The 144,179-nt window shown below is 42.9% G+C and overlaps 2 protein-coding genes across 5 annotated transcripts in view; both read right to left on the reverse strand.

Moving 5' to 3' along the window:
- Positions 1–34,882: 34,882 nt before the first annotated feature.
- LOC139385140 (AN1-type zinc finger protein 3-like) lies at positions 34,883–82,791 on the reverse strand. Of its 2 annotated transcripts, none has more exons than XM_071130217.1 (6): positions 82,421–82,791; positions 54,195–54,235; positions 51,858–52,055; positions 47,484–47,552; positions 41,930–42,100; positions 34,883–36,974 (listed from the first exon to the last, which is right to left on the reverse strand). In XM_071130217.1, exons 1-6 carry the CDS (start codon positions 82,477–82,479, stop codon positions 36,820–36,822), a joined length of 693 nt encoding a protein of 230 aa, XP_070986318.1. In that variant the 5' UTR covers positions 82,480–82,791; the 3' UTR covers positions 34,883–36,819. The 2 variants fall into 2 exon arrangements, with proteins under 2 accessions (XP_070986318.1, XP_070986319.1); XM_071130218.1 differs by lacking the exon at positions 34,883–36,974 and adding an exon at positions 38,583–39,999 and having other exon boundaries at positions 82,421–82,772.
- A 57,668-nt stretch (positions 82,792–140,459) lies between these two features.
- LOC139385122 (BTB/POZ domain-containing protein 9-like) overlaps positions 140,460–144,179 on the reverse strand; it is a 13,878-nt gene continuing 10,158 nt past the window's right edge. The window contains exons 8-11 of one of the 3 annotated variants that reach the window (XM_071130192.1): positions 143,366–143,555; positions 143,099–143,206; positions 141,905–141,983; positions 140,460–141,059 (exon numbers count right to left, since the gene is read on the reverse strand). In XM_071130192.1, the coding sequence (XP_070986293.1) occupies positions 140,880–141,059; positions 141,905–141,983; positions 143,099–143,206; positions 143,366–143,555 (557 nt within the window). In that variant the 3' untranslated portion in view covers positions 140,460–140,879. Of the gene's footprint in view, positions 141,060–141,841; positions 141,984–143,098; positions 143,207–143,365; positions 143,556–144,179 lie in introns of all 3 variants that reach the window. The other 2 variants (XM_071130191.1, XM_071130193.1) reach the window with 2 other exon arrangements.

Below are 144,179 nucleotides of genomic sequence, written 5' to 3' on the forward strand. Positions count from 1 at the left end.
ATAGAAGCAGTTACCCAAGTGCCATCTCCTCATTGGTTATACCCACGTGGGTGATTGAAAGATTAAATGTTTTGCCGGTTGCCGTGGTAAATGTGTAGATGCCAATCACCATATAAGTTCAAAGATGAAAAAGCCTGGAAGGAGGAGAGATGACTAGAAACGATTCGGTTGGCCGTTTTATGTGTGGATTAATTGTCTGAGTAGAAGACCTTGTGCATTTCAGGTAAAATAACAACTCAATGTTTATATCCCAGGACAAATTAGCTAGCAACAGCAAGCTAGCTAATTAGGACAAATTAGCTAGCAAGTGCAAGCTAACTAGCTAAATTGTCATACATGTTTAATTGTTTTCGACCTGTCCCCAAATTAATGTCATTGGTTCAGAGTTTCTTTTGATATCTCAAACTGCGTGTCGTGATCGCGTTTGGTGTAGGGAGGGCCAAATAAATGTATGCACGATGGCGCACGCACGCAGCCGGTTTGGGTTCCATATTTGAATCATGCTCATATTTTATATGACCATAAAAAATCTTTTAAAAACATCCTGCTATAACTGACAACATCAACTATAACTGACAAGTCCAGATGACACAACTCCCAATAACAACTCCAGGTGACACAGCTCCAGATGACAAAACTTTAAACATATCACAATCAACTTTTACCAGCTACCTTTTGGTATAACACATTAGTTTATTTTTTTAAAATATGCAAATCCTCATTAAATATGCACATATTTGCATATCGCACAAATACATTTTTATGGACATTGGAAGAAGTAATTCTAAATATTTGGTAATCCATTTTAGAATAAGGCTGTAGCTTAACAAAATGTGGAAAAAGTCAAGGGGTCTGAATACTTTCCGAAGGCACTGTATGTCTGCATGTGTATCTCTGTGTGTGTTTACGGTCTAATCATTGCGTGTATGGGCCTGTATATTACCTCACTGGATATTGCAGTTACATCCCAGCTGCTCATGTTGTCAAAGGAGGTGAGCAACGATAATTATATTATATGTCATGTTCCACTTAGGAGGGAGGGAGAGAGCGAGGGAGTGAGGGAGGGAGGGATGCAAACCTCTATTCTATTCTTAGACGCCAACAAAATTCCTCTCCAACTCTCATTAGTGCGGTGTGTCTAATGTGGGGGTTATACTGTATTTCGCAATGAAAACAAAACGAGTAACTCAAGTGGGCTTTTCTGATAGCAGTTTAGGGGGTGGAGGTGGTGGATTCCTGAGGGAAGGCAACGAAACCATCGAGATTTTCTATAGCTAAATACATGCACTTGCTGTCACTTGTTTTCGCATTGGGGCCAAAGAGCAATTGACTGAAATTGCCTGGGAAGAAAGACGAGTGAAGGCTGGAATTAGGAATTTCAGGTACCCGTTGTCAACTTGCCCATGGAAACCTAAAAAGCGATTGCTTTTCCCCCATTTCGTATAATTTTATTAATCCTCTAAGGACAATGTTCACGACCCTGTGGAAATCGAATTAGCATAATACAAATTCCCTATAAAAATCAGTCAGTTTAAGCTAGAGATAGGGTATATGTCTTTTTGCATTGGATGCATCTCAATCCTCCACATTTGCAGTGAAGGGTGACAGCTAGAGCGGTGTTTTGTCAGATCATGAAATACCTCGAAAATCAGTCTTCTCACAAAATCATCTGTAGCGTCCAAATGGTTTGGCCTACAAACTATGATACGTCTATGGAAATATTGGACTCACGAACACATTGGTATTCTCTGTTTTGCTCTACGATCCCCACAAGCATCTTGGGACCCGTCTGAAGTTAGTCGGTCAGCCGGTCTGACAACTTTTGTCTGTAGCGTCCAAACAGTTTGGGCTACACACTAGTATGACCCGTTTCCTGATCATTCTTAAATACAGTTGAAGTTGGAAGTTTACATACACTTAGGTTGGAGTCAATTAAACTCGTTTTTCAACCACTCCACAAATTTCTTGTTAATAACAAACTATAGTTTTAGCAAGTCGGTTAGGACATCTACTTTGTGCATGATACAATTCATTTTTCCAACAATTGTTTACAGAGATTATTTCACTAATAATTGTCTGTATCACGAATTCCAATGGGTCAGAAGTTTGACTGTGACTGTGCCTTTAAACAGCCTGGAAAAGTCCAGAAAATGATGTCATGGCTTTAGAGGCTTCTAATTGACATCATTTGAGTCCATTGGAGGTGTACCTGTGGATGTATTTCAAGGCCTACCTTCAAACGTAGTGCTTCTTTGCATGACATCATGAGAAAATCAGCCAAGACCTCATAAAAAAAATTGTAGACCTCCACAAGTCTGGATCATCCTTGGGAGCAATTTCCAAACGCCTGAAGGTACCACGTTCATCTCTACAAACAATAGTACACAAGTATGAACACCATGGGACCACGCAGCCGTCATACCGCTCAGGAAGGAGACGCGTTCTGTCTCCTAGAGATTAACGTACTTTGGTGTGAAAAGTGCAAATCATTCCCAGAACAAAAGCAAAGGACCTTGTGAAGATGCTGATGGAAACAGGTACACAAGTATCTATATCCACAGTAAAAACGAGTCCTATATCGATTACCTGAAAGGCCGCTCAGCAAGGAAGAAGGCACTGCTCCAAAACCGCCATAAAAAAGTCAGACTACAGTTTGCAACTGCACATGGGCATAAAGATCGTACTTTTTGGAGAAATGTCCTCTGGTTCTGATGAAACAAAAATAGAACTGTTTGGCCATAATGACCATCGTTATGTTTGGAGGAAAAAGGGGGAGGCTTGCAAGCAGAAGAATACCATCCCAACTGTGGAGCAGGGAGGTGGCAGCATCATGTTGTGGGGGTGCTTTGCTGCAGGAGGGACTGGTGCATGTCACAAAATAGAAGGCATCACAAGGAAAGAAAATTACGTGGATATATTGAAGCAACATCTCAGGACATCAGTCAGGAAGTTGAACCTTAGTCACAAATGTGTCTTTCAATTGGACAATGACCCCAAGCATACTTCCAAAGTTGTGACAAAATGGCTTAAGGACAACAAAGTCAAGGTATTGGAGTGGCCATCGCAAAGCCCTGACCTCAATCCTGTAGAAAATGTGTGGGCAGAACTGAAAAAGCGTGTGCGAGCAGCGATGCCTACAAACCTGACTCAGTTACACCAGCTCTGTCAGGAGGAATGGGCCAAAATTCACCCAACTTATTGTGGGAAGCTGTGGAAGGCTACCCAAAACGTTTGACCCAAGTTAAACAATTTAAAGGCAATGTTACCAAATACTAATTGAGTGCATGTAAACTTCTGACCCACTGGGAATGTGATGAAAGACATAAAAGCTTAAATAAATCAATCTCTTTACTTTTATTCTGACATTTTACATTCTTAAAATAAAGTGGTGATCCTAACTGACCTAAGACAGGGATTTTTACACGGATTTAATGTCAGGAATTGTGAAAAACTGAGTTTAATTGTATTTGGCTCTAAGGTGTATGTAAACTTCCGACTTCAACTGTATCTCTCAGATATAGAACAGATACTTCAGAACAAACTTCCTTTAGATTTTTTTGGGGGGGACTATCTGTTGTTCCATGTTGTGAATCTGTTATTCAATGCGTTTCTGTGGGCCAATAGCAGTAAGGCTCAAGAAGTGTTTCATCAAATATTTTTGGGGGGATACTTCAAGGGGTCTTAAAACCAAATAGCAAAATTATCCTTGTTTATAACTTTCTTAAAACAATTTGCACGAGTGTCTTGCTTGGTGCCAGCTCAAATCTCTCCTCTCACCTATTGTCTGTCCCAATCCCAGTATTTCATTTATGTTTAATTTGCTTCTTGAATGTGGAGAGCATCGGTCCACAGGTAGAATATTGCCTGAGCAAACTGACCTTTTCCTTTCCACAGGCGGTTTCCCCTTTAGAAAAGCAGTTTTTCACTTCAGCCTTTGTTATCATAAGTGTTTGTCTGCTTCCCTGCCCTCTGATTTAGCTTTGTGTGTTGGAGGAGTCCTTCGTCCCAATTGGAGGTAATAGGGTGCCATTTGGGACACTGCCATAGAGTTGAGCAGGCAGGATAAAGGAGGGCGGTCAATGTACTGTATAGCACAGAGGCAAGAAAAGGCTTTCCGAGAACAAAGTTTGGCTGGCAGGTCTCTCTCTCTCAACAGATTTGTCCCTACTCTTGCTTACTGCATTACCTGAGCAAAGGGGAGAAGAGAGAAAGGGAGAGGGGGGAACTTATCCATGTCTGCCACTCTCTTCTTTCCCAGGTGCTCCACCTCTTTATCGATCTTTCTTCCCCTCTCTCTGTGTCTCTAAACTCTCTCCATCTCCTCCTTCTTTCGGACTCTCAGCCCTTTCGATCTCTCTCTACTTTCTCCCTTTGATACCCATCTACTCCTCTCTCTTTCTAAGCCTCTCCATCTCTCGCATCCTGCTCTCCTCTGTCCCCACCTTTCCATACCTCTCCCTTTCTCAATCTCAAACCCCCTTTCTCACCCATGTCTCTCATCTCAATCTCCCTCCATCTGACATTCATGTTCTTCACTGTCTTTCTCAACGCTCTCCATCTCTCTCCCTTTCACTCTCTCCACTCTCAGTATTGGAGTCAATTCCCTATTTCTGAGTTTAATTAAATTCATACAATGAATTTGAATTGAAGGAAGGAGAATTGTATTCAAACCAATATAACTAAGACATAAAACACAAGTTTCATTCATTTGACAAAGGGTTTATCAAAAGGATGCGCATACCATTTCAAATATTAGTTTATAACTCAAACAGTACTTTGTCATTAGATGTAAGATTGTTTCCTTCCATACTGCAGTTTGAACAACGTATTCCGATAATATTTCATTTCTGCACTAATCATGGCTCAATAATAACACATTGTGGCTGTCGTTGTACACATGCTTCTCAGTCAAGGTTGCTTTCGATCCAGTCATAATTCTGGAGCATGGGGCAGTCATGGGTGGTTTAAAGGTACAATTAGGCGCTTCTACCTAGCTAGTTGTGCTTGTGTCAAGGTTGGTTGGATAGCTAGAGAGCTAACTAGCTTTGGTAGCCAGCAATGTAGTGCCCCAGAGTCATGGCCACGACACATGGTTTTGTTTTCTTCGCTTTGTCCATCACAACCATGTTGTTGACTTGTGGCTTGTGTGAATTTCAAAGCATCTCGACTTGGCATTCAGGCCAAAGAGTTGAATTTTGGTTTCATCCTCTAATGTAAAGCACTACAGGTCACACAGACATGTCAATAATGGCTCTTTTTCATGTGGTTACCGTGATTGTGGTAGAAGGATTTATTCTTACAATTCTTTCAATGTTCACGTTCAGACACCACCATGAAAAATAGGCACGTCCAGGTTTCAATCGCAATGTACGTATCTGTGCAGTGTTCTTGGGAATAATGTATTAAATAATTTGAAAGTTCTCACTTGAATTGCCATTTGCAAGAGGGCCTGGACATAATGTGTTCTTTTCATGGATGTGCCAAGACTTTTAATGTCAAGTCATCCTTTTCCTCTCATTTGTCCTGATACCACAAGTGAACTGGGATGCAACACAAATTGCAGCCGTTTATGTCAGAGATGCAGTTGAACAGGCACCCACTAATCTTGTTCATGGCTCAGACAGGGACTGTTTATATCAAACAATGCAGGGGGAGGAATATGTTGATGATGTTGACTCTGGTATAGTGCTGAAAACATCTCTTTTTTCTGTCTGTAAGCAAAGTATATTGTCCCTGCCTCCACAATTTCAGAGATTGCAAGTGAAAAGAGAACACTACAGAACATATAACATGAGTGTACTATGAGTATGATGTGTCTGATTATGCACAAGACTTGAGATTCATGACAATATTCCTCTTAAATCTTACCACAGAGGTGCCAGGTTGCTTTTCCCATTCAAGCTTATGCCACTATGGAGCCCACATTAGAACTAACAAAGAAGGCTCTGCCATCCCTTCCGAAGGGTCAGCTTGCCACTGTTATGGATAATTACATATTGGAGTTGCCACCATTGATGATCTCACCATAGATGAGGGGGATGTGGAGGCTGGAGCTTTCGTGGTAGTTTTAAGCCTCAAGAGCTGGAGGGACATTGTTCAGAATTTCTAGATTTCCAATCCATTCATTATCCAGCAATATGACAGATTACCATGTCACAATGGCAAGCTAATTTAGTTCTGAGTAGTAAATGCTGCGTTCTGTGCATACTTCTCTACATGGCTGTGCTTTGTTTACTAATCAGTATTCACATATACAATGCGTTCGGAAAGTATTCAGACTCGTTGACTTTTTCCACATTTAGTTACGTTACAGCCTTATTCTAAAATAGATTCAATTGTATTTTTTCCTCATCAATCTACACACAATACCCCATAATGACAAAGCAAAAACAGGTTTTTAGAATACATTTGAAATGTTGAAGATATTGACAGAATATACTTTTCTTCAGCCAACGAGATGAGTAGGCCTAATGAACAGCAAAAGCACTAGCCTATGTCAATCTACTATCCCCCATAGTAAAAAGGTTGACCTATTCTATCCTGTGCGAGAAATAAATATTCCAAACGTAGTCTGGGACAGTTGTGGGATGCGTTAGATCCCAAATTAATACAACCACTAGCATTAAAAAAACATTTTTACGCCATGTGGCTGATGCAACAGATCAGAATGTGGAGCTTAAAATAAACTAAGGCTATTTCTTCACATTGTAAGCGCAGCAATGCGCACATGGTAGTAAGCTACAGTACAAGCAAAAATGTTCCATTAGCAAAAAACAGCATTATCAAACGTGATCGCAAATGCAATTATATATGTAACGCTTTTATTAGAAAGGTGCATTTTTACTGTGAAAATGATGTTCCCCAACTTGAAACTCACACGCTGCTTATGTATACCAGTTAGGTTCTATGCCCCTTGTAAAGTGGACTCATGTGCTTAATTTTAAGAAGTTATTTGGCCACTTAATTGTAAAACAAACCTTATTAAAACATATAGGCCTATAGGCCAGGCTACAATACGTGAGGTGTGCAAATATGATTAGAAAAAGTCCCGAAAAAGGCATTGTTTCTCGCCCCTTCGAGTGGTCCTTGGGATATCAGCCTCCGCGCTTCCTCGAGCAAGAGGAGGAAGTCAACAATCCCTCTGCCCAGATGTTCATCCCCCACTGTCACCGTACCTGGAAGAGAGCCCGGGCCGCTCTGTTGAAGACCACTTGCAGGTACAGGAAAACAAGCAAATCGCCACCGGGCCCCTGCTCCACGCTATCGGCTTGGGCAGAGGATATGGCTCTCCACCCGGGACCCGCGTATCCCGCAAACTTTCCCCCCGTTGGCCCATTCCCAATCCCTAGAGTCATTAGCCCCACTGCTGTTTGTCTTTTGTTACCCCGTAGCCTCCGTATTCACCCTACTTTCCAGTGTGTCTAGGATTAAGCCCGTGTCTCACAGCCCTTTGTCTTCTGTTTCCACCATGGAAAAGGGGTTTCCAGTACCTAGTTGACTGGGAGGGTTATGGTCCGGAGGAGTGGTGCTGGGTTCCCGCTAGAGACATCCTGGACCCAGCCCTCATCGCCAACTTCCACCGCCGGCACCCTGGTCAACCAGGTATTTGCCCAGGTAGGGCGCCACCTAGATGGGAGGGTACTGTCACACCCTGATCTGTTTCACCTGTCTTTGTGATTGTCTCCACCCCCTCCAGGTGTCGCCCATCTTCCCCTGTGTATTTATACCTGTGTTCTCTGTTCGTCTGTTGCCCGTTCGTCTTGTTTGTCAAGTCAACCAGCGTTTTTGCCTCAGCTCCTGCTTGCCGCAGTCTCTCTTTTTCTCACCCTCCTGGTTTTGACCCTTGCCTGTCCTGACTCTGAGCCCGCCTGCCTGACCACTTTGCCTACCCTGACCCTGAGCCTGCCTGCCGTCCGATACCGTTGCCCAACCTCTGGTTGACTTACCCCTGCCTGCCTTGACCTGTCTATTGCATTCCCCTGTTGGATTGTTAAACCATTGTTATTTCAAAGTTGTCTGCATCTGGGTCTTACCTGATATTTTCTAATGATCAATTAACCGTTTAAAATTATAAACTTGGATTAGTTAACACAACATGCCATTGGAACACAGGAGTGATGTTTGCTTATAATGGGCCTCTGTACGCCTGTGTAGATATTCCATATAAATATCTGACGTTTCCAGCTACAATAGTCATTTACAACATTAACAAAGTCTACAGTGTATTTCTGATCAATTTGATGTTATTTTAATGGACCAAAAAAAATGCTTTTCTTTAAAAAACAAGGACATTTCTAAGTGAACCCAAACTATTGAACGGTAGTGTAAATATTTGGTACCATCAGGACCTAAATGTATTTCATCTCTCTCATGACTGCCTGCTAATACGTTTCTCATATCATCAGTCAGTCGGCCAGACCATGCTCTTGACTTATTGGGCAGTTAAAACCTCTCATGAACTGAACTGAAATGCTGTGATTATTGGTCTTCTGTTTATCTATGAAACCTTTTGCTCACTCAAATGGAAAGCTCCAGAAACCATATACCATATATCCAGAAACAGCAGAGGGAACACCCCCCTATCCACATCGATGGAACAGTAGTGGAGAGGGTAGCAAGTTTTAAGTTCCTCGGCATACACATCACAGACAAACTGAATTGGTCCACTCACACAGGAGGCTGAAGAAATTCGGCTTGTCACCAAAAGCACTCACAAACTTCTACAGATGCACAATCGAGAGCATCCTGGCGGGCTGTATCACCGCCTGGTATGGCAACTGCACCGCCCTCAACCGCAAGGCTCTCCAGAGGGTAGTGAGGTCTGCACAACGCATCACCGGGGGCAAACTACCTGCCCTCCAGGACACCTACACCACCCGATGTCACAGGAAGGCCATAAAGATCATCAAGGACATCAACCACCCGAGCCACTGCCTGTTCACCCCGCTATCATCCAGAAGGCGAGGTCAGTACAGGTGCATCAAAGCTGGGACCGAGAGACTGAAAAACAGCTTCTATCTCAAGGCCATCAGACTGTTAAACAGCCACCACTAACACTGAGTGGCTGCTGCCAACACACTGACACTGACTCAACTCCAGCCACTTTAATAATGGGAATTGATGGGAAATGATGTAAATATATCACTAGCCACTTTAAACAATGCTACCTTATATAAATGTTACTTACCCTACATTATTCATCTCATACGCATACGTATATACTGTACTCTATATCATCGACGGTATCCTTATGTAATACATGTATCACTAGCCACTTTATACTATACTATGCCACTTTGTTTACATACTCATCTCATTTGTACATACTGTACCCGATACCATCTACTGTATCTTGCCTATGCTGCTCTGTACCATCACTCATTCATATATCCTTATGTACATATTCTTTATCCCCTTACACTGTGTACAAGACAGTAGTTTTGGAATTGTTAGTTAGATTACTTGTTATTACTGCATTGTCGGAACTAGAAGCACAAGCATTTCGCTACACTCGCATTAACATCTGCTAACCATGTGTATGTGACAAATAAAATTTGATTTGATTTGATTTGATTTGATTTACTGGACCGTAGTCCAAAAAGCATTTCTTCAAGTGGCTATGGATGTGCATATTTGGTGTGCAATACTGTTTTCCATACATCCTTGGAATGCTCTCACAGAACTGTTGCAGGAGGAAATTAGCCTCTCCAACTCGCTCCACTGTGAGACATCTTGTACATAAGATGATACAGAACAAAATGGGTCCAGCAATCATAATTGGCATCCTGCGCAAGTCCCTTAAGAGCAAATAAGGAATAAACACATTAATCAATTTAAAAAATTGTGCATTGAAATGAGAAAATCCTGATGAGTTTTTAGCTCTGTAGGTGGATTCCATGCATCAATATTCTTCCAGATGGTAAAAAACAGTTATGCTGTCCCCAGTAAAATATTATGCATAAGGTCCAGTGGCTATTTATATAACTCAGAGAATCTGGACCCAGTTTCAGTCTCTATTGTTTTCCTCTCTGCCTTGATCTTTACCCGTGTCCACATACTCCCTTGCATTTTGTGAACTTCACCCTTACAAAGGGAAGCACAGCCAAGAGCTGACATGAGCCTACCAGACGAGCTAAACTATTTCTATGCTCGCTTCGAGGCAAATAACACTGAAACATGCATGAGAGCACCAGCTGTTCCAGAAGATTGTGTGATCACGCTCTCCGCAGCTGCTGTGAGTAAGACATTTAAACAGGTCAACATTCACAAGGTGGATTACCAGGACTTGTACTGCGAGCATGCGCTGACCAATTGGCTACATTTTCAACCTCTCCCTGTCCGAGTCTTTAACCTGTTGCGTCTACCAAACCCGGATCCGGGATTCTATTTACAGACCTAAGCTCATTACCATAACGCAACGTTAACTATTCATGAAAATCGCAAATGAAATGAAATAAATATGCCATCTCTCAAGCTTAGCCTTTTGTAAACAACACTGTCATCTCAGATTTTCAAAATATGCTTCTCAACCATAGGAAAACAATAATTTGTGTAAAAGTGGCTAGCTAGCGTAGCATTTAGCGTTAGCATTAGCGTTAGCATCCAGCACGCAAGATTTCAACAAAAACATAAAAGCCTTCAAATAAAATCATTTACCTTTGAAGAACTTCGGATGTTTTCAATGAGGAGACTCTCAGTTAGATAGCAGATGCTCAGTTTTTCCAAAAAAGATTCTTTGTGAATTCGAAATAGCTTCGTTTTCTACATCACATTTGGCTACCAAAAAAAAAACGAAAATTCAGTCCTCAAAACGCGAACTTTTTTCCAAATTAACTCCATAATATCGACTGAAAACATGGCAAACGTGGTTTAGAATCAATCCTCAAGGTGTTTTTCACATATCTCTTCAATGATATATCGTTCGTGGAAGCATGGTTTCTCCCCTCAATCAAATGGAAAAGTACAAGCAGCTGGCGTTTGCGCACCGAATTCCACGCAGGACACCAGGCGGACACTTGGAAAATGTAGTCTGTTATGGTCAATCTTCCAATGATATGCCTACAAATACGTCACAATGCTGCTAACACCTTGGGGGAACGACAGAAAGTGTAGGCTCATTCCTTGCGCAATCACAGCCATATAAGGAGACAATGGAAAACAGAGCTTCAGAGATTCTGCTCATTTCCTGGTTGACGCATCATCTTGGTTTCGCCTGTAGAATGAGTTCTGGGGCACTTACAGACAATATCTTTGCAGATTCTGAAACTTCAGAGTGTTTTCTTTCAAAAACTGTCAAGAATATGCATAGTCAAGCATCTTTTCGTGACAAAATATCGCGCTTAAAACGGGAACGTTTTTTATCCAAAAATGAAATAGCGCCCCTAGAGATCAAAGAGGTTAATAACAACACGTTTTAAGCAGACCACCATAGTCCCTGTGCCCAAGAACACTAAGGTAACCTGCCTAAATGACTACTGACCTGTAGTGCTCACGTCTTTAGCCATGAAGTGCTTTGAAAGGCTGGTCATGGCTCACATCAACACCATTATCTCAGAAACTCTAGACCCACCCCAATTTGCAAACTGCCCTAACAGATCGACAGATGATGCAATCTCTATTGCACTCCACAATGATGCAATCTCTATTGCACTCCATGCTGCCCTTTCCCACCTGGATAAAAGGAACACCTGTGTGAGAATGCTATTCACCTACTACAGGTCAGCGTTCAGCACCATAGTGCCCTCCAAGCTCATAGATAAGCTAAGGACCCTGGGACTAAACACCTCCCTCTGCAACTGGATCCTGGACTTCCTGATGGGCCGCCCCCAGGTGGTAAGGGTAGGCAACAACACATCTGCCACGCTGATCCTCAACACAGGGGACCCTCAAGGGTGCGTGCTCAGTCCCCTCCTGTACTCCCTGTTCACTCATGACTGCAAGGCCACGCACGACTCCAATACCGTCAATAAGTTTGTTGATGACAACAGTGGTAGGCCTGATCACCAACAACGACGAGACAGCCTATAGGGAGGAGGCCAGAGACCTCAACGTGATCAAGACAAAGGAGATGATTGTAGACTGCAGGAAAAGAGGACCGAGCATGCCCCCATTCTCGTCGATGGGGCTGTAATGGAGCAGGTTGAGAGCTTCAAGTTCCTTGGTGTCCACATCACCAACACACTGACATGGTCCAAGCAAGCCAAGACAGTCGTGAAGAGGGCACGACAAAACCTATTCCTCCTCAGGAGACTGAAAAGGTTTGGCATGGGTCCTCAGATCCTTAAAAGGTTTTACAGCTGCACCATCGAGAGCATCACTGCCTGGTATGACAACTGCTGGGCCTGTGACAGCAAGGCACTACAGAGGGTAGTGCGTACGGCCCAGTACATCACTGGGGCAAAGATTCCTGCCATCTAGGACCTCTATATCAGGCAGTGTCAGAGGAAGGCCCTAAAAATTGTCAAAGAATCCAGCCACCCTAGTCACAGACTGTTCTCTCTGCTACTGCATGGCAAGTGATACTGGAGTGCCAAGTCTAGGTCCAAGAGGCTTCTAAATAGCTTCTACCCCCAAGCCATAAAACTCCTGAACATCTAATCAAATGGCTACCCAGACTATTTGCATTGTTCCCCCTTTTACGCCGCTGCTACTCTCTGTTGTTATCATCTATGATTAGTCACTTTAATAACTCTACCTACATGTACATATCTTTTTTAACTGTTTTTGCTTTGTCATTATGGGGGGGAATTATGTGTAGATTGAGGGGAAAAAACGATTTTATACATTTTAGAATAAGGCTGTAACCTAACAAAATGTGTGTGTGGGGGGGTTGCATACCCTGATCACACCCTTGTAAAGCATATAGGTGCAGAAGGTTCCCCCCTTGATTTGCTCCACAAAAAAATACTGATGAAAGCCTTCATCTAGTGTTAACCAAAATGCCCCCATAGATGGGTTAAATGAGTTGGTCTCTCAGCTAGCCCAGGAAATAGGGAGCTCCATTAGGGAAGAAATACAGAGTGGGAGGTCCAGCACTCACGAGCCACCAGTAAGTGCAAAGCAGCAGGATATGTAGTAAAATGAAGTTTAGGATATGAAGTCAGCAGGATATGTAGTAAAATGAAGTTTATCATGCAATCATATGTGAAGGAAACTCCTACATGTAGAGGAGATCGTACAGACAAATGCTCCATTCATGAATGAGAGGAGTTGAAGAGAATGTATTTGAGGAGGAAGGGATGTCCTGTTGGGGAACAATCAGATGAGATGATTAGTCGGTTATCTGGCAAAGCAAGAGATATGGTAAAGATGCATGTAGACAATGAGACATCTGTTGATCCTGAAGAGAAACCAGAGATCGTATTTCACATTCTGAAACAGGATTTCAGCAACTTGACCTACTCATGCGTCCCTTCAGCTGATTTCTACAATACTAAACCTGTACCCGGAGAGGCTGTTATGGAATATTGGGTTCGATTGAACAAGGCTGCAGATATCTCTGACGAGGGCTTTCAGAGACATGGTAAGAAGATTGACAGCTGGGGGCCTCCCGAGTCGCACAGCGGTCTAAGGCACTGCATTGAGGCGTCACTACTGACCCGGATTGGATCCCGGGCTATGTCACAGTCGGCCGCGACCGGGAGACCCATGAGGCCGCGCACAATTGGCCCAGCGTCGTCCGGGTTAGGGGAGGGTTTGGCCGGCCAGGATGTCCTTGTCCCATCGTGCTCTAGCGACTTCTTGTGGCGGGCTGGTCGCATGCACGCTGACACAGTCGCCAGTTGTACAGTGTTTCCTCCGGCACATTGGTGCAGCTGGCTTCCGGGTTAAGCAAACAGTATGTCAAAAAGCAGTACGGCTTGGCAGGGTCGCGATTTGGAGGACGCATGGCTCTTGACCTTCGCCTCTCCCGAGTCCATACGGGACTACCAATTGGATATCATGAAATTGGGGAGAAAAGGGGGGTAAAAAGTACAAGAAAAATGATTGACAGCTCCAACTCAGATGTCCTCATGATTCTTGTAACATACTGCCCTGATCCGAAACTGGCAGCAGTATTCCAATACAATTCTACTGAGAAATGGACTGTGAGTTAAGTACAGGGGAGAATGTATGAACATGAATGCCGCAGAAAGGCCACCATGTGTCAATCTACCACTGTATCGTCAAAGCAAGTAACAGTACATCCCCAGACAACTCCGTTTGAAGGCGGGTCAACACGGATGCGTGCAATGACACTTCTCTCACATCAAACCCAAGACGGGCAGAGTGCAAGTATCGAGAGACTCACTCACCTGCTTAAGTATGCCTTAGAGAACAGCATACCACCTGTAATGTTTTCACAGACACAGGCTAAGGCGCCATCTTTCCCCACCCAGCCCTTCAGCCTTTTACCCAGATCATTGGAAGTGAAATTGTCCAAAACAGGGGGAACGCTATGCCAATTACCGGCATTGAGAGACGCCCAACACAAGAGCAGAGAAACCCACCACAGCAGCAACTGTTAAACTGACACGCCCACAGGTGAGGGGGCGGAAATGTGAGTGTTTCACTGTCTGCACCCAAAAAATCTAATGATCTTGAGAAAATACGTGAGAGTTTGTGCTCTGACCCAAAAGGAGAGAAAATTGTTATGTTAGGTTCACAAGAGGTTGAGGCTTTTTCTTATTTGTTTTACACGTCTGTGTCTGTACACGGGAAAGTGCAGCTTAAGGGCATGCTTGACACTGGGTCTATGGCCTGTACAGAGTGAACATGCTGAGCAGAGACTTTTGGTAGCAGGTTCCCTTCCTCAGCATTATCAGCCTCCAAAAGAGTGGGTTGGGGGGGGGGCTCACCAAAGTGTTTCTATGACTTGGGGATGCAAATCTATAGGACTGATGTTTTATTGCATACCCTAGTTGTTCCTGGACAGCGCAATGATCTTATCCTGGGATCGAATGCCATTAAGCATATATTGCATGAGATTAAGGGCACTGATGAATACTGGAAGGTAGTCAACAACATGGATGGCCAGACTCACTCACCAGAGGGTGAGCAGTTTCTTCAGATGATGTGTCACAAAGTTGGAAGGGACAGGAAGTTGATGGCATGATTGGGACCGTGAAGCTCACTCAAACTGTGACTCTTTTTCTCCAAGACTGAACACTTATTTTTGGGTAAACTTCCTAAAAATGTGGTGTTGTCTCCAGGCAGCACTGTAATAGTCGAGCCTACCAGGGTAACGGTTATTCCCAGAAACATACTTGTGGGTAGAGTTATTATGCCCATGTGGGGAGGTGGCTGGGTCCCCTTAAATGTAGTAAACTGTTCAGATAAACATCTCACTCTAAAACGTAACATGAAGCTGGCCGATGTGTCTACATGCCTGAGGTGGGGAAAAATTCAATGGAACAGAAGCAGGATGACAATGGCTGCCAGAACCTGAAACAAAGACTGTTCTAGGATTACAAGACATCAACATTGATGAATGCCAAGTGATTTACCAATGGAAGGAGAAGCTTGTGAATGCCATCACAAAGTATGAAGACTTCTCAAGACATAATCTGGACTGCGGAGAAGCCAGGGGTTATGTTCACCGTATCCACCTGGTAGATGACAGACCCTTCCGGCTACCATACAGAAGATTTCCAGCTGCTCATTACCTGAAACTGAGGAAGGTATTGACAGATATGGAAGAAGAAGGTCTTATACGCAAGTCGGTTAGTGAGTATGCCTCCCCTTTAGTCATGGTATGGAAGAAAGACGGGAGTCTGAGGTTATGCACTGACTTCAGGTGGCTGAATGCACGAACGGTGAAGGACGCCCAATCCCTTCCTCATTAAGCGGATTGTTTCTTTCGTTCATGAAGACGACAAGAAGTACACAGCCTTTACCACACCAATGGGACTTTAGGAGTAGAGTCTGGCCACTTTAATTAGAATGATGTTAATTATATTTAGACACCTACATTTCTCAAATCTCCTTTGTTACCTTGATGAGACTTGTTGGTCTTTGCACACACCAAGGAACTGGCTATGCAGCGACTTGAAGTTGTGTTAAGCAGTCTGCGTGCCACCAACCTCAAACTAAATTAAATCACATTATATTGGTCACATACACATGGTTAGCAGATGTTAATCTGAGTGAGTGTAGCGAAATGCTTGTTTTTCTAGTTCCGACAATGCAGTAATATCTAACAAGAAATCTAACAAATTCACAACTCCCTTATACACACAAATGTAAAGGGATGAATAAGAATATGTACATGTAAATATATGGATGAGCGATGGCTGTGCGGGATAGGCAAGATGCAGTAGATGGCATAGAATAGAATACAGTATATACAGTTGAAGTCAGAAGTTTACATACACCTCAGCAATATACATTTAAACATTTTTTCACAATTCCTGACATTTAATCCTGGTAAAATTCCCTGTCTTAGGTCTGTTAGGATCACCACTTTATTTTAAGAATGTGAAATGTCAGAATAATAGTAATTATTTATTTCAGTTTTTATTTATTTCATCACATTCCCAGTGGGTCAGAAGTTTACATAGACTCAATTAGTATTTGATAGCATTGCCTTTAAATTGTTTAACTTGGGTCAAACGTTTCGGGTAGCCTTCCACAAGCTTCCCACAATAAGATGGGTGAATTTTGTCCCATTCCTCCTGACAGAGCTGGGGTAACTGAGTCAGGTTTGTAGGCCTCCTTGCTTGCACGCGCTTTTTCACTTCTGCACACAAATTTTCTATAGAGGTCAGGGCTTTGTCAGGGCCTATAGAGGTTAAAGGTCAGGGCTTTGTGATGGCCACTCCAACACCTTGACTTTGTTGTCCTTAAGCCATTTTGCCACAACTTTGGAAGTATGCTTGGGGTCATTCGTCATTTGGAAGACCCATTTGCGACCAAGCTTTAACTTCCTGACTGATGCCTTGGGATGTTGCTTAAATATATCCACATAAATGTTCCTTCCTCATGATGCCATTTCTTTTGTGAAATGCACCAGTCACTCCTGCAGCAAAGCACCCCCACAACATGATGCTGCCACCCCCCTGCTTCACGGTTGGGATGGTGTTCTTCGGCTTGCAAGCCTCCCCCTTTATCCTCCAAACATAACAATGGTCCTTATGTCCAAAAAGTTATATTTTTGTTTCATCAGACCAGAGAACATTTCTCCAAAAAGTACAATCTTTGTCCCCATGTGCAGTTGCAAACCGTAGTATTGCTATTTTACGGCGGTTTCGGGGCAGTGGCTTCTTCCTTGCTGAGCGGCCTTTCAGGTTGTAGTGTCAAGACCCCAGGAGTCTTGAGGCTCTAATCTTTGCCAAAGATGCTTCAACAAAGAACTGAGTACAGGGTCTGAATACTTATGTAAATGTAATGTTTCTGTTTTTTGTTGATAATCAATTTTCTAAAATGTTGAAAAAAGCTGGGGTATTGTGGGTAGATTTTTTTTTTAAATTAATTTTAGAATGAGGCTGTAACGTAAAAAAATTGGTAAAGTCAAGGAGTCTGAATACTTTCCGAATGTATTGTATAGTGTACATCCTCTGCAGTTGTTAATCAATTTACTAAACATTTTTTTTTTTTTTAACTGTTTTTGCTTTGTCATTATGGGGTATTGTGTGTCGATTGATGATTTTTTTTATTTAATCCCTTTTAGAATAAGGCTGTAACGTAAAACATGTGGTAAAAGTCAAGGGGTCTGAATACTTTCCGAATGTATTGTATAGTCTACATCCTCTGCAGGTGCACTGCTACTGCCACTTTGTTGTGCTAGATGCTTGGGTTTTTGTGAAATTGATTCACAGAACTGGTAATACTGCCATGTGACATTTTTTGAACTTATGGGTTGTGTTGTTTAACTGCTTGTCCATCTCGTCCCTGTGTTTGGTTGTGCTGCCAACACACTGACTCAACTCCAGCCACTTTAATAATGGGAATTATCACTAGCCACTTTAAACAATGCTACTTAATATAATGTTTACATACCCTACATTATTCAAATGATGTATATAAAATATATCACTTTATGTAATAATATATCACTTTAAACAATGCTACCTAATATAATGTTTACATACCCTACATTGTTCATCTCATATGTATATGTACATACTGTACTCTATATCATCTACTGCATCTTTATGTAATACATGTATCACTAGCCACTTTAACTATGCCACTTTGTTTACATACTCATCTCATATGTATATACTGCACTCAATACCATCTACTGTATCTTGCCTTTGCCGCTCTGTACCATCACTCATTCATATATCTTTATGTACATATTCTTTATCCCCTTACACTTGTGTCTATAAGGTAGTAGTTTTGGAATTGTTAGCCAGATTCCTTGTTGGTTATTACTGCATTGTCGGAACTAGAAGCACAAGCATTTCGCTACACTCGCATTAACATCTGCTAACCATGTGTATGTGACAAATAAAATGTAATTTGATTTGATTTGATTTTGATTTGTTGTTCAACTGCTTGTCCATCTGTCCCTGACTGTTGCCACTGCAGTCCATGGAGTCTGTGGCTTTCCGGATTGGAAAGGGGCGTGTTTTGAGGTACGATTGAGGAGACTAGGCCTGAAGTGAGGTATACTTTGGAGGCGTCACATTTATATGTAGAGCATTCTCTACTCATCTTGATGGCGAAATCAGCTAGTTTTGCATAGCTAACTATCTAAGCTAGTTGTTGTGAGGCATGGTGCAAGTGGGTACTGGCCAGACCTGCATGGGCACCAGCAAGTCGCTCTTGCCCAGGTTTGCCCTAGGCTTTTATCACCACTTCTGTGAGAGGGGACCCATTGTAAGAGTGCAGGTATTGGCAGGTACTGGGTATTTGTGAAGTGGAATTCTTCCTATGTGAAAAATTGTCCTTTTACTGGTATGTTGATTTAAAAAGGGTGTACACTCAGCACCATAGAGGGACAGAGCTGCTGCCGTCTTCAATTCCTCTTACCAGCGTGTCTTTTTGAACCAAACACTCCACTTGTTTGTCTAGGACTCGTCCAAACAGAACGAGGAGTGCCAGTTTAGGGGCATTGACACCTTTGATGAATCTCCGGACGCTCCGCTTTTATACATATTTATTATTTGTTGAGGCAAATACACGTCATTCTAAAGACAAACGTATCAATCCAAAGAGGAAAGGTAAGAGCATATGTTTCTGGTGGCTATAAGCTTACAGCTGTTTCATGTGCAGCTGCTCCACTGACAAGGTTGAGTCCTACCACATTTACAGTAAAAGACAGAACTGCCAAAGCAAACCCAGATTGTCAAATAATTCTCAGGACAATATCAGATATGAATGACAGACAAAATAAGCAAAGTCAGACAACAGAACTTCAGGTGACAGATCATCACACAACCTTCTTGGACTGACGAACTTGAGGGATCGTTTTAAGAGATGGTATGTTCCCGGGTTTCAGTGATACTGTATTTAACCAATACAGTAGCCCCTGAAAGCTGGATGTGGGAACTCCACTTAGGCGTTTCTTTTACGTCTGTTACGTTAGGTTACCCCCCAACCAATAGTCCAGGTTAGAACTCTGGAAGGGATCTTAGATCTGTGCCAAAGGCATCTTCTACCAAAAGCTATCATACGTCAGCCAAACATTCACTACCATGCCATGCCTTGAATGGTGAAGGTCACATGGCTATTTTGTGCTTTCAATCCGGATCAAGGTGTCCGATACAGTGGATCATTCCAGATAGGGTTTGCCCCCTCCCACCCTGACCATGCTATTTATTAGCATCCGCTGCATGTAATGTGAGATTACAGCAATTAGGCGCTAACGCTCCGGCAAACAGGAATGTATGTTTTCTATCTGCACCTTTTGGTAGATGCCATAGAGCTGGGATGTCATTACAGGAATTTTATCACTGTGCCGGGTAATGGAATCCGGGGTGGGCTGAGAGATTGTGTTGTCACCACTTTCTGACAGACGAGCACTGGTTTCCTCACAGACACCATCCCCCACCCCTCCTTCTTGGGGGACTTGTGAGACCAATTCTGTGGATCATAAAGGGAGAGAGGTGTGTTAGAAGGCTGGGGTGTGTTGGCCAGAGGGGGTTACAAGAAATTGAGTGGAGAGGCAGGGGTGTGTGTGTGTGAATGCATTTGTGCATGTGTGATTGGGGCCTAGTTTGGGTGGGCTTATCCATTCACCCAGGAGCAGCTCCCACAGGAGAGAGGCGAGATCGTGACTACACACACACACACACACACACACACACACAGGAGGGGAAATCAGGTGCTGGCGGGTCATTAATTCACCGGTTTTCACCGGTTTTCACAGCAGGATAATGGATAATGGGCTGGTGCGTATGGATGCATTTGTAGGCTGGGATCCCAGGGTTTCCATTAACTAGCCCCATCCGTGGCAATATTTACAAGTGTAAAATCACACGGGGAGGGAGAGGCAAACAAGACAAACGTATGTATATCTGCCCTGTCTCCCGCCTGACTGAAGCACCTTTGACCCCCAGTAGTCACTTTTGGGGTCTGTTTAGAAGGCTGGAAACATTACAAAATGTAAACAGATACATATCTTTTAGAAGAGATGTGATTTTCGGTACAATAGCAGACATGCATTAAGACGGTAGCTTGATTCTGGTCACAGGTTCCGGAATTAAGAAAAATCACAACATGCACTTAAAATGAACCCTAGCAGTGTTGTGCGATTTAGAAAGCCATAGTCAGTCAATAAATAATGTAATAATACTCGTAGGAAAGGTTTTCATCTTTTAGCTCACAATCCGTGGATACTATATGATTAGAAAGGTTTAAAAAAAAAAAAAAAATATGCTGATCGGTGTGACGGGCTGAAGGTTGCAATTAAAAGAGCTTATGTTTGGTAATGTATTATTTGACTGCGTTATATAAAAGTACCATGTATGTCAAGTGTGTATGTAAAATGTGAATGCAAAATGTATGTATACATAGCAGAAAAGCTGTAAAAAAAATATATATATATTTATATATATTTTTTTATTATTAAATGGTTGCCCCATTTACTTACCAAAAATGCCTTGTTTTCTAAGTTTGCCGTATTTTACGTTCTCTTTAACTCTTTTTTTGTATCGGCATTAGCACAGTACAGTATACTTTATTAGAGGCTGGTGGGCGGAGCTATAACTGGACAGGCTCCTTGTAATGGCTGGAACGGAATATATTGAACGGTATTAAACATATGGAAATCACATGTTCGACTCCGTTCCATTAACTCCATTCATTACAATGTGTCCCAAAGCAGTCTCTTCTGTCCCATAGACACATTTTTTTCAAAGAGTCATTTGGATTAACTATCTTCTCAAGCTCGCTGGGACTGGCTACTCAGCCTGCATGACATTCTCTTGCTGTCCTGCTCTCGCTCCAAACTGTTCTATTCAACCAGACCCTCAGAGCTCTGGACACCCATCCAGATGACCTAACATCCGCCATCAAGAGAAAAAGAAGGAGAGAGGCGAGAACCGCTGCAAAGCAAACAAACTGCTTTGGCTCGTACTAAGAGACTGAGAGACAGGAAAATCAATAATGGCAGCCACCCAGACAGCAAAATAAAGGAGGCCTTACAGCAGTGCGTCGCCTGCAAGAACTACAAATTAATAAGTAAATGTTGTTTAGAGAAATATTACCCCTGCAGTGGTTGTGGTGCAGTCGACAAACGTGGAGCTGAAAGACATGGGAAAAAGAAGCAGGGCGGGCGGGTGTATTGGGGATGACATACACAGAGTTTCTTTCATTTTTGTTCCTATCAGAATTTGTATTTGTATACCCATAGGGAATTGTGAATCCACATGTACTGTAGCTTACCGATATATAGGAGACACAAGTTTCCCTTTCAAAGAGAGAATAGATACGTATCATTAAGGCTTTCTCCTAGACTTGTCAATGGATGGGAGCTGTATTTCATGTATACAGGCTTATCTTGTCGTGTCTAACAAAAGAGGTAAGATAATACGACACTAAAGCATCACATTTGTCTTTACATTTTCTAGGATAGGGTCGATGGAGACCTGAACTGGGTACCAAAGTGGAATGCACGCAACACAGATATATCATACACAGAATCAGTCATAAATGTGGACACACCTACTAATTCAAGGGTTTGTCTTTATTTTTATTATTTTCTACAATGTAGAATAAATAGTGAATACATCAAAATTATGAAATAACACATATGGAATCATGTAGTAACCAAAAAAGTTCTAAACAAATCAAAATACATTTGATATTTGAGATTCTTCAAAGTAGCCACCCTTTGCCTTAATGACAGCGTTGCACACTCTTGGCAGTCTCTCAACCAGCTTCACCTGGAATGCTTTTCCAGCAGTCTTTAAGGAGTTCCCACATATGCTGAGCACTTGTTGGCTGTTTTTACTTCACACTGCAGTTCAACTCATCCCAAACCATCTCAATCGGGTTGAGGTCAGGTAATTGTTGAGGCCAGGTCATCTGATGCAGCACTCCATCCCTCTCCATCTTGGCCAAATAGCCCTTACACAGCCTGGAGGTGTTGGGTCAAATCAAATCAAATTTTCTTTGTAAAATACATATGGTTAACAGAATTTAAGGCTAGAATAGCGAAATACTTGTGCTTCTAGTTCCGACAGTGCAGTATTATCTAACAAGTGATGTAACAATTCCACAACAACTACCTTATACACACAAATCTAAAGGGATTAAGAATAAGAATATATGGATGAGCGATGACCGAGCAACATAGGCAAGATGCAATAGATGGTATAAAATACAGTATATACAGTTGAAGTCGGAAGTTTATATACAGTACACCTTAGCCAAGTACATTTAATCTCAGATTTTCACAATTCCTGACATTTAAACCAAGTAACAATTCCCTGTTTTAGTTCAGGTAGGGTCACCACTTTATTTTAAGAATGTGAAATGTCAGAATAATAGTCGAGAGAATTGTTTATTTCTGCTTTTATTTATTTCATCACATTCCCAGTGGGTCAGAAGTTTACATACACTCAATTAGTATTTGGTAGCATTGCCTTTAAATTGCTTAACTTGGGTCAACTGTTTCGGGTAGCCATCCACAAGCTTCCAACAATAAATTGGGTGAATTTTGGCCCAATCCTCCTGATAGAGCTGGTGTAACTAAGTCAGGTTTGCAGGCCTACTTGCTAGCACACGCCTTTTCAGTTCTGCCCACAAATTTTCTATAGGATTGAGGTCAGGGCTTTGTGATAGCCACTCCAACACCTTAACTTTGTTGTCCTGAAGCCATTTTGCCACAACTTTGGAAGTATGCTTGGGGTCATTGTTCATTTGGAAGACCCATTTGCGACCAAGCTTTAACGTCCTGACTGATGTCTTGAGATGTTGCTTCAATATATTAACATAATTTTCCTACCTCATGATGCCATCTATTTTGTGATGTGCACCAGTCCCTCCTGCAGCAAAGCACCCCCACAACATGATGCTGCCACCTACGTGCTTCACAGTTGGGATGGGGTTCTTCGGCTTGCAAGCCTCCCCTTTTTCCTGGCCAAACAGTTCTATTATTGTTTCATCAGACCAGAGAACATTTCTCCAAAAAGTACAATCTTTGTCCCCGTGTGCAGTTGCAAGCTACATTTGTCTGTGTGGGTGGACCATTTTAGTTTGTCCGTAATGTGTACGCCGAGGACTTTCCAACTTCTCCACTACTGTCCGGTCGATGTGGATAGGTGGGGCGCTCCCTCTGCTGTTTCCCGAAGTTCACGATAATCTCCTTTGTTTTGTTGCTAGTGAGTGAAAGGTTGTTTTCCTGACACCACACCCCGAGTGCCCTCACCTCCTCCTTGTAGGCTGTCTCGTCGTTGTTGGTAATCAAGCCCACTACTGTTGTGTCGTCTGCAAACTTGATGATTGAGTTGGAGGCGTGCATTGCCACACAGTCATTGGTGAACAGGGAGTACAGGAGGGGGCTGAGCACGTACCCTTGTGGGGCCCCAGTGTTGAGGATCAGCGAAGTGGCGATATGGCGTCCTGTCAGAAAGTCCAGGTACCAATTGACGATGTCGAGACCCAGGGCCTCAAGCTTAATGATGAGCTTGGAGGGTACTATGGTGTTGAATGCTGAGCTGTAGTTAGATGGAATGTCGTATCGCTGCAGAACGCAGTGGTAGCCATGCTACCAAGTGTGTCTTGAATTCTAAATAAAATCACACACATTGCCACCAGCAAAGCACCCCCACACCATCACACCTCCTCCTACATGCTTCATGGTGGTAACCACACATGTGGAGATCATCCGTTCACCTACTCTGCGTCTCACAAAAACACAGCGGTTGGAAGCAAATATGTCAAATTTGGACTCATAAGACAAAAGGACAGATTTTCAACGGTCTAATGTCCATTGCTCGTGTTCTTTGGCCAAATCAAGTCTCTTATTATTGGTGTCCTTTAGTATTGGATTCTTTGCAGCAATTCGACCATGAAGGCCTGATTCTGATGTTGAGATGTGTCTGTTACTTGAACTCTGTGAAGCATTTATTTGGGCTGCAATTTCTAAGGCTGGTAACTCTAATGAAGGTATCCCTCTGCAGCAGAGGTAACTCTGGGTCTTCCTTTCTTGTGGCGGTCCTCATGAGAGCCAGTTTCATCATAGTGCTTGATTGTTTTTGCGACTGCACTTGAAGAAACTGTCAAAGTTCTTGAAATTTCCCACATGGACTGTAATTTCTCTTTGCTTACTTGAACTGTTCTTGCCATATGGACTTGGTCTTTTACCAAATAGGGCTATCTTCTGTATACCCTTACCTTGTCACAACACAACAGATTGGCTCAAACACATTAAGAAGGAAATAAATTCCACAAATTAACTTTTAACAAGGCACACCTGTTAATCTTGCGACGAGCAATCCCGTATCCGGGAGCGTAATCATAGCCTCAAATAATTAGCATAACGCAGCGGACATAAATACCCCTAGAAACTTTTCCTATTCATGAAAATCGCAAATTAAATGAAATAAATATATTCAAAAACAAGCTTAGCCTTTTGTTAACAACACTGTCATCTCAGATTTTCAAAATATGCGTTACAGCCAACGCTAGACAAGCATTTGTGTAAGTTTATCATGGCATAATACTATGCTAGCTCTGCTGGCAGCAGGCAACAACGAAAATAAGAAAAACAACCAAATTAAATAATTTACCTTTGAAGAACTTCGGATGCTTTCACTCAGGAGACTCCCAGTTAGATAACAAATGTTCCTTTTTTACAAAAATATTATTTTTGTAGGCGAAATAGCTACCGTTTCTTCATCATGCTTGGCTGAGAAATCGACCGGAAAATGCTGCAACTATAACGACAAACTTTTTTAAAAATGTGCTCCATAATATCGACAGAAACACGGCAAACGTTGTTTAGGATCCATCCTCAAGGTGTTTTTAACATGTATATTCGATAATATATCCTTCGAGGCAATTGGTTTCTCATAAGAAGCGATTGGAAAAATGGCTACCTCAGTATTTTATCTGGGATTCGCCTGTAACATCAGTTCTGTGGCACTCACAGACAATATCTTTGCAGTTTTGGAAACGTCAGAGTGTTTTCTTTCCAAAGCTGTCAATTATATGCATAGTCGAGCATATTTTCGTGACAAAATATCTTATTTAAAACGGGAACGTTTTTCATCCCAAAATTTTAATAGCGCCCCCTAATGCATAACTTGTTAATTGAAATGCATTCCAGGTGACTACCTCATGAAGCTGGTTGAGAGAATGCCAAGAGTGTTCAAAGCTGTCATCAAGGCAAAGGGTGACTACTTTGAAGAATCACAAATATATTTTGATTTGTTTAATACTTTTTTGGTTACTACATGATTCCATGTTAGTTATTTCATAGTTTATGTCTTTACTAGTATTCTACAATGTAGAAAATAGTACAAATAAAGAAAAACCCTCGTATGGGTAGGTGTGTTCAAACTTTTGACTGTTACTGTATATATATTTCAGAGAATTAAGATTAAAATAGCACAACAGGGTTGTAGTGGTGGGCTTTTAAAGCTTTTTAAAGCACATTGAGTCTCAGGTCCTCTATACAAAAATGTGTTCACATGCAATTTTCAGTTCTCAAATAATCAATGTATCACAAAAGGTACAGCAAATCTTAAGTAGGCACGGAAAACTTCACACACAATTCTACAAGTAGAGATGAATATCAAGTCTCATAGACTAAAGTGCTCATGCAATAAATAAGGCCTTTGTACTAGGTCCAGGACTACTAGTATCACATGGCAAAAATGTAAACACAAAGCAGACCAAACTCTTTGGTCTTTTAAAAACCGGCTGTATGTAAAAAGTGTGCTATAACTTGGAAAGTAAATAAATGTGACTCTGGATGCCAACATAATGTTGTTTGTTTCTAACATTACTGCTGTTTCCTGAAGAAGTTCCATCCTCTGTGTGTTTTGTTTCCTGTATCGCAATTCTGGCATCATCCCGGCCCTACTTTATACATATATACAGTAAAACACAAGAAATACTTTTTGTGACTGTCTTCAAGTCCCCCACACAACCACAAAACAAGCTGTACTCAGAATACTCACAATGAACGCTTTCAAATGCACAGACTGAAATAGGATTGTCAAATGCAAACTGGAAATTCTTTGACTATGGTTGATGCAGGGACTTTGAGACAGCAGCAGTTCTGTCCCTGTCCTTTCCCGGCTCCAGGAAATGCAGCCATTTTAAAGGTCAACTGCACTTCCTGATTTGGCCTGGTTTTTAATCAATGCTCATTTAGAAATGCTAGCGGCCATGACAGAAGGCCAACAAGAGTTGTCTTGGGGTGGATGTGGGTGTTTCTTGGATGTGTCTTTGCCATTCACAACAAACAAGGGCAGTAGCTAGCCAGTTCAAGTTTATTGATAGCTACAGTAGCTTATAACAAGCAACAAACATGTCATCAGGTTTGCTTGATTATGTTAGCTAGCAAGGATCAAATCTGTCTTCAGGTGCAATGACAGCGATGTTAATCTCACTTTACACGTTAGGTAGAGGCTATGCATCTAGCTAGTTATCATAGCGGCATAGCCTATCAAATAATGAAATGTAACTAGCTAGCTATAAACAAAATGTAGCTACTTACCAACAACACACCAGTCGCAGGTTTAACGGTTGACAGCCCAAGTAGAAGCTATTCGGATGTAATCCATATTCTGAGGGGTTTACTACAAAGCGGGATCAATGAGTTAGGCAGCAAACGTTGATAAAAAACTGAACAAACTATTGATTTTCCGGTTCACTTCTACCCCCTCCTTTTTCGAAAATTCTGTTAAAAATCACGCAACTTTTCAGCGTCCTGCTACTCATGCCAGGAATATAGTATATGCATATGATTAGTATGTGTGGATAGAAAACACTCTGAAGTTTCTAAAACTGGTTAAATCACGGCTGTGACTATAACAGATCGTGTGTTTCATTGAAAAACGCAAGAAAAACTGCTCTCTGAAAGCTAAAAATAATTTCCATAAGTCACTTCCATGAGTTGTTAAAAGAGGACAGAATTTAATATCGACCTGCATGCAATTCATACAAATTCCACACGATGTCGCCATTGTCGTCATTTTCAATTGAATTAATTGTTGGAAAATCCATCTATCTGGCATCCGTTTCTTCCAGTCTTCACCCGGATGTTGTTAATGTGGACATGGGCAGCCATTGATTTGCAAACGAGGAGCTATTGAATATACATCGCCCTGTAATCATTTTGATAGATTATAAACGTTTACTAATACCTAAAGTTGGATTACAAAAGGATTTCGAAGTGTTTTGTGAAAGTTTATCGTCGACTTTTCTAATTTAAAAAAATTACGCAGCGTTTAAAAACAATGTTTTTTTCTGAATGACACAGCTTCCATACAAAGCTATTTTGGGTATATATGGACCGTTGGAAAAGGAAAAAAGACCCAATAGTGATGTTTATGGGGCATATAGGAGTGCCAAGAAAGAAGCTCGTCAAAGGTAATGAATGTTTTATATTTTATTTCTGCGTTTTGTGCTGCGTCGGATAAGCAGAGTCTTTGTTTACGTCGCATTCATGCATTTTCAGGTGGTGCATGCTATCAGATAATAGCTTCTCATGCTTTCGCCGAAAAGCATTTTAAAAATCTGACTTGTCGGCTAGGTTCACAACGAGTGTAGCTTTAATTCAATACCCTGCTTGTGAATTTTGATCAAGGTTTGAGTTTAAACGAGTACATTTAGCATTTAGCGTAGCGCATTTGCATTTCCAGGTGCCTACTTGAGACATATGCGTCTCAAGTAGAATCAAGAAGTTAAGAAAGCTAAACTTGTGTTTTTTGTTTTTGAGTAAATTAGACCATGCCCATTTCAAGCCAACTCATTGATCCTCATTTTTTTATACCCCTCTGGCATCTGCCCAGGATTGTTGAATAACTTTATGGAAGTCCATTTTCACTAGAGTATCTATTTCATGAGCAAGTACTAACCACTGTCTGGGAAGAAATTCCAGTGGGTGAGTTTGTTTTGCGTGAACCTGTGCCCCGGGTGGCTGGGTTTACTAGTTTTTGACCTAAAGAGAGGTCTCTGCCTGCCCGGGGCAACGGGAAATGCAAAGCGAACTCACCCAGTCTTTTGCCAGAAAACATGGTGCCACTAGGTGTTAATAGGTATAAGGGGACAGGAATTTTTTAATCCAAACCCAACCTTAATTTACTCGTTGTGACGCACTCAGGTTCCAAATGCCGTTCAAGATGAGACTGACTTTATGACCAAAATTATCTTATTTACACTTTGTTTTCAATTTTGACACTAGAATTAATGTTCTTGACTAATATTGATGCGAAATAAGCTGTTTAGGATTTTTTTCTTTTTAGGGGCAGTCATTCTTTAAGATACCAGTTGGATGTGCTCATCACAATCACACCTGCAATCAATTAACACAAACAGACCAATAGCAAGCTCACAGTTCACAATCTCATGATTACCATAATGAATCTAATAGAGGCGCCTCCCTATACATGGTCCATGTCCAAGGCTAACGGCATTTCCATTTTTGTCACTTTTATAAAAAGCAGTGGAGACTCAAGTTTGTGCTAGGACACAAGATATTGTTAACTAACCAGAATTCAATGTGAAATAAACAAAACGTTCAGACATGTCACAGCCAGATGGGGCCGACAGAGATGGTTGCCTTGCGTTGAGTCCTTACGAAACTATGCAGTATTTAGTTTTATGCATTATTTCTTACATTGTTAGCCCAGAAAACTGGATATAAGAGCGATGTCAACTTACCAACATTATGACCAGGAATACGACTTTCCCGAAGCGGATCCTTTGTTCGGACCACCACCCAGGACATTGGATCTAATCCCAGAAACCGAACCAAAACAACGTCGCCGCAGAAGAGGTAGACCGAGCAGCCTCCTGGTCAGACTTTGAAGGCATACACACTTCTGAGTATATTATTCGCCAATGTCCAGTCTAGACAACAAGGTGGACAAAATTAGGGTAAGGCTTGCCTTCCAGAGAGACATCAGAGATTGTAACATTCTCTGTTTTACGGAAACATAGCTCTCTCTGAATATGTTGTTGGAGTAGTTACAGGCACCGGGTTTCTTCATTCTTGGCGCCGACAGAAAAATAAACATCTCTCTGGGAAGAAGGGCGAGGGTGTATGCTTCATGACTAATGACTCATGGTGTAATCATAACAACATGCATGAACTCAAGTCCTTTTGTTCACCTTACCTAGAATTCCTTCAAATCAAATGCCGACCACATTTTCTCCCAAGAGAATTCTCTTAAATTATAGTAACAACCATGTATATCCCCCCCAAGCAGATACCACAACAGCCCTCAAGGAACATCACTGAACTCTATGTAAACTGGAAACCATATATCCTGAGGCTGCATGTATTGTAGCTGGGAGTTTAACAGAGCTAATTTGAGACAAGGCTACCTACATTTTATCAGCACATTGACTGTAGCACTCGCGCGGGCAATACTAAGGACCACTGCTACTCTAACTTCCGCAATGCATACAAGGCCCTCCCCCGCCCTCTCTTCGGCAAATCCGACCACGACTCCATTTTGCTCCTACGTCCTATAGACAGAAACTCAAACAGGATGTACCCTTAACTAGAACCATTCAACACTGGTCTGACCAATCGGAATCCACGCTACAAGATTGTTTTGATCGCGCAGACTGGGAAATGTATACGCTGATTCGGTGAGTGAGTTTATAAGGAAGTGCATCAGAGATGTTGTACCCACTGTGACAATTAAAACCTACCCTAACCAGAAACACTTTATTTACCCGCTTTGAGGACAATACAGTGCCACCGACACGGCCCGCTATCAAGGACTTCTCCGTGGCCGATGTAAGACATTTAAAAATGTTAACCCTCGCAAGGCTGCTGGCCCAGATGGCCTCCTTAGCCGCGTCCCTTAGAACATGTGCAGACCAGCTAGCTGGCTGGTGTCTTTACGGACATATTCAATCCCAGTCTGCTGTACCCACATGTTTCAAGATGGCCACCATTATTCCTGTACCCAAGAAAGCAAAGATAACTGAACTAAATGACTACCACCCCATAGCACTCACATCTGTCATCATGAAGTGCTTTGAGACTAGTCAAGGATCATATCACCTCCAACTTACCTGCCACCCTTGACCCACTTCAGTTTGCATATCACCCCAACAGGTCCACAGACGATGCAATCTCCATCACACTGCACAATCCCATCTTGACAAGAGGAATATCTATGTAAGAACGCTATTCATTGACTACAACTCAGCATTCAACACCATAGTAACCTCCAAGCTCAGCATTAAGCTTGAGGCCCTGGATCTCAACACCACCCTGTGCAATTGGGTCCTGGACTTTCTGACTGGCCACTCTCAGCTGGTGAAGGTAGGAAACAACATCTCCACTTCGCTGATCCTCAACACTGGGGCCCCACAAGGGTGCGTTCTCAGCCCCCTCCTGTACTCCCTGTTCACTCATGACTGCGTGGCAATGCACACCTCCAACTCAATCATCAAGTTTACAGACGACATAACAGTAGTGGGCTTGATTACCAACAACGACGAGAGCCGACAGGGATCGTGGACTTCAGGAAACAGCAGAAGGAGCACCCCCCTGTCCACATCAACGGGACAGTAGTGGAGAAGGTGGAAAGTCCTCGGCGTACACATCACAGACAAACTGAAATGGTCCACCCACACAGACAGTTTGGTGAAGAACTTCAGGAGGCTGAAGAAATTTGATCAGATGCACAATTGAGATCATCCTGTCGGCTCCATCACCGCCTGGTAAGACAACTGCACCAGCCTCAACCACAAGGCTCTCCAGGAGGGTAGTGCGGTCTGCACAACGCATCACCTGGGGCAAACTACCTGCCCTCCAGGACACCTACAGCACCCGATGTCACAGGAAGGCCAAAAAGATCAAGGACAACAACCACCCGAGCCACTGTCTGTTCATCCCACTACCATCCAGCAGGCGAGGACAGTACACGTGCATCAAAGCTGGGACCGAGAGACTGAGAAACAGCTTATATCTCAAAGACTGTTGAACAGCCATCACTAACACAGAGAAGATGCTGCCTACATAGACTCAAATCATTAGCCACTTTAATGGATCACTGGTCATGTAATAATGTTTACATATCTTACAGTATGTACATATGAGATGAGTTATGTATTTTATACCATCTATTGCATCTTGCCTATGTCGCTCGGCCATCGTTCATCCACATTTTTATATGTATATATTCTTATTCCATCCTTTTACATTTCTGTGTATTAGGTAGTTGTTGTGAAATTGTTAGATTACTTGTTTGATATTACTGCACAGTCGGAACTAGAAGCACAAGCATTTCGCTACACTCGCATTAACATCTGCTAACCATGTGTATGTGACCAATACAATTTGATTTGATTAACAATTGGGTTGAAACAAGTCAAAATTTTTGAACTTCAATTACTTTTTCGAAAATCGAATTAGTCTTTTGTCGAAACAATGAAATCACACTGAAAATGTTGGTTGAAATAACATGGAAATCATGTAGATTCCACCCGTCTTTGCCCAGTGACAGGCATACACTTTCCAGTCACGGCGGGCTGAAACCTTACCACCTCTGTCGCCCATGCCTGCCTGTTTCCCAGACTCTGCAGGAACCCAATCCTGTATTCATCACTAATGCTTCATTAAAGATTCATACATTTTAGTGGTTTATTGAGGGCAGTCCAGAAACTGTACTGTCAGCGGCATGGAAAGGTCACAGGAAAAACTGATATTAATAGGTGCACTGGGATTCTTCTGCCGTCGCCATCGATTTTCTCTTAAATGTGACTAAATATCAACGGGTCTACAGGTGGGAGAGCGGCTTCTATGGAACCTGTGTGGGAGGAAAATAGTTCAAGTAAATTTGGAGGTTTTGGGCTTTGACTGGAATAGCAGACATTTCCCATCGGTGAAACTGTATGGTCGTCATTTTGGTGTATAGACGTTTGTGTGTTTGAAAATATCTGTTTATATGCTACTGTGCCAAAAATGGGATATTGGTATCCATACTAGAACCAGTATCCTGGATTAATATGACCAATTCTGGACCAAGAACTGATTTGAAAAAATCTGTGTCCGGAAAAACTGGCCTACAAGATGCATTACATACAATGTCACAAAATGCTCCATCCATGAAACACTTGCTGTCTGTGTCCCAAAGGCACCCTATTCCCTACATTGTGCACTTATTTTGACCAGTGCCTTATGGTCAAAAGTAGTGTACTATGTAGGCAATAGGGTGCCATTTGGGACACACACACTTTCAATACTTAGCGCACTGCTAAGGGGCCTTTTAATGCCGTCTCAGATATCAATGCTCGTCTGGTATCGTCGCCATCCTCACAGAATGAAATAGAAGCCAAAAGCATCTAATGAAACTAAAACAGGTTGGCTATAGTTTACACAGATTTTAATAATAGTCCTGAGAGCGTTGCGCTAGCAATGCCAAGATTGTGGTTTCAATTCCTGCATGGATCAGACAAACTGTATTCACCCACTGTACTTAAAGGGGAAGTTTCCTGGCACAGATTAAGCCTAGTAGTGGAAGAAAATGTAAAATCAATGGAGAATCTCCATTGAAAATGCATTTTAGTCCAGGATTAGGTTGAATCTGTGTCCAGGAAACCACCCTGAAATTGCCATAAAGGATTAATATAACAATAGCTGACTAATCATACACTTTGCTGATTGACTGGTTATCACAGACATTATTCGTTCTGAAATGGGCTCAGTTGGTAATAATGTGTTTAAGATGTAACTGAACCCATGCTTTTGCGATAATTGTTCTGTAATCTAATATAAGTCTAGCGTTTCACTCGCTGCCCGGACATCAGCCTTTCTATTGCATTAGTAAATTAATCAGACTCCAACTACTGTGTCCACCTCGAGTCTTAAGAGAACACTTTCGTGTACACCTGGGCAGACCTAGTGATATGGGGCCTGGTTTTAAAATGCATTGAAGGGCCCCCCTAGCCGAAATTATCCCTGGTAAATTAACTGCTATGATTATTATCTGACAATTAAAAATACCTTGTAAGTGTTTAATTTCTTTGAAGCTATGAAGCTGTCACACAATGTAAAATGTATGAATAACATACATTTTACATTAAACAGTCAGTGTGGGCCCCAGTTTAATTTAAAACCTATGAAACATAGCTAAGGCAGCCTGTGTGTACATACACACACACTCGCTCTCAAACTCTACAATTTTGTAGATTCACTGCCTTAAATTGCACATTCCAAAAACATTTGTGTTCAATTACCTTCTATTAAACAAAATTGGGGGTTAAATTGTGTGTATGGATTACATTTGCATGGCCGGCCAAGAACCAGCTAAATGACAGGACTCCTTGTTTGTTGTGCTGCAAATGGATGTCTTTACCCTTAACAGCATTTCATCTTCAAATCCCCTTTACCACTATTGAGCCACTGGCAGCTACAGATCCCATTTCCTAATAACCAACACACAAACTCACAGGCTACTCTCTCTCACACACCCACACAGTGGTAATAACAGTGCTAAGATGTAAGAATGAACAGAAAATCAGCTCTGACGATAATGGATAAGATCAAATGAATTATCTGGATTTTAGATTTCTTGAATTGCTCGATTTAAAATAGAACGGATACCAAGCTTAAAACGAGATAGGGAATAGGGCAGAAAGGTAACTGGGCTGTGTGCAGACAACTGAGCATATCGGTGGGCTAAGCATCTCTTATCCAAATTGGGGATAGTGGAGTACTACAAATTCTGCCCATGTGATGTTGGCTGCTGGCCAATGTTAGCGTTCGTTTGAAGCCACCTTTTGATCATACATAGGTTTATCTTTTATCGAAAACACTAATTAGTGGATATGAGGATGGCATCAAATACCCACCTTGCCTGTTTGTAAAAATCTCCATACACAAAAGCACATGGGCACCACACACGCAAGCACACGTAAATGCGCACACACACACACACACACACACTTAACAAATTATTTTTGTAATTCAGAGCAGCTGCAAGTGGGTATACTGTCGCCAATAAACAGCTATTTACATCACCATAAAACTCTGCTACAGCCATCATGGCACAGAGCCAACAGCATGCACAGTGCCAGCAAACACTAAGTAGCAAACTACCTGTTAAATGTGTGAATGTGTGTAGACTGCACACAGACACCATACACACGTGCCGTTGAAATAGGATGTACGCACATTCATAGCTGACGACATAGGTATGTTTGTTCTGAGTTGCATATTTCTACCGAAACATTGTGCCCTGCTGAACACGGCCCAGTGTTTGTTCATGCTCCTCCCTCCATCCATCTCTCCATGAGACATTGACCACACTACACCTCCTCTCATCCAGTTTATTACTTTATTTTTTAGCAACAAAAGGGAACAAAAGAAAACGAAGGCTCCAGAATTCCCTTATCCATTTTTTCTAAAAATGTCAAACAAAAAATGCAGCACTATGCTAATGTGTAAGTAAAATAACATTTCAAAAACAAAGAGGGTTAAATAAGGGTTTTTCTTTCAGATACACAATATTATTTTACGACAATTCAATTTCTATTACATTTTTCCTCCCCGCTCTGCTTGTAGCCCCACAGCCCCACCTATGGCCAGGCCCCAACCTCTCACTCAGTGTTTGCTCTTTGGCAAGAAGAGGAGTGTGTGTGCGTGTGTGTGTGTGCGCGCGCGAGAGAGAGCAAGCGAGAAAATCAATACTGTGGAGAAATGAGAATGAAAGAGGGAAGGATTAATGGAGAGTAAGGTGGGTGAGAGCAAGACATGCTGTCTGGAAACGGAATGGAGAGAGTGAAAGGAGAAAGACAGCGGTGTGCGACGGGCAAGGGCAGGAAGAAGAGAATCTGTGAAAGAAAGAGGGAGTTAGAATCCCACCGAGGGGTCGGGGATGGCATCGAGAGACAGAGGTGTCGCAGAAACATTTCAAACAGTGGGGGCTGATGGGAAATTAAGTCCATGGCTAAGATATTATGGGTTATATCGAGCGAAACCTGAACAACCATGAGCGTCCCACTGAAGAACTTTGTCAAAAGGTTCTCCACAAATTCAGCACAGTCCAATGTGTACCACTTGATTTTGCTTAGCTATCCTTGTGCTCTGCGCATGTGGGCTGAACTGTATGTAAGAGTGTTTGTGTATGTATGTGCGCATGTGTGCAGGGGGAACCAGATTCCGATAGAGGCACATATAGTGGTCTCGTGACAGCTCTTTGCTTTTGTGTCCATCTTAGAAGTTTATCCTTGGCCAGCACCCGTAGTAGCATGAACATCATGGCCAAAGTAAATCTCAAGGGGTGTGTTTTCTGTCTCCATAGCGACTGAAACTCACTCGGGAGATGGATTAAATCCCTGACAGACAGACTGTTCCATTTTTAATCCAACCCCACTAACTAGGGGACGATCGGTGCCTGTTGTCTAGAAAGGAAGTTCTCTCTCCCAAGATACAGAAAATGGCTGCTGTGTCAACAGAAGCAGGCAGGTCAGAAAGGGAGGGGGTAAGGGGAAGGGAGTTGCAATAGTCCAACCCCCCTGCCTCTCCCCCTGTAAACCCCTCTCATTGGATTCTCCCACAACCTGAGGTGGTGGTGATGATGATAGGGACAGTTGCAATAAGCAGCAGATGGCTTTAGTTTTTTTCTGAACAGGGATGTCCCTGATCTGGAGATGGGAGGGGTTAAGGCTGAGAAGCAGTGGTGGGTGTGACACGCTCAAAAGTCATAGGTCAAAATCACAAAACAGTGGAGGGAGAGGGATTCAAGGGATGTCTTGGGGTGGTAGGTTCTCCTTAGGTACAGATCTAAGATCAGCTTAACCTCCCTTGCATCACACCCTTAATCAGTGGGTTGACCTGAACTAAAAACTGACCTTAGATCAGTGTTTAGGTGGTAACTTCATCCCACTCTGTGATAGTGATGACATGAGGGGGCTCTGGTCTTTATTATGAGGTTGGCAGACAGGGAAGTGGCTTTAGCAGTCCCTTGTCGGGGCGCGAAAACTAGAAGTGCTTTGTCTGCTTATTTGAGGTAAGAGCATTGTCACAACAAAAAGTGGCAGTGGGGACAAAAGTGAGTATAAAGTGAGCATTTGTCTCCGTCCCCATTTGCCACCATTTCCCCGAAACAACGCAACCAATGCTTTACACCAATCCTATACTTTTAAGAAATCCATGACGGGGTCTGTACAAGTGCACATTTCTGGATAAAGATGAATGATTTAGGACGCAGTCTCCTCTTCCTCGCTCTCATCGTCGGGGTTGGGGGGGGTTCAGGTGCACTCCTCACCGATGCGCTGGCATGAGCGGCCCACCTTGCGATCCAGCTTGACCATCTTGAGGATGGCTTCTTCACGCCCGCACCCCAGGTGGTCGAAGACGCAGTCGTGCTGCTCGGGCAGCCGGTGGAGCATGCAGAACACATAGCCTGTTGGTGAGAAGGTGAGATGTTTTTTTACTTTTTATATATAGCATGAGTTGACACACCCAAAAATGTTGAAGTGGTGCTGACTATGCTCTTTGCCGAACGGAACGAGTGTGATCGTATACTCCCTTAAAAGACCTTTGCTTGAAAACTAGAAAAACGCATTATCAATAGTAATGTTTGTCCATTTTGAGAAGCTGTAGCCAGTATACACTCTCTCAAAATAGTCCGAATTAATCTAACAAGAAGTCTGTCATACATTCTGACGTTTTGCCGAATAGATCTTAGTCGCACAATTTTACATCTAAGTAAGATGTTTGGTGAAGTATTTCTCAATGAAAAATGTGCATGAAAATGAGTCGTCTCATTAAAAGACTATTGAAGAATCCATACTGTTGACCAATCACCAATGAAGGGGCGTAGACTTCAGCTCCAAACTTCGGCTTGCCTCCAGAAAATAATGTGTGCCTGAACAGCCGAAAAAACCCTCACCGAAGTCCAAAACTAACAAAAACATCACAGAATGTTGTCATAGATGTACAAACTCTACCAAACTGTTTCAGCTGGGAAGCATACGCCTTATGGACATTTCCAAACCTAAATACATGTAATGCATTCTTCAACATAGGGGAGTTATGGAGTGGGGAGAAAATGAGGCAAGAGAAACGTTGTTCTCCTTTTTCAATTGGTTTACAGATGTGTCGTTGCACCAATAGTTAAACTCCCTTACTTTTCTGGCCCTCCCCCAGTTTTTTTAGCCATCATTTTGTCCTCTTTGGGAGCACCCTTGTTGTTAGACTACATATTTTGATGGTGATTGGCAGGAAAGGGGGACAAAAATGATTAAATGAAGATGTGAATAGATAGAGAGGAGATGGAGAAGGGGAGTAAGGGTGCAGAAGAGTGTACTTTTTCAAATTCTTTTAAAAGTTAAATTGGGCACAGACCACGATCCCCTAGCTACAGTATAGTGGCAACATTTTCTCTAATACGTCAATACATCCAGATCCAATTCAATAGAACAGAGACAAGCAAATGCATCTCCACATTGTAAAGCTTCAACCCCAGCTAATACAATTGCAGCTAATGCAGCTACCAGGGCTTTGTGGAGGGCCGACACAATGGAGACTCAATGGGGAGGATCGCTGGTGGTAGTGGCTTCACTGGCAATGATACTCAGCCAGCTTAGCTCCTAAGGACTGAGAACAGAGTATAGAGAATAAAGTATTCTAATGCTATTATACTCTGTTCTCAGTTCTGTGTTCACGAGAACACCAATGAGTACATCAAACACCGGATCTCAAATCAGTCCTAAGAAGCAACAACGCCTGTCTTCAATACTCTACGCCTGAAGCATGTAATCACAAACCAATTCTTAGGAGCTAGGACTGACCTCGAGTCAGTCATTAGGAGGTACAACACCCACCTTCTTCAATACACTGCAGCCTGAGTATCATTGTCATTCAAAGATCCCTGATCTCAAATCAGCCATTAGGAGCTAAGCTGCCTGAGTATCATTGCCAGTGAAGACACTACCACCAACGATCCTCCCCATTGAGTCTCCATTGTGTCAGTCCTCCACAAAGCCCTGGTAGCTGAAAGGAGTCTCAATAATACAGAGAGAGAGAGAGCGACTCGTTAGTTACGTTGGGAGTCTTAATGTATTCGTTAATATGCATAATGTTCCTGACAGCGACGAACACTGATTAAAGTCTCAGAGCGACAGCGACCGAAGCGCCCTTTAATTGAAGAGTGGCAGAGGCAATTATTAAGCCATGCACAGGAATGAATAAAGAAAGATGTGGTTGTGTGTGGGGTGGTGTGGTGCTACAGCGGGGCTAGCATGGAGCCGAAGGTAATGGTGGAAGAGGGAGTGGCTGATGGACGCAAAAGGGGAGTGGGATAGGGGAGAGCATGGCTTGGTGGGAGTATGAGGAGAAAGAGGTTTGGTGACTAAAGTAACTGGTGTGTGTCCCTGAAGTGGTGTGTGTGACTGTTGTGTACATATGGACACATGCACCGTACACACACACACACACACACACCCTCTGACATGTAAAATGCTAACAGATGTACCTACGTGTGTTAACAGTTAACACACAACTTCAAACAGAGCATGGTTAATATAAGATAAAGGGACAAAGCTATTGCACCGAAAAACGTTCACAGCTAAAAACAAAGCACAGCCAATAGATAAACGGATCAAGTGAGGTACTTCTACTGACAAGCAGCAGGGAAAGCGCTTTCTCAAGTGATAGTTAACTTTGCTGTGAAAATGCTGCTAGCTCTGAACAGAATGTGCCATCAATTTGGCGGCGAAGCATTCAGTCACTAACAGCGAGACGTGTCATTAAGCCATCATTAGAATGACTTGTTGTCATAATAAATAGCAGTGCTAATAAAGCACGGGCGTTGGCTTCAGTAATGACACATTAAGTAGCCTACAACTGCTGCTTTGTGGCTGAAATGATAGGCTTACTAACATGATATGATTGTTATCAGATACAGTATAAATATATATATATAGCTAAGCCTTAAAAAGGTAGCTCATTCAAAGTGATTTAGACTATTGATTTGTACTTGCTGTTGACAACGTGAAAATAGGGGTAGTCAACTATGCTAGTGCTAAATATTAGTAAAGTAATCAACACCAAGTTAGTTTAGCTGATTATCTGTATCCATCTAATTGTCTCTAAGCTAAGGTATGGCCAATCAGAGTTGGGGTCACTTCCCTTCTAATTCAGTCAATTCAGGACGTGACCTGAAATTCCATTTAACCTTTTCTTAATATATATATATATATTTTTTTTAAACAGTTAAGAATATTGGAATTTCACTTAACTTCAAGAATTCACTGCAATAAAATGGAATTTACACCAACATTGTGGCCTATTTCTTTGAGTGAGGCCTAAATCTATGCCACCAGGTCTGCAGTTCTAGAAGACGAGGGTAAAGCAACTCTCAGTCCAGTTCTAATGCTCCAGAGGAAAGTAAAGAAAGGGAATCGCTTTCTGTCCCGGAATGAGGCCTAAACAAAAGCAGAAATGTGCTGTTAGATTTGTATTACCACTGAGAAATATCAGTACAGTATTTTTGTTACAGCCTCATACTGAAATTGATTAAATAGTTGCTTTTCCTCAATCTACACACACTCCATAATGACAAAGCTAAAACTGGTTTTTGCAAATTTATTAAAAACAAAAACAAAGAAATATCACATTTACATAGGGATTCTGACCTTTTCCTCAATACTTTGTTGAAGAACCTTTGGCAGCAATTATAGCCTTGAGTCTCCTTGGGTATGACGCTGCAAGCTAGGCACACCTGTATTTGGCGAGTTTCTCCCATTCTTCTTTGCAGATCCTCTCAAGCTCTGTCAGGTTGGATGGGGAGCGTCGCTTCACAGCTATTTTCCCATCTCTCCAGAGATGTTCGATCAGGTTCAAGTCTGGGCTCTGGCTGGGCCACTCAAGGACATTCAGAGACTTGGCCTGAAGCCACTCTTGCGTTGTCTCGGCTCTGTGCTTAGGGTCATTGTCCTATTGGAAGGTGAACCTTCACCCCAGTCTGAGGTCCTATGCGCTCCAAAGCAGGTTTTCATCAATAATCTCTGTACATTGCTCTGTTCATCTTTCCCTCGATCTTGACTAGTCTCCCAGTCCCTGCTGCTGAAAAACATCCCCAGAGCATGCTGCTGCCACCATCATCATGTTTCACCATAGGGATGGTGCCAGATTTCATCCAGACGTGATGCTTGGCATTCAGTTCAAAGAGTTCAATCTTTGATTTATCAAACCAGAGAATCTTGTTTCTCATGGTCTGAGACTTTAGGTGCCTTTTGGCAAACTCCAAGTGGGATGTCATGTGCCTTTTCCAGAGGAGTGCTGCAGAGATGGTTGTCCTTCTGGACGGTTCTCCCCTCTCCACAGAGGAACTCTGGAGCGCTGTCAGAGATGACCATTGGGTTCTTGGTCACCTCCCTGACCAAGGCCCTTCTACTCTGATTTCTCAGTTTGGCCGAGCAGCCAGCTCTAGGAAGAGTCTTGTTGGTTACAAACTTCTTCCATTTAAGAAAGACACCACTGTGTTCTTGGGAACCGTCAACGCTGCTGAAATGTTTTGGTGCCTCGACACAATCCTGTCTCGGAGCTCTACGGACAATTCCTTCAACCTCATGGCTTGGTTTGTGCTCTGACATGCACTGTCAACTGTGGGATCTTATATAGTGGTGTGCCTTTCCAAATCCTGTCCAATCAATTGAATTTACCACAGGTGGACTCCATTAAAGTTGTAGAAACATCTCAAGGATGATCAATGGAAACAGATTGCCTGAGCTCAAATTTGAGTTGTACAGCAAAGGGTCTGAATACTTAGGTAAATAAGTATATAATATATTTAAAAAATTATACATTTGGAAACATTTCTAAAAACGTGTTTTTGCATTGTCATTATGGGGTATTGTGTGTAGATTGATGAGAAACATGCTTTATTTAATCCATTTTAGAATAAGGCTGTAGCCTATCAAAATGTGTAAAAAGTCAAGGGGTCTGAATACTTTCCGAATGCATTGCACTGCGTGTCAACACAGGAATGTTAGCATACCTGCATTTGTATGAGAACGTGTGTGTGTGTGTGTGAGTGTAAGTATGTATGAGCCTCTGTGTTTGCTTGCATGTGTAAAAGTGTCCCATATGTTTGTGTAACCTTTATTTAACTAGGCAAGTCAGTTAAGAACAAATTCTTATTTACAATGACGGCCTACCCCGGACGACACTGGGCCGATTGTGAGAAGCCGTATGGGACTCCCAAAATCGTCCGGATGTTATACAGCCTGGATTCTAACAAGGGACTGTAGTGACGCACTGCATCTCAGTGCAAGAGGCCTTAGACCACTGAGCCACTCAGGAGACATGTAGGCCTATGTCCGTTTATGTTTTTATGAGTGCGTGTGTACTGACCACAGCGGCAGGAGCCGAGCTCTTGCTGTACCAGCTCCAGTTTGGTATGGCATCGGTGGCAGCGCCGGCTTCTCTTCTGCTTGGGACCCCCATTGGTAGATGACGACTCCTTAGAACCGGGGCCCACCCGTGCGCTCTTCTCTGGGGATGCGTCACTCTCTGACTCAGAGGCTGCTCGAACACAAAAAGAAAACGCACACAAAAAGGCCACACCGATCCATTAAGAGTGTGTTTTAGTGAAGGGTCGTACGCGAACAAACGGCTCTTTTTGAACAAATCTTCATGGTGAACGTTAGGAACCTAAACACACCGATGAAAGAGATGTTCATTTGGCTCGCTGATTTGCATACTGCCACTACTGCTTGCTGAGGTCAAAACAAAGTTTTGCAGCAGATAACTTACAAAATAATTATAAGTCTAAGCCTTCGGTGGGTTCTAAGCTGACATATGTAATTTTTTAAAGATAGCTAAATGATCCATAGAATGACTATTAGCATTAAAATACTGAATATCACCTTTATTATAGTCCAGTGAAATGAACATGATTCCAAGTGTTATTTCATAGATTTGATGTATTCACTATTATTCTACCATACAGAAAATGAAGAAAAACCCATATATATATACATACATATACATTATATATATATATATATATATATATATATATTATATATATATATATATATATATATATATACACACACACACATACACACACATAAATACACACACACACAGTTGAAGTCGGAAGTTTACATACACTTTGGTTGGAGTCATTAAAACTTGTTTTTTTAACCACTCCACAAATTTGTTATTAACAAACTATAGTTTTGGCAAGTCGGTTAGGACATCACTTTTTCACCCCTCATGATGCCATCTATTTTGTGAAGTGCACCAGTCTTTCCTTTAGCAATGCACCCCCACAACATGATGCTGCCACCCCTGTGCTTCACGGTTGAGATGGTGTTCTTCGGCTTGCAAGCCTCCCCCTTTTCCCTCCAAACATAACGATGGTCATTATGGCAAACAAGTTTTATTTTTGTTTCATCAGACCAGAGGACATTTCTCTAAAAAGTACGATCTTTCTCCCCATGTGCAGTTGCAAACCGTAGTCTGGCTTTTTATGGAGGTTTTGGAGCAGTGGCTTCTTCCTTGCTGAGTGGCCTTTCAGGTTATGTCGATATAGGACTCGTTTTACTGTTGATATATACTTTTGTACCAGTTTCCTCCAGCATCATCACAAGGTCCTTTGCTCTTGTTCTGGGATTGATTTACACTTTTCGCACTAAAGTACGTTCATCTCTAGGAGACAGAACGTGTCTCCTTCCTGAGCGTTATGACAGCTGCGTGGTCCATGGTGTTTATACTTGCGTGCTATTGTTTGTACAGATGAACGTGGTACCTTCAGGCATTTGTAAATTGCTCCCAAGGATGAACCAGACTTGTGGAGGTCTCCAATTTCTTGCCTGATTTCTTTTGATTTTCCCATGATGTTAAGCAAAGAGGTACTGAAATTGAAAGGTAGACCTTGAAATACATCCACAGGTACACCTCCAATGGACTCAAATGATGTCAATTAGCCTGTCAGAAGCTTGAAGGTAGGCTTTGAAATAAATCCACAGGTATATCTCTAATTTACTCAAATTAAGTAAATTAGCCTATCAGAAGCTTCTAAAGCCATGACTTCATTTTCTGGAATTTTCCAAGCTGTTTTTTATTTTTTTATTTTATTTTACCTTTATTTAACCAGGCAAGTCAGTTAAGAACAAATTCTTATTTTCAATGACGGCCTGGGAACAGTGGGTTAACTGCCTGTTCAGGGGCAGAACGACAGATTTGTACCTTGTCAGCTCGGGGGTTTGAACTCGCAACCTTCGGGTTCCTAGTCCAACGCTCTAACCACTAGGCTACCCTGCCGCCCCACTAGGCTACCCTGCCGTTTAAAGCCACAGTCAACTTAGTGTATGTAAACTTCTGACCCACTCAAATTGTGATAGTGAATTATAAGTTAAATAATCGGTCTGTAAACAACTGTTGGAAAAAATACTTGTGTCATGCACAAAGTAGACGTTCTAACCTTCTTGCCAAAACTATAGTTTGTTAACAAGAATTTTGTGGAGTGGTTGAAAAACGAGTTTTAATGACTCCAACCTAAGTGTATGTAAACTTCGGACTTCAACTGTACATACCCCAACAAGAAGCCATGGATTACAGGCAACATTTGCACTTAGCTAAAGGGTAGAGCTGCCACTTTCAAGGAGCGGGACTCTAACCTGGAAGTTTAAAAGAAATCCCGCTATGCCCTCCGACAAACCATCAAACAGGCAAAGCGTCAATACAGGACTAAGATCGAAACGTACGACACCGGCCCGACGTTCGTTGGATGGGGCAGGGATTGCCAACTATTACAGACTAAAAAAGGGAAGCACAGCTGAGATCTGCCCAGTGGCACTAGCCTACCAGACGAGACAAATAACTTCTATGCTCGCAATGAGGCAAGTAACACAAACATGCATGAGAGCATCAGCTGTTCCGGACAACTGTGTGATCACGCCCTCCACAGCCGATGTGAGTAAGACCTTTAAACAGGTCGACATTCAAAAGGCTGCAGGGACAAACGGATTACCAGGATGTGTACTCCGAGCATGCGCTGACCACCTGGCAAGAGTCTTCACTGACATTTAACCTCTCCCTGTCTGTAATGCCAACATGTTTCAAGCAGACCACCATAGTCCTTGTGCCCAAGAACACTACGTAACCTGCCTAAATGACTACCGACTCACAGCACTCACGTCTGTAGCCATGAAATACTTTTAAAAAGGCTTGTCATGGCTCACATCAACACCATTATCCCAGAAATCCTAGACTCACTTAAAATTGTATACCGCACCAACAGATCCACAGATGATGCAATCTCTATTGCACTCCACACTTCCCTTTCCCAACTGGACAAAATTAACATCTGTGTGAGAATGCTGTTCATGGACTACAGCTCAGCATTCAACACCACAGTGCCCTCAAAGCTCATCACTAAGCTAAGGACCCTGGGACTAAACACTGGATTCTGTACTTCCTGACGGGCCGCCCCCAGGTGGTAAGAGTAGGTAACAACACATCCGCCACACTTATCCCAAACATGTAGGCCCCTCAGGGGTGCGTGCTCAGTCCCCTCCTGTACTTCCTGTTCGCATGACCAGGCGTGACTCCAACACCATCATTAAGTTTGCTGATGACAACAATGGTAGGCCTAATCACTGACAGCGATGAGACAGTCTATAAGGAGGTCAGAAACCTGACCGTGTGGTGCAAGGACAACAACCTCTCCCTCAATGTGATCAAGACAAAAGGAGATGATCGTGGACTACAGGAAAAGGAGGACCGAGCACACCCCCATTCTCATCGACGGGCTGTAGTGGAGCAGGTTGAGAGGTTCAAGATCCTTGGTGTCCACATCACCAACAAACTAACATGGTCCAAGCACACCAAGACAGTCGTAAAGAGGGCACAACAAAACCTATTCCCCCTCAGGAGAACGAAAACATTTGGCATAGGTCCTCAGATCCTCAAAAGGTTTTACAGCTGCACCATCGAGAGCATCCTGACGTGTTGCATTACTGCCTGGTATGACAACCGCTTGGCCTCCGACCGCAAGGCACTACAGAGGGTAGTACATACGGCCCAGTACATCACCGGGGCCAAGCTTCCTGCCATCCAGGACCTCTATACCAGGCGGCGTCAGGCGGCGTCAGAGAAAGGCCCTACAAATTGTCAAAGACTGCAGACACCATAGTCGTATATTGTTCTCTAGGTCCAAGAGGCTTCTAAACAGCTTCAACCCCCAAGCCATAAGACTCTTTAACAGCTAATCAAATGGCTACCCAGACTATTTGCATTGTCCCATCCTACGCTGCAGCTACTCTCTGTTACCTATGCATAGCCACTTTAATAACTCTAACAACATGTACATAATTACCTCAATTACCTCGACACCGGTGCCCCCCGCACATTGACTCTGTACTGGTACCCCCTGTATATTGTTATTTATTGCTGCTCTTTAATTATTTGTTATTCTTATCTCTTACTTTTTTAGGGATTTTCTTAAAACTGCATTGTTGGTTAAGGGCTTGTAAGTAAGGATTTCACTGTAAGGTGAAACACCTACTCATGTTGTATTCGGTGCGTGTGATAGATACAATTTGATTTGAGACGTGTTTGTGCCGTCATGTGCATTAGTAGCACAATTTCGAACCTTTTGACATTTGTTTTTACTTATGTTGACTTTCCCATATTGACGGCAAACTTTTCTTAGCGGATGTACAATCATTGCAAATTGAATTATGGGGTGTTTCAGGCCCCAAAGTGAACATCACTGTACACTTGCAAACTCGATCAAAAACAAGGGCTGAGGAGCTTACGTTAAGAACTTCCCTTGTTTTGCTAATCATTTGGACCAACTTCCAAGACAGTGACGGGGATTCCCCCAAGGGCATAAGACGAGGGTAAGTGGAAGAGGGTGTCTTTTATGAGTTTGAAATGCAGCCAAGGGCTTGATGATAAGTTGAATCAGGTGTGCTACCTCTGTAATACATCAAATGCAAGGAACGGCTGAGGGTCCCCAAGGAGATGTTTGAGAAATGCTGCATTGGGCTAATTAAAGCATGTCCCCCATCACATTCTACAACAAAATAACAGACAACAATGATACCCATATACAGTACTTTAGTTAAAATGGCTGCCATTGACAAAATTAGTCAAGCATCTGCCCATAAGTCAGGTTTAGGTCAGGATTTTTCTCCTCCATCCCAGAGACGTTTCTTTCCTCACTGGTTCGGCTGTGGAACAAAGATCTTCGCTCGATACATTTCTGAGAACTAGGCCAAGTTGACCGGCGAATCTTTGGCATTCACGATCGATTCCTCCGCGCCCATTATCCTATGGAATCTCTCTGGGTGCACCATGTAAGGAATAGGGTGCAATTTGGAATGTAGAAGTCCCTTTGGTATCTCCAGTCTTTCTGCCTTTTTAATGGGTCTTCTTTTTAGCGGCGAGGGCCCTCAATAGAGGGTAGAAACATGTGATCTCCAGCAGAGGAAGAGGAGTTCCTTAGTCGATTAAGTCTCGCTGACAAATGTGTGTGTGTGTGCGCATGTGTCTCCACTCCTTACTGTCAACCTTAATAAGATAGAAAGGCCATATATTGCAGCCATATTACATAATACTGGAGCGCCTAAACTATGGTCACTTCACTTACTTGCTCACTGAAATGCGGGTGCAGTTTCAATTGCATGGGGAATATACTTAATGAAAACTACCTAACAAATGTGAGGTAGTCTACTTTCCCCAAATCTCCCCTTATTGCTTTCAATTTACAGTCTACCTATCGGGTCAATTAACTCTGCCATTTTGGATCAATTAACATTGGTTGATTCCAATTCCCTCCGACACCAGTCTCACTCCATTCCGGCTCCATTAAGTGGAGTTGACAGACCCGTAGTGGGAACATGGCGCCTGACACGGAAACCTAGTGTTAGGTCCGTCGAGGCGTAGCTACCTGAGTTGCAGGGCCGTTTTGTGGGGGTGGATACTAGTATGCCGTGGGCTGTGTCTGTGCTGGAGACTTCTGGAAGAGAAAGGGGAAAAAAGAAAGAAAAGAGAGACTTGTGGTTGGTGCAATCCATCAACTACAAAGAGCAGACAGACAGACATGGAGGGTCAAGGTATGATGTAATCTAGTTATTTTCTGACTGTGTGTGTGTATGTATATATACACACACACACATACATACATACAGTGGGGAGAACAAGTATTTGATAACCTGCAAAATCGGCAGTGTTTCCTACTTACAAAGCATGTAGAGGTCTGTAATTTTTATCATAGGTACACTTCAACTGTGAGAGGCGGAATCTAAAACAAAAATCCAGAAAATCACATTGTATGATTTTCAAGTAATTAATTTGCATTTTATTGCATGACATAAGGCCCTCCTGTTCTCCACTCGTTACCTGTATTAAAGACACCTGTCCACACACTCAATCAAACAGACTCCAACCTCTCCACAATGGCCAAGACCAGAGAGCGTGTAAGGACATCAGGGATAAAATTGTAGACCTGCACAAGGCTGCAATAGGCAAGCAGCTTGGTGAGAAGGCAACAACTGTTGGCGCAATTATTCGAAAATGGAAGAATTTCAAGATGACAGTCAATCACCCTCGGTCTGGGGCTCCATGCAAGATCTCACCTCGTGGGGCATCAATGATCATGAGGAAGGTGAGGGCTCGGCTCAGAACTACACGGCAGGACCTGGTCAATGACCTGAAGAGAGCTGGGACCACAGTCTCAAAGAAAACCATTAGTAACACACTACGCCGTCATGGATTAAAATCCTGCAGCGCACGCAAGGTCCCCCTGCTCAAGCCAGCGCATGTCCAGGCCCGTCTGAAGTTTGCCAATGACCATCTGGATCATCCAGAGGAGGAATGGGAGAATGTCATGTGGTCTGATGAGACAAAAATAGAGCTTTTTGGTCTAAACTCCACTCGCCGTGTTTGGAGGAAGAAGAAGGACGAGTACAACCCCAAGAACACCATCCCAACCGTGAAGCATGAAGGTGGAAACATTCTTTGGGGATGCTTTTCTGCAAAGGGGACAGGACGACTGCACCGTATTGAGGGGAGGATGGATGGGGCCATGTATCGCGAGATACAACCTCCTTCCCTCAGTAAGAGCATTGAAGATGGGTCGTGGCTGGGTCTTCCAGCATGACAACGACCCGAAACACACAGCCAGGGCAACTAAGGAGTGGCTCCGTAAGAAGCTTCAAGGTCCTGGAGTGGCCTAGCCAGTCTCCAGACCTGAACCCAATAGAACATCTTTGGAGGGAGCTGAAAGTCTGTATTGCCCAGCGACAGCCCTGAAACCTGAAGGATCTGGAGAAGGTCTGTATGGAGGACTGGGCCAAAATCCCTGCTGCAGTGTGTGCAAACCTGGTCAAGAACTACAGGAAACGTATGATCTCTGTAATTGCAAACAAAGGTTTCTGTAACAAATATTAAGTTCTGCTTTTCTGATGTATCAAATACTTATGTCATGCAATAAAATGCAAATGAAATACTTAAAAATCATACAAGGTGATTTTCTGGATTTTTGTTTTAGATTCAGTCTCTCACAGTTGAAGTGTACCTATGATAAAAATGACAGACTTCTACATGCTTTTGTAAGTAGGAAAACCTGCAAAATCGGCAGTGTATCAAATACTTGTTCTCCCCACTGTATAGATTTATTATTATTTATGTATTTTTCCATGGAGGCATTTAATAGACTAATGTTGTTTTGTGGCCCTAAAATGTCAATCTTTACGTCTATACATTTTAAGTTTGGATAGAGTCACCTATTTAGAAGTGAAACAACGCAGTTTTACAGTTCAATTTGTAGAATTGTAGATAATTATATAGGGGTAAGGCAGCAAATGCTGAATCTGACTTACTCAAACCTTTCTAGACTTGCTGGAACTGCAACTTGGCAGCATTAATCCTTTTCGTGACATATAAATGGTATCCAATGAATGGGATCCAAATTATCTTTACATTTGGCTTACTTAGCTACCTATGATATATTTTATTAGCATTTTCTCCCCAATTTTGTGGTATCCAATTGGTAGTTACAGTCTTGTCTCATCGCTGCAAGTCCTGTATGGACTCGGGAGAGGCGAAGGTCGAGAGCCACGCGTCCTCGAAACACGACCCAACCAAGCCTCATTGCTTCTTGACACAATGACCGCTTAACCCGGAAGCCAGCTACACCAATGTGTTGGAGGAAACACTGTACACCTGGCAACCGTGTCAGCCTGGCCCACCACAGGAGTCGCTAGATTGCAATGGAACAAGAACATCCCTGCAGACCAAACCCTCCACTAACCCAGACGACGCTGGGCCAATTGTGTGCCGCCCCATGGGTCTCCCGGTCGCGGCCAGCTGCGACAGAGCCTGGACTTGAACCAGGATCTCTAATGTCATAGATCACTGCGCCACTCGGGAGGCCCTAGCTACCTATGATATCTAATCTGTGTCTGACATGTCTTGGTCTTACAGAGGACGAATTGAGCTTGAAAAACCAAGAGTCGATATGTGACTGACAAGTCAAGTATATTACACTAAAACGCTACAGAAATACATTTTCCCGTTCATTTAAATGGGTTCCAGTCATGACAGATCGCTAACGTAAAGTGGACTGTAACCACCTCTTTGTATACATAACCTGGGCAGATCTTCCAGATAGTGGAAGATCTGCCCAGTACTCCAACTGCCTTCCTTTCTCCCACCTCTCTCTCCTATGTATGCCAGGACAGATATAGCCTGGTCTGGGCAGCTCCACCGTTGTTGCAGAAAATAGTAGATGTGTCTTTGGCAATAGCAGGCTCCTGGACTAAAGGAGTAAGTGTGTGTGTCATGGGAACACACAAAAAGACACGAAAAATCTGTATTAACTGGTGGTCTAGGTACCACAACGTCTCTGACTGTATTGTGCATTCCCGGTTATGTTTTTTAAATATACTATGTATATGACTCGTTTCAGGAAACTAAGTGTATATCGCACTTCACTACTTCACAGTAGCGGCATTTGGACATAAACATTTATATTTTATCAAAATGCATTTTTGGGGGCTGAAATGCCATCTGGAACATTAACTCTCATGTGCTTTAATAACAAACTTGTATTCCATCCATAAATATGAATACAATTGGTCAATTACCAGCCTAGTTGGTTTAGCCACAGAAAAAGTCAGGAATCTTCCCGCTAGCCATGATTGGCTGAGATAATGAGGGGCTGGACATGCAGGGAGATGAGTTTGGATTGGTCTGCCATGTAGCATGCTTCTGTCTATAACGTAAGCTGTTCAGCACGTCTTGACAGTCCTTTCTATCGCACTGTTTTTGAAAGATATAACATTATCCATGAAGAACTACACAAGTTTTGCTACGTTTCTAAATCAAATTGATGCCCTGAATTCAGCAGGTGCTATTGACAGATCAGTTGGAAAAAGTGCTGGGCTAATTTCTGCACACGCCTCGGTTAGTGTGAACCCGGAGTGACTTGACACAACGCTGGTCAAACAGCTACAAACAAAAATGGAGTTAAATGGTTCCAATCTGCCACAAAAGCGTTCATCCATGTATACGGGTAGGAATCTAGTTACATTTGCAGATAAATGTCTAATTTTGTAATTTAAAGCATACTGTTAGATAACTAGCAAACGTTGCTGGCTTGCTAGCTAACGTTAAGTGTATGCTCTGTGAAGTAATATGATACGAATCAGGCTATAACTAACAATGTAAATTGATTCCTAAGGTTTGCTAGCTAACATTGAATGCTAGTTGTGACTAATCCTTATTGTGGCTAGCTTCACAACACATAACCTGGTCCAGCTATTTCTTTTCATGACCTGAAGTTCAATTTCAATAGGCTAACAACAAGTGGCTACCTAGCTAATACCAGAAGTTGCGGCCTAACACAACATTCTACAATTAAACTGTGTTATTTTACATGCCAAATTAAAAGCTTATTTAACGCGGCAACGCGTTATTTGACGTGTATCTTTTTTGACACGCAAAGACCCAAACGGCGTTCCATATAAGAGTGATGCTGAATGGGTATACAAAGAACCCTCCAGTAGGTGTACCAAAACATTCAAGTCATTCGAGTCATTTTCTCAAAAGTTTATTAACTTCCAAATCAGAATTACTTCCATTGTTCTTCAACTGCAGTGTATGATATAACATCTTCTAGCTTGGAGTCTCTACTTTTATCCAATGTAAAAAATAAATAAATTAAAATTCACATAAGACCGAATCGAGGCGGTCGATCACACATGTATAAAAAAAAAAAAATCAACATTCCAAACTACAGGACATAGGCTCCTGTCCTTACCATCTTGTTCAGGTAGACGCGTGGCTTCTGTGTCTCCGGGCAACGGGTCCTCTGAGCTGACAGGCGCTGACGAAAGGGATTGGCTACTGCTGCTGCTTGATTCGCTATAGAAGATGACTGACTGGCTGTTGCTTGAGCTGCTTGAGCTGGGGGCAGGCTCTGGGGCACAGTCCTCGCCTGGCTGCTTCTTCTCAATGTCTGTGGTTATACAAGAGAGTGACGAGCGTGGGTGTGTGTTTGTATGTGTGCGAGAGATGCTGGATTCCAAAATAACTCCTACCCTCTAGACATTTCATTGTGAAGGGGGAGATTGAAGTGTGTGTGTGTGTGTGTGTGTGTATGTGAGAGAGTATGTGTGTGCGTACTGTATATGCTTACTTAAGTGTGTGTGTATATACATACAGTGCATTCAGGAAAGTATTCAGTCCACTTTAATTTCCCCCCCAAAAAAAGTTTTACAGCCTTATTCTAAAATTATTTTAATTATTTCCCCCCCATCAATCTACATGTAATACACCCATAATGACAAGGCAAAAACACTTTAAAAAAAAATGTTTGCAAATTAATACATTTAAACATTGTAATATCACATTTACATAGGTATTCAGACCCTTTACTCAGTACTTTGTTGAAGCACCTTTGGCAGTGACTACAGCCTAGAGTCTTCTTGGGTATGACACGACACAAGCTTGACACACCTGTATTTGGAGAGTTTCTACCCATTATTTTCTGCAGATCCTCTCAAGCTCTGTCAGGTAGGACGGGGAGCGTCGCTGCACAGCCATTTGTTGCTTAGTTAATTGTCCCTTTGGAATGTGAATCTTCACCCCAGTCTGAGGTCCTGAGTGCTCAGGAGCAGGTTTTCATCAAGGATCTCTCTGTACTTTGCTCTGTTCATCTTTGCCTCGATCCTGACTAGTCTCCCAGTCCCTGCCGCTAAAAAACATCCCCACTGCATGATGCTGCCACCACCATGCTTCCTCTAAACGTGACACTTGGCATTCAGGCCAAAGAGTTCAATCTTGGTTTCGTCAGACCAGAGAACCTTCTTTGTCATGATCTGAGAGGTAGTTGTCCTACTGGAAGGTTCTCCCATCTCCACAGAGGAACTCTGGAGCTCTGTCAGAGTGACCATCGGGTTTCTTGACCAAGCCTGACCAAGGCCCTTCTACCCCGATTGCTCAGTTTGGCCGGGCGGCCAGCTCTAGGAAGAGTCTTGGTGGTTCCAAACTTCTTCCATTTAGGAATGATGGAGGCCACCGTGTTCTTAGGGACCTTCAACGCTGCAGAATTTATTTGGTACCATTCCCTAGATATTTGCCTCGACACAATCTTGTCTCGGAGCGCTCACAGACAATTCCTTCAACCTCATTGCTTGGTTTTAGCTCTGACATGCACTGTCAACTGTGGGACCTTATATAGACAAGTGTGTGCCTTTCCAAATCATGTCCAATCAATTGAATTTACCATAGGCGGACTCCAATCAAGTTTTATTAACATCAAGGATGATCAATGGAAACAGGATCCACCTGAACACAATTTCGAGTCTCATAGCAAAGTGTTTGTATTTCAGGTTTGCAAACATTTCTAAAATACCTGTATTCACTTTGACATTATGGAGTATTGTATGTAGATAAGGATGTTTTATTTTATCCATTTTAGTATAAGGCTGTAACGTAACAAAACGTGGAAAAAGTCAAGGGGTTCGAATACTTTTCCCGAATGCAATGTATGCCTATGTGCATCTCCCCACGTGTGTGTGTGTGCGTCTGCTTGTTGTATATGCGTTTGAGAGAGTAGTCGAGAAGTCACGCTTAGCCACACACTGCAGGACAGTATGGATCCACTATCCAGCAGTAAGTCTGTGGAGCGTAATGGTGGAGGAGAGAGGGTTTCTCGTCCCTCTCCCTACCTCATCTTCACACAATCCCCCTGTTTACACAGCGTCACTAAAGCCACTCCATGCCGGCCACAGCAGCAGAGCGGGACACCAGCTTGTGACAACACAGCAGCAGGGACGTGAACAAACAGATATACGTTCAGTCATGATGGCACTGGCACACATACGTGGGGTACAGGCACGCATACACGCACACTCACTCAGGCACTATACCCTCTTACATGCACTCAGACGCCCATGCTCACACACAAACTACACATTTGCATACTCACCTATGCTAACACACACACTGCAATTCACACAGTCTCTCCCACGCACGCACACCCTCTCCCCAACACACACAAATCTTTGGTATTGCTGCATGACTCAAAGCCGTCTGCTTTAAACTCCCTTAACGCGAGGGGAAAGGGTGTGTGAAGGGAGTTGAGTGGACCTACCCGTAAAACATTTGGAACAAAGGTTCATGGTTTTGCTGGACCTAAAGAGAAGAGACAATGACAGGTTAGAAAAGGAGGTCAGCCCATCACATTATTATTCACAGGACAGGTGTACTTCGGCAAGCCTGATCGCTGCGTTCAATATTTTATTTTACTTCATCAGTCTGGCATTCCTCCTTATAGAAACAGTTTGATACTATGTCTGTAACAAAGAGAATTCTTTAAAACTAACTTGTCTGGGATTGGGTGGCCTTTAACCAACCAGATGATGGCCTAATTCAAAGCACAGTGTTTAGCCGCATAGGATTTTGTCCTAAACCCACCTGAGAGGATGCTGATTGGACCGGTATTGGACTTATACGTGAAGTGAAACAGAATGGTGAACGCAGCAATCAGGCTGGTTAACCAGGCTGTAATTTTGCATCAATATTGCCTACAATGAAAATGTCCACAAGAGCGACAGCTTGTGGGCCAGTTTTAACATTGGGCAGTGCGGTTTCCTTTATCTGCAGTTTAAAAATGTAAAGTCTTCAGTTCTAATCAACTTATTTCTCCACATGTAACACGACCACCTAACCAATGCCAAAACAATTGGCTAGATAAGACCAAATAAATCGTGCCACATTCGGTATATAAAAATGGACACCCTAAAACAACATGTGACAAATAGCCTAAATAATATAAGTAAATTCCTTCATTGTATCCAATCCATCATCCTTCACAGTGGACCTGTTGGTCCCTTACCTCTGCCAACTTCAGAACTTTAATCTAAGACACTTCGCCAGCTAAAAAGGGAGGCTGGCTCGGCTGGTGCTAGCACATGCATAGATCAAATACACCGTTGGAATGCAGATTAAAGCATTTATATATCCTAAATTTGAATGATTGCTCAGAAAACCTGGTGTTTTAATCAGCATTCGCTTACTTCAAATTTGACCTCACGCCGATTAAGATAAGCAGAGTAGGGAGTTTACATCACTATTGCATAATCTGCCTACTGCCATAATGAGTTTAAAATCAAATTATTACTGTGGATGTAAACGTACTCAACGGTGCAGCTGTAGAACTTTGAAGATCTGAGGGCCCATGCCACATCTTTTCAGCCTTCTTTCTCCTCAGACGTGCTGTCGTACCCTTTTCACAATTGTTTGGGTTTGTGTGGACCATGTTAAATTCTTAGTGATGTGGACACTTGGTCTTGATCTGCTCCATTACATCCCTATCGATGTGGTTTCCTGTAGTCCATGATCAGCTCCTTTGTCTTGCTGGCATTGTGGGAGAGGTTGTTATCTTGGCACCACACTGCCAGGTCTCTGACCACCTCCCTATAAGCTACCTCATCGTCTTTGGTGATCAGTCTTACCATCGTCGTGTCGTCAGCCATGCAGTCATGCCACACAGTTGTGGGCGAACAGGGAGTACAGGAGGGGACTAAGCACACACCCCTGAGGGGCCCGCATGTTGATGGTCAGCATGGCAGATGTATTGTTGCCTACCTTCACCACCTGGGGGTGGCCCGTCGGAATTCCAGAATCCGGTTGCAAAGGAAGGGCTTCAGTCCCAGAGTCCTGAGCTTGGAAGGGACAATGGCTGTTGAATGCTGAGCTGTCCTCAATGAACAGAATTCTTACATAGGTATTCCTTTTGTCCAGGTGGGTGACGGCAGTGTGGAGTGCAATAGAGATTGTGTCACCTGTGGATCTGTTGGGGCGGTATGTGAATTGGAGTGGGTCTAGGATAATGGTGTTGATGTGAGCCATGACCAGCCATTAAAACCATTTCATGATGTGAGACAATAATCACTTAGGCAGGTTACCTTGGCGTTCTTGGGCACAGGGACTATGGCAGTCTGCTTGAAACAAGTTGGTATTACAGATGGGGTCAGGGATAGGTTGAAGACACTTGCCAGCTGGTCAGTGCATTCTCTGAGTATATGTCCTGCTATTCTGTCTGGCCCTGTAGTCTTGCGAATGTTAAGCTGTTTAATTGGTCTTACTCATGGGCCTCCCAAGTGGAGCAGCTGAGGTGCCACTAAAGCCTGGGGTTCGATCCCGGGATGTGTCACAGCCAGCAGTGACCGGGTGCCCCATAGGGCGGTGCACAATAGGGCGGTGCACTTTCTGACCAATATTGATGCAACTTTTACCCCATTCTGGAACGAGGGTTTATCACAGAGATCTTATTTAATTACTAGAGGGGCTATGGTTTAACCTACATTGAATCGGGTCCCATAGCCCATTTATTGTCCAACTGCAACAGCGCAAATGATAAACAGCCCAATTGACCATAGTTTTTACATGCAGAGCAAAGTATTCTCTCTGCTCACCTTGGCCATTGACCTGTTGGCGGTTGCGCTCAATCAAGCCGCAATGTTTCTCTTCCATGGGGAGCAATTTACTAAAATGCACCTTACATAGGCTAAGGTTCTTGAACATGGCACCCAAGGCATTGTTGCTCTGTGTTGAGGAAGACCTTGCTTGACTGGCAGGCCTATCCATTGGACCAGATGCCACGCGGAGGGAAATTGTTGAGAGGGTGTGACAGCGGCTGTGTGTTTTGTTTGATGGTATTGATGTATCCTAGCTTTAGAGGCTGATACTGTACCTTAGTCTACCATCAACTATCCAGCTAGATAAAAAGTGCAGACGTTTATAAAAGGAAAGGCTGTGGATGAATAGGTTGGCATAACATGACCACTCTGATAACACAGCCTTAGACCGTATGCGTGCATTTGTTTAAACTCCTGCTCAACAAAACAGTTGTCGGGATATGTGTTGTTGACATTCTCAAATCTTCAGCCCCTTCCCTTCCCTCACATTTCTTCATTCTGGAAGGATGAGCACCTCAGAGCCCTTGGAAGCTTTTATTTTTGCTGCACCTAATTTGGAGGCAAACCCAATAAAACATGCTAGGGCTGAATCTTAAACCGAACACTTTGACCACTCGATCATGCGATGTGCGTGTTCACGAGTCAATCTCAATGGCTAATTGTCGAGTGATCGAGGGCTTCATTGAGCCCTTCAGGCAGCCGCTCTACCGAGTGGGCATCCTGTGTCAACTCGCCTCCCTTGGCAGCAAGTGCTACCCATGAATCTTCATAGTGAATTATGCTACAAAATAGGTTGTGGTAGACTATGCTTGAGAATGGGTTTGGAATATTGGAATATTGACAAAGTGGCAGTTAGGATGGAAGTGCGCATCGTCTCAATTCTCTTTTGGCCTGAAATGGTAGCAGACTCGAGTGATCACTATCAATACAGATCAGAAAGTGGCCACTCAATAAAGGGCTCATCGGCCAAGTGTTCAGTTTGAGATTCAGCATAGTAGTCTGCAACTCCAGGCTCCAAAACAACTCAAATCAATTTAAGCACCTCAGTTTATTTAGTGTGTTTTCCCTACAGTACATTTCACCCCTTAGTGGGGCACACACAGGCCATCGAAGCACCATTCAGGGCTGCAAAACAAAAACCACCAAAGAATGAAATTGAAACCAAGAGGTCAAATGTTTTTACACCTGGGGGAAACAGAGTGGGGTGACCAGCCTGAGTAACGGTAGTGGAAAAACTACCTGTTTGAGTTGCCATTGGAGAAAATACTCTGCACCAATAGGCTACTTTGGCATGCACACACACACACACTTTATTCTTCCACCACCCATCTTTGATTTGCCTGAAGAAGGTTAACTAACGTGGGCCGCCCGGCTGGTGGAATCTTGATTGGCGCTCTTTGCCGACGCCAGCCCTCATAAGCCTTAATTGCGGATGACATTTAACAGGAGATGTCAAATGAATCCCGGTCTCCTGCCTTGTTATACCCCCGGAGTGCTGCCGGCTTGATTGGCATTGAGTGATGGGTTAAAATGAGGGTGGAAGTAAGAAAGACAGGGGGAAGGGAGCAAGAGCCTTCTTTTCTTCCTTCTCTCTTTTTTCTCTCTAATTCAAAGTCCGGCTCAGAGGTGTTGCTGTGGTCAGGAAATGTTTTTAACCACAAACCATACCTGGATTAAAATAGGCACAATCTATCAAATACGTTCAAATACTTAAGCTGTGCTTGATTGCGCTAGCAATAGAGTCAAGGCAATAGCTCAGTCCTAAAAAAAGCAAAACCTGCACTCCAAGCAGGCTCAATCAAATGCTCAAACTCCGGTCTGGTCCAAAACATTTGTTGACTAGCCTAGGCTAAGGCTATTTGAACCCTGAAAATCCATTCAAACCTAGCTTAAGGATCTTCCTTTGCCATGGGTGAGCCTAACACTCTTTTCATGGAATCCATGCATGGGCCTTTATGCTTAGTTAAATATGCACTCCGGGATCTTAAGCACAACAAACGCATAACATATTGCACAAAATGGATTGGTAACATATTACACACATTTCAAAAATCGAATATCATACCAATTTCAAAATATATCACACAATGAAAAATGTGTATGATATCATACACTGCAAAATGTGTAATGTATCACACAAAATGGATTACGTAGTAGGCCTACACATTGGCTGACTTCTTACACAAAAAAAATGGGACCACTTTTGGCTTGTGAGAGTTACTTTCAGAACTAGTGACTAAAAAGTACACAAGTGTCTCTAACTAAGAAAATGTCAATGGATGTAAAAGGCATCACACACATTCAACCTGATGTTGTGGCATTGGAAACATGAGTTCAGTCTGTGCACTCTATAGCCTTTTGAGAGGCTTGCTAATGATGTTCTCATCAAATAATATTTTCATAGACCTACAGGTGTGGGTTGAATGCTTCACTGGCATCCCATGCTTGTTTGTGTTAGGTTAGTAAATTGGTGTGTGTGTGTGTGTGTTAGATTAATGAGAGTGTGTACAGGTGTTTATCTGTGTTAGATTAGTGCATGTGTGTGTTAGGTTAGTGAGAGAGAGAGAATGTGTATGTTTGATATATGTGTGGGTCATTAAGCTTCCTCAGTAACCACGTTTCCATCCAACCATTTCATGAAGATTAATTACCTGATGCAGGAAAAAAAGACATGACCGGGATGATGGAAACATGAAATGTCGGACCAGGTTATAAAAAGCTGACAGACAATTTGTTTGTTCGACATGGTTGTATCTTTTTGAGTCTGTAAAATGTATTATGCGGTGGAAAAGCCACAAATATTGATATAATAACCATCATATCGTAGTAAACTTGGAGTCACGCGATGATATGTGGTTTGGTCCACCCACTACGACTTGGGTAAGTATGCAGTTAATTAGGTGACAGATTAAATAAGTTATGATGAACTTCACAGGGTGGTGAATTTGTAAGGTGATGAGCTTGATGCTCCTTTTCAAAAAACAGAGGGTCTTACTCTGGTGACATGATGATCGATGCTTGGCTGCATTGACAAAAACAATTAATATCACTTTAATTCATAATAATCTCATGTAGGTAGCCTACCTACACTGTATCTACGAGCCGTTGGCTAGAGCACATGCGCCAAGACCAATTGCTGTATAACAGTTTTTGTGACAAAACCATATACAGTGCCTTGCGAAAGTATTCGGCCCCCTTGAACTTTGCGACCTTTTGCCACATTTCAGGCTTCAAACATAAAGATATAAAACTGTATTTTTTTGTGAAGAATCAACAACAAGTGGGACACAATCATGAAGTGGAACGACATTTATTGGATATTTCAAACTTTTTTTAACAAATCAAAAACTGAAAAATTGGGCGTGCAAAATTATTCAGCCCCCTTAAGTTAATACTTTGTAGCGCCACCTTTTGCTGCGATTACAGCTGTAAGTCGCTTGGGGTATGTCTCTATCAGTTTTGCACATCGAGAGACTGAAATTTTTTCCCATTCCTCCTTGCAAAACAGCTCGAGCTCAGTGAGGTTGGATGGAGAGCATTTGTGAACAGCAGTTTTCAGTTCTTTCCACAGATTCTCGATTGGATTCAGGTCTGGACTTTGACTTGGCGATTCTAACATCTGGATATGTTGATTTTTGAACCATTCCATTGTAGATTTTGCTTTATGTTTTGGATCATTGTCTTGTTGGAAGACAAATCTCCGTCCCAGTCTCAGGTCTTTTGCAGACTCCATCAGGTTTTCTTCCAGAATGGTCCTGTATTTGGCTCCGTCCATCTTCCCATCAATTTTTAACCATCTTCCCTGTCCCTGCTGAAGAAAAGCAGGCCCAAACCATGATGCTGCCACCACCATGTTCGACAGTGGGGATGGTGTGTTCAGGGTGATGAGCTGTGTTGCTTTTACGCCAAACATAACGTTTTGCATTGTTGCCAAAAAGTTCAATTTTGGTTTCATCTGACCAGAGCACCTTCTTCCACATGTTTGGTGTGTCTCCCAGGTGGCTTGTGGCAAACTTTAACCTGTTGCGTCTACCAAACCCGGATCCGGGATTCTATTTACAGACCTAAGCTCATTACCATAACGCAACGTTAACTATTCATGAAAATCGCAAATGAAATGAAATAAATATGCCATCTCTCAAGCTTAGCCTTTTGTAAACAACACTGTCATCTCAGATTTTCAAAATATGCTTCTCAACCATAGGAAAACAATCATTTGTGTAAAAGTGGCTAGCTAGCGTAGCATTTAGCGTTAGCATTAGCGTTAGCATCCAGCACGCAAGATTTCAACAAAAACATAAAAGCCTTCAAATAAAATCATTTACCTTTGAAGAACTTCGGATGTTTTCAATGAGGAGACTCTCAGTTAGATAGCAGATGCTCAGTTTTTCCAAAAAAGATTCTTTGTGAATTCGAAATAGCTCCGTTTTCTACATCACATTTGGCTACCAAAAAAAAAACGAAAATTCAGTCCTCAAAACGCGAACTTTTTTCCAAATTAACTCCATAATATCGACTGAAAACATGGCAAACGTTGTTTAAAATCAATCCTCAAGGTGTTTTTCACATATCTCTTCAATGATATATCGTTCGTGGAAGCATGGTTTCTCCCCTCAATCAAATGGAAAAGTACAAGCAGCTGGCGTTTGCGCACCGAATTCCACGCAGGACACCAGGCGGACACTTGGAAAATGTAGTCTCTTATGGTCAATCTTCCAATGATATGCCTACAAATACGTCACAATGCTGCTAACACCTTGGGGGAACGACAGAAAGTGTAGGCTCGTTCCTTGCGCAATCACAGCCATATAAGGAGACAATGGAAAACAGAGCTTCAGAGATTCTGCTCATTTCCTGCTTGACGCATCATCTTGGTTTCGCCTGTAGAATGAGTTCTGGGGCACTTACAGACAATATCTTTGCAGATTCTGAAACTTCAGAGTGTTTTCTTTCAAAAACTGTCAAGAATATGCATAGTCGAGCATCTTTTCGTGACAAAATATCGCGCTTAAAACGGGAACGTTTTTTATTGAAAAATGAAATAGCGCCCCTAGAGATCCAACAGGTTAAACAACACTTTTTATGGATATCTTTAAGAAATGGCTTTCTTCTTGCCACTCTCCCATAAAGGCCAGATTTGTGCAATATACGACTGATTGTTGTCCTATGGACAGAGTCTCCCACCTCAGCTGTAGATCTCTGCAGTTCATCCAGAGTGATCATGGGCCTCTTGGCTGCATCTCTGATCAGTCTTCTCCTTGTATGAGCTGAAAGTTTAGAGGGACGGCCAGGTCTTGGTAGATTTGCAGTGGTCTGATACTCCTTCCATTTCAATATTATCGCTTGCACAGTGCTCCTTGGGATGTTTAAAGCTTGGGAAATCTTTTTGTATCCAAATCCGGCTTTAAACTTCTTCACAGCAGTATCTCGGACCTGCCTGGTGTGTTCCTTGTTCTTCATGATGCTCTCTGCGCTTTTAACGGACCTCTGAGACTATCACAGTGCAGGTGCATTTATACGGAGACTTGATTACACACAGGTGGATTGTATTTATCATCATTAGTCATTTAGGTCAACATTGGATCATTCAGAGATCCTCACTGAACTTCTGGAGAGAGTTTGCTGCACTGAAAGTAAAGGGGCTGAATAATTTTGCACGCACAATTTTTCAGTTTTTGATTTGTTAAAAAAGTTTGAAATATCCAATAAATGTCGTTCCACTTCATGATTGTGTCCCACTTGTTGTTGATTCTTCACAAAAAAATACAGTTTATATCTTTATGTTTGAAGCCTGAAATGTGGCAAAAGGTCGCAAAGTTCAAGGGGGCCGAATACTTTCGCAAGGCACTGTATATAGTTGAAAATGCGATGGAAACCCATTTAACTAATTTTCATTCGGTACATGGGAATTTAACGGTAAAAAGTTATGTGCACCCAGCGACTCCTGTGGCGGGCTGGGCGCAGTGTGCGCTAACCAAGGTGGCCAGGTGCACGGTGTTTCCTCCGGCACATTGGTGCGGCTGGCTTCCGGGTTGGATGCGTGCTGTGTTAAGAAGCAGTGCGGCTTGGTTGGGTTGTGTATCGGAGGACGCATGACTTTCAACCTTCGTCTCTCCCGAGCCCGTACGGGAGTTGTAGCGATGAGACAAGATAGTAGCTACTACAACAATTGGATACCACGAAATTGGGGAGAAAAAGGGGTAAAAAAATAAAATAAAATAAAAACATTTATGTGCATTACGTCATCACGCACAGCCGTTTATCCGCAAAAAGTCAGATAGAAACATATCTGGTGTGAAAATATGCAGATTGTTGAATATTGGCATGGAAATCTGTTCCAAACTGGATGGAAACCTAGCCAGTGTAGCTGGTGCTATCTGGCAAACGTCTATAGCTCCTACTCATGTATTTTAAGGCTGCAAATGATGAAGGAAAAAAGAAAACATTGTAACAGCCATTTCCTTCCTATTTTCCTAGAACCAACTACATCAAAATGGTGTCAGCAGTTCCTGGTCAGCAATATCCCACTATCAACAATGAGCTTGTTTGACATTGCAGCAACTGACATATCTAAGAATCACCTTGCATCGTAAATAACTACAATATTATTTGTAGATCAGTCAGTCACAATTTACTCACAATGAATCACAGATTTGATTCTCTTGAACACGGTCAATATCTCTGAGAACTAGGGCTGACAAAAAAAATGAAGTTGTGTTTTTTCCATATTATATAGATATGAATAAAATCAACTACACGTAGGTTACTGAGCTTGTCTAATGCTTTAAGCACTGTGATTAAAAATGGACACACAAAATACTAACGAGAAAGCCTAACCAGAAAAAAAAAAAACTGTAGCCAACCCTCTTCCCGCTGCTGCTGGCCTTAGCTCCTGAAGTTCCCGATCGGCAACCTTTTCCATTTGGAATGCCAAGTTATCCTACCATTTCTACTGATCCGCATGCCAGTATGATTTTCATAAGCTCATTTTTGTGGAACAGTTTCATTTATAATAAAAGTCTGCATATCTCAAAATCAATTTCACATGGTTAATAAAAATGATACAAATCTAAAAGTAATTTCTATTGCCATTGCCAATATGTAAAAATAGCATACATAATGCCAACAAATAAAAAAATTGCAGCCCGCAGGAAGAAAATACTCTGATATCAATAAATATGCTAGAAATCGCATGGCCTGTCTGCAAGAAACTTGAAACTGTGTATCAACTATTAACTTGGTCCTGCCTGAAGCGGTGCTAAAAAACTTGCAACATTGTATAAAATATTCTGGGCCCTCAGTTTCCCATGCCAGTGAGCTCCAGACAGACAGACACAGCTGTAGTCTATTTGCACAAAGGATAAGAAGTAATCAGGCCTTTTTTATGACGCTTCCACCTGATTAGAGCATTTCTTCCCACCTTTCATGCTGAGTGGTTATTAAAAGGGAGAGAGCTAGAAATATTTTTCAAATAGGCTACATTGAGGAACTACTGTCATTTTCAATGGATGCGAAATCAGACAATTTATTTGCTCTTTGACGGCAAAGAAAAAAAATCACAGAAGCTCCACAGTGCTCGTGAGTTAAGACAATCAGAAATAGAATCAGATCCCCAAATGGGCACATTTATAAGCCTGTATTTGCATGCAGGCCAGGTAGCACAAAAGACAAATAATAAATAGAATTAAATTTACCCAAACTTTCCCACAAGTGTAGTCTTGGTTGTGCGCTCTGTAATAATAACAATAATAAATTGAATGCATTTACAGATATTACAGTAACCAAACAAACACTACAGATTAGAAATGATGGTATTTAACAGTAAATGTAATACTGATGTGCCATCCCTGCGGCCTCTGCAATGAATTAGGCCACTCAAGACAGGTGTGAATCAGACAGGTGTCTCGTGTGCCAAAACATTTTCTTTATACATTAGCCACTGCTGGACCAACAGCCTATCGACCAAACAAGCAGTCAACTACATGGGGTCAGCCCTACTGCGAACAATGCCTAGTCTGTCACCATCTCTCAATAAAGCTTCCTCTTTGCTCACCACTTCGTCCTCTTTATACGTCTCCACCTCTCATCCTCCTCCGTTTTGCATCCCTCCTTCACCACCACCACCCTTTGCTCTCTCCCATGTCACTCAAGTCTCACCCCCATAGCGACAGAGCCCGGCCTGCCAGTCTACCCCAATCAGAGAGCTCTGTCTCTCGTTCACCAGGCTTGCCATTAGCCCTCGCTGCCTACTTAAAACCCTCAGGATGTCCTCTCTTCCTGTTTCCCCTAATGTCTTAATAAGCATTATTCCTTAACCCCCTTCCACACACACATGCACGGACACACACCATCCGTCCTTCCTGATTGGCCTATGATTATGACGATTACCCGTGATTGCCAAATCACGGGTTGCCGTCAACTCAGTGATTGTTGTTACCTGCGCGCCCCTTCCAAAACAGCACCTATATCGGTTCACTCAGTTGGTTATGGACCCCCTCATTTAGAAACGGGGACAAGGTCGCGGAGGCACCCAAAATAATTAGGGTGAGAGTCTGATATGAGGAGTCTGTCGATCATCACGCCTAGCTAGTATGCCTGGAGTGGAGAGCGCTTGACGGTGACGAGCGGAGAACGGTTATCCCAGCAAATAGTCACCCAGCCCAGTGACGTAGCCTATGTGTTTCTCCCCCCTCTCAATTCTAAAGTACGACACAAGGTCAAACTCTACCAGGTGAGGTCTAGTAGAACAAACAAAAAGGAGTATCTTAGATTTAGGTCGGGTAGGCTACACAATCCAAAAGCAAAGCATGAGAGCAAAACACTCAATGATGAAAGTAGGTGGGCTGTGTGGTTCAGCCCACTCAAAGGGTTAAAGGGAAACCCAGCCGCAAGCTGCCAAGCAACGCAAGCCTACCAGACAAGCTAAATGGAGTGGGTGAAAAGCTTCAAGGACCGTCTGTGTGCACATCAATGACAACTTGAAATGGTCCATCCACACAGACATCGTGGTGAAGAACACAACAGCGCCTCTTCAACATCAGGAGGCTGAAGAAATTTGGCTTGTCACCAAAAACACTCAAACTTTTACAGATGCACAATCAAAAGCCTCCTTTCAGCATCCTATCATCGCCTGGTACAGCAACTGCTCCGCCCATAACCGCAAGGCTCTCCAGGACACCTACACCACCCGATGTCACAGGAAGGCCAAAAAGATCATCAAGGACAACAACCACCCGAGCCACTGCCTGTTCACCCCGCTATCATCCAGAAGGCAAGGTCAGTACAGGTGCATCAAAGCTGGGACCGAGAAACTGAAAAACAGCTTCTATCTCAAGTCCATCACTGTTAAACAGCCATCACTAACATTGAGTGGCTGCTGCCAACATACAGACTCAATCTCTAGCCACTTTAATAATTGGATTTAATAAATGTGTCACTAGTCACTTTAAACAATGCCACTTTATATGTTTACATACCCTACATTACTCATCTCATATGTATATACTGTACTCTATACCATCTACTGCATCTTGCCTCTGCTGTTCGGCCATCGCTCATCCATATATTTATATGTACATATTCTTAATCATTCCTTTACACTTTTGAGTATAAGGTAGTTGTGAATTTGTTAGATTACTTGTTAGATATTACTGCACGGTCGGAACTAGAAGCACAAGCACTTCGCTACACTCGCATTAACATCTGCTAACCATGTCTATGTGACCAATAAAATTTGATTTGAGCGCATCCTGTCGTCTATATCACCACCTGGTATGGCAATTTCACCATCCACAACCGCAGGGCTCTCTAGAGGGTGGTGCAGTCAGCCCAACACATCACCAGGGGCACAGTGCCTGCCCTCCAGGACATCTACAGCACCCATTGTCACAGGAAGGCCAAAAAGGTCAAGGACCTCTGTCACCCAAGCCACGGCCTGTTCACCCCACTACCATCTAGAAGGCTGAGACAGTACACGTGTGTCAAAGCTGCGACCGAGAGAATGGAAAACATCTTCCATCTCCAGGCCTCCGCCCAGTACCCTGTCCTGAACTTAGTCACTGTTACTAACTAGCTGGCTACCACCCGGTACTCTACCGTGTACCTTAGGGCAGTCTATGTACAAAGCCAAATTCTATTCATACACAGTCCATAGTATATGAATAGAATATGCTTCATGAGGTAGTCACCTGGAATGCATATCAATTAACGGGTGTGCCTTGTTAAAAGTTAATTTGTGGAATTTCTTTCCTTCTTAATGCATTTGAGCCAATCAGTTGTGTTGTGACAAGGTAGGGGTGGGATACAGAAGATAGCCCTATTTGTTAAAATATCAAGTCCATATTATGGCAAGAACATATCAAATAAGCGAAGAGAAACGACAGTCCATTACTTTAAGACATGGTCAGTCAATCCGGAACTTTTCAAGAACTTTGAAAGTTTCTTCAAGTGCCACCGCAAAAACAATCAAGCGCTATGATGAAACTGGCTCTCATGAGGATTGCCAAAGGAAAGGAAGCCCAGCGTTACCTCTGCTGCAGAGGATACGTTACCAGCTTCAGAAATTGCAGCCCAAATAAATGCTTCACAGAGTTCAAGTAACAGACATATTAACATCAACTGTTTCTGCAAAGAAACCACTACTAAAGGACACCAATAAGAAGAAGAGACTTGCTTGGGCCAAGAAACACGAAAATGCACATTACACCGGCGTAAATCTGTCCTTTGGTCTGATGAATCCAAATTTGAGATTTTTGGTTCCAACTGACGAGTAGGTGAACGGGTGAGCTCCGCATGTGTGGTTCCCACCGTGAAGCATGAAGGTGGTGTGATGGTGTTTTGCTGGTGACACTCAGTGATTTATTTAGAATTCAAGGCACACTTAACCAGTAGGGATATCACAGCATTCTGCAGTGATACGCCATCCATCTGGTTTGGGCTTAGTGGGATTATCATTTGTTTTTCAACAGGACAATGACCCAACACACCTCCAGGCTGTGTAAGGGCTATTTGACCAAGAAGGAGAGCTGCATCAGATGACCTGGCCTCCACAATCACCCGACCTCAACAAATTTGAGATGGCTTTGGATGAGATGGACCGCAGAGTGAAAGAAAAGCAGCCAACAAGTGCTCAGCATTTGTGAGAACTCCAAGGCTGTTGGAAAAACATTCCAGGTTAAGCAAGTTGAGAGAATGCCAAGAGTGTGCAAAGCAGTCATCAAGGCAATGGGTGGCTACTTTGAAGAATCTAAAAAGATATATTTGTTTAGTTACTCATGGTTACTACATGAATCCATGTGTTTTTTCATAGTTTTGATATGTTATTCTACAATGTAGAAAATGGTCCAAATAAAGAAGAAATCCTTGAATGAGTAGGTGTCGAAACTTTTGATTGGTACTGTATATATAGTCAATAATTCAGGTTGGACACTTGCCTATGCCACTAATTCAGCTAGACGGCTAATACTCCAGAACTGGAAAATGGTGGTTTCCCCATCTATGCAAATGAGCAAAAGCTGTGTGCATTAAAGGAAATGGCTCAAATAGAAACCTGTCTCTTAGCGCCGTTGTGTAGAGTGATTTAAGCAAATAAATGTCTGGGCTATTAATTGCATTTTTACGGTAGGTCTTAGGCACCGCAGGGGCAAGCCAGTTGAAACAAGCCCATAAGATAACCACAAGCCACACTCTCCCAGAATCAATGGCACATCACCAAGTTCAAAGTCAGCCACAAAATACAGATTTTATTTTTAATATAAGAATGCTATCAGCCCAAGTCTCAAAACAGTTTAGAGTTCCCACGTGTACTGAATACATTTTTTTTCTAATTTCAGAGAACGCCACATCTCACACCTAATATAAGTTAATTGTTTAATTCCAGCATTTCGTCACTAGAGAGCGATTGGCCGATTTCTAAGGATCTGTACTCAAAGTTGTTGACAGCTCCTCTGGCACCCAGGATGGCACCTCTCAAAACCTGTGTGTGTGTCTATCTTTTGGAGGGGTTGGGCTAAAAGCAGAAGACACATTTCAGTTGGACCTTGTGTGCAATTGACCAATAAAGTGACCTGATCTTAATGTGCTTGCCAGTTAGCTAGCAGCTCACAGCTGTTAGCAGCCAGTGGTTAGCAGTTTCTTACTGGAGATGAAAAAATGCCAATTGTCTGTTTTTAAGTCATTAGTGAATTATTTAGTGTAACAAATCAAACATTAAAACTCGTAAACAATTAATTGCAACCTCGTTAACAATTCCTTTAGACCCTGCGTTTATTTGGAAAAAGGTGTTTACTGAAATGTGTGCCATTGCCTGGCTATTAAAAAAGGGACAGGCAGCTATGAGAGACACTGAGTTTAATTTTACAGTATGCCTGTCCTGACCCCATTGTTTTTAAATGATGTACTTGTATAAAAACAATATATTAAGTCACCTCAAAACGAGGTTAAACTTGGTCTATGAATGTGATAGTGGTTCCATTGCTCCACCCCATCCCTCGGCTGTTTGCGGGGTGACCGTTTTACTCTCGTTTGAACCGCAGATATATTTAAAGACCCATGCGGTCTTTAATTATCACTTGTCTAATAAATCACTTTCATATATAAAATAAAACCCAAATATATTTTTCACAATTTTTTTCCTGAGCTTCCTTGGGCCGCTGAAATACAATTTGAATACATTTACAGAATCGTCTAGAGCCCCCACCCTTACCATAAGGCACATGGTACTCAACCGGTCAGTTTGAGCTGGACACTGAAGCGAGCGAACTTCTACAGGTGTGTAGGCTAGTTTGTTTTGTCAACAAAACAAAAAGTCATACATAATTAATCTTTATTTGCAATATCATTGGTGTAGCGCTTTCAAAAGGTCAGCAGTAGATGCAGATCACCAGAAGACACAGAAGGTGCAGGTACATAAGACTTTTTCCAAAGTGGACCATCCTGGCCTCTACCCTTCCTGCCATCTATTCATTGCAGAATGCCATGATTAACTACAGGGCAGACTATATGGTATAATCTTCAATATCAGTAATTTTTTATTTTATTACAAAATTGACTGTGATAATGGAGAACTTATTTAAATTAGACATTTTGAAATGTTGTGTTGTAGAAAGTTTTTTTTTAAAGAAGCCAGACTGCATGAAAGGTTGTCATTCTTCATATATTTCTTTGGTAACATAATAAAAAATAAAAAAAGGTTATAATTAAAGTGTAAATCATGGCATGCAAGTTCACTACATGACCAAAAGTACGTGGACACCTGCTTGTTGAACATCTCCTTCAAAAATCATGGGCATTAATACGGACTTGGTCCCCCTTTGCTGCTATAACAGCCTACACTATCCAGGGAAGGCTTTCCACTAGATGTTGGAACATTGCTGCGGGGACTTTCTTCCATTCAGCCACAAAAGTATTAGTGAAGTCGGGCATCCAAAATGTGTTCGATGGAGTTGAGGTCAGGCCAGTCAAGTTCTTCGAGCAGGTAGTGTTCGCCTGGCGTCCGTCGGACTGCCAGATGGTGAAGTGTAATTCATCAATCCAGAGAATGCGTTTCCACTGCCGCAGAGTCTAATGGCAGCTAGCTTTACACCACTCCAGCCGACGCTTGGCATTGCTCATGGTGAGCTGTGTGCAGCTGATCGGCCATAGAAACCCATTTCATGAAGCTCCAAACGAACAGTTCTTGTGCTGACGTTGGTTCCAGGGGCAGTTTGGAACTCAGTCGTGGGTGTTGCAACCGAGGAGACTATTTTTACACGCTACAGCACTCTGCGGTCCCCTTCTGTGAGCTTGTGTAGCCTACCAGTTCACTGCTGCGCCGTTGTTGCTCCTAGACGGTTCCACTTCACAATAACAGCACTTACAGTTGACTGGGGCAGCTCTAGCAGGGCTGCTAAGTTGAAAGTCACAGTTCTTCAGTAAGGCCATTCTACTGCCAATATTTCTCTATGGCGATTGCATGGCTGTGACCTCGATTTGATAACCCTGTCAGCAACAGGTATGGCTGAAATAGCCTAAATACACTCATTTGAAGGGGTGTCCACACACATATATATATATATATATTACACATACACACACATACACTTTTGTGTGTGTCTTTTCAAGTTAATAGTTCACATGTGCTCAAGCTCTGGAAGTGGATCAAGTGTGAGGAAAACAAATCATGGTGAAAGTAAAGAGGTTGTGGCTAAACAAATCAATTAGCAGGAGTCGAGCAGCAACAGAATAGTCATCGATTGGTTAGAGTACAAAAAGTTGTGTTTTTATTTACATTGAGAAAGCGGGTGGTGACAAACACCAACATCACTACACACAACTATAATCTCATCCCATGACAGGAAAGTTTGAAGAGTTAGTATTGCACATAGCTTCTCAACAAGAACTTGCTTGACAGAATCTGTTGTGATGGTTGGGAAGAAAATATCTCCAGGAAGGTTGGTGACGACTCCCCCTACACAAAGTCATACATTCGATCACAGATGTCAATGGGTTGGTGCTATCTGTGATCGAATGTATGACTTTGTGTAGGGGGAGTCGTCACCAACCTTCCTGGAGATATATTCTCCGGTAAATGTTCTTGGTTCATCCACTACACTGAAAAAAGTAATATCACTTTTTGTCCCCATAGCAGAACTATCTTGGGTGTATAAAAATGACTATTTTTCAGTACATGTAATGGCTAAACAATGCCCTTTGACACTTAGTGGGAATTGTCAATGGACAGGGTCTATTTGTGATTGGCTGTATGACCAATAGAAGACCTGGTATTAATTACAGGTATCTGGCCTATAGGAGCTGTGTAAGTTGGTGCTAGGTCTATCTGTGCCATAGGAACAGAGTAGTGCTGCAGCCTGCGTAGTCCTTTACATCCACCAGGAGTTCCAGGATGCCAAGAGAACCATGCTGGATGGCTTTGGGAGCTTGTCTGCAGAAAGAAATGGACAGAAACAAACCATGAGCTGTAATACATCTCAAACACTTTCATAGCCATACTTTACTCACACCTTACCTTTTGATTTATGTGGTGACATAAAAATAGTTATTGCTAAGTGTTAACACAATCAACAGCCAAAGTATACTTTAGTCGGGCTATGACTTACTATCATTACATATCAGTCAAATAACATTTTATTAGTCACAGGCGCCGAATACAACAGTTAAATGCTTACTTACGACCCCCTAACCAACAGCACAGTATCCAAAAATATGGATAAGAATAAGTGATAAAAGTAACTATTAATAACAATATATACAGGGGGGTGCCGGTACAGAGTCAATGTGTGGGGGCACCGGTTAGTTGAGGTAGTCTGTACATGTAGGTGGAGTTAATTAAAGTGACTGTGCACAGATGACAACAGAGAGTGGCAGTGGTGTGGAGAGGGAAGGGGGGGGTAGCCATTTGACTAGCTGTTCAGGAGTCTTATGGCTTGGGTTTAGAAGCTGTCTAGAAGCCTCTTGGTCCTAGACTTGGCACTCTGGTACCACTTGCCGTGCAGTAGCAGAGAGAACAGTCTATAACTAGGGTGGCTGGGGTCTTTGACAACTTTTAGGGCCTTCCTCTGACACCGCCTGGTATAGAGGTCCTGGATGACAGGAAGCTTGGCCCCAGTGATCTGCTGGGCCGTTCGCGCTACCCTCTGTAGAGCCTTGCGGTCAGAGGCCGAGCAGTTGCCATACCAGGCAGTGATGCAACCAGTCAGGATGCTCTCAATGGTGCAGCTGTAGAACCTTTTGAGGATCTGTGGACTCATGGCAAATCTTTTCAGTCTCCTGAGGGGGAATAGGTTCTGTCGTGCCTGCTGCACAAGTCAAGGTGAGCTTGTATTTCAATCTTAAGGAAGTATGGTTTGAAGTGAAATGATTCATAAAAAAAAAAGGTATTGGGAAGTGATAAGAAGATCACCAGGCAAAAATTGTGTATGATCTTCTGTGTAGAAAATAACATCATTGTTTTCAATGACATGGTGCCCCCCCCTGATTACTCCTATTATGCCTGGTCCTGTCCACTCTTTGTTCTAACGAGTCCTGCACAGCTTGTGAGCAGCTCGTGTTCCTGACAATCTTTCAGGAATGGGGTCATAATAGCTTGTAGTTCCAACCGTTCAAAAGTTAGAGCCACATTTTCAGGAGGGGAAAAAAACAAAATCAGACTGCATTCTATGGCAGGTTCTTCTCGCAAACCCCTTTTCAAATCAGGCAAACACTTTGGGAAATGCGGTGAGGCAGTCGGGTTGCCTCCCACAACGTAAACTGTAAATCTTCCAGCCTACACTTTCCATGGGGATCCAGTTAGCAAGGTAGCTAACTAGCGTTGACCGCAGGATATTGACTTGACATGTACTAAGGCACATGTACATAATAAAGCAATGTGAGAATCGCAAATATAGCCAAATGTCACATTAGTATCCTAGCTAACTGCGGTCTAAATTAGCTAGATACCTAGCGTCCTACATAGGGGGAAAACGTCTAGCTGGCTATGCGGGGAACATTGTGGGAGGAAACGTCTGCCCAGGCCAGCATTGCCCCTTTATGATTCTGACATTACTTTTGAAGTAACATTAGCTAGCTACAAGTACCTAGCTATGGAAATATAATAATCAGCTCAGTAGCCAACGCTAGCTAGCTATGCTGGTTGCGGTCGAGGTTTGTAGTTAGCTAGCAGCAGCAGCACCACATCATCATGACCTTTACAGGGCTCGACGTTAACACTTGTCCTGGATAAATAAATACATGTCGGACAAGAATAGATTCATTTCCCTGTTTTTTATAATTGTCCAAAAACACACAAAATCAAACAATGACTACGATCAAAATCAGAGGCCAACATTGGAATAATTTAAAGATTTTTCAATATACATCCATTTTTTTTTAAAGAGACTAAAGTGTAGGTGATAAGAATATTGGCTACAGCTTTATGCCCAAGCCGAAGATGACACGAGGGAGGTACCTGATAACGTAGCCAAACACTTATTTACATAAATATAGGCTAAACGCCAGTCATGTTTGACAAGTACAATGACAGATAATTAACATTAACGTCTAAAGGCTTGATTCTGTCTGCACACTGGAGTTGGTTCAGACCAAATTGTAACAAGACCATACATAGAGTGAAGGTCAGTGGCTGTTGGGCACTGCACATCAACCTTGAAACTGAGCAGAGGTGGTCAGCATTTTGAAAATATAAAAGTAATTGTTGAAAACATGGACATTTCATGATGCATGTCTTATCTTGTTTTAAAGAAGCCTAGACAAAAAATACAACCATAGAAATTGAGGGAATTATTTTATTAACACTTAAATATGCAATTTAACCAGCATTTTCTCATGTTCTACTGGTATTCAAATCAACGATCTTTATTGACCAGCAGCCAAAGGCATGATCCTAGTCATGTTAGTAACACATGCTAGTTAATGCATCCTTAGATCTTCCCTTTTTCTAACTTCTAAAAGGATATTTATGTTGCGTCTCTGGAGGCGTTAGTTAAGCTAGGTGCGGTCTCCGCATGTGTGTGTGTGGGGGGGGGGGGGCTTGTTGAGCAGGACTAGGGGCTCCACAGTAAAATAAAACAATGAGAGCTGCACAAAAAAGTATACAAGGCATATTGACAACGGAGAGGCATAAAGCAATTACCAGTGTTGATTGGGAGAGCTAAGACAACAACGGGTAAACAGCTAAGACAACAATGGGTAAATGGTGATGAATGGGCAGAGGGGGTCAGTTAGCGACACACAGGACTTGAGTTTGAGGCTGGGGCCGACAGATAAACAAAATAAAGTACCGTGTTAATATACAGTCAAGCAGGAATCAGCTGTGTAGCCGAGTGATCATAGGGCCCAATGAGCAGCAATAGATGAAACAGGGAGCTGTTCGGTAGTTGATTACTACGCTAGGCGAGCGGGAGACACGGCGTTCAGATAGCTAGCGGGCCGGGGCTAGCAGATGGATAATTTCCAACATCCACAACGCAGAGGTCGGTTGAGAGCACATCGGACGAATTACGTCAGCAGACCAGCAGTGATGGATCAGCGGGGCTCCGTGTCGACAAAGGATCCAGGCCAATTGGCAAGAGCGCTATTGTAGTTGGTGTACTTCGTTTGCTAGCCGGGAGATGGGCCTAATTCAAGGCTAACTGGTGCATGCTTCTGGACAAGGGCATTAGCCACAATAGCCACTCGGTAGCAGCTAGCTAGCTGCGAAGATCCGGTGGAATGGTCCAGAGCTTGCGGCAGGAATCCAGTGATGATGTGGGGGAAAAAGCAGTTGGATGTGCTCAGGGCTGATATCGCGCTGTGCAGACTGGCAGGTATTATCCAAGCTATTGGGGCAAAAGCGGCTGGTGTCCGAGCTAAAAGGTAAAGACCGCTAACAATGACTAAATAGCTAGTAGCTAATTAGCTGGCTAGCTATTGAAGGCTAGCTTCTGATTGAGGTTCCAGTCCAAAAAAAAAGGTTGGGTGAGCCTCACATTGGGTGAGGCTGGTTGCAGGAAAATATAATTCAAATACAAAAAAAAAAAAGACAATATTTACATAGGACAAAAACATCTTACTGCTGCGCCATCTTGGAGTTGCTGTAAGTACAGAAACGGTTTGCTCACTAGGAAATTAATATTCAATTATTCAGTGGCAGCTGTGTTGAGTTAGTGACGGCAACTATGTGAAATTAAAAAAGTATTATAGACACTATGTCCTGGGATTTCCAATGATCTTCCATGTAAAATAACCCCTTACCTTTTAACAACTCGTGTAGCTTGTGAGTGTCAGAGCAAAACAAAAGGTTCTGGGACACTAAAGTCCATAGAGAACAAGAGCACCTCCTCCCAGCTGCCCACTGCACTGAGGCTAGGTAACACGGTCACCACCGATAAATCCATGATAATCGAAAACTTCAACAAGCATTTCTCAACGGCTGGTCATGCATTCCTCCTGGCTACTCCAACCTCGGCCAACAGCTCTGTCACACCCGCAGCTACTCGCCCAAGCCTCCCCAACTTCTCCTTTACCCAAATCCAGATAGCAGATGTTCTGAAAGAGCTGCAAAACCTGGACCCATACAAATCAGCTGGGCTTGACAATCTGGACCCTCTATTTCTGAAACTATCCGCCGACATTGTCGCAACCCCTATTACAAGCCTGTTCAAACTCTCATATCGTCTGAGATCCCCAAGGATTGGAAAGCTGCCGCAGTGATCCCCCTCTTCAAAGGGGGACACACCCTGGGCCCAAACTGTTAGACCTATATCCATCCTGCCCTGCCTATCTAAGGTCGTCGAAAGCCAAGTCAACAAACAGATCACTGACCATCTCGAATGCCACCGTACCTTCTCCGCTGTGCAATCTGGTTTCAGAGCCGGTCATGGGTGCACCTCAGCCACGCTCAAGGTATTAAACGATATCATAACCGCCATCGATAAAAGACAGTACTGTGCAGCCGTCTTCATCGACCTGGCCAAGGCTTTCGACTGTCAATCACCATATTCTTATCGGCAGACTCAGTAGCCTCGGTTTTTCTAATGACTGCCTTGCCTGGTTCACCAACTACTTTAGAGACAGAGTTCAGTGTGTCAAATCGGAGGGCATGTTGTCCGGTCCTCTGGCAGTCTCTGGGGGTGCCACAGGGTTCAATTCTCGGGGCGACTCTTCTCTCTGTTTTCGATTATCATGGATTTATCGGTGGTGACCGTGTTACCTAGCCTCAGTGCAGTGGCCAGCTGGGAGGAGGTGCTCTTGTTCTCCATGGACTTTACAGTGTATAGTGTATATATCAATGATGTTGATCTTGCAATACTTCTGGCCCTTCCTTGGACACTATGCTATCTAACCTGCAAACGAGCTTCAATGCCATACAACACTCCTTCCGTGGCCTCCAACTGCTCTTAAACGCTAGTAAAACCAAATGCATGCTTTTCAACCGTTCGCTGCCTGCACGCCCGACTAGCATCACCACCCTGGATGGTTCTGACATAGAATATGTGGACATCTATAAGTACCTAGGTGTCTGGCTAGACTGTAAACTCTCCTTCCAGACTCATATCAAACATCTCCAATCTAAAATCAAATCTAGAGTTGGCTTTCTATTCCGCAACAAAGCCTCCTTCACTCACGCCGCCAAACTTACCCTAGTAAAACTGACTATCCTACCGATCCTCGACTTCGGCGATGTCATCTACAAAATAGCTTCCAATACTCTACTCAGCAAACTGGATGCAGTTTATCACAGTGCCAAACGTTTTGTTACTAAAGCACCTTATACCACCCACCAATGCGACCTGTATGCTCTAGTCAGCCGGCCCTCGCTACATAATCGCCGCCAGACCCACTGGCTCCAGGTTATCTACAAGTCCATGCTAGGTAAAGCTCTGCCTTATCTCAGTTCACTGGTCACGATGGCAACACCCACCCGTAGCATGCGCTCCAGCAGGTGTATCTCACTGATTATCCCTAAAGCCAACACCTCATTTGGCCGCCTTTCATTCCAGTTCTTTGCTGCCTGGGATTGGAACGAATTGCAAAAATCGCTGAAGTTGGAGACTTATCTCACTCACCAACTTTAAACATCTATCTGAGCAGCTAACCGATCACTGCAGCTGTACATAGTCCATCTGTAAATAGCCCAACCAATTTACCTACCTCATCCCCATACTGTTTTTATTTATTTACTTTTCTGCTCTTTTACACACCAGTATCTCTACTTGCACATGATCATCTATCACTCCAGTGTTAATCTGCTAAATTGTAATTATTCGCCTACCTCCTCATGCCTTTTGCACACAATGTACATACTATTTTTTCTACTGTGTTATTGACTTGTTTATTGTTTACTCCATGTGTAACTCTGTGTTGTCTGTTCACACTGCTATGCTTTATCTTGGCCAGGTCGTAGTTGTAAATGAGAACTTGTTCTCAACTAGCCTACCTGGTTAAAAAGGTTAAATAAAATATTTAAAAAAAATAGATGGCTTTTAATGGTTTATAGCTCAAATCATACTCTACAGACGTTTTTGGAGAAAAAAAAAACAGGCCCCTTGTCTCACAAACACCGCTGTACCTCAGCCCCCGTTAATCACTGACGAATGAATGTTTGGTATCTACAGATGCAGAAGAAATAAACTAATCCAATGGTATAACACAGGAGTCTGTAGCTCCAAAACACACCGGTGATATGGTGGGACTCATTGGGTTAAAGGGGCAGTGCTTTATTTTGAGACAGGCTTGAATATGTAACCTACATTTTTGTCTAACTACGTTAACAGATAGTAATGCAAATTATTTTGTAAAGTGGTTCCTTGTGTCATACAATGCTTTAAAAATTGTGTTACAGACCATTTTTTACTTTTGGACAACTAAAAAAAACATGATCCCTACTTGTCCAAAGAAAGTTAAGTCATGCCCTGCTTAACTTTTAATAAATGATATCTAGCTAGAAGAATAACTATTTAGACTTACTTCTTGAAAAGGTTGCTGCTGGCTGCCACCGCCGGATGCAAGATGTATGGGAAAGAACCTTGGAGGGGGATGAAAGCTGCAAATCCACTGGCTAGTGTAAGTGTAGCTAGCTTCCTACCTTGAAGTGTGCTGTGCATATGCCATATTAAACAAAGTGATTGTTTGCACAGAAGACCGTGCAAAGAAACAATTGCTGCTTTGCAGCCAGCTACTGCACAATCTCTTGCTTTTGGCCGTGGATAACTAGATACCTCTCCTGTAAATGTCAATATGAGGAGTACCAGTTTGATAGGGCAAGACCAGCAGCAGGAAGAGATATGCAAATGAAAGATTAACTATTACAAATCAGACCGCTGGGTGATGATATGACAGACTGAAATTCCCATTTTTTTGTTTGTTTCTTCAAAACAGCTCTTACACAAGGGCATTATTATAAAATTCACAATTTGTGTTATTTCGACCTCCGTGTGGACATAAAAATAAAAGGAAACATGTTTAACTGCACTGTGCCTTTAACTTACAAATTGAATTGTCTGTGTGAATTGTGTGTAAAACAGGATAAACAGTTTGCAACGTCACTTTCTGACTACTTCTTCCATGTGCAAACATGTATGGATTTACCCAATATCCCTTCGCTTCACATGCTTGTGTTGGGGAATTCTGAGCCATCTGCTTTTGAAATCAATGACAGTCTGCACGACAAACAAAGTCTGTAAGCCTTGCTGAAACAGGTTCTTAACTCAAAATGCAAGGGTTTCTTTACCTTCATAAGGCAAGAAGGATAGCCAATGTAGGGCTGTTCCTTGTTCTGCACAACAGCAACACAGATGTCAAACTGCTTAAAATGTAAAATTATTGTTCTGACACTGCAATAGTCAATAGCGGTCATGCAGAGAAAAAGAGAAAGGAATGTATCAATACTTTTTTTTTTACGGAGTAGGCCTAGCCTATACAACCCACTTCACCAATAAAAATGACTGATGTTCCAGACTAGGCTAAATTTAGCTGAAAAAAGGCCTTGTGGTTGGCAAGTGTAACCGATGTGAAATGGCTAGCTAGTCAGCGGTGGTGCGCGCTAATAGCTTTTCGATCGACGACGTCACTCGCTCTGAGGCCTTGAAGTAGGTGTTCCCCTTACGTTGCAAGGGCCGTGGATTTTGTGGCGCGATGGGTAACGATGCTTCGTGGGTGTCAGTTGTCTGTGTGTGCGCAGTGTCCCTGGTTCGAGCCCGGGTCGGGGTGAGGGGACGGACGAAAGCTCTACTCTTACACAAGCTCATGTCAATATTTACAAACAGTATCCTAATGAGTAGGCTAGCCTAATGTTAATCTATTTTCAAACACACTAGAGATCCCTTCAGTCTCCACAGATTTGGGAAAATCTGCATTTAGAATTTTTGCCCCCAATTTGTGGAACAATATACAGAGTTCACTGCAGTTACATGTGCTGGTGCCACTCGGGCAGTTAAAAATATGATTAAGGACCTCTATGTAGTTGAATGTGATTGCTCTTATTTAATGTGCTTTTGTTATCGTGTGCTGAATTATATTGTTTTATACACATGTATATGTTTTATTGTAATGTATACAGGTAAAATAATTGGAATCTCAATGTGACCCCGTTTAAAAAAGGTTAAATAAAATGTCAAATCTGAACAAGCTATTCTGCAACACCTCGCCTCTTGCATCAGTCACCCAGCGAGAGACCATTGAGAACGTAACAAAGTAGCCTACTGCACAGTCTATTAATAAGATGGTAACACCATTCAGTGATTTAAGGGTTTTCATAGTGAAAACTGCAACGACAACAAAAAAGGCTACTTCGATGTACATGTAGGCCTGATGAACAATTACATAGTAACTTGCATTAAAAAGTAGCAATTCAATAAAATGTCATTTAGCCTGCCCATCTGTTACAGCATGTCAACAGTGCCTCATTGTTCAAGAGGTTTGCAAGTGATTTCCATTTTTCTAATTGTTGTCAAGTCCTTTGGGTCTTCTTTCTCACCATGCTCATCTCACTCGGCTGTCCTGTGCAACTATTTGCAATGCATCAGTGCAACAATTTTATCAGAACTGGACAAAAGTGTTCAAAACACCACTCAACTTTCGACAGTTAATTTGGCCTACTAGGCTATTAAGCCTAGTATAAAAAATAAAACAATTCCTATATCTTTTGCAGCCTATAGCTTTTCCTGGGATATCACGAGTTGAGGAATGGTCTATTGCGGAGAGGCTTGTGTATAGCCTATTGCGCAAGAGAACAGCTTTTATATATATATATATATATATATATATTTTTTTTTATTAGTTTTATATTTATTTTTTTAATAGTCACATGTACAATGTCCATAGGGGGAGCAGTTAATCTGACTAGTGGTGGCTATTCAGCAGCCTGATGGTCTGGGGGTAGAAGCTATTGGCCAGTCTGACAACTTTCCAATGATGCTTCTATACTGCCTGCGTCCAGCTGATGGAAAAGGGGAGAACAGGCCATGGCTGAAGTGACTGGGGTCCCTGATTATATTTTTGGCCTTCTGCAACACCTGGTGTTGTAGGTGTCCTGGGGGGCAGGCAGTGTGCACCAAATGGTGCATTTGGCTGAGCGTACCACCCTCTGTAGCGCATTGCGGTCAGAGGTGGTGTAGTTGCCGTACCAGGACGCGATGCAAGCCAGCTGCATTGGTGTCAGCGACGTGGCTAGCTTTCCTTTTGTAATCTGTGATCGTTAGGAGCCCCTGCCAAATATGCTTTGTGTCTGACCTGCAGAATTGCTAATCCACTTTCTCCCTATATATATATATGTATTTTGCCACCTTGAGCGATCTGCATAGGTCGCATTTGTACTATTTAACCATAACATTGTCCCCAGTCACTTTAGCGTGTTAATCAGCAGCATCTTTCTCCTTCAGTTTCCCTACAGGCTGCCATCAAGACACATTTTTTGAGTCAGATAAGTTTTGAAAGACTCAGAATCACATCTATGCATTGTTTGATGAATCCAGGGACTGAGTCGGCATATTCATTGATTTTATCCCCAGAGGCTAACCGGAACATATTCCCATTCACATAATCAAAACATTCTTGGAGCCTGGATTCTGATTGGTCGGACCAAGGCTGTACAGAATTGACCACCGGAACTTCCTTTGAGTCTGTTAGTAGGAGGGAGAAGCAAAATGGAGGTGTGGTCAGATTTACCGAAAGGAGGATGGGAGAGGGCCTTATACCTGTGTCGAAAGAGTGTCTAGCAGTGATCAAGCTCGAAAAGCTACCCAATTGATTCCGTTTTTTAGGGAAAACACATGTATCTTGTCTAGGCCACAACACAATGTAATGAATAATCTTATTGTTTTCAAGTGGGTACAAAACTATAGCCTAAGGACTAGGCTGTAAACTGCAGTGAATAGCCATTGTCATTTCAATAATCGTCTGGCGTTTTGAATGCTTAATTTTCTAGCATGCCTGATTAGGCAACCATTTGGATCAGTTATGAGTCTTTTATCTGTAGTTTGGCCCTACAGGGTCCTGGCACAATAGCAGGCCATTAATATGGTGAGTTTTGTCAGGATGTATAGGCTAACAGAAAGATGTTAATGCAGGGATTTCTAGTGGTGTGGAGGAAGTTGCATCCATAGGTTTTCCAGTTTGGCTTCTGTTTCAAAAGCGTTCGAAAATGAGGTAGATACAATGGTCACCAACAGTTATACATACGAGTTCATAAAAACATTGTCCTATACTAACTATAGGTCTACTCTGGTCGACATTTTGGATAAAGACTGAGCTCTCAAGGTTAATAAAACAATAACCCTCAAGAGAATTCGGTAGTAGAACACTAACAGTTAGCATTTACATCAGTCCCCCTATCGAGGTGCATTGTGAATATTTGGTGTGACCTCGGAAATATGACCCATACATATATAATTAGGTCTACTAGCTAACTTAACTTCATATTAAACCAGCTTGCAACATACCGCTGACATTCTCTCGAAACGTAGCTATTGTTTGGATTGAATCTGGCTTGTAATTATATATTATTACACATTGGCTTAACTGTCAAAGTAGCGTCACAGCAGCACCAAAAGCAGATATTGATATGTTTGTTAGATCGCTCCGGTTAGCTTTTACATTAGCTGTCAAGCTGATGCTAACATTAGCATTACATGGAGTTAGTAGTTACAAATGTACGGCAGACATTAATATTGAAAAACAAAATGACAATTTCCATGAAATTAGCCAGTTATCAAATTTAGCAGCTAGTTAGATGTTAACTTTAGCTAGTTGAAACAACACATCCCCCACATTCTGCTTCTGTCCCTCTGTACCTAGCTAACGTTAGCTAACGACAGGCTTCAAGCTATGAAAGACCGGGGGCTAGTGTACATTTCATTAGCTGTACCAAGCTAGAGTTAACTACATAGCTATATTTATTATTCATAACTAGCTAGTTAACTCTTACCCCCAAAATCCACAGGAACAGCGTGGCGGCTTGCTTCGTTCACTGCCTGTGTCCCCCATGGTTGCCTCCAGTCGATGACTAGTTAACGTTAAATGCACGTAGGTGACACCGGGGATAGGGTTGCGGCCTAGTTATGGTACCGTAGAGAGATTCCAAGACACGAACTAAAGAAATAACATCCACAGTAAAAAATAAAATAAAAAATATCCGGATGAAAATGTCAACGAACATGGAGTGCTTTCCCGACACGAGCCGCCGCTGTCAACCATACAGTTTTTAATTGATCATTTATAATTAACGGCCGCGGAAAGTCCGTCGGACAACACAGGGTAATCGAAGCCGGTCAGCTGGAGTGAAGGCGGAACCAAAGCGGAAAATAGTGCCGGTGAATATCGAAACCTTGGTGATATACACGCGCGTCTAAATACCGAGGTAAAGTGTTGTTTTTATATTCACACATTCGGACATTCAACAGACATTCGCCAAACGCCATTTAAAAATGTAAAAATCAATAACTAATTCACCGTTTGTCACAGAATCATCGAACTAGGTATGATTTATTCTCTAAATGTCTAGCATACTTTTACAACCTTTGTTTTGAGGAACATTTCAGTTTTGATTTGATAGAGGGCATGTAGTCAGTTTAGAGGGCACAAAACTTTTTTTATCAGGGTTATCCTTGTATTATTGCACTAATGTTCTATTATCATGACTCTATTTTATGATTCTACTATGAGAGATACTAGATACATACTATGACAGCAATTCACTGTAATGGGTACACACGTTGTATCTGTCACAAGTGATGAGTAAACTGATTTGGATCACAAAGACTGCCATTATTGTAATGTTTGATATTACAACATTGATGTGTGATACCTTTTTTATCAGCGCATACGTTTTTTGCAAATGTATGCCTTTATTACATATGATTTTTTAATGCCTGAATACTCAACGATGATTAACACCTCAGTTATGTGTGCTTCTGTCAGGGTTGTGGTCAAATGCATGTCATTTAAAGTCAATATAGCAATTGAACAAAAATCAAATTCAATTTCAAAATGTTTCTAATTGCAAAAGCATGTAACATAATTTGGGTATTCCAGATTTGTAATTTACAATTTATAACCCTGTTTTATGTTTTTAATACTGCAGATCGAATGCTCTGTGTGCCAGAGATGGTACCATTCAGCTTGTCTGGGAATGACAAAGAAGGATTTCAACAAAGCCAAAATAGAAAATGATTGGAAGGGGCCTCTTGGCTGAGAGAGACATATAAATAAATTACTGGTGTGCCTTGTAACTACTTTAAAATGTGGAACTGTTGCACTAAAAATGCAAACATTGATTTGGCATACAATTTAAGATTGTAAACATTGTACAACTTTATGTAAACATTATCTAACTTCATATAGAACAAATTGCACTTTAAATTAAAAGTTCTTTAAAGCTATTGCAAGTAACTGCATATTTTCAAAAAAAATTCTGAGACAATCACTGAATTAGTTATTGATTTCTTCATCTCTAAATGCAATATTTGAGATTTTATGTATTTCCATCAAATCAAAACTGGATTTGATTTGGTTGTAAAAGTATGCTAGACATTTATAGAATAAATCATACATAGTTTGATGTGTCTGTGACAAATGGTGAATTAGTTATTGATTTATACCACTTTAAATGGCATTTAATAGATTTTGTGTATTTCTATAAAATCAAAACTGGAATTTTTCCTCAAAACAAAGGTTGTAAAACCATGCTAGAAAGTTTTAGAGTAAATCATACCTAGTTTTACATTTATGTGACAAGCGGTGAATTAGTTATTAGTTATACACACAGTTTTAAATGACATTTCATAGATTTCATATATTTCTATCCAGTCAAAACTGGAATTTTTTATTCAAAACAAAGTTGTAAAAGTATACAAGACATTTATAGAATCAATCATATCTAGTTTGATGATTCTGTGACAAATGGTGAATTAGTCATTGATTTACACAGCTTTAAATTGCATTTTAAAGATTGTGTTTTTTCCATCAAATCAAAACTGGATTTTTTAATCAAAACAAAGGTTGTAAAACTAGACAAATGCTAGACATTTATAGAATAAACCATATCTATTTTTATGTGTCTTTGACAATCAATTAATTAGTTATTGATTTTTACAATTTTAAATGGATTTTGGCGAATGTCTGAATATGTGAATATAAAACCAACTTTTCCTTGGTCGTCTAAATGAGCTGTTTCACAGGAATTAATAACAAAAAGTTAAATATGAATTTATATTGTTTGACTTTCTTGACACCACCTCAGTCAAATAGTTTTTCTCCGATGATGAAAATCGAGTCAGCCATTCAATATTGCCAATGTCTTCTATATTTTAACTGTTTGTTATTAATATTTTACTATCTTCTTTAGGTCGTATAAGTAGTACACTGATATTATCTTGCTTATTTGATAGCATATGCACAACCATTGGCAATTTGTCCAAACTCAAATCATAGCAGAGTGACAAAACATCTATAATGCTATTCAGGTAAAGAAGACAAAATAATATTCTCTTGCCACAATAATGTGACTGACAACTGGGTAAAATAGAAGGGAACTCAGTTGGACATAACCACATCAAACAAGAAAGCCCTTTTTACATTAGCAGATGTCACAAAGTGCTTATACGGAAACCTAGCCTAAAACCCCAAACAGCAAGCAATGCAGATGTACAAGCACGGTCATTAGGAATAACTCCCTAGAAAGGCAGGAACATAAGAAGAAACAGCCAGGAGTCATCAGGCCAGGTAGTCCTAAGGCATGGTCTTAGGGCTCAGGTCCTCTGGGAGGAGAGAGAGAGAGAGGGATGGGAGAATTAGAGGGAGCATACTTAAGTTAACACAAGACACTAGATAAGACAGGATAATTACACCAGATAGGACAGACTGACCCTAGTCTCCCGGCACATACACTATTGCAGCAAAGAGACTGGGGGCTGTGACGGGGGGTTCAGGGGACACTGTGACTCTGTCCGACGATACCCCCGGACAGAGCCAACCAGGCAGAATATAACCCCACCCGCTTTGCCAAAGCACAGCCCCTACACCACTAGAGGGATATCAACAGACCACCAACTTACTACCCTGAGACAAGGTTGAGTATAGCCCACTAAGATCTCCTCCACCGCACGAGCCCTATGGGGTGCAAAACCAGACAGGGAGCTCACGTCAGTGACTCACCCACTCAACTCGAGTATAGCAAAAAAAAGCCTGGCACGAAGTGACACACCCCTCCTATAAAATAAACAGTATAAAATAAACATCTTACAGATTACACAGAATAATAATTTTTTCTTCATTGAGATAGAAACGCACAAATGTGAGGGGGAGACAGAAGAATACAGATATGAAGCTGAACGCAGGCAGGGTTTGAACCCATGCCACAAGGGGTATGCTATTTAACTTGGCAAGTCAGTTTAGAAAAATTCTTATTTACAATGACGGCCTACACTGGCCAAACCCGAACAACGCTGGGCCAATTGTGCACCGCCCTTTGTGACTCCCATTTACAGCCGGTTGTGATACAGACTGTATTCAAACTGTATTCACTGTAGTGACGCCTCCAACACTGAGATGTAGTGCCACTCGGGAGCCCCACTGCAATGCACATGCATGTCTGCTCCTTCCATTGGAAAGCCACCAAAAAAGGTGTGTAGGTGGCCTGTCTGGTCTAGCGGTATTGCATTAACCTCCAGCACACACTTCGACAGTGTCAGCATAGATTTAAATCCGGCCTACTGCCCTTTGAGACAAACTATCTTTCTCACTGTGGGATATCAACAGACACTGTCATCTTCTCTCTGTCTGTCCAACAAAGTCAGAAAAGACCTGACATATTTGAAAGAAATTATGTGTAGGTCTAACACTCACTTTAGAATATACACTACATTCCCTCCATCAGTTATTTTTAATTCTTTATTTCAATAGTTTATTTTTATCTAAGAGATTGTCAGTCGGATATGCTCTCTGCAAGGTTTTGTATGTCTTGTAGTGAGATACGCTATGGGTTGGACGATTCTCTTCTGCAACAGATATCGTCCTCTTCGTCTGAGGAGGAGTAAGTATCGGACCAAAGCGCAGCGTGGTAATTAAAGAAAGCACTGAACACTGAATCAAAACAATAAACGAATACGTGAATTTACAAAACCGAAACAGTACCGTGTGGCCAAAAAACACACACGGAAACAAACACCCACAAACCAAAAGTGAAACCAAGGCTACCTAAGTATGATTCTCAATCAGGGACAACAATTGACAGCTGCCCCCCCCCCCCAAAGGTGCGGACTCTGGCCGCACAACCTGAACCTATAGGGGAGGGTCTGGGTGGGCGTCTGTCCGCGGTGGCGGCTCTGGCACGGGACGTGGACCCCACTTCACCATAGTTTTTGTCCGCCTCCTCAACCGCCCCTGTGTCCCCTTATGAGCGGCGACCATCGCCTCCGACCTCGGACTGGGGACCCTCGCCACGGGTCACGAATGGACGGGAGATTCCGGCAGCGCCGGACAGGCGGGAGACTCCGGCGGCGCCGGACAGGCGAGAGACTCCGGCGGCTCCTGGCTGACTGACGGCTCCGGCGGCTCCTGGCTGGCTGGCAGCTCCTGGCTGGCTGGCGGCTCCGGCGGCTCTTGGCTGACTGGCGGCTCCGGCGGCTCCGGCGGCTCCTGGCTGACTGGAGGCTCCGGCGGCTCCTGGCTGACAGGCGGCTCCGGAGGCTCAGGACAGACTGGCGGCTCCGGCGGCTCCGGACAGACTGGCGGCTCCGGCTGCTCAGGACAGACTGGGAGACTCCGCGGCTCAGGACAGACGGGAGACTCCGGCGGCTCAGGACAGATGGGAGACTCCGGGCGGCTCAGGACAGACGGGAGACTCCGGCGGCTCAGGACAGACGGGAGACTCTGGGCGGCTCAGGACAGACGGGAGACTCTGGCGGCTCAGGACAGACGGGAGACTCTGGCAGCTCAGGACAGGCAGTAGCACCTGTAGGGAGAAGACGGAGAGGCAGCCCCTGGTGCGGGGGGCTGCCACCGGAGGGCTGGTACGTGGAGGTGGCACCGGATAGACCGGACCGTGCAGGCGCACTGGAGCTCTTGAGCACCGAGCCTGCCCAACCTTACCTGGTTGAATGCTCCCCGTAGCCAGGCCAGTGCGGGGAGGTGGAATAGCCCGCACTGGGCTGTGCTGGCAAACCGGAGACACCATGCGTAAGGCTGGTGCCATGTACGCCGGCCCGAGGAGACGCACTGGAGACCAGATGCGTAGAGCCGGCTTCATGGCACCTGGCTCGATGCCCACTCTAGCCCGGCCGATACGAGGAGCTGGAATGTACCGCACCGGCCTATGCACATGCACCGAGGACACCGTGCTCTCCACCGCATAACACAGTGCCTGCCCGGTCCCTCTCGCTCTCCGGTAAGCACGGTGAAGTTGGCGCAGGTCTCCTACCTGACTTTGCCACACTCCCCGTGTGCCTCCCCCCAAATACATTTTTGGGGTTGCCTCTCGGACTTCCAGCCGCGCTGCCGTGCTGCCTCCTCATACCGGCGCCTCTCCGCTTTCGCTGCCTCCAGCTCTGCTTTAGGGCAGAGATATTCCCCTGCTTGTGCCCAGGGTCCCTTGCCGTCCAAAATCTCCTCCCAAGTCCAGGAGTCTTGTGTTTTCGGCCGCTGCTGCTGCCCATTACCACTCTGCTTGGTCCTCTTGTGGTGGGTGTTTCTGTAACAGATATCGTCCTCTTCGTCTGAGGAGGAGTAAGGATCGGACCAAAGCGCAGTGTGGTAAGTATTCATGATGATTTTATTTAAAGAAAGCACTGAACACTGAATCAAAACAATAAGCAAATACGTGAATTTACAAAACCGAAACAGTACCGTGTGGCCCAAACACACACACGGAAACAAACACCCACAAACCAAAAGTGAAACCCAGGCTACCTAAGTATGATTCTCAATCAGGGACAACAATTGACAGCTGCCTCTGATTGAGAACCATACTAGGCCGAACTCAAAAACCAACATAGAAAAACAAACATAGACTGCCCACCCCAACTCACGCCCTGACCATACTAAAACAAAGAATAAAACAACAGAACTATGGTCAGAACGTGACATCTTCGTATTACTCATCTTGAAAAAACGTGGAAATCAATCAATCCACCATCATTAACACAATGGAACAATCAAATTATTTATGATTTAAATATTGAAAGTGCGTGTGCTATGGAGAGAAACAAAAATGGTGCAGTTTCAGGTCATGTGGCAAACAATAATTCAGGCACTAGAGATGGGGGTGTGAGCCTGTGGGTCTGGGCAGAGGATTTGTAGACGTTATTTGTGTGTGTCTGTAAGTTGTTCATATGTGTATGTTTTTATTTGTTGTAAAAAACAACAACACCAACAACATTGAATTAAAACATTTTAATAACAAAAAATAATAATATAGGCTACATTGTACAAGTTAAAAATGCAAGTTGTGTGAGTCCATATCAGTGTTTTAGCCTAGTACTTGACTGGGACTCAAGTCACGATTTTCATGAATCGTGACTCGACTCGGACTCGACCAGTTGTGACTCAGACTTGAACAGTTTGACTTTGTTGTGAGAAAATCTCTTCTCTTTTGCATAATTCAACATACTAGCTACAACAGCAAATGTTAGATAGCTGTATGACCTATTTAGCCTTACAAATGTTCAACAGTGTAATGAAATTTAGCTTAAAGAAATGGTTGGACAGCTACTTTTAGAACGACCAAGGGACTCGTGACTCGACTCATGACTCGAGGATAAAGGACTTGGACTTTGACTCGAAAACACAAGGGACTTGGGACTCGACTCAGACTCAAGGTTTAGTGACTTGACTCCATCACTCATCCAGTCCACCACTTGAGGATGCACTTGATAACAATGACCGACTCAGAGACATAGAATTACATATTAGAACACCTATAATTTAATAGGATCTCTGTGCTCAGAGCCATTAACATCACACTTACGTTCTGTTTATTGTATTTACCTTGGCCAACATTTGACTTCATATATTTGTGTATGCTTGCATGGATATGGATTTAGGATCATAATTTGATCACTCTTTTGTTGCTGAGAATGTTCCTGCAAAGCAGGAAATGCAAACTTGTAGTGTCTTTGAGTTTTAAAAAGGCTTCTAAAGTTAATAATTTCTACTTTGAAATTTCAAACTTGATTTCTCCCACCCAAAAAATTAATCAACTCCTAAACAAATGTCCATTAATTAAAATCTACATAAGAATTAATGTTTAATGTTATTTTCCTGCTATAGCAAACTGGCTCAAATTAGGATCTTACATCTTCAATTGAAAACATGTTACCTTGCAACATTCCTCTTTAGAAAAAGCTTGTTCAGTTCCACAATATTCTTGGTATATCTGGTGTGAACCGCTCTCAAGATCATGCCACAGCATCTCAATTGGGTTGAGGTCAGGACTGACTGGGCCACTCCAGAAGGCATATTTTCTTCTGTTCAAGCCCTGTTCAAGCCATTCTGTTGTTGATTTCCTTCTGTCTTTTGAGTTGGACAGCAGTGGCTTCTTCCATGGTGTCCTCCCATGAACACCACTCTTGTTTAGTGTTTTACGTATTGTAGACTCATCAACAGAGATGTTAGCATCTTCCAGAGATTTCTGTAAGTCTTTAGCTGACACTAGGATTCTTCTTAACCTCATTGAGCATTCTGCGCTGTGCTCTGTAATATTTGTGTTGTGGAGAAATTACCAAGCAGGAGACGGGAGTACAGTTAGTTTTCGTTTAGTCCGCGGCACCCCAGTACGTATGTGCATTTCCTATTAGGTGTAGTAACGTAACACTGCCGTAATACATTACTGCTTAGTAACAGCATAGTAACTAATATAAACAGATACTACACTCCTCCCCCATAGTGTTTAACTTCCAGAGAACAAGGTAAATATGTTAGGGAACTGCTAATGCAATATGTGAACAATGCATTCTTAAACATTTTTCAACTACTGGGTTGAAGCAGACTTTTCAGAGCCCAGCACAAATCCAGGGGATTATTCTGCCCCGAAGATGGAGTTTGTGTCCTAATAACTAACCCAGGTAATGTCCTTTTTATTTCCTTTTATCTAGGACATATTAAAGTGTTTGTTTGTTTTACTGTCTGTTACCTCCTTAACCAGCTCAACTCACAGGTCAAGCTTTTGAGGTGCCCTTCGCTGTCGAATAGGATATCTCCGCTCCTCCTGGGCTTCCGGTGGTGGGCCAGGTTCGGGTGGAAGGTCAGGCTCTGTCTCTCCCGTACGTCCACAGTCAGGAGAATAGTCCTGGGGTCGTTATTGTTCTTGTTCTCTCGGCATGTCTCTGCTGGGGCGTTGGACCGTAGCAGATGATCCACATGAACGTTGACCTGTCGATGACCAATTTGGACTTGGTAAGTCAAAGGTCCTCTGCGTTGCAAGATCACACCTGAGTTCCACAGGCGCTTGGGGTGTCTGAAATCACGTACCATCACCCTCTCTCCCTCTTTGAATTCTCTGACAGTCTTTGAGTGTCTGTCATGAGCCCTCTTCTGCTGTAGCTGGTGCTTTGCCACAGTGCTTGACAAGTCTGGTTTCAACAATGTCAGGCGGGTACGTGGTTGGCGTTTCAGAAACAGTTCAGCTGGTGTACATTCCGTTACTGTGTGTGGTGTGGTACGGTAAGTTAACAGGAACCGGGGGTGCCTTTTGTGGGTGGGCACAGACTGAACCTCGAGTCTAGTCCAGGCCTTCTTAAAGGTTTGCTCTCTCCGCTGCTCCGTTTGATGCCGGATGGTAAGGTGGTGACAGGATGTGCCTTACTCCGTTGTTCTTGAGAAACATTTCAAAATCGTTTGACCTGAAAGGAGGGCCATTGTCCGATACGAGCTCCTTGACTAGTCCAAAGGATGCGAACAGGTGTCTGAGAAGACTGATGGTCTTCTCAGCTGTGGTCAGTTGAGTGGGGAACACGTCCATCCACTTGGAATGGACATCGACGACAACAAGAAAATGTTGCTTGTCAATCTCGGCGTAATCCACATGGATGCTTTCCCAAGGTGTAGCAGCCCAGGACCATGGATGAAGAGGTGCAGCAGCAGGCTTGTTGCGAACAGCTTCACAAGGTGAGCAGTGGCCTACATGCGGTTGAATGTCCTGATCCAGTCCAGGCCACCACAGATAACTGCGAGCAAGTGCTTTCATTCGAGTGATCCCTGGATGTCCCTCATGCAGGTCAGATAGCAGTCTCGTCTGGAATTTGTGAGGTACCACCACCCTTGATCCCCACAGAACACATCCTTGATCAGTGGACAACTGGTCTTTCTTGTCGATGAATGGATGAAGGTTATCGTCAATTACGAAGGTTGGCCAACCGCCTAATGTTAAGTCCAAGACTTTGGAAAGCACTGGGTCTTTCCTTGTTTCCTCTGCTATGTCTGAAGCAGATATGGGCAATTCGTCAATGAGAGAGATCTGGAAAACTGCTCTATCATCTTCACTGTCGGAGTCACTATTGTATGTAGTCTTGATAGTGCATCGGCATTTGCGTGATCACTGGATCGTCTGTACTCAATCTCGTAGTCGTAGGCTAACAATATCAGAGCCCAACGTTGCATTCGAAGTGCAGCAAGGGTTGGTATAGCTGATTTTGGTCCAAGGATGGCCAACAGAGGCTTGTGATCTGTCAGCAGTTGGAACTTCCTTCCGTAGAGGTATTTGTGAAACTTCTTCACTCCGAATATTATGCTCAGGGCTTCCTTCTCAATTTGAGCATAATTTTCCTCAAATGCAATAGGGTGTTCTTCACCTGACGGTAGAACATGTGAGATGACGGCTCCTTCTCCGTATGGAGATGCATCACACGCGAGTCTCAGCTTCATCTCTGGGTTGTAGTGGGCAAGCCACTTGCTCTTTAGCAAACGCTGTTTGCAAGTCTTGAATGCTTCTTCGCATTGTGGGGACCAATTCCACTTTGAATCGGCCTGCAGCAGTTGGTGAAGCGGATGCAACAATGTGGACAAGTTTGCCACTAACTTTCCGTAATAGTTCAGGAGCCCCAAAAATTACCTCAGCTCTGAGATATTTGTGGGTGCTGGTGCGTTTAAGATTGGTTCCACCATGCTGTTGGTTGGGTGCAGGCCTTGTGCATCAATTCTGTATCCGAGATACTCCACTGAGTCCTGGAGGAACTCACATTTGCTGCTTTTCATTCTCACTCCGTATTTCTCCAGTCTTGACATCACTTTGTCCAGCACTACAAGGTGCTCTCCAATGGTTGGTGCTGACACGAGGATGTCGTCCATGAAGCACACAACATTGTCTATACCGTCCAAGATCTGATCCATTGTGTGTTGAAATATCGCTGGAGCTGTCGAGATTCCATAGGCCAAGTGATTTAATCTGAATAGCCCCTTGTGTGTATTGATGGTCAGATACTGTTCTGACTCCGGATCCAGCTTCAGTTGCTGATAAGCGAATGCCAGGTCCAGCTTACTGAAAACCTTCCCACCAGCTAGAGTGGCAAACTGATCTTCAGCGTTTGGTAGTGGATATTCCTCTGGTAGTATGCAGCGATTTACTGTGACCTTGTAATCACTGCACATTCTGACGGTCTTGTCTTTCATTGGGACTACAACAATCGGAGCGGCCAGACGCTCCTCGCTACTTTCGTGATTATGTTATTCTTCTGTAGGCGGTCCAGTTCCTTCTCTACTGCTTCCTTAAGAGCATAGGGAACTGGACGTGGTCTGTGAAAGATAGGCTTGGTGTTCCTTCTTGCACTCTGACTTTTGCTGTGAAGTCTTGTATTTCACCGTAGCCATCTTTGAAAAGTTATTTGTGCGTCTCCAGCATGTTAGTGGGTGTAGCCTGTCTCACTGGTTTGTCATTTCTCAGACTGAAGATTTCTCTCCAGTTCAACTTGATCTTTTATAGCCAGTTTCTGCCTACCAAGACAGATTTTTCTCCTTTAACAATGACAAGCGGTAGCGTCCACTCCTTCCCCTCATACCGGACTGGTACCTGGATCTGACCTGACCAGGAATAGTGTCACCAGTGTATGAAGAAAGGCGGATTGATGCGGGTTGAAGAGGGCACTCTTTCAGTTTTTCTTTGTACAGTCTCTCTGGAACCAGAGATACAGACGCTCCGGTGCCCAGCTGCATTTTTACTGGTTTTCCCGCTAACTCCATGTTGAGATAGATTCCATATTTTTGTTGTTGAGCTGTGTACACTGTGAACAGTTCCACTACTCTTTCAGTTGTACCTTCCTCTTCTTGTGCTGCGTCTGACACTTTGTGCGCTCTTGGTGTGCGTTTCGAGGTTTTACACACTCTCTGTAAATGTCCAACCTAACCACAATTGTGGCACTTTTCATTTTGGAATCGACATTCACTGTGCTGATGATTATCTCCCCCACATCTGTAACAACTTGGCTTAGACCTTTGAGATGTGGGCTGCTTTGTTCTTGTGTAACCTTGAGGACGGGTCTGAGAAAAGTGTGACTTTTGTGAGCCTTTTTCACCACGTGCATCACTGACCTTGTGAACACCTTTCTGGCGTTCTGCATGTCCCGATAGCTCAATAGTATCCCTGTGGGCGAGTCCAAGTGCTATATCACAGGCTTTCTTAAAGGTCAGGTCCTTCTCTGACAGAAGCCTTCGGTGATATGCTTCACCTGTGAGACCACATACAAACTTGTCTCGGAGAGCATCATCAAGAAATCGTGCAAACTCACATGTACTTTAAAGCAAGGATGTAGTCAGCCACGGTTTCCCCTTGACCCTGGTGACGTTGGTAATATCTGAAACATTCTGCAATGAGAATTGGCTTAGGCTTGAAATACCTTGAAAGCGTTTCAGTCAGTTCTGCATAGTTCAACTCCACTGCTTTTATTGGTTCAATGAGACCTTTCAGCAATTCATACTCAGTTGGATCCAAAACACTGAGAAATAACGTCTGCTTTCTTTTCATCTTTGATTTCATTTGTAGCCAGCCAACGCTCAAAACGCTCCAAATAGGAATCAAAATCCTCTTTTGTAGCCTCAAACTCTGGTACTCGACCAATGGTTGCCATTTTGACAGTTAATTGTTCAGTTTCCTTATTCCTTGTATTTTTATTTTTTTCTGAATTTTCATCTAATTCTTCACTTCAGAAGTTTCTGCAATTACTTAATTCACTGCACTCATTTGTAATAATGTACACACCGTGTTACGTTCCTTCTTCCTTTTTTTTCTTGACAATATTTCTCCACTGAGATCACCTAATTTCAATGGGTTCAATGACAGTTTTTTTATTTAACCAGCAAAGGGCAGTGTCGCTATTTTGGCTCCCAATAGTCTTGCTACTTGGCAGCTCCTGAATACTGTACCTACTAGCAGTGCTTAGCCTTCTCTACTGGCGAAAAAAAAAAAACTGACAAATTACATAATTATTTTGAGTGTCATTACTCACGCAACATTCTTCCCTTCAAGCAATGTCCGTTTATGTAGTTTAATCACCTCGTCGCTACTGTAATATTTGTGTTGTGGAGAAATGACCAGGCAGGAGACGGGAGTACAGTTCGTTTTCGTTTAGTCAAAAACCCCTCGTGCTCTACAGTTCGCGGCACCCCAGTGCGCATGTGCATTTCCTATTAGGTGTAGTAACGTAACACTGCAGTAATACATTACTGCTTAGTAACCACATAGTAACTAATATAAACAGATGTAGATCCCAGATACTACATGCTCTTGCAGTCATCTTTGCAGGATGGCCACTCATAGGGAGAGTAGCAACAGTGCCGAAATGTCCATTTATAGATAATTTTTCTTACCGTGAACTTTCTTTTAGGGATACTTTTGTAACCCTTTCCAGCTTTATGCACGTCAACAATTCTTAATCTTAGGTCTTCTGAGATCTCTTTTGTTCGAGACATGGTTCAAATCAGGCAATGCTTCTTGTGAATAGCAAACTCAAATTTTCTGAGTGAATTCCCAGCACAAGGTGCACCTTCTGTTTAATCAGCATATTGATATGCCACACCTGTCAGGTGGATGGATTATCTTGGAAAACAATCAATTCTTATTAACAGGGATGTAAACACGCTTTTTGTGCATATTGAGCATTTCTGGGATCTTTTATTTCAGTTTATAAAACACTTTACATGCTGTGTTTATATTTCTGTTCAGTATATAATAATCTTGGTCCGGTTTCTCAGACCCAGAAAAATAATCAATTGAGCATGCTTTTTAGTCCAGGAGGAGTAGGAGTAATCAGGTTCCGGGATGTGGTTGTACTCAAAATATGAACATATTTAACTGGACATGCCGACGAGGACTATATCCCACAAAATGCATGTTTTTCAGGTAAACATATAGGGATTTAAAAAATATACATGTTTTCATTTCACCTTTATTTAACCAGGTAGGCTAGTTGAGAACAAGTTCTCATTTGTAACTGCAACCTGGCCAAGATAAAGCATAGCAATTTGACACATACAACAACACAGAGTTACACATGGAATAAACAAAACATACAGTCAATAATACAATAGAAAAATAAGTCTATATACAATGTGAGCAAATGAGGTGAGATAAGGGAGGTAAAGGCAAAAAAAAGGCCATGGTGGCGAGGTAAATACAATATAGCAAGTAAAACACTGGAATGGTAGATTTGCAGTGGAAGAATGTGCAAAGTAGAAATAGAAATAATGGGGTGCAAAGGAGCAAAATAAATACAGTAGGGGAAGAGGTAGTTGTTTGGGCTAAATTATAGATGGGCTATGTACAGGTGCAGTAATCTGTGAGCTGCTCTAACAGCTGGTGTTTAAAGCTAGTGAGGTAGATAAGTGTTTTCAGCTTCAGAGATTTTTGCAGTTTTTTCCAGTCATTGGCAGCAGAGAACTGGAAGGAAAGACGTCCAAAGGAGGAATTGGCTTTGGGTGTGACCAGTGAGATATACCTGCTGGAGCGCGTGCTACGAGTGGGTGCTGCTATGGTGATCAGTGAGCTGAGATAAGGCGGGGCTTTACCTAGCAGGAGACTTTTAAATGACCTGTAGCCAGTAGGTTAGGTGACGAGTATGAAGCGAGGGCCAACCAACGAGAGTGTACAGGTCGCAATGGTGGGTAGTGTGTGGGGCTTTGGTGACAAAACGGATGGCACTAGAGTGTTGGAGTGTTGGAGTAGATGACATCACCGAAGTCGAGGATCGGTAGGTTGGTCAGTTTTACGAGGGTATGTTTGGCAGAATGAGTGAAGGATGCTTTGTTGCAATATAGGAAGCCGATTCTAGATTTAATTTTGGATGTGCACTAAGCTAATATTGCTTTAATAATATCAAGGCAAATATATGGAATCATGATAATACTACAATTTAACAGCCTCCATACCATACTTACCATTGTCAGATTTCAAGTAGATGTATGGTTAGCTATGTTGTTAACAGTTATTTCATAGTCTTCTTTAATCTGGTATTACAGACTTTACACTGACAATTGGTGAATATTTTGTTCTTAACTGATAATCACTCTAGCATAATTACTTTGGGGTTTCTTTGTGATTTATTTAAACTTTTTGTAATAGTTGCAGATTGTGTTGAATTAATAACAATGTCTATGAAATACCAGCTGAAACCGAACAGTGAGTGAAATAAAAAATGATACCCAAAAATAATTGTCTTTACAGCACACACTTGTAAGATACCACCAATACACATACTGTAACTAATGGCATGAACCAACAGAGTTAACTACAGATACTGCAACAGGGGATGGGAGAAGTGGGTAGGAGGATGGATGGATGGTTAGTTGGTGGTGGTGGTAGTGGTTGGGAGAAGAGAGAGGAATGTTGCCGAGGGTTTATTCTCTTCAAAAGCGCCATCATCCAGCCCAAGGCCTGAGGGTCTCTAGAGACTGCACAGCATAAACTTCAAAGCCTGATTTCCCCCATCACTACCACCTTCACACGTACACTCTGCACAATAAATACAAGCACTTAAGGAATTAATTAGACACCGGATCAAAAGATGGATGCGGCCCACTTGCAATGAATGCTCACCTAGATAAACTACAGAGAATGAGAACACAAAATGGCTGAAAGACATGTACAGATAACTGCCAAAATAAAGGAAACACCAACATAAAGTGCCTTAATAGAACGTTGGGCCACCATGAGCCACCAGAACAGCTTCAATGTGAATTGGCATAGTGTCTGGAAATCTATTGGAGGGAATGACACCATTCTTCCACGATAAATCCCGTAAGTGTTCAATTCGGTTAAGATCTGTTGATTGAAATGGCCAAGGCATATGGTTTACATCGATTTCATGCTCATCAAACCATTCAGTGACGACTCGTGCCCTGTGAATGGGGGCGTTGTCATCCTGGAAGAGACCACTCCAATCAGAATTGAAATGATTTACTATAGGTTGAAGGTGATCACTCAGAATGGCTGTGTATTTATTGCCATTTACCTTGCCCTCAAAGAGGCCGAGTGGATCTAAACCATGCCGGGAAAAAGCACCCCACACCATAACAGAGCCTCTAGAACCCTCATTTACTCAAGTGTTTCCTTTATTTTGTTAGTTACCTGTACATACATCATACTAAGAGTCACATTCAGTCATACTTTGGAAAGAGCCAAAAGAGTCACAACTGCTGTGTGACTTCTTGTTGTTTTCTGCCCTGAGGAGGACTATGGGAAACAGGCAGCACACTCTCAGAGGAGTTTTGATGAATTTAATAGGAAGATATTAGGTGGTGAGGTTAGTTCAGGGAACTACTAGTATGTGTAATGCAGGTGGTTCCATGAACCATGCTAGCGTGATGAATAACCCTTCCTGAGACCTGAAGACTAGCGTTAGATCCCCGAAGTAATGCTTAGGCTTTAGCTCAGCAGGTCAACACAGTCTTGTGATGCAAGTGACACACTTCTAACCCAGGCTGTCACACACTGTAAGCAACACTTTGATGTGCAAAGGAGTCAGTGAGAACATGATGTCGCTGTGATTGCCCAATGAAATAATTCTACACAGGTTAATGAATGCTCACTCACGTGACACAACGTTTATGACTATAGGGGAAATGCTTCATGCAAGGGCAAGGCTGTCATGCAAGTGCAAGGCTACATTCTTCTTTTCATGTATCCATCATCACACTGAAGAGCTTGAGAGGCAGTCTGTTATTTCCATTCAGATTGCTTTGCCTGTAGACCCTATGCCTACCATATACACAAAAGTATGTGGACACTTCTTCAAATTAGTGGATTTGGCCATTTCAACAGTATCAAATTGAGCACTCCTTAGAAAAAGTCAGTGACTTTCAACGTGGCACTGTCATAGGATGCCACCTTTCAGCTTGTCAATTTCTGCCCTGCTAGTGTAACGGATGTGAAACGGCTAGCTTAGTTAGCGTGGGCGCTAAATAGCGTTTCAATCAGTGACGTCACTTGCTCTGAGACCTTGAAGTAGTAGTTCCCCTTGCTCTGCAAGGGCCGCGGCTTTTGTGGAGCGATGGGTAACGACGCTTCGTAGGTGTCAGTTGTTGATGTGTGCAGAAGGTCCCTGGTTCGCGCCCGGGTATGGGTGAGGGGACGGTCTAAATTTGTACTGTTACATTGATGCTGTTGACCCGGATTACTGGTTGCTGCGGAAAAAGGAGGAAGGTCAAAAGGGGGGTGAGTGTAACGGATGTGAAACGGCTAGCTTAGTTAGCGTGGGCGCTAAATAGCGTTTCAATCAGTGACGTCACTTGCTCTGAGACCTTGAAGTAGTAGTTCCCCTTGCTCTGCAAGGGCCGCGGCTTTTGTGGAGCGATGGGTAACGATGCTTCGAGGGTGACTGTTGATGTGTGCAGAAGGTCCCTGGTTCGCGCCCGGGTATGGGCGAGGGGACGGTTTAAAATTATACTGTTACACTAGAGCTGCCCCCATCAACTGTAAGTGCTGCTATTGTGAAATAAATATGTCTAGGAGCAACAAGACACACAAGCACATAGAACGGAACTGCCGAGTGCTGAAGCGCATCCTCGGTTGAAACTCTCACTACCGAGTTCACAAGAACTGCTCATGAAATGGGTTTCCATGGATGAGCAGCCTCATACAAGCGTAAGATCACCATGAACAGTGCCAAGCGTCGGCTGAAGTGATGGTAAAGCTCGCCACCATTGAAATCTGGAGGAGTGGAAACATGTTCTCTGGGGTGATGAATCACTCTTCACCATCTGGCAGTCCGACGGACAAATCTGGGTTTGGCGGATGCCAGGAGAACACTACCTGCCCTAATGCATAGTGACAACTGTAAAGTTTGGTGGAGGAGGAATAATGGTCTGGGGCTGTTTGTAATGGTTGGGGCTAGGCCCCTTAGTTCCAGTGAAGAGAAATCTTAACGCTACAGCATACAATAACAAAGGAAGGCCCTTTCCTGTTCCAGGATGAACATGCCCCTGTGTACAAAGCGAATTCCATACAGAAATGGTTTGTCGAGATCGGTGTGGAAGAACTTGACTGGCCTGCACAGAGCCCTGACCTCAACCCCATCGAACACGCAAGCCAGGCATAATCGCCCAACATCAGTGTCCGACCTCACTAAACATGCTCTTGTGGCTGAATGGAAGCAAGTCCCCACAGCAAGTTTCCAACATCTAACCATTCCCAGAAGAGTGGAGGCTGTTATTGCAGCGAACGGGGAACTCCATATTAATGCCCATGATTTTGGAATGAGATGTTCGACCAGCAGGTGTCTACATACTTTTGGTCATGTAGTGTATATTGTAACATTCCATATGGAATAGAATTCAAAATAAACTGCACTGATGCCATACATGAGACATGACAGAGGACTGTAACCACCAGATGAGGACCAATGTCTTATTTAACTCCAAAGTCCTGTTCTTGGAAGGCTTGTATCAATATTAAGAATGCACAACCCCTTTAAGAAGTAGACCTGACAGATGAAACCTTGCATTGGCATCTATCCACTAGGCGCAATTGAATCATGATTTGGAAAACAAATTGTTAAGAGTGGCAGCTGATGATAAAAATGGGTTGCATGGTTAAAGACGCACTCCGGGATCATAAGCACAACATATTTGTAACATATTGCACGAATTGTATTCGTAACATATCACACAAATTGCAAAATTCGCAGCATATCACAGGAAATGGATGACGTAGTACACCTAAAAAAACAGGAACCACTTTTGGCTCGTGAGCACCACTTTCAAAACTTCTGGCTGAAGTTATCCAAATGATTGAGAGTGCATCTTTAAAGACGTATAAATCGTTCAGCCATTTCCTGTTTGCTAAAATTCTAATAGTTTGTCTAATTTTAGTTTATGTGACAAAACAAGCAAGTATACTGTAGAGAAACATTGTAGCATCTAAACCACTGTGAAATATATTTTCCATTTTCCAAGCTGGTGTACAAAACCGAAAGTAAAATACGCTAAAACTAAACTTAAGAACAGGAAGCAAAGAAAGAATGCATTTCCCTTCGGCAAATCCGACCGCAACGCCATCTTGCTCCTTCCGTCTTATAGGCAGAAACTCAAACAGGATGTACAAGATACGAGAACCATTCAACGCAGATCCGACGAATCAGAAGCCACAGTTCAAGATTGTTTGATTCATGCGGAATGAAATATGTTCCGGTCAGCCTCAGAGAACAACATCGACCTATAAAGGAGAGCATCGGAGATGTGGTACCCACTGTGACTATTAAAACCTACCCTAGCCAGAAACCATGGATCGATGGTGGCATTTGCACAAAACTGAAAGTGCGATCCACTGCATTTAACCATGGAAAAAGAGGTCGGGGAATATGTCTGAATATAAACAGTGTAGCTATTCCTTCCGCAAGGCAATCAAACAAGCGAAATGCCAGCACAGGGACAAGGTGGAGTTGCAATTCAACGGCTCAGACACGAGACCCCTGCAGGGTCTACAGGTAATCACGGTCTACAAAAAGAAATCCAGCAACGTCACGGACACCGAAGTCACGCTTCCAGACAAATTAAACACCTTCTTTGCCCGCTTTGAGGATAACACAGTGCCACCGTCGCAGATTGCTAACAAAGACTGCGCCCCCCTCTCCTTCTCAGTGGCTGACGTGAGTAAAACATTTAAACATGTTAACGCCTCGCAAGGCTGCTAGCCCAGACGGCATCCCTAGCCGCGTCCTCAGAGCATGTGCAGACCAGCTGGCTGGTGTGTTTACGGGCATATTCAATCTCTCCCTGTCCCAGTCTGTTTTCCTCACATGCTTCAAGATGGCTACCATTGTTTCTGTACCCAAGAAGGCAAAGGAACTGAACTAAATGACTACCGCCCCGTAGCACTCACTTCTGTCATTATGAAGTGCTTTGAGAGACTAGTCAAGGATCACATCACCCCCACCTTACCTGCCACCCTAGACCCACTTCAGTTTGCATATCGCCCCCATTCAGGTCCACAGACAATGCAATGGCCATCACACTGCCCACTGCCCTATCCCATCTGAACAAAAGGAATACCTATGTAAGAATGCTGTTCATTGACTACAGCTCAGCATTCAACACCATAGTACCCTCCAAGCTCATCATCAAGCTGGAGGCCCTGGGTCTCAACCCCACCCTGTGCAATTTGGTCCTGGACTTTCTGATGGGCCGCCCCCAGGTGGTGAAGGTAGGAAACAACATCTCCACGTCACTGACCCTCAACACTGGGGCCCGACAAGGGTGCACGCTCAGCCCCCTCCTGTACTCCCTGTTCACCCACAACTGCGTGGCCTTGCACGCCTCCAACTCAATCATCAAGTTTGCAGATGACACAACAGTAGCTTGATTGCCAACAACGACAAGACAGCCTAGAGGGAGGTGGTGAGGGCACACGGAGTGTGATGTCAAGGAAACAACCTCTTACTCAGCATCAACAAAACAAAGGAGATGATCGTGGACTTCAGGAAACAGCAGAGGGAGCACCCCCCTATCCACATTGAAGGGACAGCCGTGGAGAAGGTGGAAAGTTTTAAGTTCCTCAGCGTACACATCACAGACAAATTGAAATGGTCCACCAACACAGACAGTGTGGTCAAGAAGGCGTAACAGCGCCGCTTCAACCTCAGGAGCTTGAAGAAATGTGGCTTGTTACCAAAAACACTGACAAACCTTTGCAGATGCACAATCAAGAGCATCCTGTCGGGCTGTATCACAGCCTGGTACGGCAACTGCACCGCCCTCAACCGCAAGGCTCTCCAGAGGGTGGTGCAGTCTGCACAACGCATCACCGGGGTCAAACTACCTGCTCTCCATGACACCTACAGCACCCGATGTCACAGGAAGGCCAAAAAGATCAAGGACATCAACCACCCGAGCCACTGCCTGTTCACACTGCTGTTCACACCAGCATCAAAGCTGGGACCGAGTCTGAAAAACCACTTCTATCTCAAGGCCATCAGACTGCTAAACAGCAATCACTAACTCAGAGAGGCTGCTGCCTACATTGAGCCCCAATCACTGGACACTTTAATAAATGGACAACTAGTCACTTTATATAATGCACTCTACATAATTCCATATTGATAATGTTTACATATCTTACATTACTCATATCACATGTTTATACTGTATTTTATACCATCTATTGCAGCTTGCCTATGATGCAAGGCCATTGCTCATCCATATACTTATAAGTACATATTCTCATTCACCCCTTTAGATTTGTGTGTATAAGGTAGTCGTTGTGAATTTGTTAGATTACTTGTTAGACATTACTGCACTGTCGGGACTAGAAGCACAAGCATTTCATTACACTTGCATTAACATCTGTTAACCATGTGTATGTGACAAATAAGATTTGATTTGAGAACAGATCAGATAACTACATCACATCTGAGATGGCCGATAGCATCGACACAATCTTGCCAGTAGCATGTCTGGCCTAACACAACATTGTACTGGATTGGCTAAGTGAATATGATTATACCAGCCCACGCAAATCATTGTTCATGTACAATGCCAGCTGATTAAGCTTGTTTATGCTTGTTTATGCTTTGAAAACCCATGTCAATAACAATGATTCATGGCGGCTAATATCAGATGCAGGCTCTGCCAAAACAGCGTCACCATGGATTGCATGGTAAATCCTTAAGGGTACATGTTTGTCCATAAATGAGACCCTTTATTATCTTTTATTGACAACGTAAGCAAGTGGCGTTTTAGTGGTTATAAATCCTCCAGTGAGATAAGGGGGTTCTTGCGGGCTGTATCCCCAACCTTACAGCCATTCGTTTCACTGGTTCTATACATACACATGCTCAATTCTGGAATGCAATTGGTTGTGCAATGGTGTGTGATGTATTGCATGAGCACTGATCGAAATTTGAGTTTTTCTCCCATGCTGGTATGGAACTCTCTCGTTGTTCTTCAGAAGTGCCTATTGACTGTTATTACAAGGCCAGAGTATGGTTTGTTGAGAGGCAGCTGGGATATACTGCCAAGGCTTAAGTGATCAGGTTCTTGGTAATGTTTAGTAGCACACTCACATATTTATTTTACCTTTATTTAACTAGGCAAGTCAGTTAAGAACAAATTCTTATTTACAATGACTTCCAAAAGGCCTCCTGTGGGGGCATATAAGAAGGTTGCTTTGTGGGTAAATATCTGAAAGGATGCATGGCATGAGGGAGGAAACAACAGCTGTTTGACTTGGAATTGCAGAGCCACACACGTGAAGGAAAATGCCCCCAAACTCATCTCTCGCTTTCTCTCTTGTGAAAGGAAGCGGGGGGTCAACAGACAAGCTTGCAGGGCGGGCCTCTCTCCCATCACTCTATCTGCTGATCAAAGTAGCTCTAAACAGCCAGAAACTACGGAGGGGGAAACACAGGAGATAGCAGCAGTGCACCCTGCAATTAATGAGCGGGGGAGTTTATTTGTTGTATGCCTCCACTCCCCTCAGTATGGTTGTGGGGAAAAGCTGCAGAACAGATAGATGAGATACAGAAATGTGTAATGCATAGGGACACGTCCCTGCCTATAGTTTGCGCTAGCTACAGCTACTTGGGTTTGACCGTAGTTGAGGACAAAGTTTGTGGGGGGGCCTGATTCGCCGAAACTGAGCAAGGAGGGAGGGAAGGCAGGAGGGAGGGCATGGGAGATCAAAGAGAATATGGAGAGAGACAAACCTCCTGGCAAACGGGAGAGAGATGAGGATAGGGTGAGAAGAGGTGTGAAGGAGAAAGAGAGAAAACAGAGAGAATGTGGAATGAGTTTGATGTTGTAATGGAAGTTCATCAGGGGTCACAGTTGAGGAGAGTCCCTATGGCATGTTTCTGAAGGTCAGTGAATTTAGATGATGCAAGTCAAAACACATTAAAATAAAGCTTGGATAGAGTTCAACCCACTATAATGAAGAAAGCAAGGCAATAATGATTAATATGACTGTCCTCTGCGTGGAAGAGTAAGTCAATTATATCTCACCAAGCTGGGCGTGTTCAACCCACTATTATCTAGAAGGCGGAGACAGTACAAGTACATCAAAGCTGTGACCGAGAGACTGATAAACAGCTTCTATCTCCAGGCCATCACTGTTAAACAGTCACCACTAGCCGTAGACACTGTTACAAGCCGAATACCACCCAGTACTCTACCCTGCACCTTAGAGACTTCTGCCCTATAGAGTCATTGAACACTTTAATGTTTACCAGTGGGGAACCATCAGGACCTTCTAGACTTTCTGTATGTATAGATATATCTGCACAGTATGTATGTTTGTTTGTCAGCTAACTAGTCAGCCAGTTTAAGTGGAATGATTAACTGACAATATTTAAAATGAACAAACAAGAATCATCCAGTCAGCGGCAGTCCTGTGGACGTTGAACAGCTCGTTAATGAGAGAGGTCGAAGGAGAATGGCAAGAATCGTGCAAGCTAACAGGCGGGCCACAAACAGACAAATAACGATGCAGTGGTGTGCAGAAGGGCATCTCGGAAGGGAACAACTCATCAATCCTTATTTCAGCAGACGACCACACCGGGTTCCACTCCTATCAGCTAAAAACAAGAAGGAGCGGCTCCAGTGGGAACGCCATCACCAACACTGGACAACTGAGGAGCGGAAAAACATGACCTGCTCCGAGGAATCCCAGTTCCTGTTGCATCATGCTGATGGCAGATTCAGGATTTGGCGTAAGCAGCATGACTCCATGGACCCATCCAGCCTGGTATCAATGGTGGTGTACCGCCTTCGTATATGCAACAACTGCGTGATACCATCCCGTCAGCATGGACCAACAGACCATGGATCAACAGACCATGGACCAACATCCCACAGTTTCCCTTCAGGCTGTTCTGAAGGGAAACTGTCCGGTGAGCGTGTGTATACAGTACCAGTCAAAAGTTTGGACACACCTACTCATTCAAGGGTTTTTCTATGTTTGTACTATGTTATACATTGTAGAATAATAGTGAAGACATCAAAACTGTGAAATAACACATATGGAATCATGTCGTAACCAAAAAATAGTTAAACAAATCAAAATATATTTTATATTTGAGATTCTTCAAAGTAGCCACCCTTTGCCTTGATGACAGCTTTGCACACTCTTGGCATTCTCTTAACCAGTTTCATGAGGTAGTCACCTGGAATTGTAGGGGTGGTATACTGAAGATAGCCCTATTTGGTAAAATACCAAGTCCATATTATGGCAAGAACAGCTCAAATAAGCAAAGAGAAATGACAATCCATCATTACCTTAAGACATGATGGTCAGTCAATCCGGAAAATGTCTAAAACTTTGAAAGTTTCTTAAAATGCAGTCGCAAAAACCATCAAGCGCTATGATGAAACTGGCTCTCATGAGGACCGCCACAGGAAAGGAAGATCGAGTTACCTCTGCTGCAGAGGATTCATTAGAGTTACCAGCCTCAGAAATTGCAGCTCAAATAAATGCTCCACAGAGTTCAAGTAACAGACACATCTCAACATCAACTGTTCATAGGAGACTGCGTGAATAATGCCTTCATGGGTGAATTGCTGCAAAGAAACCACTACTAAAGGACACCAATAATAATAAGATAATTGCTTTGGCCAAGAAATCTGTCCTTTGGTCTGATGAGTCCAAATTTGAGATTTTTGGTTCCAACCGCCGTGTCTTTGTGAGACGCAGAGTAGGTGAACGGTTGATCTCTGCATGTGTGGTTCCCACCGTGAAGCATGGATGAGGAGGTGAGATGGTGTGGGGGCGCTTTATTGGTGACACTGTCAGCGATATATTTAGAATTCAAGGCACGCTTAACCAGCATGGCTACCACAGCATTCTGCAGCGATACGCCATCCCATCTGGTTTGTGCTTAGTGGGACTATCATTTGTTTTTCTACAGGACAATGAGCCAAAACACACCTCCCGGCTGTGTAAGTGCTATTTTACCAAGAAGGAAAATTATGGAGTGCTGCATCAGATGACCTGGCCTCCACAATCACCCAATTGAGATGGTTTGGGATGAGTTGGACTGCAGAGTAAGGGTAAAGCAGCCAACAAATGCTCAGCATATGTGGGAACTCCTTCAAGACTGTTGGAAAAGCATTCCTTATGAAGCTGGTCGAGAGAATGCCAACAGTGTGCAAAGCTGTCTTCAAGGCAAAGTGTGGCTACTTTGAATAATCTCAAATATAAAATATATTTGGATTTGTTTAACACTTTTTTGGTTACTACATGATTCCATATGTGTTTTTTAATAGTTTTGATGTCTTCACTATTATTCTACAATGTAAAAAATAGTAAAAATGAACAAAAACCCTGGAATGAGTATGTATTTTATTATGTCCCCACCACTTATAAAACCAACGTTGCAACCCTGTCCAAAAGTATTGGGAAAGTGGGACATTTTTTGTTCTTTTGGCTCTGTACTCCAACACTTTGGATTTTAAATGATACAATGACTTTGATGTTAAAGTTCAGTCAGTCAGCTTTAATTTGAGGGTTTTTTCATCCATATTGGGTGAACTGACTAAAGCAGTTTTTTTACATAGCCCAACCATGTTATGGGACCAAAACTATTGGGACAGATTCACTTATGTGTATTAAAGTAGTAAAAAGTTAAGAATGTGGTCCCATATTCAGAGCATGCAATGACTTCATCAAGCATTGCTGGATGCAATTTATCCTTGTTTTGGTTGTGTTTCATTATTTTGTGCCCAATAGAAATGAATGGTAAGTAATGTATTGTGTCATTTTGGAGTCACTTTTATCGTAGATAAGAATATAACATTTTTCTAAACACTTCTACATTAATGTGGATGCTTCAGAGGGCATTTCTCCCCAAATAGACGCAGGCAGGTCATGTGAACCACGGTCCACAACTTGGTCTTCCTGGCTTCCCTCCTTCAGGCCATCCATCACCTTTCTGATCCGAATCCGAGAATTGTTCCTTGTGGTTGTGTTCTCCAGATAACCCCGTCAGTGAGGGTTATACGACCTCTGCATTCGAAAGCATTATATTCAGTGCACTTCCAGAATGACTTATTTGTGGTCTATCGTTCACGTCTGTAGGTGTAGCCTTCATGCGTCAGGATATTTTTTTCCTAGCACAGAGAAGATGAATTCAGGTTGCATTGTTTGTTCTGACCTCCTTTAAGAATAATGAATGCTGAGGGTAGTAGTGCAAGATCTTTTTAAGAAGAATATTTTGGTTATTAGCATAGGAACGACTTGCCATTCGATAGCTGGACTATCGAAGCCATCCATCCAACTCATTTATTCAGATCCAGCAGTTTAAAGAGGATAGTTTCAAAGGTAATCAATTGGGCCTAGTTTTTGTTCATTAGCAGCATACAGTGGACATTTGCATTCATTCTGTTAAATCTCTTAAAATAGCATATATTCTTATTGTGCAATGTACAGCCCACTCTACTGTTTGTCTGTCTCAACTGTCTGTCTGTCTTGGTGAGAATCTTAATAAGTTAATCAAATACAAAAATAGTTTTCTTTTGTTTGTGTGCCTATTATTATTTATATTTAAGTACGACCTCATAAAACTATAACCATCTTTTGGGCGTCATGGAAGACATAACATTTTAGGTCAAAAATGGTGTGAAATAAAACCCTTTTAGATCCTTGCAGTGTTGTTTGCCTATCAATATAATAAGCATTTACCTGTGAAAGTAGACTTTGATATTGATGCCTGTTTCAACAATCATCAGCTAATTCAGAAGCTCCTTTTCCAAATGACAGTAAAGTGAACAGCTGTTGTGAAGTCTTATAAATTATGAAAAGGATAGTCAAAACTATACAGGGTAAAAATGTAGAACTATAGCATTTTTTAAAGATGTTCAAAAGCTTAAAATTGTAATTTCCTTGTAATTCAAATTATTCCATGGCTTCGCCTGTGTCCCGCCAGCCATGGTTGTGCAGAGCTTTACAACATTATAGTCTTGTGAATGTCTACATTCTCATTCATATTATAAAGACATGAGGTGAGTATCAAAATAGTTTTAAAAAGTTGAACGTTGGATAGATCTTTAGTATAATAGCTTATAGAGTTAATTAAACATATTTTATTCCGTAAAAAAAAAAAATAGCCAACATTTTCCGAATCATAATGAGACTAAATGAAATTATTTTGTGATGTTGTACTATATGGACTTATTACAATGTTAAAATGAGTAAAAAGCATAAAAAATATATATTTTATTTTTATTTTCAGGTACCCATGTGTCTCTCCTCACTCTGAAAGCCTCCTCACTAATGTCAATACCAAAGCTGATAATTGTGACTTGATTGAATTGGAATTATGTGAATGATGATGATGATGATGATGATGATGATGATGAGAGTCATTTAAATGTAGGCTATTGTTACTTTGTGTCTCTATAATCACAATGTTTCCATTTTTATAGTCATGTGACAGTTTTTTAAATTGAAACGTACCAAATGTCTGCTATTTACCAGATACATTTCTTCCTCATTAAATGTTTTATTTTTATATCTGATGAAAATGCAGTGAGATAATATTCTGCCCATATTAACAGATTTATTTTAGGCCAAATAAAGAACAGATATGCATGATTTAATGAAAAGGACCAGAAACAACATTGTTTCACATTCTTTAATAAAACATTCCTAAACAGAAAAACTATAAGATGCCAGATGTTTGCTCCAGTAACACTGACCTTATGACATCCTATGGTTATATTCAGCTAATGTAGAAATCAGAAATAACCACTCTGGATTTGTTTAGATCTGGGATTGGATATAAGTAAGTAATTCCACTAGTCTGGGGTGGCAGGTAGCCTAGTGGTTAGAGCAGTGAGCCAGTAACTGCAAGGTTGCTAGATCAAATCCCTGAGCTGACAAGGTAAAAATCTGTCATTCTGTCCCTGCACAAGACAGTTAACCCGCTGTCATTGTAAGTAAGAATTTGTTTTTAACTGACTTGCCTAGTTTAATAAAATAAAAATCAGAGGGCTATGTGGAGAGACAACCATTATCCATTCTTTCAGACCAAGAAGGGCCTGTACTGCCCAGGGAAAATGGGTTAGGGGTTGTTTTGTGATTCTGGACAAGGCTTCATTCAGGCTGTGAGCTCTACTACCAAGCGCTCACTTAAAACGGAACAGAGAGCCGTTCACATCAGCCACCACTACTTATCCTGGTGCACCCTCTTGTGGAGAATTGCTCAGGTCTCGCCCAGTCATCTGAAAGGACTGAACTACATCACAATTGTTCTCTAGCCTAGTTTGAATCAAGTTTTACCTGGCTAGTGTTCAATGAAGTCAGGCTCTAGTGGAGATTAAAACTGGGGGGGATGTATTGAAGTTTTGCATTCCTTTGGGATTTTGTGGAGATCTGAAGATTATTGGGGACTTGAGAAAATGAAAGGGGCTTTAGCATGTCCACTGCCAGCCGAGAATCTGTTTGTGCCATTGTAAAAGGATGTCACACAACATGATTTTAGCCCCAATTTAGCTGTCCCAGACAAGTTTTTGAGATCGGAGACTAAATCCCCATGTCGCTGCCAACTCGCGGCTCTCACTGATGCTCGTTTAATGTAAACGGGTCAGAGATGTAATCTGAGGGCTACCAATTCCGTCTTTGAGTAGTCCCAGACCCCCAATATTTTTATCGGCACAAAATATGCAATGCTCTTGTAGTGTGAGATGTGCAAAAACAGGTTTTGAGAATTGTAATCAGCAATAGCCAATTAGAGCCACCAGAGAAGAAGCCAGTGAGATGATGACGTTGTTTCGCATCACCCAGAATGTGTAGACTCTCGAGCAGGAGCAATAACTACTGGCATGCATTTCTACTTGCTTATAACTAAAGCCAAAGTGTCAAATCAAGTGTCAAATCAAGCAATGTTTCTCAATTCAAAATGTTGGCTAGAAATATCAACTCTGTATGGAAGTGTGAATGTCTGACTGAAAACTTTTCTTTTCTTAGGCTGCTTGTGCCACAGCTCGTTCTAGCTACAGTAACAATCACATCATCACATCATTGTTTTCGCGAGACAGCCTGGTGGTATGGAGAATCCTCCAGACCAAGTACGACCAGTGCCTTCTAAGATTTAGGCTGCCATGGATCAAATGTAGAGCAAGGTTGGTGGTAGTACAAGTGGTGTAAAAATTGGTTGAAAATTTGCGATTGTAGGCTTACTGTTTTAATAATGAATCTTAGACTTTAAACAAACTGGGCCGGTTTCCCCAACACAGATTAATCTTATTCAAAGGAGAATATCCCGGAGTGACCCAGAAACAAGCCCACTGTGTTCGATAATTTCTGATCTTTGCCTGTCTTCTCTGAGCTCCTAAAATGGCCAGATGTGTCTTACCCATAGAGGATGATAGAGGCCTCTAGTGGCCAAACGCCTGTATTAGCATGGGCAGCATCATTGAGGACTTTTTCTACCAGCACCATTGAAGACTGGTAGAGAAAGCAAGACACCCCACTCCTTAATTTGTCATGGCAGGGCCACTCAGGTCTACTTATTGCCCCTGCCCCGCAGAGGCTGTGCCCCAGAAGCGAAGACATCTCACTGGCTAATTCTGTCTGGTCGAGGCAGGGTGGGTGGGGAGAGCGGGGAGGGGACAATAAGTGTACCAGTGCCATGGTCTCACACGGGAGAAGATCTAGACAACAATGAGTACATAGCAGCAATAGTCATTTTAAACGCACATACCTCACTCCTGGTAGCTACTGTCCACCTACAATAACCCCCTCAGAAAAGCACTGTTATATCACAAAAACAACTTTCACGCTATCATTATGGGAGATTTTAATGCCAAACACACCGATTTTAACTGCAACCCCACAAAACGCTCACGAAGAGCACTAAGGGGCATCCTTGACAGTACAAACCTCACCATCATCAACAACCACAAACCCACACACATCCACTCCTCTACCTCCACTGCAGACATCCTCGACCTTGTCCTCTGCTCCCGGATCTGGATGCCAAACTCTTCAGCTTCTCCGTCAGCCATGACGTCAGAAGTGACCACCTTCCCATCCTTTCCTCCTTTTTACTTCAACTACAACAAGATAGCAAACTGGGAGAACTAGAGAAAATGCATTGTAAACAAGATCATAAACATTACAGTGACAACAGAGACCCCCCAGGTGCTACTGTGGTCAACCTATCCTGCAAATGAAAATCCACGGTCTAGCCATACGTGCTATAGAAATTGCATGCGCGCATGAACTGCACATTATGGTATCACACGGAATATGCTTGACAGGGAGAGATGCTCCAATGTCTGAACATCTTATAAACAGATTTAGTGTCGCCAGTGAGATGTGTGATGATGATGTGATGCTTCATACCCAGTAACTTCGTTCAAAAAGGGACACAAATTGTATTGACTTTATTCACTTTCTTTTTTGTTTCGGTTCGGTAAGCAACATGCATCATACACATATGCCTCCCAGGCTGTAGTTCAGTTAGACCCTCTTCAGTGATTGAGATTCCACATAACTATGATCGCATTTGGATATCATGAAATACACTACATGACCAAAAGTATGTGGACACCTGCTCGTAGAACATCTCATTCCAAAATCATAGGCATTAATATGGAGTTGGTCCCCCCTTTGTTGCTATAACAGCCTCTTCTCTTCTGGGAAGGATTTCCACTAGATATTGGAACATTGCTGTCTGGACTTTCTTCCATTCAGCCACAAGAGCATTATGTATTTAGGCCTAGCTAGCAATAGGCTTTCCAATTCATCCCAGAGATGCTCGATGGGGTTGAGGTCAGTGCTCTGTGTAGGTCAGTAAAGTTCTTCCACACCAATCTCGACAAACTATTTCTGTATGGCCTTGCTTTGTGCACGTGGGCATTTTCATACTGAAACAGGAAAGGGCCTTCCCCAAACTGACGTCTAGAATGTCATTGTATGCTGTAGCGTGAAGATTTCCCTTCACTGGAACTAAGGGGCCTAGCCCGAACCATGAAAAACATCCCCAGACCATTATTCCTTATCCACCAAACTTGACAGTTGACACTATGCATTTGGAGCAGGTAGTGTTCTCCTGGCATCCACCAAACCCAGATTTGTCCGTCAGACAGCCAGATGGTGAAGCGGGATTCCACTACTCCAGAATCCAAAGGCGGCGAGCTTTACACCACTCCAGCCGATGCTTGGCATAACGTATGAAATTAGGCTTGTGTGCGGCTGCTCGGCCATGGAAACCCATTTCATGAAGCTCCCGACGAACAGTTATTGTTCTTGTGGTTCCAGAGGCAGTTTGGAACTTGGTAGTGAGTGTTCATCACTTGGTGGTCACGTTCTGTGAGCTTGTGTGGCCTACCACTTTGCGGCTGAGCCGTTGATGCTCCTAGACATTTCCACTTCACAATAACAGCACTTACAGTTGACCGGGGAAGCTCTAGCAGGGCAAACATTTGACAAACTGACTTGTTGGAAAGGTGGCATCCTATGACGTTGCCACGTGGAAAGTCCCTGGCATGCTGTCAATAAACTTCTGGGCCACATCCTGACTGATGGCAGCCCATTCATGCATAGTCAATGCATGAGTTTGTCAGAATGTGGGGTTTTGTTTGTCCACCCGCCTCTTGAGGATTGACCACAAGTTCTCAATGGGATTTAGGTCTGGGGAGGTTCCTGGCCATGGACTCAAAATATCAATGTTTTGTTCCCCGAGCCACTTAGTTATCACTTTTGCCTTATGGCAAGGTGCTCCATCATGCTGGAACATGCATTGTTCGTCACCAAACTGTTCCTGGATGGTTGGGAGAAGTTGCTCTCAGAGGATGTGTTGGTACCATTCTTTATTCATGGCTGTGTTTTTAGGCAAAATTGTGAGTGAGCCCACTCCTTTGGCTGAGAAGCAACCCCACACATGAATGGTCACAGGATGCTTTACTGTTGGCATGACACAGGACTGATTGTAGCGCTCACCTTGTCTTCTCCGGACAAGCTTTTTTCCGGATGCCCCAAACAATCGGAAAGGGGATTCATCAGAGAAAATAACTTTACCCCAGTCCTCAGCAGTCCAATCCCTGTAGCTTTTGCAGAATATCAGTCCACAACAAGTGGGACACAATCATGAAGTGGAACGACATTTATTGGATATTTCAAACTTTTTTAACAAATCAAAAACTGAAAAATTGGGCGTGCAAAATTATTCAGCCCCCTTAAGTTAATACTTTGTAGCGCCACCTTTTGCTGCGATTACAGCTGTAAGTCGCTTGGGGTATGTCTCTATCAGTTTTGCACATCGAGAGACTGAAATTTTTTCCCATTCCTCCTTGCAAAACAGCTCGAGCTCAGTGAGGTTGGATGGAGAGCATTTGTGAACAGCAGTTTTCAGTTCTTTCCACAGATTCTCGATTGGATTCAGGTCTGGACTTTGACTTGGCCATTCTAACACCTGGATATGTTTATTTTTGAACCATTCCATTGTAGATTTTGCTTTATGTTTTGGATCATTGTCTTGTTGGAAGACAAATTTCTGTCCCAGTCTCAGGTCTTTTGCAGACTCCATCAGGTTTTCTTCCAGAATGGTCCTGTATTTGGCTCCATCCATCTTCCCATCAATTTTTAACCATCTTCCCTGTCCCTGCTGAAGAAAAGCAGGCCCAAACCATGATGCTGCCACCACCATGTTTGACAGTGGGGATGGTGTGTTCAGCTGTGTTGCTTTTACACCAAACATAACGTTTTGCATTGTTGCCAAAAAGTTCAATTTTGGTTTCATCTGACCAGAGCACCTTCTTCCACATGTTTGGTGTGTCTCCCAGGTGGCTTGTGGCAAACTTTAAACAACACTTTTTATGGATATCTTTAAGAAATGGCTTTCTTCTTGCCACTCTTCCATAAAGGCCAGATTTGTGCAATATACGACTGATTGTTGTCCTATGGACAGAGTCTCCCACCTCAGCTGTAGATCTCTGCAGTTCATCCAGAGTGATCATGGGCCTCTTGGCTGCATCTCTGATCAGTCTTCTCCTTGTATGAGCTGAAAGTTTAGAGGGACGGCCAGGTCTTGGTAGATTTGCAGTGGTCTGATACTCCTTCCATTTCAATATTATCGCTTGCACAGTGCTCTTTGGGATGTTTAAAGCTTGGGAAATATTTTTGTATCCGGCTTTAAACTTCTTCACAACAGTATCTCGGACCTGCCTGGTGTGTTCCTTGTTCTTCATGATGCTCTCTGCGCTTTTAACGGACCTCTGAGACTATCACAGTGCAGGTGCATTCATACGGAGACTTGATTACACACAGGTGGATTGTATTTATCATCATTAGTCATTTAGGTCAACATTGGATCATTCAGAGATCCTCACTGAACTTCTGGAGAGAGTTTGCTGCACTGAAAGTAAAGGGGCTGAATCATTTTGCACGCCCAATTTTTCAGTTTTTGATTTGTTAAAAAAGTTTGAAATATCCAATAAATGTCGTTCCACTTCATGATTGTGTCCCACTTGTTGTTGATTCTTCACAAAAAAATACAGTTTTATATATTTTTGTTTGAAGCCTGAAATGTGGCAAAAGGTCGCAAAGTTCAAGGGGGCCGAATACTTTCGCAAGGCACTGTAATTGCAATTTATCTGATCACTCTTCATAACATTCTGGAGTATATGCAAATTGGCATCATACAAACTGAGGCAGCAAACTTTGCGAAAATTTATATTTGTGTCATTCTCAAAACTTTTGGCCACGACTGTACATGTAGGTGGGGGTGAAGTGACTACGCATAGATAATAAACAACGAGTTGCAGCAGTGTACAAAGGGGAGGGGGGTCAATGTAAATTGTCCGGTGGCAATTGTATTAATTGTTCAGCAGTCTTATGGCTTGGGGGTAGAAGCTGTTGAGGAGCCTTTTGGTCCTAGACTTGGCATTCTGGTACCTCTTGCCGTGCGGTAGCAGGGAAAACAGTCTATAACTTGGGTGACTGGAGTCTCTGACAATTTTATGGGCTTTCCTCTGACACCGCCTTTTGTATAGGTCCAGGAAGTTTGGCCCCAGTGATGTACTGGGCCGTTCTCACTACCCTCTGTTGCGCCTTATGGTCAGATGCCGAGCAGTTGCCATACCAGGCGTTGATGCAACATGTCAGGATGCTCTAGATGGTGCAGCTGTAAAACCTTCTGAGGATCTGGGAACCCATGCCAAATCTCCTGAGGGGGAAAAGATTTTGTCGTGCCCCCTTTACGACTGTCTTGTTTGGACCATGATAGTTTGTTGGTGATGTGGACACCAAGGAACTTGAAACTCTTGACCCACTCCACTACATCCCCGTCGATGTTAATGGGGGCTTGTTCAGCCCGCCTTTTCCTGTAGTCCATGATCAACTCCTTTGTCTTGCTCACATTGAGGGAGAGGTTGTTGTTCTGGCACCACACTGCCAGTTCTCTGACCTCCTCCCTATAGGCCGTCTCAACATTGTTGGTGATCAGACCTTCCACTATTGCGTCGTCAGCAAACTTAATGATGATGTTGGAGTCGTGTTTGGCCACGCAGTTGTGGGTGAACAAGGAATAAGTACACACCCCTAAGTACACACCCCTGAGGGGCCCCAGTGTTGAGGATCAGCGTGGCAGACGTGTTATTGCCTACTCTTACCACCTGGGGGCGGCCTGTTAGGAAGTCCAGGATCCAGTTGCAGAGGGAGGTGTTTAGTCCCAGAGTCCTTAGCTTAGTGATGAGCTTCATGGACACTCTGGTGTTGAACGCTGACCTGTAGTCAATGAACAGCATTCTCACATAGGTGTTAATTTTGTCCAGGTGAGAAAGGGCAGTGTGGAGTGCAATTGAGATTGCGTCATCTGTGGATCTGTTTGGACGGTATGTGAATGGAGTGGGTCTAGGGTGTCCGGGAGGATGCTGTTTATGTGAGCCTGACCAGCCTTTCAAAGCACTTCATGGCTACCGATGTGAGTGCCATGGGGCGGTAATCATTTAAGCAGGTTACCTTCGCTTCCTTGAGCACAGGGACTATGGTGGTCTGCTTGAAACATGTAGGTATTACAGACTCGGTCAGGATAAGGTTGAAAATGTCACTGAAGACACTTGACAGTTGGTCTGCTCATGCTTTGAGTACACGTCCTGGTAATCCGTCTGGCCCAGCGCCTTTGAGAATGTTGACCTGTTTAAAGGTTTTGTTCACATCTGCTACAGAGAGCGTTATCACACAGTCATCCAGAACAGCTGGTGCTCTCATGCATGCTTCAGCGTTGCTTGCCTCGAAGCGAGCATAAAAGGCATTTTGTTTGTCTGGTAGGCTCGCGTCACTGGGCAGCTCGCGTCTGGGTTTCCCTTTGTAATCCGTAATAGTTTTCAAGCCCTGCCACATCCGGCGAGTATCAGAGCAGGTGCAGTAGGATTCAATCTTAATCCTCTATTGACACTTTTCTTGTTTGATGGTTCGTCTGAGGGCATAGCGGGATTTCTTACAAGTACCCAGATTAGTCTCTCACTCCTTGAAAGTGGCAGCTCTAGCCTTTAGCTCGATGTGGATGTTGCCTTTAATCCATGGCTTCTGGTTGGGATATGTACGTACAGTCACTGTGGGGACGATGTCGTTGATGAACCCAATGACTGAGGTGGTGTACTCCTCAATGCCATTGGATGAATCCAGGAACTTATTCCAGTCTGTGCTAGCAAAACAGTTCTGTAGTGTAGCATCCGCATCATCTGACCACTTCATTATTGAGCCAGTCACTGGTACAAGTTAGTTTTTGCTTGTAAGCAGGAATCAGGAGGATAGAATTATGGTTAGATCTGCCAAATGGAGGGCGGGGGAGAGCTTTTTATGCATCTCTGTGTGTGGAGTAAAGGTGGTCTAGGCTTTTTGGGGGGGGGGGTTGAACGTGACATGCTGGTAAAAATTTGGTAAAACTGATTTAAGTTTGCTTGCATTAAAGTCCCCGGCCACTAGGAGCGCCGCTTCTGGGTGAGCATTTTATTTTTTGCTTATGGCCTTATAGAGTTGGTTGAGAGAGGTCTTAGTGCCAACTTCGTTCTGTGTTGGTAAATAGACGGCTACGAATAATGTACATGAGAACTCTCTTGGTAGATAGTGTGGTCTACAGCTTGTCATAAAGTACTCTACCTCAGGCGAGCAATACCTCGAGACTTCTTTATTATTAGACATCGCCCACCAGCTATTATTGACAAATAGACACAAACCCCACCCCTCGTCTTACCAGAGGTAGTGTCTCTGTTCTGCCGGTGGATAGAAAATCCTGCTAGCTCTATATTGTCCGTATTGCGTTCAGCCACGTCTCGGTGAAACATAAGATGTTACGTTTTTTGATGTCCCGTTGGTAGGATAATCTAAGTCGTAGGTCATCAATTTTATTTTCCAGTGATTGCACGTTAGCAAGAAGAACAGATTGCTGTGGGAGTTTACTCGCTAGCCTACGAATTCTCAGGAGGTTGCCTGATCTGCAGCCCCTTTTCCTGTGTCTTTTCTGGATGCAAAAGGCGTGGATCTGGGCCTGTTCCAGTGAAAGCGGGATATCCTTCTCGTCGACTCGTTTAAGGAAAAAGTGTCTTCCAGTCCGCGGTGAGTAATCGCTGTTCTCATTTCCAGAAGTTATTTTTGGTCATAAGAGACGGTAGCAGCAACATCATGTACACAATAAGTAAAAAAATAAGTTACCAAAACGCAAAAAAACTAACAAAATAGCACAATAGGTTGGGAGAATGTAAAACGTCAGCCATGTTCTTCCGCGCCATATTCTTTTGTCAAAGCCGGACTGGAACCTACACTGAGCCAACACAACCCTAAATCCCTAAAATAACCCCACCAAGCCAAACCCTTTTTTTTATATCTTATATAATTTCTTAGTTATGTCTTATCTTTTAACCTAATAAAGTTTGTTTTAAATAAAATCATGTCAGGAATTCACATTGGATGAATGCCTACAGGGAAACTACTTGACCCAAGAGCACAAATCACACTTAAAACCAAAACCATTTAAGCAGGAAAATGCCTTGATCTAACCACACCCTCCCATCCTCAATCCTTGCCTGCATTGCCACTTCTTCCCAAGATAATTATATGGACAGAAAAGAGCAGAAGCTCTGAGTTGTCCCATCAGTCCCAGTTAGTCTTAATCTGTCATGCGGGAAAGCAAGCTCATGCAAGACAGGGAATGCCCATTTACACAGACAGGAACCGTGACCATTTTTTCCAATAGGTAACATCTTCATTTATCCACCATCTTTGCTTTCATAATTTTGAAGTTGTCTACTGGGTGAGACTTCCTATGGGTTATTAATGAAGGATCACCTGACTCCATCTGGGTCACCAGGAGGGACAGCCAATGAATAATACTCGTGGGCAAACATTCCAAAACTGCAGATGGCAGTAAATTGCCAACCTTGGCTTTATACCTGTTCAAACAACACACTCCAGGTGGCAGTATGCACCCTTTCCATTTGTTTACCAACTCAAAGAAGTGTTAGAAGAAGAAAATGTACTACATCAAAATGGAGATTGCCTCAATGGCGCTGCCAAACATGGTCTATTATATTGACAAGATAGCCGAGTGACTGTTCTAACAATGGAAATACATGCCCTCAATGTTTGAAAGCAGGAAAGATCAGGGTGACCATTCTAGCCAATCGTTGTTGGAATGCCACATGCATCCACTTAAATACCAGTACATTAGCAACAGCCTAAACATTACAAAATGTATTTTGATAATATACGCCTCACATAATTCAACACTCTCTCATAGACCTTCATACAAAAATAGTCTTATCTCACACGGTCAGATTTTGGGCAGAGTAAATCCTCTCGCTTCGCCTCTTCCTCTCTGGTGCTGCCTTTGCGCTCAAAGTCGCCATAATGGAAACGATATAGGGATGCTTCCTCTTTCATTCTCTGTGGTGTTACCATAGGAACTGACAAAGTGATCTTTAGCTCAGCATTCATGGAGGATTGGAGAATCTGCTCAATGATATAATTTATAGTCATAGAAGTTTTCCCGGACATAGATTAAAGGGGTAATCCGGGACTGGAACATCCATTTTTGGATTTAAATGAATGAATGATATACTGTATAGCCATTAATTCTAAAATAATAGAACTTATAAATCCCTCATGAGTTTAGTTCAACTGTTATTCCCCATCAGAACTATGCATTTGTTTTACTCCATTGTTTGTAAACTGTATATGTTTAAAACATGGTTAAAACTATCATTTTGATTTCACGGATGGTCAGTCCAAGCACCCATAGCTCTGCCTACTAATTTGAGAGTGGTTCAATTTCTACAGACCCATCCTTTAGCTGATTTCCCCTTTAAGTATAGTCCTGCATGACTAAAAGGCTATTTCAATTGAGTTTTTAAATCATATTTTTTTTAGGATCTGGAAATTTGATTTGTTGTCAGGTCTACGGGTCATTTTTGTGTGAACTCAATTTCACCTCTTAATTGGTCAACATCACAATGATAGGAGTGTCATGAATCTTGCCTTTAAATCACATGTCAAGTGGTTTGTGTTTCTGAACACTCTGGCATTATGCATGTGAATTTGCATGTTAATGTACAATCAACGTGTGAAACTTGATGGGAATGAGTCATTAACAGGAAGGAAGCAACTATATTACCTCACTCCTTTTCCCTAACCCTCCTTCCTCAGCCCTCCCTCCTCTTCCTCAGGCTGGATAGGAGTTGGATTTAAGAACTGTTTAGGGCTCTTTCTTAGTTGTCTTTCTTTGAATAATCTAGTCACTTTTTCTTCCTCGCCTCCTTATCAAAACATATTGGAGGAGAAGATCCAAAGTCCCTCCCCTTCTACTCTAATGAGATTTCAGGAGGCAAATAAATAGAATGTAAGTAATGGAGGAAAGATCATTCAGAAATATTTTGAATACTAAAGGGACATAGCCAATTAGGACAACATTGTTATTGTATAAGTAACTGATATACAATACATGACCAAAAGTATGTGGACACATGCTTGTCTAACATCTCATTCCAAAGTCAAGGGGATTAATATAGAGTTGGTCCCCCCTTTGCTACTATATAACAGCCTCCACTCTTCTGGGAATGCTTTCAACTAGATGTTGGAACATTGATGCGGGGACTTGCTTCCATTCAGCAACAAGAGCATTAGTGAGGTTGGGCACTGACGTTGGGCAATTACACTGACGTTGGGCGTTCCAATTCATCCCAAAGGTGTTCGATGGGGTTGAGGTCAGGGCTCTGTGCAGGCCAGTCAAGTTCTTCTTGACAACCCATTTCTGTATGGACCTTGCTTTGTGCACAGGGGCATTGTCCAAACTGTGCCTTCCCCAAACTGTTGCCACAAAATTGGAAGCACAGAATTGTCTAGACTGTCATTGTATGCTGTAGTGTTAAGATTTCCTTCACTGGAACTAAGGGGCCTAACCCGAACCTTGAAAAACAGCCCCAGACATTATTCCTCCTCCACCAAACTTTACAGTGGGCACAAATGGATTCGGGCAGTTAGCATTCTCCTGGCATCCGCCAAAACCCATATTAGTCTGTCAGACTGCCAGATGGTGTAGCGTGAGTCATCACTCCAGAGAACACGTTTCAACTGCTCCAGAATACAATGGTTGCGAGCTTTACTGAAGCTTGGCATTGTGCATGGTGATCTTAGGCTTGTGTGCAGCTGCTCGACCATGGAAAGCCATTTCATTAACCAGAGGCAGTTTGGAACTCGGTAGTTAGTTTTGCAATCAAGGACATCCGATTTTTATGCTCTTCAGCACTCGGCGGTCCCATTCTGTGAGCTTGTGTGGCCCACTTCGCGACTGAGCTGTTGTTGCTCCTAGATGTGTTCACTTCACAATAACAGCACTTACAATTGATCGGGGCAGCTCTAGTTGGGCAGAAATTTGACAAACTGACTTGTTGGAAAGGTGGCATCCTATGAAGGTGCCACGTTGAAAGTCACTGAGCTCTCCAGTAAGGCCATTCTACAGTACAACCAATATTTGTTTATGGAGATTGCATGACTGGGTGCTTGATTTTATACACCTATCAGCAACAGTTGATGCTGAAATAGCCAAATTCCCTAATTTGAAGGGGTGTTCACATACTTTTGTATATATAGTGTATACAGTATGTAGGCTATAAACAACTGAACACCATGGTTGTGTATGCGAAATAAGAAATTGACTAATGACTGACAAACTGGGCTTACATCCCTGGGTAGATGTTTAATACCACTTGACTAGTGTTATCTAGTGAATCATCATGCAGTAATCACTAGTGTTATCTTTGAATCGTCATGCAGTAATCACTAGTGTTATCTGTGAATCGTCATGCAGTAATCACTAGTGTTATCTGTGAATCGTCATGCAGTAATCACCAGTCGAAGATGCAGAAAATACATGGCGTTTATTTTCTTTATTGAAGTATAGAAGGAGAAAAGTGAGGCAAGGGTTTGCTGTAGAGATAGAACAGGCGTGGCACCACACTTCTCGGAGAGCTACTGGCTGCCAGCTTTTGCTTCAACCCTGTTCTAACATAGATTATTCTACTAATCAGCTGCTCGTCTGTACCTTGATTAGCTAAATCAGGTGTGTTAAAGCAGGGATGGAACAAACCCCTGCAGAACCAGTAGCTCCACAGGAGGTGTGGCCAATGAAATGGCCATCTGGGCCTGATGTACAACCTAATGTGAAAGACTTTGGGTTTCTGCTCACAACTATTGTATGAAATAAAGGTACCCATGTATCAGACTCTATCCAGTAGCATCCCCTATTCAAATGGACACAACGTGTCTCAGTGTCAACCAATATACTTGTCAATGACCAAAAGTGCATCAAGATCCTCTCAATAGTGACTCCTGCCTATTAAACAATACATTTCCGAACACTCAAGTTTATATCTCTGTCAACCAATATGCTTGTCAATGACCTACCAAGCTCATCTCCTCACACTCCACATGGCAATTGAGACCAAGGAGGAGAACACTGCTAACTCTCTACAGCTGACTGTGTCCATGAACGTGTGTGTGTGTGTGTGTGTGTGTGTGTGTGTGTGTGTGTGTGTGTGTGTGTGTATGGAGGCAACTACATTTCTTCAAGTTGGTGTAAATGGTTGTTCATCATTGGTCCATCGGGAGATTGCATCTGGAAAAGTGTAGGTCTGTACCTCCATCAGATGCATGACAATGAAAGTACTACTGAGAGCAAAGTGTGGACCATCGCATTTACCAGTTCTCTCTTGCCGTCTCTCTGTATCAGACCACTACCTGGGGTAACAACTTAGAAACGTTTTCAAACACAGCCTCTCTCTAGCTGTCTCTCAATGCTTATGGATCCCTTTCCTCCCACGAGTCCCCCCCAACGATAGGTCCCCTGATTACGCTAGCTGTTGGAGACTGGCGGTAATTGCGGCTCTGTGATGGTAGCTGTTTTTGTGTTCTCCTCCATCTTTAATGAAAGTGGCATTATGTTGTCACTCACCAGGCCGCCACGCTTGATTGACGCGCCACCTTATTATTTCCCCCTGGAGATAGGACTTTAATGCCGTGCTCGTTGGTTCCATCCACTTATAAATCAAAGCTTGTGAAACCGTGGAGATTAAAACTGGTGGGAGACGACCTAAAGTTTTGTGTTGTTTTTGATTTCGTGGAGATCTAAAGTTGATTGGGGACTTGAGAAAATGAAAGAGGCTTTAGCTTGTGCACAGCCAGGTGAGAATCTGTTTGTGCCATCTCTTGTTGTCTTGTTGTTGACTTGCTTTGATGATATTGCATGATAATATTGACCGACAAGGTGACAGAAATGGTGATGAACTGAAGGGGAAGATGTCCTCAACGAAGCTCTATAAGCATTAAAGGGACATTATACTCCAAAATCAAAGTTTGTTAAATATTTTCAGGCTGCAAAAGTAATCTAGATGAGTCTACATCCTACAGCATCAGTTGTGTAGATCCAGCTATACGCCACAGCTTTGGAAATTATGTCTCGTGGACAGACACAGGTAACATAAATGGATGTGATGACTAATGAGGAACATTGTTCTTGTGAAATGTTTTTCATAACTTATTAGGCTATCGAATTTCGGAAGGGGAGGGACCATTTGGCCCGTAGATTTGCCCGAGTGGGGTGGAACTACTGACCTGCTACTGACCTGCTTTCGCTACATCTCTACCCAGAACTTAATTGAGTAGCTGGCGGAAGATTGCAGTTCTGGGTTTCCCAGATTTCTTAGTTGTGGAACGACCCTGGGTTTATAAGCGTGGATACCGACTCAGCTGCTCGAGCATGCTTTTGGGGCACAGTCGATAGCGCGCTGGACTTCGAGCTAGAAGGTCAAGGGTTCGAGACCTGCCCCTTGCCTGTTTCATTACATTGGTATCAGAAGTGATCGGACCTCGAATCCACGACAGTGCGTGTGCTTGGCCAGTGAGCACGTTTCTATAAGACGTAGAGTCGCAAGCTAGCGCGAGGACCCGCTCTTTGAAAGGAGGGAGTAGTGTATGACCCTGGGTTTATAAGCGCAGATTTCGACTCTGCCGCTCGAGCATGCTTTTGGGGCACAGTCGATAGCACGCTATAAAAAAAAGGGTGGCGTGGGGCGAGATCTAAAAATACATGTAATCCTGCTTGGTGGCATTTTGCGAAGGGTCTATGTTATACTGATCGCGCAATATACGTTTTTGTGGGTGTAGATATGGTTGTCCTTGTTCGATAAAGCCATTGGATGTACTTCAGAGATGTTCCTATCAGCACACTCATTGCTAAATATATACAAGTCTCTGAAAGATTTCTACCTCGTCCCTACCCCAAGGCAAGCTTTTTTTTAAACTCCTTAGGGATGGGGGCAGTATTTTCACGTCCGGATGAAAAGCGTGCCCAAGTAACAACTCAGGCCCAGAACTCACAACTCAGGCCCAGAAGCTAGGATATGCATATAATTGGTAGATTCGAATAGAAAACACTCAAAAGTTTATAAAACTGTTAAAATCAAGTCTGTGAGTATAACAGAACTGATTTAGCAGGCGAAACTCAGAGGACAAAATTGAGGTCATAGTTTTTCCCATTGGTTTTCTATTGAAAGCCCTATTTAATAGGAACCTGGTTGCAGTTCCTATGGCTTCCACGAGATGTCAACAGTATTTAGAAATTGGCTGATGTTTTTCTTTTGAGAAATGAAGAAGTACGGCTGTTCTTTGTGAGTGTCACTCCAGATGGATTCTACTGTTTGGTGCGCATGAACTGGAACGCGCTTCACGTTGTTTTTAATGCAGTATTGGAAACAGTTTATCCCGTCTTAAATTTGATATATTATTTACGTTTTAGGATACCTTAGGTTGGATTAGGAACATTGTTTGAAATGTATGGACCAAGTTTACAGGTAACTTATTAGATACTTTGTAGTCATGTTGGGCAAGTTGGAACCGGTGTATTTCTGAATCATGCCAAATAAATGTACATTTTGGGGATATAAAGAAGGACATTATCGAACAAAAGGACCATTTGTGATGTTTCTGGGATATTTTGGAGTGCCACCAGAAGAAGATCTTCAAAGGTAAGGCATTTATTATATCGTTATTTCTGACTTTTGTGTCGCCACCTGCCTGGTTGAAAATTATTTTCATGTGTTTGTATGCGGGTCCTCAGATAATCGCATGGTCTGCTTTCGCCGTAAAGCCTTTTTGAAATCTGACACTGCGGCTGGATTAACAAGAAGTTAAGATTTATTTTGATGTATTACACTTATATTTTTGGTTATCTTGAATATTGATATTTCTGTAGTTTGAATTTGGCGCTGGATGTTGTCAAATCGATCCCGCTAAAGGGATTGGCGCGCGAAGGGATCACTAACAGGTTAAAGAACACCCTCTGTGTTCTGTTTGACAAGTAACTCTTTATCCACATTATAGCAGGGGGTGTAAAGCCATAACACATACGTTTTTCGAAATGAAAACTATGATCGATAATGTCAAAAGCTGCACGGAAGTCTAACAAGACAGACCCCACAATAATTTTATCATCATGTTCTCTCAGCCAATCATCAGTCATTTGTGTAAGTCCGGTGCTTGTTGAGTGTCCTTCCACTGTAAGCGTGCTGAGAGTCTGTTTTCAATTTGTTTACTGTGAAATAGCATTGTATCTGGTCAAACACCATTTTTCCCAGAAGTTTACTAAGGGTTGGTAACAGGCTGATTGGTTGGCTATTTGAGCCAGAAAAGAGGGCTTTACTATTCTTAGGTAGCGGAATGGCCTTAGCTTCCCTCCGGGCCTGAGGGCACACACATTCTAGTAGGATTAAATTGAAGATGTGGCAATATCGTCTGCTATTATCCTCAGTAATTTTCCATCCAGATTGTCAGGATGGCTTGTCATTGTTGATAGACAACAATAATTTTTTCACCTCTTCCACACTGAGTTTACAGAATTCAAAAGTACAATTCCTGTCTTTCATAATTTGGTCCGATATACTTGGATGTGCCGTGTTAGCGTTTGTTGCTAGCATGTCACCCCTAAGTTTGCTTATCTTGCCAAGGATTAAGTCATTAAAGTAGTTGGCAATATCAGTGGGCTTTGTGATGAATGAGCCATCTGATTTTTGTATTTATTTTCACAACGGAGCATTTTCTAAATTCAAACTGACCCCTTGCAACTAAACACAGACATCATTTTATGAGACTCGTGTTTTTCCGAATAGAGGACGAAGACAGCATAGCTAAGGTTGGTCAAAAAATGATCTGTGCTACACCAAACAGTACCTCTCCTATAACTCCCAGTAATGGATAGTAATGGTTAAATCACATTATCTGGTGTAACAATCGGTAGCTAAGAGAACTGGTGATCAGCAGATGATGGGAGAGGTGGTCATTATGAAATTGCCATTCAAAAGAAACAGACAGTAAGTTCAGGGAATACTTGTAAAGCTGTGAGAGGAGTGTTTTGACCGAACTGCCATTTAGCTCCTCATGAGTCATCTTGCTTGAAAACAAGCATAATGTCTAATACTCCGAGAGGGGTACAGTTCAGCTACAATGACACACACAGAAATAAATTATATTTTTGCATCCAGAATCCATTCCATGAAGATGTGGATTCTGAACAAAATTATACTTAGTTTGTATAGTTTGAACAACAGTTGAACCATGCCAGCGAGAGGGATCAACATTAAGGTAGACTAATTGTACATGCATACAGTGCATTCGGAAAAGTATTCGAGACCCCAGGACTTTTTCAATTTTTTAAGCCATATTCTAAAATTGATTAAATATTTTTTTTCTCTCATCAATCTACACACAATTTTCCATAATGACAAAGTGAAAACAGGTTTACATATAAAAAAAAATGTATACCTTATTTACATAATTATTCAGACCCTTTGCTATGACACTCGAAGTCGAGCTCAGGTGCAGCCGGTTTCCATTGATTGAGACATTTCTAGAACTTGATTGGAGTCCACATGTGGTAAATTCATTTTTTTTGGACATGATTTGGAAAGGCACACACCTGTCTGTATAAGGTTCTACAGTTGACAGTGCATGTCAGAGCAAACACCAAGCTATAAGGTGGAAGGAATTGTTCCGAGACAGGATTGTGGAAAGGTACCAAAACATGTATGCAGCATTGAAGGTCCCCAAGAACACAGTGGCCTCCATCATTCTTAAATGGAAGGAGTTTGGAACCACCAAGACTCTTCCTAAAACTGGCCGCCCGGCCAAACTGAGCAATCGAGGGAGAATGACCTTGGTCGGGGAGGTGAGCAAGAACCCGATGGTCACTCTGATAGAGCTCCAAAGTTCCTCTGTGGCGATGGGAGAACCTTCTAGCTGGACAACCATCTCTGCAGCACTCCAACAATTAGGCTTTTATGGTAGAGTGGCCAGACGGAAGCAACTCCTCTGTAAAGGCACATGACAGACTGCTTGGAGTTTGCCAAAATGCACCAAAAGGACTCTCAGACCATGAGAAACAAGATTCTCTGGTATGATGAAACCAAGCTTGAACTCTTTGGGCTGAATGCCAAGCGTCATGTCTGTAGGACACCTGGCACCATCCGTACAGTGAAGCATGGTGGTGGCAGCATCATAATGTGGGGATGTTTTTCAGCGGCAGGGACTGGGTCTACTCAGGATGGAGGGAAAGATGAACGGAGCAAAGTACAGAGAGATCCTGCTCCAGAGCACTCAGGACCTTAGACTGGGGGCGAAGATTCACCTTCCAACGGGACAATTAAACAATTAAGCAATGAAAATGGTTGTGCAGCGACGCTCCCAATCCAACCTGACAGAGCTTGAGAGGATCTGTAGAGAAGAATGGGAGAAACTCCCCAAATACAGGTGTGCCAAGCTTGTAGTGTCTCTCGGTCCCCGCTTTGATGCACCTGCACTGACCTCCCCTTCTGGATGATAGCGGTGTGAACAGGCAGTGGCTCGGGTGGTTGTTGTCCTTGATGACCTTTTTGGCCTTCCTGTGACATCGGGTGCTGTAGGTGTCATGGAAGGCAGGAAGTTTGCCGCCGGTGATGCGTTGTGCAGACCGCCCCCACCCTCTGGAGAGCCTTGCAGTTGAGGGCAGTGCAGTTACCGTACCAGGCTGTGATACAGCCTGACAGGTTGCTCTCGGTTGTGCATCTGTAAAAGTTTGTCAGGGTTTTGGGTGACAGGCCAATTTTTTCAGCCTTCTGAGGTTGAAGAGGTTCTTCACCACACTGTCTGTTTTCTGCGGCTTCTTCACCACACTGTCTGTGTGGGTGGACCATTTCAGTTTGTCTGTGATGTGTACGCCCAGGAGTAAAAAATGTCCACCTTCTCCATTGTTGTCCCTTCAATGTGGATAGGGGGGTGCTTCCTCTGCAGTTTCCTGAAGTCCACGATCAGCTCCTTTGTTTTGTTGGCGTTGAGTGAGAGGTAGTTTTCCTGACACCACACTCCGAGTGCCCTCACCTCCTCCCTGTAGGCTGTCTCATGTTGGTGATCAAGCCCACTATTGTTGTATTGTCTGCAAACTTGATGACAGTCGTGGGTGAATAGGGAGTACCGGAGGGGGCTGACCACACACCCTTGTGAGGCCCCAGTGTTGAGGATCAGCGAACTGTAGATGTTGTTTCCTACCTTCACCACCTGTGGGGCGGCCCGTCAGAAAGCCCAGGACCCAGTTGCACAGGGAGGGGTTGAGACCCAGGGCCTCCAGCTTGATGTTGAGCTTGGTGGGTACTATGGTGTTGAATGCTGAGCTGTAGTCAATGAACAGCATTCTTACATAGGTATTCCTTTTGTCCAGATGGGATAGGGCAATGTGATGGCGAGTGTGTCATCTGTGGACCTGTCCGGTATGCAAACTGAAGTGGGTCTAAGGTGGCGGTGATATGATCCTTGACTAGTCTCTCAAAGCACTTCATGATGACAGAAGTGAGTGCTACGGGGCGGTAGTCATTTAGTTCAGTTTTCTTTGCCTTCTTGGGAACAGGAACAATGGTGGCCATCTTGAAGCATGTGGGGACAACAGACTGGGATAGGGAGTGATTAAATATGTCTGTAAACACACCAGCCAGTTGGTCTGCGCATGCTCTGAGGATGCGGCTAGGGATGCCATCTGGGCCAGCAGCCTTGCGAGGGTTAACATGTTTAAATGTTTTACTCATGCCAGCCACTGAGAAGGAGAGGGGGGGACGCACGCAGTCTTTGTTGGCGATCCGCAACGGTGGCACTGTATTGTCCTCAAAGCGGGCAAAGAACTTTTACCAGATCTGATGTGTTATATTCTCCTACATTCATTTCACATTTCCACAAACTTCAAAGTGTTTTCTTTCAAATAATATGAAGAATATGCATATCCTTACTTCAGGTCCTGAGCTACAGGAAGTTAGATTTGGGTATGTCATTTTAGGCGGAAATTGAAAAGAAGGGTCCAATCCCTTCCAAAAGAAGGGTCCAATCCTTCATTAAATGCTGCAGAAATGTTTTGGTACTCTTCCCCAGATCCCCAGACCCTCAACACAATCCTGTATTGGAGCTCTATGGACAATTCCTTCTACCTCATGGTTTTTGCTCTCACATGTACTTCTTCTTCTTCTTCTTTGGTATATTGGTGATCGCACAATTGAATGTGCATTCCGCCACCTACTGTGCAGGATGGAAACAGGTTTCCCAAAAAGAGAACAAAATATCAAACAACTACCAAACTACCAAAATATCAACTAAATCAAACAACTTTTTTGTAAAAAATGTAATGAAACAGATCTCATCAGAAATAGAGGAAGGCCAGGACTAAAAACAAACAAAATATAACTATTGTAAAATAGATTGTGTCTGTAAAATATGTATAGTATGTATAAGCTGGAAGTAGAAGCCTAAGTGTTGTTGTTTATTAGTTTACTCCAATTGGGGGAGGGGTGATAGGGTTTGTGGGGAATAATAGGAAGGAAGGTATATTCTAGAAAGATGTGTATATGTATGTGTATATATATTTATGTGTATGTATGTGTTAATATATATATATTTACACCAAAAATACACGAGGGATTGGAAATGATGCAGACAATTACATTGATGGAAGCAACAATCTATCTACAATATTAAAGCTGATCCACCCCCTAAAAAAAATTGTAGAACCTTCTCAAGGATGATCAATGGAAACAGGATGCACCTGAGCTCAATTTCGAGTCTCGTAGTAAAGGGTCGGAATACTTATGTAAATAAGGTATCCGTTTTTTTTTGTTTATACATTTTCCCAAAAAATCTAAAAACCTGTTTTCGCTTTGTCATTATGGGGTATTGATGAGGGGAAACAATGTATGTAATCCATTTTAGAATAAGGCTGTAACGTAACAAAATCTGGAAAAAGTGAAGGGGTCTGAATACTTTCCGAATGCACTGTATATTCTCAAAGAAGGTGTGGATTAAGGTAGCATTACCAGTGGATTGTGAAGTGTACAATAGTGAGTAAAAGTTATGAAAGCATGAATTGACCTCTAAATGATCAATACATTTGTTACCCAGCTCAACATTTATCTCAGGTATGGCTTGATTTGAGGTTCTCTGACGCAGCTGGTGTGCTAACATTTTCCCTGGTTTCTCGCCATGTTCATCATTTCGGTATCAATATTTACTAATAAGATTCTCAACTTGTCGAGTTGAAAGAAGATCAAACTCTGTCTGAAGTGTCAAATGTTGTTTTAGTAGGTCTCCGGATGAAGAGTGTGAATATTCCATATCCAAATCCCAGATTTTATTTGTAAGTTCCCCTAGGTGTTGAAGACTGCACTTCCTTAATCTTGCACTGTACTAAATAATTTGGCCCCTTAGATAAGCCTTCACTGATTCCCATACTGTTGTAGGAGACATTCCAGGAGCTTGATTAAGCTCAAGAAACTGATATAAAAGCAACAAAGGTTTCATCTGATAGCAGTAGAGTTAAGCCGCCAAGGGTGATAATTAGGCGGCGTATTTGGTATAAGTAGTATCATAGTTAGGGGAAAAGGATCTGAAATTACTATAGCTTGGTAATCACACTCCGTGATAAGTGGTAGAAATCTATTGTCTAGGAAAAAGTAGTCTATGAAATGGCAAGACAAAATAATACTCCCTAGCGGTGGGATTGTGGAAACGCCACGCATCAGATTTGCTTACGTCTTAAGAAATAGCTGAATTGCGAGTACCGTCTTTGATGTAGATGATACGCTAGGAGAGCTATGATCCAGATTGGGCAACAGTACACAATTCAGGTGATGTGTATCCATATTTGGCAATTGAGAAAATACATTTGTAAAGAGTGAACTGTTATCCTGATTTGGTGCATAAATGTTAGCTAAGATAACAGGTAGGTGTACTATACAGTCTTCCTACTGTCACGTTCTGACCTTAGTTATTTTGTTATGTCTTTGTTTTAGTATGGTCAGGGCGTGAGTTGGGTGGGTTGTCTATGTTAGGTTTTCTATGATTTGCTATTTCTGTGTTTGGCCTGGTATGGTTCTCAATCAGAGGCAGCTGTCAATCGTTGTCCCTGATTGAGAACCATATTTAGGTAGCCTGTTTTTCCCACTTGATTTGTGGGTAGTTGTTTTCTGTTTAGTGTATGTTGTCACCTTACAGAACTGTTTCGTTTCATTCGTTTCAGTCTTCCTCCTGCCCAGTGCTGCCAGAGTCTCCCGTCTGTCCTGAGCTGCCAGAGCCGTCCGTCAGCCAGGAGCTTCCGGAGCCGTCCGTCAGCCAGGAGCTGCCGGAATCACCGTCACGCCGGCGCTGCCGGAATCGCCCTTCTCTCCTGAGCCACCGGAGTCTCCCGCCTGTCCAGTGCTGCCGGAGTCTCCCGTCCATTCGGGACCCGTGGCTAGGGTCCCCAGTCCGAGGCGAGGGTCGCCGCTCTAAAGAGGCCACAGAGGCGGGCTAAGAGGCGGACAAGGACTATGGTGGAGTGGGGTCCACGTCCCGCGCCAGAGCCGCCACCGCGGACAGACACCCACCCAGACCCTCCCCTATAGGTTCAGGTTTTGTGGCCGGAGTCCGCACCATTGGGGGGGGGTACTGTCACGTTCTGACCTTAGTTCTTTTGTTATGTCTTTGTTTTAGTATGGTCAGGGCGTGAGTTGGGTGGGTTGTCTATGTTAGTTTTTCCATGATTTGCTATTTCTGTGTTTGGACAGGTATGGTTCTCAATCAGAGGCACCTGTCAATCGTTGTCCCTGATTGAGAACCATATTTCGTTAGCCTGTTTTTCCCACTTGATTTGTGGGTAGTTGTTTTCTGTTTTGTGTTTGTCACCTTACAGACCTCACCTTACAGTGATGATCCATGGCCCGGAGCCTCCAGTGATGATCCAAGGCACGAAGCCTCCAGTGATGATCCATGGCACGAAGCCTCCAGTGATGATCCATTGCCCGGAGCCTGTATTGACGATCCAAGGCAAGGAGCCTGCAGCGACGGTCCCCAGTCCGGAGCCTCCAGCGACGGTCCCCAGTCCGGAGCCTCCAGGACGGTTCGCAGTCCGGAGCCTCCAGCGACAGTCCGCAGTCCGGAGCCTCCAGCGACAGTCCGCAGTCCGGAGCCTCCAGCGACGGTCCGCTGGAAGAGAAGCGGAAGGTTCTCTGAGGGAGACCTCTACTGATCATATTACTCCAGTGCTAGCCTCTCTACACTGGCTTTCTGTCAAAGCAAGGGCTGATTTCAAGGTTTTACTGCTAACCTACAAAGCATTACATGGGCTTGCTCCTACCTATCTCTCTGATTTGGTCCTGCCGTACATACCTACACGTACGCTACGGTCACAAGACGCAGGCCTCCTAATTGTCCCCAGAATTTCTAAGCAAACAGCTGGAGGCAGGGCTTTCTCCTATAGAGCTCCATTTTTATGGAACTGTCTGCCTACCCATGTCAGAGACGCAAACTCGGTCTCAACCTTTAAGTCTCTACTGAAGACTCATCTCTTCAGTGGGTCATATGATTGAGTGTAGTCTGGCCCAGGAGTGGGAAGGTGAACGGAAAGGCTCTGGAGCAACGAACCGCCCTTGCTGTCTCTGCCTGGCCGGTTCCCCTCTTTGGCTTACTGGGGCTCTCTCATGCTGTCCCTGGAGGGGGTGCGTCACCTGAGTGGGTTGATTCACTGATGTGGTCATCCTGTCTGGGTTGGCGCGCCCCCCCCCCCCCCCCCCCCCCCCCCTTGGGTTGTGCCGTGGCGGAGGTCTTTGTGGGCTATACTCAGCCTTGTCTCAGGATGGTAAGTTGGTGGTTGAAGATATCCCTCTAGTGGTGTGGGGGCTGTGCTTTGGCAAAGTGGGTGGGGTTATATCCTTCCTGTTTGGCCCTGTCCGGGGGTGTCCTCGGATGGGGCCACAGTGTCTCCTGACCCCTCCTGTCTCAGCCTCCAGTATTTATGCTGCAGTAGTTTATGTGTCGGGGGGCTAGGGTCAGTTTGTTATATCTGGAGTACTTCTCCTGTCCTATTCGGTGTCCTGTGTGAATTTAAGTGTGCGTTCTCTAATTCTTTCTTTCTCTCTCTCGGAGGACCTGAGCCCTAGGACCATGCCCCAGGACTACCTGACATGATGACTCCTTGCTGTCACCAGTCCACCTGGCCGTGCTGCTGCTCCAGTTTCTTTCAACTGTTCTGCCTTATTATTATTCGACCATGCTGGTCATTTATGAACATTTGAACATCTTGGCCATGTTCTGTTATAATCTCCACCCGGCACAGCCAGAAGAGGACTGGCCATCCCACATATGCTCTCTCTAATTCTCTCTTTCTTTCTCTCTCTCGGAGGACCTGAGCCCTAGGACCATGCCCCAGGAATACCTGACATGATGACTCCTTGCTGTCCCCAGTCCACCTGACTGTGCTGCTGCTCCAGTTTCAACTGTTCTGCCTTATTATTATTCGACCATGCTGGTCATTTATGAACATTTGAACATCTTGACCATGTTCTGTTATAATCTCCACCCGGCACAGCCAGAAGAGGACTGGCCACCCCACATAGCCTGGTTCCTCTCTAGGTTTCTTCCTAGGTTTTGGCCTTTCTAGGGAGTTTTTCCTAGTCACCGTGCTTCTACACCTGCATTGCTTGCTGTTTGGGGTTTTAGGCTGGGTTTCTGTACAGCACTTTGAGATATCAGCTGATGTACGAAGGGCTATATAAATAAATTTGATTTGATTTTGATTTACTGGGGACAGTGGCAGCATGGCTGGCCGTGGGAGTGGGCATAGTAGAATGAAAGGCGTTGCCAGCCCTGACAAAGTGCTTGTTAAAGCTCTCAACCATTCTGACTTTGTCAGAGGTGATAGTGTTCCCACAGTTAAGTGCAGTAAGTAGCTAAGATGATGAGTTTAAATTTTCCAAGGTTTTCATAGTGTTCCAAAACTTCTTAGGGTCAGAAGCACAGGCAGGTTTACACAATTGTATCTTTAAATCAACATCAAATCTTTAACGTTATATCCACTATAAAAGCTATAGGCTGGGCCGCATCTCCTTCTGGAAAGTTGCTCTATCTTCAGCTATCCATTTGGTCTCTCATCCAGGGTTTTAACCAGCCCTGCTTATTGTAAAGTTGTGTTTGGTACTATTCCATTGAATCCATTCCAGCCAATACAATGAGCCCGTCCTCCTATAGCTCCTCCCGCCAGCCTCCTCTGAAACCCATACAGTATGGAGACAAAATTTACGGTGTGTACCGCAGTGCTGCTCCTTATAATATGCTCCAGCATTCGATGCAGTTTTTTGTTACCTGGAAATTGAGACACACCGTATCATTCCTTGCAAAAACTTTTTCAACGGAAGTCCCGCCCTGTGTCTACCTCACATCCCTTCTGGTATCCCTTATGGTATAAACACAGAAGAGATGGACGTGCTGCTCCTTTGCTGATACTGCTATTCTACTTGCAAGCATCCTTTTTTGGGCTTTAATTTGAACCTTTGCTACGCACAATTATGTCTATCCAGTTTTAAGGAGCATCTGTGCAAGGAAGTGAGATGATACGATAACCTCTACAGTCCTTTGATGTGGTTGTATTCGGACAGGAATGCAAAAGATAATAGCTGGTGGGAGATATCAAAAAAATTGAACACCAATACCGAAAATAAAAATGGAGAACAATTCTGGACCGGTATGGTTGCAATCTGAAAAAGGTGAAGGATACGAGGAGTGAGGCTGCTGCTGATTGTCCAACAACTGGGTCGGCTTCGTGTTTACTTGAAACATTGTCAGACTGACACCAACATTTATTTTTGATACTGTTGCAAAACTAACTAAAAGGCAGCATTCCTCAAGTGAGGATGGCCTTCACTTCAGCAGTGATGAATTCATTAACTTCTTCGACGAAAAGATCATGATCATTACAAAACAAATTACGTACTCCTCTTTGAATATGCATATTTCTCCAAAACTCAGTTGTCCTGAGTCTGTGTAACAGTATAACTTTAGACCGTCCCCTCGCCCATACCCTCTGCACACATCAACAACAGTCACCCACGAAGCATCGTTACCCATCGCTCCACAAAAGCCGCGGCCCTTGCAGAGCAAGGGGAACTACTACTGCAAGGTCTCAGAGCAAGTGACGTCGCCGATTGAAACGCTATTTAGCGCGCACCGCTAACTAAGCTAGCCGTTTCACATCCGTTACATCTGCACAGAACGGCCAGGACCTCGGCTCAATGGAGACACTCAAGTTGTTTTATCCAGTTTCTCTCTAAACATTCAAAAAAAATATATATATGTTGAACATAATAAACAGCTCCCTGTAACAAACTCACTAAAAGTGACCATAATAAAGCCTCTCCTGAAAAAGCTAAACCTTGACCTGGAAAATAAAAAAGATGACCGGTTTATATCGAATCTCCCATTCCTCTCAATTATTTTTGAAAAAGCTGTTGCTCAGCAACTCACTGCCCTCCTGAAGACAAATAATGTTTACGAAACGCTCCAATCTTGTTTTAGACCCTATCATAGTACTGAGACCGCACTCATGATGGTGGTAAGTGACCTTTTAATGGTGTCAGACCAAAGCTCCGCGTCTATTCTCGTGCTCCTAGACCTTAGTGCCGCTTTTGACACCATCGTTCACAATCTTTTGGAGAGATTCGAAACCGTAATTGGTTTACATGGACAAGTTCTTGCCTGGTTTAGGTCTTATCTGTTGGAACAATATCAGTTTGTCTCTGTGGGTGGTTTGTCCTCTGACAAATCCATGGTAATTTCCTCAAGGTTCCGTTCTAGAACCACTATTGTTTTCACTGTACAGTATATACTACCTCTTGGTGAAGTCATTCGGAAACACAATGTCAACTTTCAATGCTATGAAGACGACACACAGCTGTACATTTCCATGACAAAACAGAGATGTTATAGGTCACAAGAAACAAAGAGATCTGTATTAAAAATGTAAAAGACGTATTATTGTTCCAATACACACTGGCAAATGGATTGGGTATTGTCAACAGGGTTGTTGTCTCTATTAGTGTGTGGCGGGCAAGTTAAAACCTCTTTAGGACCGGACATGTAAAAAAAAAAAAAAGCACCTAAAATGCCTGTAGCTCAGGACCTGAAGCAAAGATATTCATATTCTTGATACCATTTGAAAGGAAACACTTTGAAGTTTGTGGAAATCTGAAATTAATGTAGGAGAATATAACACATTAGATCTTGTAAAAGATAATACAAAGTTAAAAAACATGCGGTTTTTTTCATCATCTTTGAGATGCAAGAGAAAGGCCAAAATGTAATAGTCCAGGTTAGGCGCAATTTAGATTTTGGCCACTAGATGGCAGCAGTGTATGTGTAGTTTTAGACTGATTCAATGAACCATTGTATTTCTGTTCAAAAGTATGTATCAAGACTGCCCAAATGTGCCTAATTAGTTTATTAATAAATGTTCAAGTTCATAACTGTGCACTCTCCTCAAACAATAACATGGTATTCGTCTATGGCATATCAATTAGGGTGCTTTTTAAGAGAACTAACCAAATAACATGGAAAACAGTCAGAAAAAAATATTAATTACAATGATAGATTATATTAATATAAATAATAACAGCACAATATTATAGATCCATGCTCATATTTAGAGGGTCCTAGCAAGGCTATATGCATGTCAGTTCATTGGATCCAATTGTTTGAAAAAAAAAAAAATTTGAAGAGAAAAAGAAATACAAATATTGCACAGCCAGTTCTTTATGTCCATTACATACATTATATACTGTTTTATTCCTACAAAAAGGAAGGAAAAAGGAACATAGATTCTAACACGCTGACTGCCAGTAAAAATGTGTCTTTGGCATCACACTACCCATAAAGGAATACCTAAGTTTAACTTACAATCGACCCTGACACACCCATGGCACGATAGCAAAGAAGACATGCAGTACTGACAATCTAGAGCGAGTAAACCTGTAAAACCAACCCTCTCTCCACCCATACACATTTTGTTTTTATTCCAGGGTTGTTGCTCTATCACCTCGGCTGTTTTACACCCATGCCTATATCATTAGGATCAAGAATAAAAAATGTAGCTCATTTAGAAATATACTTCTCGCTTAGAGAAGTGCTTCCATTTTTTTACCTTTATTTAACTAGGCAAGTCAGTTAAGAACAAATTCTTATTTTCAATGACGCCCTAGGAACAGTGGGTTAACTGTCTGTTCAGGGGCAGAATGACAGATTTGTACCTTGTCAGCTCGGGGATTTGAACTTGCAACCTTTCGGTTACTAGCCCAACACTCTAACCACTAGGCTACCCTGCCGCCCCATAAGCCAGTTAGTGTTGGTTCTACTGTTAACTTTAATCAGTTTAACCGCCGCTCTACAGGATTGGTGTCCCCCCCGCTGGACGGTTTCGCTAACGTAGGCTAATGTGATTAGCATAAGGTTGTAAGTAACAAGAACATTTCCCAGTACATAGACATATCTGATATGGGCAGAAAGCTTAAATTCTTGTTAATCTAACTGCACTGTCCAATTTACAATAGCTATTACAGTGAAAGTTAGACCTATGGGGCTTTGAATGTTTGAGTGAAGGGTGGCAGAATCTAATTATGTAATCATGGGACTGCCCATATCACCCTCTGGCAGTCAAGGGTTTGCCTTAGGATGCAAAGGCGCATCATGAGTCAGGTAGATGGTCTTAGTGAACAGAGACCTAGATATGGTGGGAGGATTTAGTGGGTGGATTATTAGGACAATTGGAGGTTTACACAGTTGCAGCTACACTATGCTTAACAGTGCAAATATTATGGTGCAGCTATATGGACACTTAATCATCATTAATCACCACTTTTTCTACACAATTTCGTGATATCCAATTATTAGTTAGTCTTGTCCCATCGCTGCAACTCCCATACGGACTCGGGAGAAATGAAGGTCAAGATCCATGCATCCTCGGAAACACAGCCCTGCTAAGCCTGCTTCTTGACACACTGCTCGCTTAACCCGGAAGCCAGGAGCACCAATGTGTCGGAGGAAACACTGTACAACTGGCGACCGTGTCAGCGTACATGCGCACGGCCCGCCACGGGAGTCGCTAGAGCGCAATGGGACAAGGACATCTCGGCCGGCCAAACCCTCTCCTAACAAGGACGATGCTGGGTCAATTGTGCGCCATCTTATGGGTTTCCCAATCACGGCCGGCAGCGACACACAGCTCGATATTTGTTGATAATACATTCGTCTCATTCGATACTCTGAGGGTTGACCACTTCAGAACTGTGTGATGGCCAATTTACAGAGGAGGAACTTTGAGGCAATTCAATCTTTTCAGTCTGGAAAAACCCCAGGGCTTGAGGTTATACCAGTAGAGGTATATCAGACCTTTTATTATGTACTCAAAGATCCTTTATTAGCATGTTTTAATTATTCCTATAAAAATGGTCGCCTTTCAGGTACTCAACAAGGTGGTCTAATTTCATTATTTTTTAAACAAGTATACAGATTCAGTCCATTTAAACTGGATGCCTCTTACACTTCAATGTTGTGATGCGAAAATCCTGGTGAAATGCATAGTGCATAGAATAAAAAAAGGTTTTACCAGATATTTCTCATCCTGATCAGACAGGCTTTATACATGGAAGATATATTGGAGATAATATACGACAATTACTTGAAACAATTGAACATTATGGAACATCAAAGATACCAGACCTGGTCTTTATAGAAGATTTTGAAAAGGCATTTGATAAAGTATGTCTAGAATGTATATATAAAGGCCTGGAGTACTTTAATTTCAGTGAATCTCTTATACAATGGGTTAAAGTTATGTACATCAACCCCAGATGTAAAATAGTAAATAACGGTTACTTCTCAGAAAGCATTGAGCTTTTAAAACAAGGCTGTCCGTTGTCTCCATATCTATTTATTAAGGCCATTGAAATGCTAGCTATTAAAATGAGATCCAACAAGAACATCAAGGGGTTAGAAATCCAGGGGATGGAGAAAAAAAAAAAAAGTGTCAACGATGACTCAAGTTTTTTTCTTAAATCTGCAATCTGGATCCCTGCAGTCTCATTGAATATCTTGATCACTTTACCAGCATCTCAAGGACTAAACCCTAATTATGATTAGTGTACCATATTAAGTATTGGATCGTTAAAAGAAAATGTTTACACTACCTTGTAGTTTACCAATAAAAATGGGCGGATGGTGAAGTAGACATAGTTGGTATTCACATCTCAGAAAATATGAACACATTAGCCGCTGATAAGCATTCCATTTTTGGGGGGGTAAAATACAAGCAAATATATTGATGTCACAATTTCCTAGAGATTTACACGGTTATCAAAACGGCACACCAGAGTAAGCCTACACGAAACACATTTTAAGTGTTTCTAAAATCCCCCATGGGAAAAATTTATGGTGGAAAAACTATTGGAACAATTTCATTGTTTGACCACTAGGTTAAGACTCATACTGTGGTGCACCGGTCAACTTCTATCACATCTCCACAAGCATAGAGTTACAGAATCAAAAGTAATTTAGTAGGATGCCCACAAGTGCATATGGCATAGAGTCTAGGGGTCCATTCCGAAATGGCCCAAAGCTCACCACCTCCATCTCCCTACCTACCATTTAGGGTTCATCATTTGATCTAAAGTCACGCCCAGTTTGTAAATCTGATTCCATGAAATGTACATTTGATTGCATAAATGCTTTATTAATTCATGCTTGTTATTGAATTCTGTCTTGTCATCAAATCTGAAACACTGGAGTAGAGCGCTAAAATAACAATTGTAGCTTTAGTCTCCAAACACATGGAGAAAGCACTGTAAATGGAGTGAATATGGATGGGATGGTTAAATTGGTCATTAAAATGAAGAATCAGCTGCTTCTTGAAAAGTAAAAAGAAATGTTGAACTTTCCCTTGTCAGGCACAACATCAACATCACATTCAACAACTAGGGTTTAATTTCATATAAATATATATTTATTTCATTTGAGCAGCATATTATGTCGAGTAACATCACAAAAGAAGCTTGTGTGGATTGAGATGCCTAAGGTAATGTCTGTGGTTTTCTCCTGGAGTCTAAGGGGGAGGTTGGGGTTGGCAAACCCCTTAGAGGGGGTGGGAGTGTGAGGACGAGGAGGCAGAGGAAGGCCGGGTGGGGAGTTGGAGCTGGGACTGGGAGGGTGATTGGGGCTGTAGCGGAGGCTGCTGGGACTTAGAGTTCGGGCTGCCCTCTTTGACCTCTGTTTCGAGCTGGGCGGGGCACTCGAAGTGGACGCAGTGGAACACCTGAGGGACAGAGAGAGGTTATAATACAGATTCAAATAATAAATACAGTGCAAGTGCTGTGATTTTCATTATTTCAGAAAGTATATGTTTACATTTAGTTACTTTTACAGCTATGCATGTCTAAGAATATTCAAAGATAAATACACAACGCAGAGGACTTAAGGTCAAGAGGGAATTAATGATCAATGGAAATTGATCTTCTTGTTGTTTTTCTGTAATGGGGAACTGAAGAGTAATGGGTCAGAGACACGGGAGGAATTTCAGTCCGGGACACATGTGGCAAGTTCTTATTGGTTCAAATTGTCTATACATTGAGACTGAAACAGGATACTTGGTATTGGCCCCATTATATTGCAATAAATTCTAATTGGTCAACCACAGGCTAGGGTTGGGTTATAAATTATATCCTGTCACTTTGTTCTGTGGAGGAGAATTGCTGAGGACTTGGAAGAATGACCTACTTTGAAGCATAACTAAGATTTGTTCTCTTTGAATAAACCTATTTTATTCACCTGATTTGCTTTGGGATCTGTTTTATTGAAGAACAACATCAACTGCTTACACATGTTTGATTGTTAAAATGCTTTTCTACATGGTGTGGTCAGACATCATATTCAAATGACCCGAGAAAGAAAGGCAGGTGTGTTACTTTGGATGGATGAAAAATTAGGTAGCATGTAGAAGGGAGAAAGGGTGAGCGAGAAAGAGGGGGAGGAATGGAAGAGGAAAAAAGAAAGGGATGGAAGACAGAAAATAAGGAAAGAGAGACAGCTTTGGGACACCATTAGGGGTGTGTGACTCATCGAGGTTCAGCTCACTTCCCGAGCCTGCTCATCTCTCCCCACCTCGTTGGATGTGTTGTGGGTCCCCACGATGCGCACAAAGGAGGCGGGGTGCTTGTCAAACACCAGCGTCTGCCAAGACCTTCAACACCAAGACAAACAATGTTGATATTCTTTTGTCCTCCAAGGAGGATGGGCCAATTAATAAATAAAAAGTTGATATTTCTATGGTTATGTCCCTAATTGCTCTCCATTCCTTACAGGACCTGTTGGAAATAGGATGCCATTTGGGATGCATGCCATCATATTGTATTTGACAAAGTGTCCAATAAATTAGAGCAGAGTAGTTGGATTTTGAACAATGTAAACAAAAAGCTTAGTCCTTAAATATATAGTGAGTCAGTGAGTGACATTGTTGTCTTTTCTTGTTAAATTCTAGAGTTATTTTATTTTTTATTTAACTAGGCAAGTCAGTTAAGAACAAATTCTTAATTTCAATGACGGCCTAGGAAGGGTAGCCTAGTGGTTAGAGCAGTGGGTTAATTGCCTTGTTCAGGGGCAGAACGACAGATTTTTACCTTGTCAGCACAGGAATTCGATCTTGCAACCTTCCGGTTACTAGTCCAAAGCTCTAACCACTAGGCTACCCTGCCACCCCGATCTGACCAACAGATCTTTAGTTTGATCGATATGGTCATAAGCTTAAGTGGCTGTCTTTTTTTTTTTTACGGCCAATCTAAAATTGTTAGATAAAATGCTACTCCTGCAACATTTAAGTAGTTGTAGAGCAGCCAAAACCTTGACAACCAAAAAGTAGGCTTGTGACAAGTATCATGATACTCAGAAAAAGTGTGGCAAGGAAACCAAACATGAAGAGGTCATACATTATTTTTTAAACATGAAGCAGATTTAAAATTTCTAGTTTCTAATGTTGGAAACTAACATTATGTTGAGTGACGTGTTTACTGTCTAAGCTATAGCACATACCATTTGACATAAAGCAGGTTTTTAAAGGACCAAATAGTTTGGTCTGCTTAGAGTTCTTTTTTTGTCACAAAAACAGGGATTTGCACAACCCTATTAAAAAAGGCTCCATTCTTGTTCCTTGTCCATGTTTCCCTACAGTGGAAACTTACAATTTACAGTTGTCCACAAAAAATAAAATAAATAAATAAACAGTAAGCAAATAACAGAGACCAGCAGAGAAGAGAGGGACAAGAGAAGAATACGTTGAAACAGGGGGATTCACATTCTCACCTGCAAGCCACTTTGGTACGGTCCACCACCTTGGTCCACTGCTGCTGGTTGGTGGACAGCTCGATGTAGTAACTGTAACTGCGGTTATCACAGTCCCAGAGCAGCAGTCTGTCCAGAAACACACACAAACCATTGGACTGATGCTGAGGGCAGGGTCTCGGTCACTCCCCCAACCTGAGCTGGATGACAATGGCATCAACTCTGGCTAAAGTAGTGCACTGTATTAGTGCACTATATAGGGTGCAATTTCAGGCACAGCGCCCTTACCTGAGTGAGCCCAACATGTAGGGCTGGGCCAGTTGGATGACGATGGCCCCTGAGCCTAGCTGGTGGCAGGTGTAGCCCGAGTCCCAGTCGTAGTTGGAGGTGTCCCCGTTGAGCAGGGCGTTGCGGCTCCGGCTCACACCCTCGATCACACTGGCCCCGCATGCGATGGTTGCCACGTTACGGTCGGGGACTTGAATAGGGGGTGTTGAGGGAATGGTGAGTGAGGATTTGGCTAGTAGCTTAATCACAAAAGAGGTTTCTTACAAGAAAATCAACTGGGGTCTGGAAAACTGGGATTAAGTCAAGTACTGGAAATTCCCAAAGTAAAAGTATGAGTGGTGATATTGAATCTATTTTAGCCTTGTAGATCATAAGGAATAAGATAGACAAGGAGGACCAGATCCTTGATCAGCACTCCAACGGAGACCTTTTGAATACATGTGCTGACTAGAAACATGCTTCAGTATTTGTGCTTTTTAATCCAGGAATAGGCTCAAAATATACAGAACAAAAATATAAATGCAACATGTAAAGTGTTGTTCCCATGGTTTCATGAGCTGAAATAAAAGATCACAGAAATCTTTCATTCGCACAAGCTCAGCTCACACAAATTTGTTCACATCCCTGATCATGACGTTGGCCTGTGGGTAAGGTTAATGACCCCCCCCCCATAAATACCTTTCTCCCTTCCCTCTCTCTTGACTCTACAGAGGGACTCTTGAATCGCCTTTGTTAAACAGAGTCTGGGAAAATCAAACAAGTGGAGGGAAAGGAACCATATTTCAGTAATAATACCAGTTGAAAATATGCGTTG

Source organism: Oncorhynchus clarkii, chromosome 26, assembly GCF_045791955.1.
Source record: "Oncorhynchus clarkii lewisi isolate Uvic-CL-2024 chromosome 26, UVic_Ocla_1.0, whole genome shotgun sequence".
Taxonomy (NCBI): Eukaryota; Metazoa; Chordata; class Actinopteri; order Salmoniformes; family Salmonidae; genus Oncorhynchus; species Oncorhynchus clarkii.

Excerpts from the sequence above, each read along its gene's own strand:
- LOC139385140 (XM_071130217.1), bottom strand. The coding sequence starts at position 82,479 with ATGGGGGACACAGGCAGTGAACGAAGCAAGCCGCCACGCTGTTCCTGT. Across the intron at positions 42,101-47,483 it reads AAAACGGCCCTGCAACTCAG|CCTCTGAGTCAGAGAGTGAC; the intron begins GTAGCTACGCCT and ends GTGTTCGAGCAG. Across the intron at positions 36,975-41,929 it reads GCTCGGCTCCTGCCGCTGTG|GCTATGTGTTCTGCATGCTC; the intron begins GTCAGTACACAC and ends TCTCACCAACAG.